This window comes from Python bivittatus, unplaced genomic scaffold (assembly GCF_059951505.1).
Source record: "Python bivittatus isolate LINGU-HERP-01145 unplaced genomic scaffold, Pbiv_v1 ctg000020_np1212, whole genome shotgun sequence".
Taxonomy (NCBI): domain Eukaryota; kingdom Metazoa; phylum Chordata; class Lepidosauria; order Squamata; family Pythonidae; genus Python; species Python bivittatus.
The window spans coordinates 22,289,245-22,416,304 of NW_028277030.1; the positions used below are offsets into that span (position 1 = coordinate 22,289,245).

Below are 127,060 nucleotides of genomic sequence, written 5' to 3' on the forward strand. Positions count from 1 at the left end.
GATTTTTAAAACCTTATCCAGTTTTCTCTCTATACCTGATGACAGATTCTTATTCAGAGTCTTATTCATATTTTCCTCAAGTAAATTTTTCTGCATATCTCATTCTGTAACATCTTCATCTGGGAACAAACTGTTTTCAAGAAGACACAACATTTTAAAAACACTTTTAAAAACATTTAAAAAATAATAATTTCAAAGTCTTAATGTTCAAAGTCCAAAATTCCAATGTTTTCTGAGCCCTTAAAAATTTCTGTAGCCAAAACCTTGTCTTACTTCTTGCTGTTTATTTTAAGTTCTTAAAATTTTTTAAATTGAACCTCACTGGAAGGGTTTTTTTTAAACTTCTGTTCCAAAGATCTCTTTTAGCTTTAAAGTAATTGTAACTCAAATGTGCTTCAGAAAGTGAGGCTTTAGCAAACCTAGTGTCCTTACAGGCTCCACTGCAGCTGTGAGTTTGATGTCTTTCTGCAGCTCCCAATGCTTTGACTCATGAATTGACGGAAATCCTGCAGTTTCCTTGCAAGGAGCAGCTGTCCAGAGCACAAGTAGGTGATCTCTGGGCCACTCCTTCTCTGGAGATGCTCCACTGGCCTGGGCCTATTGCCCAGCCATTAGTCTCCACCGCAATGTCATCTCCACTCCCTCAGAGATGCCTTAGTCTGCCATTGTCCTCACCTGGAAGTCTCAGAGCAGTCATTTTTAGAGTATCACTGGAAATAGCAGGAAGGAGGTATGAGCAGAAAATCCCTGTTGCACAACCTTGGCCGCAAGTCATGAATTAAATCAGGGTTGTATACGGCTTTGCTTAGTATTCCAACAGCCGTGCTTCATAAGTGGGCAATGACAGGAGCCAACTTTCATAAGGATTTCAGGATACTTAATCTTTGCCGCTCTTGAGATATCCATTTTGCCTATGAAAATATGGCTTTGTAGTAGTAGCTGCTTTGTACTGACTACTTGGGTGGGAGGCGATATAGGGACTACTGAAGAGGTGCTGTGGGCTGCATGTAGACCTTAGGCTATACTTTTTTGCACCCTAATTTAAACAATCCAAACCAAAAGTTACTTCAGATGAGTGACTGAATGATGACTACAGGGGAAAAGGGAAAAAAACACAAATACTTTTCTTAAAACCAATCTATTCCTTTTGCCTGAGCAAAATGGTTGGAAACAAATCAAACAGATGATGTAGATGATGACGACGACAACAACAACAACAACAACAGCAACTGTTCCTTTCTATTTCTTCAAAAGAGCACTACCCCAGCTAGCTCCAGGTACCAACAAAGTTACTTACATGCTTTGGTTGTATGCATATTATTCCTTTTGTGTGCATCAAAGGAGTTGTCTGAATAGTGGATTTAATTCCAGGAATGTTAGCTATTAAGAGGGAATTACTTGCCAATGTTGCATGCATGTAACATGACTGAGACTCTGAGGAGTTTGTTTCACTTCAAGAAAATCTACCACTTCTTCAATCCAAACTGCATCCTCATCTCAAGATGGTCCCATCCCCTAAAGATACACATATACACAAATAAAAAAAACATGGTTCCATACCCTCCTTAAAGTATTAGAATATGCCGGAAGAGCTCTACTTGCAATCCCATTCAGCGTGTCTTGGATGAGAATGAGAGGTTGCATAGCCCAGAAGAAATGAGACAGGTGCAGTGAAAACCAACCAATTACTGTGACATTTACAGCACAGGGGTAAGTGGTAGCCACGTTTTCTGTTTTGCAGAAGACAGTCCTCATTTTGAAGGCAGCCCTGTAGTCCTGGACAGAGAGTTCCCCATACGGTCAGTTTTCCCCCAACAGAATGCACTCAGCTGCAGTGGCATGGGAGGCATGTTAACAATTGCTTTTCTAACTGCATCAAAATCTGTCTTTCCAGCACATGGGTTTCTGCAGTCAGTGTTGATGGGTCAGCCAGATGACCCTGAAGGGTCATGCAGTTGATGGCACACCCAGAATAATCACAAAATAATAAAAAATAAAAAAAGCATTCAGCATGTTGATGGGTGACAATCTTGCTTGTGTTGGCTGACGTCCGCTGGGCTGGAATCCCAAGTGCCAATCACATCCCTTACAGCAATGCATGGCACAGCGCAACAGGCGGTGGCACAAGACAGGTTTGATTTGGGTGTACTGTGGCATATAAAGATCCAAAGCAGCTTAAATACCTCCAACACCAGCCTAAGTCTGGTTTAAAGATAAGAATTCATGAGAAGCAAGAACAGAAGGCTGGCTACTTGAAAAACCACTAAATAAGCTTTCTTTACTATAGTCAAATGGATGTAATTTAAAATAGAGTAATTGTTTACCCATTTCTATGTATATAACTGAATTAGCAAGAGCAATTTCCATCACCTAACTCTTTTTATTTATTTTATAAATTGTATTAAATTTTCCAAAAAGTTAAAATACAAGAAAGTCAAAAAAAGAAGGAAAAAAAAAAATAAAAAAGAAAAGAAAAGAAAAAGCAATAAAGAAAAAGCATAGAAAAGGAAGAGTAGCTTCCAACTTTCCTTGGTACAGGTATAAACATAAAACGTATTCACCTCTTACTCTAGTATCTTCTTTTTATTTATTTATTAAATGTATATCCTGCCTTTTACTTAGGATTCAAGGCAGTGCATACAGCACTCCTTCTTCCCGTTTTCCTTGGCAACAATCCTGTGAGGTAGGCCGAGCTGAGAGAAAGTGACCAACCCAGAGCCAGACAGTGAGCTTCTGTGGTGGAGGGTGGACTTGACCCCGGGTTTCCTTGCTCCTAGGCCAGCACCTCAGCCACTGCACCTCCCTGGCTTTTGCATATTGCAAGGAGAAAGGGCATCGTATGATTTCGTGTTTGTGTATGTGTGTGTGTTTGTACAATGTGTTTCAGTGCACATTAAAAGCAACTTGGGATTCTCTTACTTCTCAGAGCAAAACCGTTTGATCGGAAACCTAAATTCCTGTTATTGTTTCTAGCAGTTCCAGAGATGAGCTTAAGGCCCACTGAAATTTGCCAGGCAGTCTCACTTCTGCAATTATAATGTTTGTTTTTTTGTCCTTTATCCCATTTGGTCACAATGAAAGCAAGCTCCACTTTTTTCTTTCTTTTTTCGAATGCATCAGTGTGGTCCACTTGCTTTCAAGTACAATGTTTACATAGATGAAATGTTTTAAGGCAAACATTCTGGACTGCAGCAACCTAATTTCTCTTTTAATATACACAGATGGAACACAATTGAAGGCAATGGAGTTGAGCCAATTTACACCAGGAGGTATTTGGCCTACAAAATCACAAAAGAAAATGAGATCCTTCGTTTTATTATGCCGTATAACCTTGGTTTATATCTAAGTGACACCTCATTTCCTTTTGGCAGCTTATTTAATTTGGCAATTGTTTACTCGGAGATGTGTGTGTGTGTGTGTGTAAAGCCTCAGTTCAGGTCCACTCATGCCTTCACAAAGTAAGGAGGACAATTCACAGCCTTCGTCTTAAGATTCCTACCAAAGCTGTACTATACTGGAGGTAAAACTGATAAAATCCTTAGAATCCATTTCACTTTGGCTTCCAGAGTTCAACTCTATTTTAATATAGTTTATAGGCACTATTTATTAACAGTTTAGACCTGCCTGTCATCAGGGTGGGCAGCACAATTTCATAGATGACAATCCACCATAAATTTAGGGTTTTTCCTCCCATATTGCGTTTCCCATCGTGTTTTAAAGCCCAGTACTTTAATAAGTTTCACTGAAGTTCCTGAGAATGTGAGTGAAAATGATAGTTCAGCAATATTTTAGCTGGACATCACTGGATTCAATTTAAATTTCTGAAATGGTATGAAATAGTCAAATAGCTTGCAGGAGAATTCCCTGCAGTCTCCTCAGAGGTCATTGTCAAACCGCCTCTGCTTGTGAGCAGTTAGTTTTCCCAGAAATCTTCCTCTGGAAAACAAACTGAAATTGTTGCTTATCACATTTTGATTAAGAGTACTCCTTGGGGATTCTGTTTGGACAGATTTTGAAATATGATTAGAAGAGCACTGAACACTCACCTAGGAATATTAAAGCCAGTGAAAGCAGGACCAAGAAAAACCCTTCTCATAACTAAAATCCTTGCATATTTTTTTACATGCTTGTTAACTCTCTGTTCCCTGTTGCATCTTTCATCAAACTGCAGCTTCATGTTTTCTAAAACCAAAAAACCAACAAAAATCCCCCAATAAATACAGGGGTTTTTTTTAAAGATAATCCTAAACAGAGACTATATAGCCATTCTGATCTCACTTAACCCCACTCGCTCTGAACAAGTTCTTATTTTTATCATGTGGTCTGCCTTTTGAGAGAGAGGGAGAGAGAGAATGCCTGAGCAAAGAGAAACATTTCACAAATGCATATAAAACCCATTTCAACTAAATCCAAAATATAATATGCAGGGGGGTTTTTTTCTTTTCATTTGTTCTTGTTTTGTTTTGTTTTACTGGGAGGATGTTTCATACAAATAAATGGAGTAAAGCCAGTTTTTAATACTCTTTCTCTCTCATCCTTCAACACCAACAAACTCTTACCCTTAAATTACAGTTTAGGGATGGTTTCATTTATAACCAGAAAAATAGAAGGTAAAACTGCATAGGACAATAAGTGGATGTAAGCATTTGACGTGCTGTTTTTGTCCTTTAAATGTCCGCTGCAAGGAGGGAGCAGGAACTGGACTACGGTAGCACGGAGTAGGCATTTGATCCCTTCCATGAATGCTGCCGTCTCACTATTTACATCATTGTCATGCTCATCAAGATGCTGCTATACTTTGTGTACTAGTACTGATATTCCACCTTGGGAGAATTGGCTAAATTTGCAAGCAAGAGACATTTGTTATGAAATGATACAAAGGCCTAGTGGAGAGTTCATATGGATTAAATGTTGTGGCCCTTACGCACATTCCTTGATGGGCAAATGGATGTGGAAAGAGGATCTTCTATAATACAGTGACTTGAAAAGTGCTGGCTTAGCTCTTTCTCCTTACCTTTTCTTCTCACATCAACTCACGCCTTCCCCCTGAGTAAAAAACAAAGGCAGATGTCCCCCTTTGCGGCCGCTGTGACCAAATCAAGCCATTAGAAGTTGACATGGTGCCATTCTGCTATGATTAGGTTACGATGAAAGGTTTTCATTAGCATTTCAAGCAGGTGACAATGTTGTAGAGGCAGGTTTACCAAAAGCCTTTTCAGATGAACAGGTGTGGTGAGCCAGCTGCTACTAGACAGAAGAAGGCGGGCCAGAAATGCAAACGGGTGCGACAGTGGGCTTTCCATCTCCACTTTTGGCTCACAAACCAATACAAAAAACTACGGATGTTTTTGATAAGAGAAAGACAAAGCAGAATATAAAATACGAGGCTGCACGAAAAGAAAGAATAAAACTCTTGATCAGAAGAAAGCTAAGTAGAAGAGGGAGAGCTGCATGCTGCAAAAATCTTCTGCCAAAACATCAGGGAGTTGGCAGATGCAGAACCATGTTTGAAGTAATCCCACTGTTCAAGCTGGGTCAGGGATGGCAATAGAAAGAAGCTTCTTGCAGCCTAATATATAATTGTCATTGCAGATTCAGCCGCTGTAGCCAATAAAAGGGGACAAATGGGAAAAACATGTGAGACCTTACTGCTTCTGCCTCTTATTGAGCTCTTAATTTAAAAAATGCTGGAGGATCTAAGACCCTTTCCTGGAATCCGCTGACTTTAAAAAACAAACAAACAAACAAACATACAACCCCTGTAATAAAGCTGCACAGAAATTGTCCCTTGCCTGTTTAAAGCTCATTTTCATCACTTGTCAGCCTGTTTATTTAAAGCTTTTCCTTGGGGGGGTGGGGGGGGGAGGCCTCTGCAGAGAAAATGGCTGTCAAAGGAAGCCCCTTTGAAATCGTCCTCCTAAACATTCTCGTTTATAAGTGGCTCTGCGTGCAAGAGTTTGCTGTGTGGCTTATAAACTTGAGGCTATATCTGGGCTGGCTGATCTAACACATGTTCTTTCTCTTCTCTTCCAGAAAAAAAAAAGAAAGGGAAATTCACAACAAATAAAGTAATCAGGATAAGATAATATGATGAATACAATCTGGGGGGAAGGGGGAATCCACCATTAGAAGGAAATTCCACAGTTGTGATCAGAGCACTAAAGTTCTCTCCACCATTTCCAAGATAGCCTCTAATTTCCCATGCAGGACCCACAGGCATATTTTTAAAAATAAAGGCCCGGTGACTTTATCCTACTGATTAAGGCACTGGATGAAGAATGGGGAGACTGAGGTTTTAGTCCCCATCAGTGCTAGAAGCCCACGGGGTCACTTGGAGTCAGTGACACTCTCACTCAGCCTAAGCTATCTCACAGGGTTGTTGTGGCCAGAAACAAGAGGAGGGAGCACTATATACATCACCTTCAGCTCCTGAAGGGAAAGCAGGATAGAAATTAATAAATAAATGTGTCCATCTGCCCCCCCCCCCACACACACACACAAAAGAGGTAGATGATATGTCTCCTCTGGAGGTGGTGAGGCTAGAGGGAATAGTAACCTCACCAGTTTTTTGTTTGTGGGGTATTTTTGTAAATAAGTCTTAGTTGACTAGCCATGCCTTTTATCAAAGACATTACTGTATAGACTATGTTTGGCTGTCATCTGTGGCAGATCTTTTTCATAAAAGTATGTCCATAAATGACCCCCACCCCCACCCCCACCCCACCCCCACCCCACCCATTACTCCTCTCCTCTTCAGATTTCTCCCATAAGCCCTTGATCCTTACCCCATTACAATCTTCTACCTTTAACTCTAAAGGTTTTCTACCTTATTTGGAATAGTTTATCTATATTGGTATATATTAGGTAGGGGTAAAAATACAGCAGCATTTGCTAGCTCCTCCATTTTGGCAAAAGTTTACCTTCTTAAGGGTTTTTGATGTCACTGTTCTCCTCTCTGTGGTTGTTACAATACCACTTTTACGTTTTTGAATTACTATATTTTCAAATGTATGATCCCAGCTGAATGCATTTTAAGAACAGGGCCCAGGAAAGAGATAATGTTAATATCCTGAGCAGTTTCTAATATGCTGTAAGCTGTGGGGTTCTTGGCATTCTCTGAGCTTGGTTGTGGAAGACAGCCACAGAGATGATCTGGGAGAAACTGTGCAGAAATGGTTACAGAAACAGAAGCATGCTTTAAGCCTGGGAAACAGAGAAAGTTCAGACTGGCTGCACACTAAGTCACAGGGGTATAAGAGGGAGGGAAAGGAGAACACAGTCAGGGTTTCAAGAGTTTATTACTATAGCTTATATCAGTAAAATATACTTCCAATCAAACTTGTGGGGTCTGTTTCCTGACCTGGCCTACCTCAAAGTTGTTTTCCTGCAGACATTTCATGTCACCAGGCTAAGTTACATCATCAGTGGAAAGGAGAGTGGGGTTTGCTGGCTATTCATACATAATAGCTTGCCCTGACAGCCTTGATGGGAGTGTGGTTCTCCCCTGGCTCCTGCTTATCTGGGTGTTGGCTGCTGGAGGAGATGTGTTCTATGCTGTCTCCTTTCTTCCTTGATTTTAGCTGTATCTTTACTTAAATGGTATGTAGAAGGACTTGTGTCTATTGATGGCTGATTTATTTGAATGCCAAGCTTTAGGAATTCCCTGGCATTTTTGGTCTAGACCAGTGTTTCTCATCCTTGGCAACTTTAAGACCTTTAAGAATTCTGGGAGTGGAAGTCCACAGGTCTTAAAGTTGCCAAGGTTGAGAAACAGTGGTCTAGAATGCCAACACTTTCCCAGTTGAAACTGTGGTTGAATATGTCTATGTATCGATGAATTTTCATCATGTCTTCTGACTGCCAGTTGATGTTCAGGTATTTGTTCTGCCCGTCTCCTACCTGTCTGTTTTACATAGTGGCTGTACAGCTCTTACACTGCATGTTGTAGATGAGGTATGTGACTGTAACGGCTATTATATATAAACCAGCAAATGACACTGATGTTGGTACCTAGCCTGGTAGGAAAACATCTGCAGGAAACCAACCAAGCTCAGAAAATATCAAGAACCCAATAGTTTAACATACATACATACATACATACATACATACATACATACATACATATTCTCTACTACTGGAAAAACAGTAAGTGCTTAAGAAAGAGTAAATTGTGATCCTAGTAAGTATTCAGGATGTTGCCTTCCTACAAAGGATACTTTCAAAGCTATCCAATACCCAGGTACTTAATAGACAAATAATTGTCTAGTTCTACAATCTATTATCCCTAATCTAGTCAGATGGACAATACTTAGCCCCAGTCTATGAACCTTTCCTATTATTTATCTCACCTACTTAGCAGGCAATTCGTTTTCAGACCTTCAACAGAAATAACACACACATCAATTAATATGTGTGTTAGTTGTTAGTATGCTTGCAAGCACATGTTCATACACACATATGCAGATGATTCACATCTAAAATTCATTCTCCCTAAGCTAAAAAACATTATAAGCTAGATCCCCAAAGTTGTTTCTGTGGTTGCTGGTACAACCAGCAGCACCTTCCCACCTGATTTTATTTTTAAAAATTAATTTAAATTCTTTAAAGGGAAGCTCTTATACTACAAAGCAAAGTAGCCACTCTGAAACATAATGCTTATTTCCAGTAATGCCTCCGAGCCCAAAGGTATTTCATAAAATAAAATGGTAGGGGTCTGCAGCTCAGTGCTTTGCTCGGATGTGTACCCAGCTGCTCAGTAAGAAGGTAAGTTAGAGATTGGTAGCAATAATTTTGCTCTGCAAAGTGGGTGATTTGTCCCCGATCAAGCTGTCAGTTACAGCCATTCTGTGACAGCACCCATCAAATACTGTCCTTTCAAAAGAATCAGGTGTGCTAATTCCCCCAATCCTGTTGAGAACCTCTGCATTATAATGTAGATGCAACAGTTCAATGCCTTCAGTTCAAAAACTCCATTTAATTTCTTATTTGTTTCATAGGTAAGGTTATTTCACTTCTCTGAACGGCAGCTAGCAGCATTCAGTGAGACACAGCAGTCGCCCATATTGATGTAAATTACCAAGATGTCAAGTTTAGTGGAGAGATGTCCATTTGTAGGGAGCCCAGTGCGGGGCTGTCATGTTAAGAGTCGGAGGCTGTGAAATCCCAGGTCATCTGTAAAATGATCATTCCCCAACTGCTCCTCCTTCTGCTTTTTAAGTGTTTCAAGCCTGGTAAATTGAAACCTGAAGAAACACAGGACTGTGATCTTTAGGACCTTTATAGCAAACCTGGACTTCAGCTGATTTGTGCTAGGAAGTAACTGCTTACTTACCCCACAATTAACACCACAAAGCTGATTCTCATATAAGATAAAGTACGGGAGGTCAGACAAGGGCTGACGGAAGAAGCATTTCATTCAAATGAGCCACACTGAAGACTTCACATACTTTGTTCACATATTTAGGTAATGAAGCCTCTAGCAATTTTTTTTCATGACATTCCATGCTTTATAATAATACTTTAAATATATTTCCTGATCCATCCCTCGCTACATTTTGCAAACCTAGTTTCATTAACAGATTCAGGGAAGGAAACAACTAAGGCAGGAATTGGCTAGTATTTTTTGTGGGAAAAGCCACAGGTACCCAGGGCTCAGTCTTTGAGAACAGACACAATGCACTGAAAGGATTCACCAGGGGATCTGTTTTTCTTATTCAGAAACTGGTCCCGGTGATATCAAGACTGAATCCCTCTGAAATATAAAGAGATATAATTTGTCCTCTGACAGGCTGACAGTGGCCACGAAATCACATTTAACCTACATCTCCAAGGAGGCTAGGCAGCCAGACCAAATGTGGTTCAGATCAAAGCAACTTGATTCAATGGGAATGTGGAATGATTCCCTACAGTTGTGCTTTTCATACCCTCAGAGTTAAGTTGAGAGAGTGATGGGTATCATCTGGGCCTTCCTAAGCAACTCATAAAAAGAATAAACATGAATAAACCTTTTCTTTTCCTTCCAGGTTCCTTTTTCTTTCCATGCAGCATCTTTTTATATTATAACCCTGAAGGCAGGGACATGTCTATTTTTAATTATTATTCCTTAAAGTGCCCTAGGAGCCTCTCATATATGTAATGTGGTTGACACAACAAGTTACTCAGCTGACCCAAAATGCCTTCAACAAATTAATACTAATAGGCTCTGCCTGTTTTATAGATCTGGAGCAGTCATGACCTGCTTGGAGCCCCCTGGAGCTCATTTTGAAGCTGCATGACTTCAGAATTACTCTGGGTGGCTTACACGTAAAATAGAAAAAACAACAACAAAAAACTGAGTGTCTGGAAAAACTGCACAACTAACTCAGGGCTCTGCGGGAAACCTTCCACAAGACCTGGGAGAACACCCAGGTCTTTAAAGATTTGCAGAACATCATCAGGGTGGGAGCTAAATGGATTTCTGGGACAATGTCATGCCAGAGGGCAGCACCATAACAGAGAAGGCGACTCAGGCTTTTAGTGTGCAAGTTCTCAGAGTTCCAAAACCTTTTACTTAGGCAAGATGAGATGAGGGAATGACAAAATGAGGACAGCCCAAATGGTCAGGAGGCTTAATTACCATTTTTAGAAGAAAAAGCGAGGATGCTTGGGACTCTTCAGAAAAAAAAGTACCTAAGGGAAGGCAGGATCAAGGTGTATCAGATCATGCACGGCAGAGATAAGGTGAACATCATCCCATCTTGTGGTCACGTATCCCACTATGACTTTGATGAAGAAGTGCTATCTTGTGTCTCTTGTACATCTCCTTCCCGTCATCTTCACTGCATCATTTGAGTGAGGGAGAAGTGTCACAGATAGTCCTTCCTAGATACATTTTCAATGTAGACTTCCATGAGCATATTCAGAAGCGATTCTCACTTACACATCAGGGTAAGTGTGTATAGCACATGCAAATAAGTGGCAGCCCCTCATAGCCACGTTAACATTTATTCCTCCCATCCTTGATTTGGAAGAAAAGGGTGTGGATGCAACTTGTGCTGCCCCTACAGCCAAGCTTTACTGTCCTTACAGATTTAGGGCATCAACTAGTGAATCCCCGGCTTCCTTTCCCTTCCCACCTAGTGTCACCTACAGGCAAGAAAAACAATCACCAATCGCTCTCTGTGACATATGTCAGAGTAGCCCTCCCTTCCACTTCATCCTGCATCCCTCCTAGCCTGATTAGACAGAACATTTTTTGTTCATTTGTTTTTGCCATGGGATGGTGGAACTCTTGATCTCTTGGGAGACTGACATTTTTAAATGATCTTTTTTTTTTTTTTAACATAGGAATGCCAATTTCCTCTCCTCTCACCAAGCACTACTGGAAGAAAGAACTGGACACCTGGCTTGTGCAGAGCTGACTCTTCCTTCCTTCCTTCCTTCCTTCCTTCCTTCCTTCCTTCCTTCCTTCCTTCCTTCCTTCCTTCCTTCCTTCCTTCCTTCCTTCCTTCCTTCCTTCCTTCCTTCACTATCAACCTCCTGGACATCAATAGTTCTGTGGCAACAACGACAACAAAAATCCCAGATGACAAGTCAGCTCAGTTCAGCACAAGCCAGACCTCCAATCTCTCTTGCAGCCTGGGCCAAAATTAACATAGGTTAATTTTGTTAACCTATGTAAACAAAGCTGAATGAACTTAATCCTGTTCACTGACAGGACAAGAGAGAGAGAGAGAGAGAGAGAGAGAGAGAGAGAGAGAGAGAGAGATCAGTTATCCAGGAGACTGATAGATCCATGTTAAAAACAAAACACAACTCACTCTTTCAGTCATCATGTTGCTCACAGGCACATTAGTGGATCACCTTCCTGCTTTACCGAGTGGCCTTCCTAAACCCCACCAACTTGCCAGCCAGAATTTGCTTCTATTTTTTTAAGTACAAGTGTATTGGAAATCCCTTAAAAATGTTAGATGTTTTCATGCTGTGCATGAGGATGAGCCCAAGGCCTTGGGTGCAGCCTGTTGTTACTGCTTACAATCTCCGGCAAACTATCTCCACTTCCTGCTGAGTTTTGGCAGCTCACTTCCTCACTCTCATACCTAAACCATTATAGCATTCTTAGTATTCTTAGTTATTGACTGATGTCAAAGACAAATTAGATTGGCTAGAATAAAGTGGAGTGTGTATTTCACTGCAGTAAGAATGCCTTTATTCAGAAGTCAGTTCCAGCCATTTTAGAAGGTTGCCTGTGTAAGCATATGTAAATCAGGGAACTGGCTTCTGAATAGAGATATTGTTACTATATCACCAATCAGAGGAAGATCAATTGGTGTTTTTCTTTTCAGAATACTAAATGCCTCGTTGATCGTTAACATTAGATAATGACATTTTACATTCCACTGTACTCTCACGCTCCAGAATTATTGCTGATCCTGTTTGTTATTGCAGAAACTTGTTATCCAAAATACCTCCAAGATCAGGTTTCCTATTTAAAATGCTATTTGCGTCATCTAACCCTTTCTGTGTATGTTAAATCCTAAACAAGGCACGCAAACTCATTCATTCTGGCCAACGTACCTTTATGCACTAGCCTCCTCACCTTGTTCCTCACTTCCTCGGCAAATTCTAAATGGCTTGTGTGAGCAGTTGTCTGACATTTAATGGGGAAAAAATAAATAAAGCAAATTTCTCAAGAGGGCCAAGAATTCAGGTAAAGTGAAAAGAACCGCCTTTCAGGTATATCAAGATGGGGCTAAAGACACTGGGTATCAGGTCAGCATTCATAACTCCATTGTCCTTACCATACTTGATTGACTGTTTGGGCCCAGTTCCTGCCCAGAATTCACATGCCCATATGCTGATTATGTAAAATAATTGAACCATAGAAATGACACTCAATTCAGTGTTTTGGGTGGTTTAAGAACTCCGCATTATATATATTCCATTTTCCTGAAACAACTTAAACATTGTAAAATTAAACTGAGCTCTTTCTAAAAAGTGTGGAATTACAAACAAAAACAAACAAGAAAGGAAGAAAAGAAAAAGAATGCAAGCCAAATTAATTCTAGCAGAAATGGCAAGTGGCATGAGCCTTTTTTAGAAATAAGCAAAGCAGCAACCAAAAAAAAAAAAAAAAAATGAGAGAAGGAAATCTGTTCTGGAAATGCATGAAGTTAGATCCCATATCAATTCCAATCAATCTTTCAACCCCGCATTTTGGTGCCTGCAGGAGAATACAGAGGGCACCATCTTTTCAGGACAGCTAAAATAGGAGTGCAGATTGAATCTGTTACTTAATTTGAACCTTTCTGTTAACAAAACTATCCACTGTCAAGGGAGTTCCTGCATTAAAACAGACAGCAGTTTAAACATATCAGTAACCAGGGAACTTAAAAACATTAAAACAAGGAATATTTTAAGTCTGTTGTGCTACTAGGGGATGGTGTCTGCTCTTATTAAAATCTCACCCCTGTTTCTAAGAACTGTCAAAGTTGAAAATGTGTTGACTGATGCCACTGAGATAATCGTGGCAAGCAAAATGCCAGGGCGGAAGGTGATCAGTGTGTGATAGACGATACCACTGGTGGCCTTTCCCTGCCTTGGCAAAAAGTTCTAAATGAGAGTGTCCTGGGTCTCAAGCTTACACCCATGCAAAGTATCTCCCCAGTGGGGTCTTGGTCGCCTTTGCAAACTAGGGGGTAATAATGGGGAGGAATCCAGAAATAGATTCTTCCTTAATAGCTAGAAGGTTATGGCTGAAACCATGCTAGAATAGTACACCAGGAATACTGAGATACTAGGGACCCTGTACTTTTCCTAGCCCATAACAACAGCAGGGAAATTTGTCTTGATTTTAATACAAGAGGAATACTTTTTTCCCTTCACTTACAGGAGTATCTGTAGGAGACAGAAATAGGAGAGCCCGTTTGGTGTAGTGGTCAAGGCACCAGGCTAGAGATGGTGAGTTCCAGTCCTGCCTTGGGCACGAAGCCAGCTGGGTGACCTTGGGCCAGTCGCTCTCCCTCAGCCTTAGGAAGCAGGCAAGGGCAAACCACTTCTGAAATCTTGCCAGGAAAACTGCAGAGACTCATCTAGGCTGTTGCCAGGAGTCAAGACTGACCCGAAGGCACTAAAATAAAACTGAAGCCACCAAACAGAGCAGGAGTATCTAAATGGGCTTATTTTTTTCCCACGTGATGTGACTATATCCTATGGCGCTGCGCTAGATTTCAGTCTTTTAAGAGGACACAAAACAAGTCTAGTTGTCCTTAGACAACGATTTCCATCCCATTTATGCAAGGCTGAGGATTTTATTGGCAAAGCACCTTTAGCTCTTGTGCATTTCATTGTGTAGCAGCCTTTTGTTACAGCCCGGTCCCAGGCTACTGCACATACAAAGGTAAGCTGACCCCGCCGAGCAGTTGACTGGATCCTGTTTACCTCCCAGCTGTCACTCTGCACGTTTGTTCCACCAGGATCTGCTTCAGCTTTAGAGATCTGGTCCAGCTTTCTTTGTTTGTGTTTACAAGTCACTGGACGGAGATAAACAGAGAAAGACTGGATTCACTTTCTGTTTCAGCTAAACCTTAGTTAAACATTAGAGAACAGAAGTGTGGTATGTCTTTTTATTTATTTGTGGTTCTTTTAAGTAATGTCCAGAGACCAACATTTTATGGTTGTTGGAAAGTTTACATAACAGTGGGAAACTGTTAAACAGCCGTTTACCTTAACTTTAAAAAAGAAATTGAGTTGATGCTTGGTTTTGCCTTATTATTTCAGATACTGCTTAACATGTTGCAGTTTTAACGGTTATTTCTTTCAGTGATTCATTTCAGATCAAATAGGTGCAAGGAGGTAAGGTTTAGTTAGATTTAATGACATCCTCAGCCAATTTATTTAGTGCAAGTCAAAATTAAATAAATAAAAACGAGTAGGGTGCTAGTAGGATTTTTTTTTTTAACTGAGTCTTCTCATACTATGGAAAATATAGTTGAAATTTCTGCCTCTACTTATATACATTTGCAAAACATGTTGCCATGATTCAAAAATGTTATGCTTTCTATGAATAATTCATGCTAGATGGCTTTGTTTTTAGAAAATGTTTTCAATTATAGACAAAAACAAGTTCAAATCTTTGCTATTTATTTGTGCATATGTGTGTTCATACAGAAATGCACTCACCCACCCACCCACACTCAAGTTCCTGCTATCTTTTAAAATTTTGTAGTCCCAAAATCTCTCTGGCAACTCTCCAATAATAACATGCATTTGATATCTTATTTTTCCCTTTCTGTACATCAGACAACACAGGGGCATCCATTTTTAAGGAGCAGTTGGCCCAATAAAAATTGTACACCTTCTCTCCTATATTTTCCTATTCAAGATCTCACATTTTATAAAGTTTTAACTTTCCTATATTATTTTGACAAGAACAGACTCTTTTGTTCTTGCTTTTGTAGTAGCTGTCTTTCAGAATTAAATCTCTCTCTTTTAAAAGCCACGTAACTCTTTCTATCAGACCTTTGAAATTCCAGCTGTTCAAATCAATTTTTGTGCTGTAAGGGTTAGACAAGGAAATTTGGACGGGTATTTTTATGGGCCTCTGGCCAACAAAGTATTAATGATGATTAAACAGTGGCTTAATTTTTTTTAATACAAAATCTGTCCTAAGTTTTGAACTTCCATTCAAGTTGTGAACTATTTTCGTGGAATAGTTTTATGGATTTTCCAAATGAAAAAAATAATAATAATCCATAAATTAGTGTTTCTGATATTGCAATAGCTAAGAGATGAGTGCAAAATATATAGTTAACTTCACAAGGAAAAATTATTAAAGTTGCAACCCTCTGCCAACTTCCCTTACAGTGAGCCCCACTGAACTTGGTAAGTTCTGCACTAAGGTTGTAATGTAGAGCAGGGATGAGGAAAAGCTGTTAATATATAAATAGTTTATTGTGGGGCTTCACTTTCAGAATATCAAGCATGCATGCTTTAATTCATTTAAAATCTGAATGGCACAAATATCAGCAACAGGCTGCAGTATTTTGTTTAGAACAAGTGGTAAAGATAATGTCCTGATTTTTCTGAAATTCCTAAATCATACTTCAATATTATACTTTCACTTGGGTAATATTTTCCTGTGTTCTTGAACTGGCAAATATAATGTAAGCAGGTTTGAAGAGAATAGGGATGGGGAACATTATCACTACTACAGCTTCTCCTCCTGCTGCCATGAATTTACTGCCAGAAATTTTTACCTGAATTTTATACTACCTGAAACTAATAAGAAGCTTTAATTCACAATTTTGGATTTTTCACACACCTTAAGAATGCTTGGTAAGTTATCTTGTTCAAATGTCATGCGAGTTACAATAACTCTGGAATGAAGCAAGTGGAACGAACTTCTGCTTGTGCCTTTCTGAAGGAAGTGGACCGCCTGGCTCGGAGGAGACGTCGTCTTGTTTGCAACCCTGGATGAGCAGTATATTCGGGAACATTCTCCACTTTGATTACATATTAACAGCGTGAATTTTTAAAGGCATATTGGACCAAAATGTATTATTTTTTTTTTAATTGGACTGACATCACTGTCATCAAAAGAAGCAGGCAAATGTTCAGTCAAAAGCAATCCATCAGTGGACTGATGCAGAAAATTTCTCAAGCAGGAAGAGTGACAACCTTTGTTTTACATATTCATCAAGGTGTTATAAACTGTGTATAAACTAGAAGATATCATCCTGTCTGTCAGGCAGTAGGTAAGTCATGCAAGAAAAAAAAAAATCTGGTGAGTTCATATCAAATATATTTGGAATGTGAATCTTGGAGTTAAAGATCCACAGCATTGCCCAGTTGACCAAAAAGGCATTCCTGGAAAAAAGGAGAATTATTCTTTCTCCGAAAAGGAGAAAAAACACCATTATTTTCCTTAACCATTATTTCTTTAGGGAAAAGTCCACAAAATTAAAAATGACTGCAACAATTCCTATTTCAATTTCTGTTTAGCTATTAAATTATCAAATATAGTGTAATGAAATATTACAATGGTCTGGAGCTCCCCCTTTAGATCATGTTAACATATTTTTTGGGGAAAAATCCATTATACTGTATTAAACTATATCCTAATATTTTAAGATCTAAAGTAATACTATTGGGACTACACAGACACAACTGCTCCTGTAGCCACCCCAAAGAAATATACAAAGAATTGTGAATATTATAGTGAACTTAATTTCATTTCTGTATGGACTCCACTAAAAAGGTGCATCATGTGATACCTAACAGAACATTTCATGTATACAAGTATTACCGTTTTGTAAAATACAAGAAGAAATTCTGTAGGTTTAGCAGTTCTGAAAATTACAAGAAATCCAATCAGGTTACCATCAATAGAAGCTGCATAATAGAGAGAAAATGTATGTTAACTGGTATGTGTATGCTTTCAAGTCAATCTTGACTCCTGGCGAGTGCCTGGACAAGTCCCTGCAGTTTTCTTGGCAAGGTTTTTCAGAAGTGGTCTTCCATTGCCGGCTTCTTCCCAGGGCTGAGGTCACCCAGCTGGCTTTGTGCCTAAGGTGGAACTAGAACCCACGGTCTCCCAGTTTCTAACCTTGTGCCTTCACCACTATACCAAACTGGCATTCATGTTGATCATATGTTTTGCTCTTGACTGGCCTCACTCTTCACTGTTTCACACATCATGCAGTTACTTTGGTTGAGCTTATTATTATGGTGGTTGAAGCCAGCTTTTGTGATTTGGAAACCATTATCTATGGCTTAGAATGATGTGTGAACTAGACCACTGTGATTTGTTTAACAAACCATGCTAAAACACACTATGGCTTAGTGCAGAAACCAGTCACTGTTTTTAAATTGAAGAGCCTTTAAAATGGTATACCAACATTGATAAACAAGTATCCCAACAATTATTTTACAATATTCTTTCAAGAAATCCTCTTTCATGAATATCACTTGGGGATTATCTGAATCTGCTTTCTACCTCATCCAGATCTCAACTGGACTCCTCTTGAAATAACATGTTGCTTTGGAGCCCTATAGCAGGGTTCCTCAACCTCAGCAACTTTAAGGTGGGTGGGCTTCAACTCCCAGAATTCCCCAGCCATGCTGAGGAACCCTGCTCTATAGGAATGTTCGCTCCTTCTTCCATTCTGCAGAAAGCAAGTTGTGACATAATGAAAGGCCTTTAGGAAATACTCAGATCCCTACTTACCTGAACGAATCAGAATTGTTCCCAAACACAGCACACTGCCTTGCCACGTATGAAATGATACACATTACTGTCTAAGCAGAAAGGTATTAGTAAGTTCATTCAATCCAGTCTAAAAGGATCTAACTGCCTCACTGGCCCCGAAGATCAAAAATGTTGGAACCCCTCTTTAATATTTCACGTACTAACAACATAGGCTTTTATGTTTGTTTTCAGTATCAGTGACTTTCCAATAAATATGTTTAGGCTGCTGCATTGTGAAAGAAATATGAACTGCTTATTTTGCTTATTTTTTTCCTGTAATCCTGTTTATATATTGTTGGAATTACATTGTTTTGTAGTTATATTGTGCACTGCCCTGAGTTGTCATGGAATCAGGCAGCTTTTAAAGCCAGTTAATAAATGAATACTCTCTTAAATGTCCTTAAATGAATAAGAACGAAAAGCTCACACAAATATGTGTTTCAGCAGCTTCTTTAAATTTCTGTAGCTGAAGTATATATAACTTTTACTTGATCTAGTACATTGCTGAAGCACAGCATTCATTCTATTTCAGGCATTTGTCTCCTATGTCATATTTTTAAAAGATTACTTATCTACTTTTTAACTAGCTGGGGCTACAGAATTTTGGTCAGTGAAAAATATTTTGGGGGTAGAGAAATGCTCACTGACTCCTCTACTCTCTAGATGGCCTTGTTTATTTCACGCGCTGTCAAATGGCGCCTCCTACCTGCCCAGAGGGAAAAATAAAACTAAAATTAACCAGAACTTCTGCTGTAATCAGTCAAAAGCTCCACGCATTTAATAAACTCCTTCAGTTCCATTCTTGGAGATGAAAGGGCTTGGGCCGTTGTCCACACAAAATAACTTACCTTGCCCCTTTCAATAAAGATAAACATCATCTGTTGACTGCAAGGGAAAATATTCCAGGTCTTCGCAGCTAGTTTTTCTCCAGTTCAGAGTCTTGCATTTAAAAAAGGACACAACTGGATTTGCAGGCCCCTATTCCTTGTGAAGATTTGGGATGCTTGCCCTGGAACTTGGTAGGAAGAACACAGCTGGTCTGTCATATCCTTACTGAAAAAGACAGGTTGTTCTGCATCATCCTTTTGTATGAGAGCAACTCCACCCTTTTAAAGTGGAGCAAAGCAGTGTGACAGCATAAAGACTCTTCATTCTCCATTGATCAGAGGCTCCCTTCTAGCATCAGGAGGTTTGTGCAGCAAAGCATCCAAACTCTTGTATTTCTAACGATTGTTGAACAATCAGGCTGAAAATGATAACTTTTACAATGAGGTATAATTGGTTCATTTCATCAATTCGCTGTGTTTTAATTGGGGGGGGGGACTTTATTTCACATTTTGAGGTTCTGTTCCCGGGCTGAGAGTCAGTGGGTGAAAAGGTTGCTTTGCACAGCTTGCTCCTGTCCACCTAAGCGAACACCAAAAGTTAACCGTATTGTGCAATGTAGAGGAACCGTAACTATTTAGGTAACTTAGATATCAAGCAGACTGTATCAAGTCAGTAGGCAGTTGCTCATTTTGTGAAATCACTCTTTACCTGGAATTTGGATTTAAGCCCTGTGCATTTTATTGGCCTTGTAAATGAAAAAGAGAAGAGGAAGGACAGTTGGTGGCTGTTAGTGCCCAAGATTTAATGTTGTGCTCCTCATCTCTACAGCTGGTAACTGTGGAGGTTTTATGCTTATTTCTTGATTATTTTATCCAAGCTCTATAGGAAGCTGCCCAGAGCCATTTGGGAGCATATGGCATAACCATTTATAAAATAAAATAAAATCACAAGGAGTCAAAGCTTCAAGATGAATCTGGCTATATAAAAAGATATTCTGGTAGGGAAGCTGGAAAAGAAGGCTTCATTCTCTACCGTTGCAGCTACTACGCAGTGTCATCCAGGGAGTGTGGGAGATGCGTTGGAAGCTCGAGTTTCCCAGGGCAGGAATGCTGAAAATGTCAAGAACTGCCTGCCACCTATAGCATTAAGCCTGAAGAGCCCAAGGCTGGGTTTCCATTAAACCGTGGGAAGGGCACAGTATAGGAAGGGCTGCAAGGTCATTCTGTCAGAGGGCACTCAGCTGCTTGAAATGGCATCAGTCTTAATGTATAATAAAGACACTTTGCTAGGCCTGCCGGGTCTGGGAATTTTCAGCCAAGTTCAAGACAGCCAAGAGAAGGAACCTGATGGGGAATTTTTCCAAATGCTGAGAGACTTCTGGCCTTCAGGAACCCTTGGTAGCTAACATAACCATGTTGTTTAACATTCCTTAGATAGGAATGTTCCTATCCATGCCCCACTTAGATAGAATTGGTACTGGATGTCACCGTCACTGTGCTCAGTTGTTGTTTTTTAATAGTTACTTTCAGCTGAAAGCAGAGGATGCTAGGAGAGGTTGATTAGAACTGCCAAAGTAAGTTTGCCTAAAATGGGTTAAGGTAATAATTAGGCTTGTGTGAAGCAACTACACTTTGCCATGACCAGGGACTCTGCCCCTTAGATGTGACCTTATCTGCCTTGTGATGTGCAGCAAAGATCTGGTTTGCCTCTTCCAGGTGCCTCCCAGTGTTCCTGGGGCTTTCTCCCTTTGTCTGCTCATATGCACGCAAAGAAGCTTCTTGGGGCTACTGGAAGCTCCAGAGGCTTCACAGAACAAAAACAACATGGCAGCTTTGCTTTGCCTTTTAGAAACAGGAATTGAGCTGTTTCACAAAGCAGCTGCAAGCAAGTACTTTGCTCAGAGCTGCATGGAAGCATCCCTTCCGAGCTTTGCACAACCTCACTAGTAATCATGCTTTATGCTTTCAACAGAAGCTGCCTTGAGCACTTCATGGAATGGTCAAGAGATAAATATGGGAAGTGATATCTCAATCTGTACCTGTCTGACAATAGAGATGGACGAACCCGCAGACATTCAGTCCAGCAGAAGTGGCAGATTCTATGTTACCGTTTGTTTTAAACAGCACTGACATTTCTTTGAAAAACCACATTTGGTGCTTAGAAATACTGCTAAATCTGGGGCTGCTCCTGGACCTTTAGGTAGCAGCTGTGAGCAGGAGGGCTTTTTAATTAAGCTAATCAGGTTCACTAGCCATGACCCCTCTTAGGACAGGGACGGTTAGGAGTAGACGGAGATCTACTGGCACACCGCTGGCTGATTTGCAGGAAGTTATCAAGGTCTTCCAACTCTTCATAAAAAGAACAGAAAGGCTCACTTTCCTCAACAAAATTAGGCTTCAGAAATAAAGAAAGGTGATCGTGTGGAAGAATCAAAAATGGGTTTTTGTCTGAAAGAGCTAAGTTTTAAACATAAATTATTGGCACTATCCAAGATGCCTCACTGCTTAATATTATTAAAAGAATAGGGCACTTTCTCAATCCCATGGTGCCATTCTGTATGTACTGTAGTTTTAACTGGTGGACCTTAATAAAGGTTTCTAACTAAAAACAAACAGCAGCAGCAAAAACCTCTGACTGTGTCTTAACTCGGGCCTATCGAGAATCATTCGTGCTCTAAGTACAACTAAGTACAGAACGGTCTTTATACAGAGCTACCCTAAGACGGCTGAGGTGAACTGCTCCAGAATTGCTCACAACTTCTCTCGTTTTAATTAGAGCGGTGCAAGGCTTATCTTAACCTGCTTTGTGACCAGATTTTTAACTCCAGAATTATCCTGACTTGCTTTGTGATGGGGTGAGTACTAATAAATCATGCAAAATCTTTCCTGATTCCAGAGTGTGAAATAAGAAAAACTAGTTCCATTTTCCCATTAGCTAATAGAGGGAAACCAAAAAATACTGGATGATAAGGTAGTGATGCAGTCCAAATTTTACAGGAATTGGTACAGGAATTTTTAAGCTACATGGTGTTTTGACTATGGAAAGTATGTTGACTTCTGCAATATTCCCAATAGTCATTGCAAGGCCAGCACAATTTGTCTGAGATCACATACCTCCAATGGGCTTCATGTTTCTAAGGACGCTGCCTAATAATGTGCATATCTATTGTACAGCTAAAATTAGAGGCAAAAGGAGAACTTTCTGGGTCCCAAGACAAACTTCTTAGATAGAGCCCCATATTGTGACAACAGTCATCAATAAAGAGCTAATTCAAGGAAAAAGACCTGTTCTGGTGTCTGGAATTTGCACATACAAGCCACTGCCATATTGGCTCAGGGCCCTCTAGGATGAGCACTAGTTGGTAACAAAGAGTTAGAGATTCTGTATCTGCTTGCTGCCATCAAGAGGTAAGAATTGGTTCTCAGACTGATAAAGATCCAAAGAGCTATTATGTAAACAATTAGCTGCAAAGGTCCCATCAGTCAAGAGAGCCATTGTCCCTCTTTTCCACAGTAAGGATGCAGAAAAGAGGCTCAGGAAATCTCTGCCCTAGTGTCACTGAGATTTCTAGTTTGCTTGCTGGAATTCATGTAATGTACCCCTACTCCTTTCGGGTCAATAAATCTTGCTAGAGAATGCTGTGAGAATTTTGCTTGGAGCAGATTCACTTCTGGTTCAAGCAGCTGACACTAGTGATCACTCTAAACCATGTTCTATTTTAATCATGGATTGTTGAACAAATAACAGGGACCTGGGTCAAATATAAGCTATTAATCCTGATTGACAAACTGTAGTGCCTGGTTTCCTATTGGCACTAAGGTAAAAGCAAGCCAGTCCTATGATGGCTTAGGGATCTCTCTCTCTCTTTTAATCCCTAACCACCTAATTTCTTCATACCCATTTATCTCTTGTTCAAAACTGTTGTTTGTCTTAAGCAGAGCTATGTGTCTTTCAACTCTCAAAGAACACTCAATTATTTAAGCAATTGATAAATACCATTATTACAGATCATCATGTGAATGTTTTTCTTTATCCTGAAACTGGATAAAGAACAACTGCCATTGTTTTATATGTTTAGAAATAAGGGTCCTATTTTTTTTAGGTGCCCTCTGTCTTGATGATAACACAACCAGAATAGAAGAACGTGGAATCAACAGCGCTTCCCGTTTCAGTTTCTGCTCTGCCGCCCATGTGTTCTCTTTTACTCCTTTATGGACCAGCTCTTGTGTCGCCTGTTGGAAAGAAGCAATCCAGCCTTCTTAATCATGATGAGGCATGTCTTTGAAGTTGTCGAAGTTTCAGCTTCTTATCTCTGGCCTGTGCCAGGACACATTCAAACGAGTCGGCACTCTAGCATCAGTAGCTGGCTTTCCTACCTTCCAAATGCTTCAGATTAAATTGCTGTTGAGGCTCCATGACATAAATTAAGAACAGAAGAATCCGTTTTAGGCTCATTTGCTCTGAAGAAATAAAAAATGACTAGGCTCTGGTTTGTGGCAGCCTGCTGTTTGCGACTTGAAAAAGGGAAGAACAGGGGAAGGGATAGCAAATCAGCCTTCGCCCTGCCCTCCACTACCAGTATGTTTTCTAAGCCCTGAACAGACTACTAAGACTTTTTGTAGGCACATGCCGGATTCTTATTATTATTATTGTTGGTCGCACAGTCAGCCAGACGTTTAGACTGGATTTGGCATTTTTATCCACTTACTGAGTCCTTTCCAAGAACCTGGGATAGGCAGATGGTGTTGTTTGATAGTGTTAAAGATATGGTCGCAGGATGGAAGCTGTCCCAAGTCAAGCTGCCTTTTGCAATTGACTGATGGTGGTTTTGTCAATGCCGATGGTCTTCAAGTGGTGCTCCAGATGTTTTGGGATTGCACCCAAGGTGCCTATTCCTATTGGTACTATCTTTGCTTTCTTTTGCCACAGTCATTCTACTTCTATCTGCAGGTCTTTGTATTTTGTGATTTTCTCCAGTTCTTTCTCTTCTCTTCTGCTGCCTCCAGGTATTTCAATGTCCACTATCCAGATTTTTTTGTCTTTCTCATCAACCATTGTTAAGTCTGGGGTGTTGTTTGGCAGGTGCTTGTCTGTTTGAATTCTAAAGTCCCAGACCACTTGAGCGTCTTCGTTTTTTATTGCTTTGTCTGCTTTGTGGTCCCACCAGTTCTTGCTTGCAGGCAAATGGTATTTCTTGCAGATATTCCAGTGCACCGTTATTGCTACTTTGTCATGCTGTTATTTGTGGTCTTCTTGCAGCAGCTGACTAGGTGGTCCACTGTTTCTTCAGCTTCTTTGCAGAGGCGGCATTTGCTGTCTGTTGCTGTCTTCTCAATTCTGGCTTTGTATGCATTTATTCTTGAGGCTTGGTCTTGTGCAGCCAGAACTAGCCCCTCTGTCTCTTTCTTCAACTTTCCTGCTCTTAGCCATTGCCAGGTCTTCTTGTTATCTGCTTTGCCTGCTAGTTTTTGTTTTTTTGTGCACTGGTCATGTAATACTTTGCCTTGCCATGTCTCTTTTCTACTCTTCATTTGGTCTTTCTTATAGGCCAGTTTGGTTTCTTCAGTATTCAGTAAGCCTTCGTGGTGTACTAGCTTCAGTGCATTTTCTTCACTGTCCTTCAGATATTCTTCCAATGCCCTTTTTTCTTCCTCAACTGTCTGGCGTACTTGTAACATTCCACACCCACCTATGCTTCGTGGTAAGTAGAGTCTGTCAATGTCGCTGCGTGGATGAAGGGCATGATTCATTGTCATTATTTTTCTGGTCTTCCTATCCAGGGCTTTTAGCTTAGCTTGAGTCCAGTCCACTATTCCAGCTGTATATCTAATGACTGGACTTGCACAGGTGTTAATCTCCTTGATGTTATTTCCGCCACTGAGTTTGAACTTAAAGATCTTCTTCACTCTTCTGATGTATTCACTACTAACCTTCTTCTTGACTTCAGTGTTGTTGATGTTGTCAGCCTGAAGAATGCCCAGGTATTTGCCATGATCTTCTTCATCCAGACTCTTGATGTTATTTCCACAGGGCTTCTTGATTCTTTCAGTTTTCACTATTTTCCCCCTGTTGATGGTAAGAGTGGCACATTTGTCCAGTCCAAACTCCACTGCAATACCTTGGCTGTATATTCAGACAGTGTTGAGCAGTGATTCCATTTCAGATGGTGGTTTTCCATACAGCTTCAGATCATCCATGCAAAGGAGGTGGAATAGCCTGGCAGATGTTTTTGATGTTTGATAGCCGTGGCCTGTCCTCTTCAGTATTGTTGACAGAGGAATCGGTGCAATGACAAACAGTAGTGGTGATAGTGAGTCTCCTTGAAAGATTCCTCTCTTGATATTAGCCTTTCCCAGTCTATCACCATTGACCAGCAACTGTGTCTTCCATTGTGTCATTGATCTTTGCACAAAGCTTCTGAAGTTTCTTCTGACTCCTGTTATATCTAGGCATATCCAGTCTTGTGGCAGGGAGTCGAACTTCTTGTAATCAATCCAAGCTACATTCAAGTTGGTCTTCCTTCCCTTGCAGTTTTCCAGAATCATCTTGTCAATTAGGAGCTGACCTTTTTTATTATTACTATTACTATTACTATTACTATTACTATTACTATTACTATTACTATTACTATTACTATTACTATTACTATCATCATCATCATCATCATCATCATCATCATCAGTGGCTCAGCTTATAAGGATGGCAGAGCAGCTGTCCCACAAGACTTTTGAAAAGTAGCAAGTGATATCAGTCGATGGCATTTTGAATGAAGCTAATACCAAGGTTTCATTTCAGCTGCAGACCAGCCAAGGTACAAGAAAAGTCAGCCCTAACTCTACAATAACCATGATTTGGGACAGAATGGCAAAGATTTAAATCTCTGTGTTGTCTGAAAAAGCAGAACAGCTGACAGCTGGTGGGACAGAGTTTTGCAATGTGTCCCTCTGGGAGAAAACATTTTCTTGTCTTGTTCCAAGCAGGCACTGGGATGACTCCAGAGAAGCTAGAACTGACATGCTCCATTAATCAAGGAACACATCTTACTAAAATTAGCAGCAATTTTTCATCCTCCACGGATTTGCAGCTTAGTATACATGCATAATATTCACATGGGTGTATATATGTATACACACATATACACACACACATGACAGTGTGATGTAGTGGTTAAGGTGCTGGACTAGGAGTGGAGAGATTTTGGTTCCAATCCTCCCTTAGGCACAGAAGCTGGCTGGATAAATTTTGCCCAGTTGCTCTCTCTCAGCCCTAGACTGAGAAGTCAAAACACATCTATCTACCATGAACAGCATGGCAGATTACAGTCCATAACCTTCGGCGAAGAGGCCTTCATCATGAGGTGGACAGATGTGTGTGTGTGTGTGTGTGTGTTCCTCTCTTTTTGGCATCTAAGCTCCTTTTTTTCCTGGCGCTTTGATTCTAGTCCACCACAAGTCCTACAGGTGGCTTGTGTTGCTGTGCAGCTTGTATTCTTGACAGCTCCTACATTTACACTAGATTCCAAGGCTCAAACATTCATCCTGACACTGCTAGCATTAATCAATAAACAGATTAGCATTTAAAAACAACTTGGCTTCCTGAAAGAACAGTCTGTTGCTTAATTTGTACTGTATTAGCAGGGCCTGAAAAAGCCAGCTACTAGTTTAAACAGCTGTGGATATCCTTTCCCTTTGCCCCTAATTTTCAGTTGTATCTGAGTGGTGTCAGAACCACCTCAGAAAAGACTTTCAAAATGAAGAGCAAAGGAGAGAGAAGGAGCTCTGTTGCTGAAACAGCTAATGCATAATAGAAGTACTAACAAACATTTTAACAAACTATCCATGGCTCATAGGAGTGTGCTGTGCAATTCTTTAAAAAAAAACACCATCCATTTCAATTTTGCTTTATTTCGGAAGATGCTTCATTCTATAACTTCACAGGTCTATGTTGCTTCATTTCCTTTCTGCCTTATAGGATCATTTCATTTCATAAATGAAACTTCATTACAGTTTGTGTTTCCCAAATGAAGAAAGCTGAAAGTTTTACTTTTATAATGCAGCTGGATGAAACTTGCAAGAAGGATAAAGGAGGAGATGAAGTCTGGCAAATTTCAGACACCGATGTCAGTGGTGTTCATTTGGTTTTATGCCAAGTGCCATCAAAGTTGGAGGCTTCTGAAAAGTTTCTGTTGCCTTTCTAGCTTGTTTCTGAACTAAGGTTTTATGAAACTCATGAAGAATGCAGGGGTTTTCTTTGGTCAGGAAAGGAAAAATTACATGGCTAATATATCGTTTCTGAAGTTGAATAATAGCCATCAAAATTGTATTTAAGGTTTTATCTAAAATATGTATATCTGATTGATATAAAGTCACAAGACTTGCAAAACTGATCTAGGAAAATGCCTTGCCAACCTCTTAAAATAAAATAATCATCGCAATAGTTTCTAGAAAATTGTCAGATACAATGACAGCTAATTTTCAAATACAATCTGAGGATGGATCACAAAGACATTGTGTTTGGTTGGTCTGGGCAGCAAAGAGAAACCCAGAATTCCTGCTCCCCAAAATTGTCTAGCATGAACATGAATGCTAGAACAGCAACAGAAATACAGACATCCCAGGATCAAAGGATTGAGTTGTGTTACTTGCAGAACTGGAAGTATCAATCAGCTGAAGTGAATTGAGCTTTGATGATAATTATCCTTCTCATTAGAAAAAAGGTGGGCTAGTATGGATCAGGACTGCAACTTCCCTGAGCCAATAGTATGTGAGATTGTCACACTTATTTTGGAAGTGATCTCTGGAAAATATACAAAACCAGACAACTGTTGTGTCTGGTAATCTGCTAAAAATAGGTCCTATATTCTACCCCATAGAATCCTTTAATTCTCTACAGCATCCCCATGTTGGCTGGGGAATTTTGGGAGTTGAAGTCCACCCATCTTAAACTTGCCAAGGCTGAGAAGCACTGATCTATAGGTACTAGATGGAAGAAATAACTGAAGAATTTAAGAATATGCAACAAGTAAGCCAGAAAAAGAGTATGTTTGCGTGATTAATTATAAACGTTCTTCCTTCTCTTAGAGATAGCTCTTACATGTTGAAAGAGATAATGCATTCAGTGCTCAGAATGGGTCAGATCTGGGGGTGCAGATTCAGGGGAAATATTCTGGATAGATTTATCCAGATGCATCTCTTAGAATTTGCTCACTCTCTCTGCAATGGCCAAGGTATCCGAGTTGATATCAGAACAGGTCAGGGGACCTGTGCTACAGTTGTTTCCTGTAGATTGACAGGGTAACTAAATGCAGAGTTAATCTTTATCCTGCTCATCTCTCTCCTATCTACACATGAAGATGTTGCATTTTTTCTGAAATACGAGTGCCTAGAGATGGGCTTGTTGCACCCAATGGTGAAAATCAGCCCTGTTATCTGCTTCTGGATAAGGAATATCATGCTTAAAGGGAAGCCTTTGGCATACGTGTTTTATATGCTACTTCTCTTCTACCGCTTTTCTTCCACATACCTCATTTAACAGCCACAAAATAGTTGGGGATCCCCAGAAGTACCACTAGAACTGAACATTCTCTTTGGGATGGCTTTATTCTACTCCAGTATTCCACCCATTTGAACTGGAAAAAGGAAAAGTCAACCGTTAGTCATGGGCATTCCTTTGTAGAAACCACTGCCATATTCAGCTGCTACAATCTTGGCTTTGAGAGATGAGAATTTACAGTTGTGTGTCTGGCAGGAACAAAGCACATGTTCATATACACAGTAGGGAGGATCACAGGGGAGGGGAACGAAGACATGAGAAGAGCAGTCCCCAAAATAAACACATTCCATTTTCAAGTCCGGCTCTTGTCAACTTGGCCATCCAATGATGAGTACATAGAGACAGAACACCCTCTGTCCATCCTGCAGCTGTCTTATGTCTGAAGTCAAGTCTCATGAATAACTTATGTCTCTGCAGTGCTGTCTCAGTGAGAAATAAATTGATTTTTAATGGAATTCTTGAGAATACTTGCAAAGTAAGATGTACTCAACAACAGCCTGATGGTTCAGTGCAGACCCTTTTTCACATCTCTTTCAGATAATCTTAATTTGGGAATGGGGAACCTGTGGCCCTCCAATGGCTGCTGAAAAAAACTGTTACCAACATAGCCAAGGTTCATCCATATCCTATGATTGACCTGCATTTTTCATTAATACCTGGAAGAGAGGCTGCTTAGACAAGCTAGCTCTTCCTATTTACTCTTGCAAGTTGTGAGATAACAAACTTCTTGCTCTAACCCCAATCAGATAATTATTTCCCTCTTTTGTCATAGCAGGCACCAGTGCCTTTTAGATATGTAATCCTCAATAATATTTAACCTTCCTTTGGTGATGCCTAAACTAAACAACCCTGGGGGTGGAGGGGGAAAGAGAGGTTGCAAGGCTATAAAACCTGCCCAATAAAAGCAACCCTTTTGTGAGTCGAATTCTGGAGACCATCCTTGCTGTTTGGGCTCACCTAGAAGATTAAGGACAGCCCCCCTGGTACTCTGAATATATATGGGAACAAGTTCTTAATAAACTTCCAAAGTTTGTTGCTGTCCTAGTGTCTCCCTTGGTGTTCTTGTTCTTTGGTATCTGTCCCGCAAATCCTAAATTAAGCGCTGATGGACAAATTAGTGGCAACAATCCAGCATGGACAATGTTGAAAGATTTTGGGAGCCCCCAGCCCCTTCTGTGCCATTGTCTCACTTCTTTATAGTGTGCTTGTAGCAGCCATTATTTGAACACTTTTATGAGCTGTTTAAATCAAAATGAATTGAGAGGGGGGAAAAACCCTATATCATAAATCCAGAAATCACTAGTTGGATTCACATTAATCACAAGGGCTAAGTTCACACAACATGCTAAACCAACACTGAAGAAACCACATTATGATTTACTGTATTGTAAAACCAGGCCAATGTCACTAGTTAATTAGCAGTAGGTTCAGAATAGCAAAAAAGCATTTCTTCATAATATACATAATTAGCTTACAAATTTGCCATAGCACAGTGGTGGAGCACATCCAATGCACATAAAAGATCTTCTGTTTCTTTCCTGACATTCCTAGGAAAGATTCCTGTCTGAATATCTGGAGAATTCTGAGCAAATTTGACTGATACTCAGATGTACTGGCTGGGTTTCACATCACACAGCCAAGAACAAACCAAACCTTAGTATGGCTTTGAGCATTAGGAAAACACACCCATTGTGTTCTTGCTGAATCAAGAAATTATGATTAAACAAACCAAGGCTTATTTATTTATTGCATTTGTATATCACTGGGCTTAACATGATGAGTGAATGTAGGCCATATAAGGCTCCACAGGAAAGGAATACAACCATGGGTTCCACAAGTTCAAGTAATTTGCTTGAATCAGAGCAAGACCTGGCTTTTTACCCAGGCAGTGGGTTAGAGTGAGGCCAGGACTAGAGTTGTTTGTTGGGGCATCCCAGGGGGATGACTGAGGTGCTGGGTTTGGGGTTTTATTTTACGGTTTTGTGTTTTTATGGTTTTTATAGTTCTGAGGTTTTATTGTTGCTGTGAGCCACCCAGAACTGTGCTTAAGATGGGCGGCCATACAAATCTTATGAATAAATAAATCAGCATCAAAGAAAGTAAGTAATCATGAATGCTTGTGCAAACTCCCCAGAAATTTCCACTGGAGATATTAGTTTAGATGGATCTTTGGCCCAAACCCATAGAGCAGTTGTTATGTTTCTAAAGTTGCATCAGCTGTGGCAGGTAATATCTAGGAGCTTTACAGAAGATACAGTCTCTTGGTACTTTTCTTATGCATGCAGTATGTGGCTATGGTACTAGATTAGGATAAAAAATCCAACGTATTAGACATGGGCTTTCCACATTGTAAAGTGCCATATAGTCTCTAATCTCCTTGAGATATCTCTATCAGTATCATCCATGTGTGTAATTGTTTATCTATCCAAATATCTACCTAGCAAGAGGTGCATGAATTGATTCAATCAAGTAAGTCAATATAATTATTTTTATGGAACTTTATAGCTGAGTCAGTATCAGAATGAACATCTGGGAGAATGAACTTTGTGAAAAATGAGCTGCTCTAACCATTATGCAGGATCCAGAAGGGGATGAAAAATATAATTTTCCAACTTCAGTAACTGCAAGTGAGTGAGACCAGCTTTCCTAAGTCTCTTTCTGAGAGGCCTCACCTGATGTAGTTTTCTCCTTTAGCTCTCTGCTGATTAGTACTTAGTTCAACCATCTCAGTCAAATTAATTTCATTCAGCCTGATATCTTGCTGGTATTTTGACTGCAATTTCAGCTCTAAAATAATCCAGAATATTTTTTTTGCTTTGTTTTTACTGGAAAAGCACCATTTTCTCACATTATTCATTATCAGCTTATAGCTCTAATTAATTGTTCCTTTCAAAGATATTACAGTTGTCCTTCTGAGGAATTTCAGTTTCTGAATTATCTTTATTACCTTGCGTGTGTGTGTGAATCCTCCCTCCCAGCTTTCCATCTCCTTGCCATTATAGCTCCCCCGAGAATCATATCTGGCCCAACATTTCTACCACTTTCTTCTGCACACTGAAAGAATTCCACTCATTTCAGTGGACTTTGGATCAGAGACTTGGAGTGATCCCGCTTCATATAAACATGTCCCATACTACAATATTTTAGCCATGGAATTACTCTTGCTCAGACTTTCCAGTTCACATCCAGAAACTCCCAGACAGCTCCCACTAGTTGTCGCCAGTGCTTGGAGAAGAAGAGCTGACATTTAAAAATAGGACATATGATTTAGGAAGCACAAAACTGCACATTGTTTGTTTCACTTGCCTGCCATCTTCCATCCCAGTTCGGATGTAATATTTCTTTGATTTGCATCAATAACCAGAAAGCTGCAACTTGCATGGTGTTATTTTAATACCACGGCTTCCATTTGTAAAGAAACAAAACTCCTTGGGGTCTAAATGCAGCCACAGGAGCATTTCTGGAATAGAAACCAAACCACTGTAAGTGTCATTCCCCTGCCATATTCACAAGAGGGAAAAAATGGTCCTAGAGTACATTATAAAGTAAGGGTTTTCCAAGATATAGTATTTTTTATTCAAACCTCGTGAATATGTTTTCACAATTTTGTTTTTCTGTTGAATAGTGATGGTTTACATAGGCACACTTCATCTTTGTAAATTCCTATATGAAACAATTTGATGAGATTAATACGCAGATTGAAATCTAGCTATCTGCTGAACGTCACCCTTCCCCAAATATTGCAATATTACCCTTGAAAACTACTTGGAAGCTGCAGATGGTCCAGAATGCAGCAGCCCAGAAAGTTATGGGCATGCCACAGTTGGTTTCTGTAACACCTCTACTTTACCATTTAGCTTTTGCGTACAATTCCAGAAGAGGATTATCACTATAAAGCCCTTTATGGCAAATGGCCGAGCTATCTCAGGGACCATCTGTCTACTGGAAGGCCTGTCCATCCTGTTTGTTCTAACAGGGTTGGCATGCTTTGGTCCAGACAGTTAAACAGTGTCATCTGATGGGATTCAGGAAAGAAGTGGGCCTTCTTTCACCTGATATCTGGAACAACTTCCCCCAGAGATTTGTATTGCCCCTGCCCTGACCCCATTTAAATGGGCTCTTAAAGCCTGCCTCTTCCCCCAGAGTTTGGGCTAGGGTGGGGCTGGGTCCCTTGTGGAAATGTTGCATGGTAAAGAAGGTGCTTCTCTTACTTCTTCCAGAGATTACTCATTGTTTCCCCTTTCGTGTGTGTGGTTTAGTCTATTTTTTAATGCTGGACAACATCCAGAGTGGTCACTGAGTCAAGCAGCCTTACAGATTTAACAAATAGAATCTATCTCTCTATCTCTCTCTCTATCTATCATATTTATATAGCTGCCCATCTCACACAAGGTGAGTCTGGGTGGCATACAACAATTAAAAAATAAATACATAAAAACAATTATACATAAAAAACTAAAAACACAAAACAGGAGGGGATAAAATTAATAAGGGAGCCATCGTAAAATCTCCCCAGTCCCCTGGGAACCCCAGGGCTGATCACATAGCCAGGTCTTGAGGGGCTTACAGAATGTTAAGAGGGATGGGGCTAATCTCACTTCTGAGGGGAGAAGATTCCACAAGGTGGGCGCCACAGCAGAGAAGACCCGCCTCCTGGGAACCGCCAAATGTAATTCTCTAGTAGACAGGATCTGCAGCATGCCCTCTCTGCCAGATCTGATGGGACGGGCAGATGTAATTGGGGAGAGGTGGTCCCTCAGGTAACCCGGCCCCATGCCATGAAGGGCTTTAAAGGTCAAAACCAGCACCTTGAATTGGACCCAGAAGCAAACTGGCAACCAGTGCAGCTCGCGAAGCAGAGGTGTAACATGTACTGCCCTAGGGGCACACATAACTGCCTGCGCTGCTGCATTTTGCACCAGCTGAAGCCTCCAGATACACTTCAAGGGCAGCCCCATGTAAAGCGCATTACAGAAATCCAAATGGGAGGTGACCACGGCATGAGTGACAGTGATTAGGTCCCTCTGATCTAGGATTGGGCGCAACTGGCGCACAACACGAAGCTGTGCACAGGCCCTCCTAGCCACAACTGCCACCTGCTCTTCAAGCAGGAGTCGTGAGTCCAGGAGGAGCCCCAGATTTCGCACAGGGTCTGTCTGGGGCAGCGCAACCCCATTCAGTACCAAAGATGGCATAACTCTAGCATCAGAAGGCCCCAGAACCCCCAGACATTCAGTCTTGCCAGGGTTCAGTTGAAGCCTGTTGTTCCTCATCCAGACCTTCACAGCCTCCAGACACCGGGATAAGACGTTAACAGCATCACTTAATCCACCAGAGGCAGAGATGTATAATTGGCTATCATCAGCACACTTATGATACCTCGCCCCATGGTGACGGATGAGCTCACCCAGTGGCCTCATGTAGATGTTAAATAGGAGCGGGGAGAACACTGAACCCTATGACACCCCACATAACAGGGGCCAAGGGCGGGATCTCTCCTCCCCAACCACCACCGACTGGAATCACCCCTGGAGGGAGGAGGTGAACCAGCACAACACATTGCTGCCCACCCCTAATCCTCTGAGCCCATCCAGAAGGATGCCATGGTCGATGGTATCAAAAGCCACTGAGAGGTCAAGTAGGGCAAGGAAGGATGCACAACCCCCATCCCGCCCTCGCCAGAGATCATCCAAAAGCATGACCAATGCTGTTTCCATCCCATACCCAGGCCTGAATCCTGACTGAAAGGGATCCAGATAATCTGCTTCATCCAGAGTCCTCTGAAGCTGTTGTGCAACCACCTTCTCAATCACCTTCCCCCAAAAGGGGAGGTTAGATACTGGATGAAAATTGTCTAGTGATGGCCTCTTGAGGAGGGTGTGAACCAAGACCTCCTTAAGAGGTGAGGGAACAACCCCTCACTCAAAGATGCATTAACCATCACTAGAACCCACTCGCACATCACCCCCTGGGCTGCTTTCACAAGCCAGGAGGGGCATGGATCTAAAGAGCAGGTGGCTGAGCTCACAGCCCCAAGGACCCTGTCCACTTCCTCAGGTCCAGTTTGATCAATAAAATCTGCCTTGCAACTTCTCAACAGTTTTCTTCCCCTAGGAAAGATGCTTCTGATTTTGTACCTTATTCCTAAGGTGCCTCTAATTTTATTTGGACTTTTACTTGATTGTCTTTGGTGCCTACTTGGCTTGCTGGAGGCAATGCAGTAGGCTCTTGCCAATGTTCTTTTCTCTTAGACAGTTTCCATCACTTACAGTAGTAGCTTCCCTGGCTGCCCACACTTCCCCATCTAAAAAAGGCCAGTGGGAGGAAGATCCTCACAATATCTTCCTTTGGGATTTCCTTGTAACTAAATAAATGGAAGAACAGTGCATTTCTTTGAAAGCATGTTATCTTTCACCAGACAAAATGAGAACTACCAAAAAATGCAGGAGAATATTTCTGCAAAGCACTAAATAAGCCATACTTTGGCTTATGGATACTAGAGCTTCCATAAGCCAACTCTGCCTGACTGCCTCTGTCCATAAGGTAGCTAGGTGATGAGCTGCAGCATTGACTCTTGGTAGGTTAAGCCTGCATTCTGGCTCATGTTGAACCTCTTGGCCACTACCTCCATTACTAGTTGCTGGCTGGGAAGTCTTAGGTTATGGGGCTCTGGGTTTGGCCCAGATGTTTACCCTCGGTCTGCCACTGCAAAGAGCAAACCATATTGACATATTACAGTGGACCACCATAACTACTTTATGAGTTGTATTTGGCTTGAGAGCTTTCAAGTATGGTAGTCTGTAATTTCAGTCTGTAATGAGAGGTCAACCATCTGCAAAAGCATATGAGAAAAGAGGATGATGGACCTGCCTAAAAATAATTTCACAAATAAGGGAACCAAGGAAACAAAGGAGAGATGGGGGAATAAAAAAACCGACTGAGATGAATACTTCGCATGAAATTCTTGAGGAAAAATAGACAACCCTGACCTCTGCAACTCAGCTTCACTCTGTGGGGTCCCTGGCATCTTTCTATCCTACAAAGGGAGTCTCTCTTGGAAGCCTTGCCCAGAAAAAAAAAATGCCTTTGAACTTTTCTTTTGATCTCCCAGAGATTCCTTTTCTTGTGAGTCCAGTGGAAAAGCAACACAAGTCCATTATGACTGTTATATATGCAAAGAATGTAGAAGGCTAAAGAAATTTTGGGCACTTCTGATGTAAAGAGACAGCATAAAGGAAACTAAATGCCAGCCAACCCTCTCAAATTAAAAGTTACCCACCTAAGCTGCAGTAGGAGTCTTGATGTTCTAACCTTTTCAGTCTTGTTGGAACTTTTTCTAGCAAATAGTGGAGCATACTATCATCCCAGGACCCACATGTTCGCCTCAACAAATGTTTAAATTTCGGGTTAAAAAAAACCTTGAGTGTCCATTGGGAAACTAATTAACCTAACTGTATAATTTAGTGCTCTAGCACTTGGGTTTGCTTTTCAATCTTTGAAATATTGAGTTCTACATCTGTTCCAACATAAAGACTTCAGGGGGACAGGGAAGCTATAAATAAATGGCATCATGCCTGTACTGATGTTCAGCTACCTTCTTCACAGAGTTCTGTGGCATCTAAATTGTAACATAGCAGGTCATGAAGTAGGCCTTTTCAAGGCCTACTTTGTTTGGTAGAGCCCACAGCTCAGTGATCCAACACGTGACTTACATTTTTCCTGGTGGATTACCAATTTCAATCAATGGGGAGATGAGGTTTAGAGAAAGTTCTCCCTCCTTGAATAGTTCCCTATATGTAAAACAAGTAGTTCTCAAGTGTCATTATTCTCTCTTTGTGTCCATTTCCCATCACTCTGTTTTACTAGCTGAGTATTCATAACACTTTCTATGAATAAAGATACATACCAATGCACATCTTAAGGAAAGATAGTCTGGATTTTTTTTCTGCTGATATTCTTATTCCAGCAGTGATACATGCTTCTTCCCTTAGCATCTCCCTAATGTAAGATAAACAAGTCTCTGATTATGATAATGAAGAAAAATCCTCTAAGATTCTGAAAATATTCTGCCAGGGCTGGCTGGAAAGGTCCAATACTTTGACTCAAAATCAACAATTAATGGCATCAATGACTTTAGAAGGTATCTTCCTTGGAACTCTCCAGGCACTCTTAATTTTTTGTAGAGTCTTCTAACTGAAGAAAATGAAATGGAAAGCTGGCATGATGCCACGTAGAGCACATCTAGTATCATTTGTAATTATAAAAATGCCTTTAGTCTCTAAATATGCCCCACAGAGATTCTTAGAAAATGAAATGTAGGGTGCTTTGCTTGTCCACTGGGCAAGAAAAAAGACAGTGACCAGACAACATAGTAGATAGCATCCAGGGTGAGTTGAGAGACTGACAGCCACTCATATATTTGCTTTCTGATGAATGTATGTTTTTAGTTGCCATTTTATGATGAAGTGATCTTCCCATGCAGCCAGTTTATGAGAGTGACCACAACATGATCTCAATGTTTCACATGTGCGTTGGCATCCACCGGGGGAGGGGATTGAAATGGACAAGACAGCTGTTCCCAGCCCATTCCTTTTGTACACACCTTGACACATGGAGAAAAACAGCAGGGTCATGAGGCAGTGTCCTTACCTTACCATTCTGAGCCAGCTGTGCCGAACAACCCATACTGTTTGCATCTGAACTATTTATTAACTATGCATTGCACCCTCTCCGTCAATATGTTCCCTGACAGTGCAGGGTTTTTTTGGCTGCTTCATGAAGCATACCCAGCAAATTGCAAATCAGTGGCTTCACACCATGGCATACATACCAGCTGTGTTTGCTGAGGTGCAAAAAGCTTGAGAACTGCTGCCAGTTGAATTTCTTTTGTAGCTTAAACATTTGCACTTGGCAGTTCATAAAAAATATGGAAACAACACTCAATACTCCCCACTGACACTTGGTTTGCTTCTCAGGGACAGGCTTTTCCTATCAAGCACCAACATACAGATTGTGGCAAGTTCTCAAAACCGTAATGAAATCTACGTGGTGTAATGAGAGAGGGTTATTTGTCAAAGACAGATTGTACCGAAAGACTGGAGTCCCATAGTGAAATGGGAGTCCTTGGTATAGCTACAAATACAATAAAATTGAGATCAGGCTACACAGATACACATGCACATCTCACAAACAACTAATCAATCTTCTCAACATAGAAACAAAAACTTCATTTAATCATTAAGGCTAGAGAGCAAAGCATTGTCTTGAGAAAGAGGATGTATTAGGTATGTAGAAACAAATTTAAAGCAAAGGTTTGTTTTCAGGAGATTCTGTTAGCATGTCAGTGAAAAGTTCAGATCATAGCAAGGGGCGTGCTTCCACTCTTACTGATTTAATGCTGACTTGACTCTTGTGAGATGTTGAATCTTTCTTACAGCATTGTGAGAAAGTAGGACTATGCAGGCCAGACATTTTTTAGGAAAACCTTATCCCATCAGGCAGGTTGAACAATGGAACTGAGTGGGGAATTACCAACCACTGACTGCTTGATACATTGAGGGATTCCCTACAGGGTCTGAAGTCCTGGAAATCATATGGCCTCGGTTTTCTCCAGTGTTCGGTAGACTAATCAGCTGCTGAGGATAAAAATTACTTTAAAATAACCAGTAGAAGAAAACAGTAGGACTCTCCTTTTTAAACCTTTTCCAAGATACAGAGTAAAATATGATGACTCCAAATATACTCAGATTAGATATCTATTTATTTAAGGAACAGGTCTATAATGAGAAGTCATCTGCTAACCATGATAGCAAATGGTGAACATCTAGCACACAGCATCGCTAGTAGGCTGGAAGTCACTGATTTAGGAAGAGGATGGAGAACTGTGGAATCTTCAATTCCATCTATGGACCATGCTGAACTTCTGCTGGACAGTGCCATTCCAGGAGATAGTTTGGTAGTTTCTAGAGTTAAATCCTCTGAACTGAAAGAAGTTTGAAGGATCCCGAAAGTGATTTAGCCTGCAACAAGCTTGCTTCCTCCAAAATGCTGTATCTGAAATACTGCAAACTGCTTCTGGTTCAGGAGATTTACTTCTGGAAATTGCTGAACCTATGCCACACCTGTCATATACCCTCGTGCAGCCTCCCCAACCTTCCCTGATCTGCACCACATCTCTCATGTACCCCCTTGCACCCTCATGCATCCTCCCCAACCCACACAGCACCTCTAGCACACCCCCTCAAACCCTCTCTGACCAGGACGACGCTTCTTGTGCACCCCTTGCACACCCTCCCCATCCTGCATGGTGCTTCTCCTGCTCCCCCTCACAGCCTTGTGCACCTTCCCCAACCCTCCCCAACCCACACAGCACCTCTCGTGCACCCTCTCACACCCTCATGCATGCTCCCTGACCTTCCTGCACCACACCATGCCTCTCGTGCACCCACCCAGACCCACCCAGCAGCCCCGCACACTCCCTCCCCTCTCTGCAGGCCTGGGACTTGCAACTTCCTGCCAGCTTCCCCATTGACTTTGGTTGTGGGATGCCAGCAGGAAGTTGCCTCACCCAACGACCATCAGATTCAGTTATCAGCAGAACCAGGACTGCAGAGATTGCTGTCACTAAGCAATGTGGTAGCGCCTTGTGACTGCATCACTTAGCAACAGAAATTCCGGTCTCAATCGCTATCATAAGTCAAGGACTACCTGTAATATGAGCCAGATTGTGACAATGATTTTAACTATGGAGTACCATTTGAGACAAAAGTATTAAGGACACAGAAAGACAAAACAGGAAAAAAAAGGGGGGGGGAGCCTACCTTTTACTTTCCCTCTTGTAATTGAGGCACTTTCATTTGTGGATTACAGCATTAAAATGACAACTACCAGAAAAGAGGCAAAAACAGGTGAAGAGAGGAGAGGATCGTTCAGCAACCTACACCAGAGTTGCTTCAGAAAATGTTTGAGGAATTAGGCAAAAAGTTATTTGAATCACTTGATACTAAATTGACAGCTTTTGAACAGAGAATGGACAAAAGACTGGCAAAGATGAAAGAGGAGATGAAAGAAGTTAAGAAGATGGAAAACTCTGTAAAACAAGCGACTGGTGATGTAAAACAAATTAATGACAAAGTGGAAATTTTGGAAAGTAGGGCAGAAGTTATAAATAAAGATATGGAAAGAGATTTAGATAATCTGACATTATTGGAGTTGAGAGATAAGGAATTTTGCCTGAGATTCAGAGCAATTCCAGAGGATTCTGGTGAAGACATTACAGAAAAGGTATTTAAAGCTTTATCAATTTTTTTGGAATGGGATGAAGAGGCAGATATTGACAAAGTTTATAGAATACATACAAGATTTGCAAAATTAAGAAATGTTCCAAGGGATGTCCTGGTGCATTTTGCCAGGAAGAAGACAAGAGACAACTTCTGGGAAAGAAATGGTGAACTGAAGATGGCTTCACTGAGAGTAGAGCCAATGACTGTGGTGGAATGAAGAGCCAGCAAGTGGACTGGCTCTCCGGGATTCTTCTCTGGACAAGGAGAGGACTTGGGATCACCCACAAGTGCTCCAGACTGTTGCTCCTAGCAAGATAGCGGTCTCTCGTGGGTTTAGAGCTCTGGGAGATGACTGAATGCCATCCTCACCAAACCATGGTCGGCACCTTTCTGAATACAGGGTTTGCATACTTCCTTTTCTAATCACTCTTGGAAATGGCTTATTAACTGCTTTTCACTATTAGGAACCTTTGGAACGACAAGTTTTACAGCACCGGCTGAGTCTCCTTCAACCCTTCACAAAAGAAATTTTAAATACAAGTTTAAGGACTTTAAAAAAAAATCTTTTTTTGGAATAAACAACAAAAGAGTGATTAGAACAATTTTGGAAAGTTACAAATGGACTAAGGGTCCAGATGGACTTGAAATAAGATTTTGAAATTAATTATAAGAATTCTTCCTGTGGAAAAATGCTGTTCTTTTGAATTCTTAAAAAAAATGATACGATGGGACTTTGAAGAATGGACACTAGAGGGAACTAGAAGGAACTAAAGAATACAATTAAAGGAGAAGAATGCTTAGATTTGACTTACTAATACCGAATGGAAAAAAAATACTTTAGCATTGGATGGATTGAGGGATGTTTGTGAACAATGGAACCAGAAGTTAACTTTAAGAGTGTCTGCCATTATAGACAGACTGTGTTTAAAAGATGTTATGGAAGTTTTACTGGACAAGGCTGAGACTGATCTGAAAGTGGATTTAAAAATGACAGGCTACAAAAATGATATGGAAAAAGATGCTACACTGAATATACAAATGAAACCGGCTGATGTTTTAATAATTAAAAGGGTTATACAAATAACAAACCAAAAGGACAACCTGGATAACTTTCCTATATTGGATTTACAGAAGAAATTTGTTAAAGTTTTGAAGAGTTTGTGAGAAGCGACAAAGGAAAATAAATCAAATTCTAGGGCATTTGAAGGGATTAAAGATCAAGATTGTTAAAAGTAAAAGGAAGGAATATAAAGTTGGTTTATCTGATCAAGTTTAAAATAGATATGTTGTTATCTCTGGAACCCTTAATGGACTTTTGCTAACTAGGACTGAATGGCAAGGTTTTAATGATTTGTTTATAGATAAGAGATGAAATATGGGAAGAAGAGATCATTTGTTGTATTTTAAGAAAAGGTGATAAGTGACTATAATTGTTTATACTTGTGATGAAGGGAGAAGTCATTTCTTTAAATATTTCTTTTCTTTTTAATCAATATATTCTTTTCCCCCCCCATTTTTCTTTCTTTTTTATTTTCTGCACTTTCTGTTTTTTCTTTTCTTTTTTCTTTTTCTTAGTTTGTATTAGTTTTTATCTTTTTAATTGTAATGTTTAATACAATTACTATTTAAAAAAGGAAGACAAGAGACCAAGTTCTGCAGCAGCATTTTAATACATGATTGAAGGTTGATAATACAGAAGTAATTATGCTTGAAGAAATTCAAATTAAAATACTGTGTAAGAGAAAAGAGCACTTCTGACTGATAGACTTAAACAGAAAAAGATTCCATTTTGATGGGACAAACTGGAAGGAGTGATTTTTACTTTCAAACAGCAGACATTTCAACTGAATTCTGTGCAGAAAATGATAGAATTTCTAGAAAAATTCAAAGAAGAACTGGAGACAATACAAATGGATGTGACAGATGAGACTACACAAAAGCCTTTACAAGTGCAACAGGAAAGTGAAAGGGATGATACTGAATTAGGTACTACAAGTATTTTTAAAATTTTTTAAAATACTTTTTAAAAATTTTTGGCCTGATTATGGATTACAAATGCTTAACATGGAATATAAATGAAGCAAATGTTCCTCAAAAGAGAAAAAAAATCATTATTTGAGCAAATTAAAAGAAGATATAATTTGCTTACAAGAAACTCATATTAGAATAAAGAATATTTGACTTACAAAAATTTGGGTGAAGAATTTATCTCAGCAGGAACAAAAAAAAAGGAGGTTTTTTTGTATATAAACTCCCAACTGCAACCAGAACTTTTATTGACTGATGAGCATGGTAGATATGTTGGGGTAGAAGTTAATTTGCATGGGATGAAGATTCTGATATTGAGAATTTATGCCCCAAATGAGGATAAAGCAATGTTTTATAAAGGACTTATTGACAAACTAATGGGCTTTTCTTATGAAAATTGGTGTTTAATGTGAGATTGGAATGGTGTGATCTCCCCATAAGTAGAGAGAACTTCTGAGAAAAATATTAAAATTACAGAAGGTAAACTACCATAAGTTTTTTTTTTTTATTATTATTATTATTATTATTATTATTATTATTATTATTTCTTCATGGACAATTTAGAGCTGATTGATGCATGGAGACATAAAAATGGGAATTCAAGAGAGTATACTTTTTCTTCTGAAAGACATAGATCTTTTTTCGAGAATAGACATGATTTGGATTTTGAAGAATTTGACTACTAAGGCTCATAAAGTAGAGATATTATCAAAGACCTTTTCAGATCATAATCCAGTGAGTTTGGTTTTTAAATGGAAACCCAGTTCTTTCAGATGGAGGCTAAATGAAATGCTGTTATAGGGAGAAGCAATAGTGGAGGACTGTAAAAATAAATTAATAGTTTTTTTAAAAAATAATCTTAATAAAGGTACAGATGTAAAAATAGTTTGGGATGCAAGCAAAGCTTTCATGAAAGGTTACTTTATATAACACAATAGTGAACTCAAAATGAAGAGGCAAGAGAAAACACAAGCTATTTTGGATGAGATAAAAAGAAAAGAAGAGGAATTAAAGAATTTTCCAGAGAAGATAAACATTCCTCAACAAATTAAGCTTCTACAGCAACAATTATCTATGTTAATGCTAAGAGACATGGAAATAAAAATGAATTATGTAAAACAAAAAAACTGTTGAGTTTGCAAATAAACCAGTGAAGTGGTTGGCATACAAATTACGAAAAGAAAGAGAAAGGAAAACCATATCGAAATTACAAGAGGGAGATACTGTAATAACAGATAATGTGGTTATGCAAAAAGTATTTTATCAATGTTATTCCAAATTATATAAAGGACAAGAAATTTTCCTGGAGAAAATAGATGAATACCTAAAGAAATAAAATTTACCAAAGATCACAGAGAAACAGAAACACATTATGAATGGACCCACAACAATAAGGGAAGTTTATAAAGCTATAAAAAAAGAATAAAACAGGAAAGGTGCCTGGACCAGATGGATTACCAGCTTCTTACTATTAATGCTTTCAGGATGAACTTTTACAACTTTTACAAAATACAATAAATTCTATTTTACAGAGGGGAAAGATGCCAGAGAGCTGGAAAGAGGCTAATATAGCATTAATACCTAAGGAGGGACAAGATTTGACTTTAACAAGAACTATTGGCTGATATCATTATTGAAAAACAATTATAAATGGTTTACAATGATTTTGGCTGAGAGGTTGAAAATAATTTTGCAAGGATTTATTCATGAGGATCAATGTGGGTTTCTACCTAAAACATAGTTAAAGGATAATATAAGAAATGTGTTGGACATTTTGGAATACTTGGAGCATCATAATGAAAAACAAGCCACACTGATTTTCTTAGACACAGAGAAGGCCTTTGACAATTTGAACTGGGTTTTCTTGTTTAAAAGTTTAGAACTTTGGAGAGAATTTTATTAAATGGGTAAGATCAATTTAGATTTCATAGAAAGCACAAATAATTGTTAATGGAGATCTAACAAAACCCTGTGAGATGCAAGAAGGGACAAGACAGGGATGCCTGTTGTCTCCTCTCCTGTATATTTTAGCTCTTGAAATAGTGAATAGAAATATATGACAAGATGAGAGGATTGTGGGAGTAAAGATTAAAAAAGAAACTTATAAGTTAAGGGCATTTGCTGATGACTTGGTGTTGGTTTTGGAGGATCCACCAAAGGGAACAGAAACATTAATGGAAAAATTTGGTACACTAGCAGGTTTTAAGATTAATAATCAAAAGACAAAGATGTTAACAAAAAATATGAAAAGAGAGGATCAAACAGAATTGATGAAGAAAATGGGTTTTAAGATTGAGAAAAAAGTATGTTATCTTGGTATCACCATGACAAATATGAATTGTATGATATTTCAAAATAATTATATTGAGACATGAAATGAAGTTTAAAAAGACATGTTAAGATGGGAGAAATTATAACTGTCATTGCTGGGAAGAATTTCTGTGATAAAAATGAATGTTTTGCTTAGAATGATGTTTCTGTTCCAGACAAAACCAGTTTTGACAACTGATGTACCATTTATACAGTGGCAGATGGATATATCTAAGTTTGTATGGCAAAGGGAAAAAAACACAAGTACAAGATGCAAAGGAAAGAGGAGGATTGGGTTTACCTGATTTGAAATTGTACTTTGCAGCTTGCTGTTTGGTTTGGATGAAAGAATGGGTGTTGCTGAGAAATAGAAGACTTTTAGAGTTAGAAGAACATGACATGAGATTTGGGTGGCATGGATATTTATGGTACGATAAAGTCAAGGTTAATGTAGATTTTAAAAATCACTATGTTAGACATGCCATATTGAGAATATGGAATAGATACAAATCCAGGTTTTGCCTGAAAACACTTTACAGCTCTCAGCACAAGAAGCATTTTATAGATGAAAAATAATAAGCAAACACAAATGGTTAACATACCATGAGACACTAGAATGCTGTCAAGAGGAATACAAAATAAAACCGAGAGAACAACTGATGGCAGAGGGACATAACTGCCAGTGGTTTTACTGTTTACAGTTACAATGGTTACATAAGTAGACAAAAGAATTTATGGTATTGAATATTCTAAGACTGACCGTGAAACAGAATTGTGTACAAATGATGAACATGTGATTTCTAAAACAAATAAACTTTTATTGAAATTTGAAACAGGAGAAGTGAAAGAACGTATGATAAAGTGGGCTAAAATTTTTGATTATAATATACAGATGGAACAATGAGAAAATATGTGGTTGAAAGGACTAAAATTTATACTATGTTATAACCTTAAAGAGAACTTTTATAAAATGATGTAACATTGGTATTTGACACCAGAAAAATTATCTATTGAAAGGATTTTAAAGATTAATATACCACTGAAACCAGAACTTTTCCTCTTGGACTGATGGATAAACAGTTGGAAAAAAGTCATGGAACTTTATTTTTATATATGATAACCACAGCAAGATTATTGTATGCCCAAAGATGGAAAGATTTGGTAATAACTGCAACTACAGTGCAGCATAGGGGTGAACATGTTGGACCAGGACGTTGGCAGGTTCAAAGCCATCTTCAGCCATGGAAGCTCACTGGATGACACTGGGGGTCAGTCATGGTCTTTCAGTCCAACCTACCTCAGAGGGATGTTTCAGAGAAAAGTTGGAAGAGTAAATGCTCTTCTTCTGGGAGCTCAAGGATATGCTTCCTTGAGCGCCCAGAAGAAATGTGAGATATAAATGAATGAAATAAATAATAATTACCTTTCAATACTTCGCTGGTATGCTATGGGTAAAGATATTTATAAAAGGATGTTAACAGTATAGTCATAAAAGCAGGAGAAAAAATTATAATGGACAAGATTGAAATTTATTAAAGACCAAGGAAAAGGAAAAGGTCATTCAAAAGACATCTGTGGCTATCAGCTAAGCATTCCCTCAGAGATTCCTTAGGGAGTCACCACTGAGAAGGTCATTTTCCTGGTTGCCATCTGTCTCACTTTAGATTCCAGGGGCAAACATATTCATGATAGCAAAGGTTACTCATGCCCCAAATTATTGAGAACTTTAAGAAAGCACTAGCATTTTGAACTCTACCCTGAAACAGACCTGGAGCCACTGAAGTGATATAACCAATGTTTTCAAGTTCTAATTACTTAGCATGCATATACACTTTACCAAAGCCTCAGATAGGCATGAAAAATCCAAAGTATACATCATGTAACAATGGTGGCATGTGAGTTTCAGGAGAACCAGGACTTTGCATTATTACTTGGAAGACTGGTTCATTTGGGAGCCAATGCAATATCTCCCTGGCAGATATTCCTAAAGGGGCATTGGTGGAAGACAAGGTTTTCTCTAGGTTTACAACCCTAAGCAGGGCTAATAAAAGACACCCAAGCTCAGCTGGTAGAAAGCCCTTTGTGCCACAAAATGAGTTTGCAGAGGCTGCGCTAGGCCTAGCAGCAGCCTCAGAATTGCAAACTTTGCTCTTTCAAAACAGCATGCAATTCCATCCAAAACAGGACGAACCTGAACTTTTTCAATATATTGTATACTTTCAATTAGTGTGAAAGTGAGAGTGCAGTTTAATAAGACCCAAACGTGATCAAAGACAGTGCTTTTCATTTTAGAGGAAGCTCCCAATGCTCGTACCTTCAACGTTATCTCTTTCTACTGAAATTGCACTGATAAATATGTACCTCTGAAAAAGGTAAAATTTCTTTCCACAAATAATTGAATTATAACTCCCATGAGTGTCATGATCTGTATAATATGACACATCAATCTGGAATTATTATTTCCTTTAATAATTCCCCTTCTTAGACTTCCATTGATCTCTTTCTTGTGCCTACATCACTTGAAACATCTGTGTTTTTCTTCAACTCACCATCATGCCTTGTTTGAAAAGTCTGTAAATTTTGTGCTTCTACAAAATATATAGATAATTGATTCCAGGAATGAATGCCCACAACAAATCCTATAGCTGTAATTCCCCTTGATTTAATGATGTACAATGCTTTCTTAGGCAAAGACTGTTGTATTATTAACAATTATATGCCAGATTTGGGGTGTGGGAGGATGGAATGATTTGTATTTTCAGCATGGGGGAGGGAAGTTTCTTTTGGAATGTAAAATTAAAAGGGATGATATCTAAAAGCCTTTAGGTGGATAAATATATTGAAATGCTTCCCGATCACTCTTCCTATTGAAAAGTATATTATTCAGATGCCTTCCTTGTTCAGAAGAAGAAAAGATGAAGAACTTGTTTCAGGATACTCTTGGAGATGGGGCTAAAATGAATGCTGGGGACATTTTTTTTCTAAATGCCAGTCATTTCCATATGGAAGAAAGTGAATAAGAACACCAGAGCAGATAATACAACTAAGTAGCCACTACTTCCAGCCCCTGGTACCAAGAGTTCTTAAGAGGCAAGCCTGTCCAATTTTTTCATTCTTAGTTATCAGAATTCAGAGTTGTATCCAAAGTTCTAAAGTGTAATGGAGCACTAAGAATTGATGTTTGTGGTGGGGCCTATTCAACTCTTATAACTGAAATTTACTAGCTCCTCCTTATGCCAATATGTTTGTTATATAACTGATAAGACAGTTAACACCTGTCTACTCAGGAGTACATCATACTGAATTCAATAGGACTGGCTCAGATAAGCAGAGCTGTAAAGCGAATTTTACATTTGTTCTAATTAATGATGGCATTAATTCTGTCTATTGTAATGTTTTACTGGAACTGACAGGTTCCTACCAGTGCTTGTAAGCAATTCAATGGGGCTATAATCCTTTTTTAACATGACTGAATCTATATAGTTATATACATCAGTCTATGGAGAAATACAAAGTTTCAACTGTATGAATAAATATCTACATAGGTTCCCCCCCCCTCTTTTTTTTTTAAGTGCTTTCAACTGTACATTAGAAACATGTAGTATTGTCCACAAAATAACTTTGGCAACAAGGTATTCATGATCCTTGGAGTTTTGCCTAGGAAAAATATTTCTAACTCTACTTCATATAGGCATTTTTGGCTTAGATATAAAGGCTCTTGGAGAGCAATATATCCAACTTCAATTTTGCTTATGCATCCTGCACACATCAATCTTTTATTTGAACTCTGTATCTAAAAAAATCATGTAGCAATTTGATGTTCCTCCCCATATTTTTAGTCTTTAGCTGTAAGAATTCACCACCAGAATCTTTATTTAAAAAGAAGGAAATATTTATCACACAACTTGTCGTATAAAGTAGTTATTTCTGTCCTGTAATGGAAAGAATGTATATAATGTAAAATATGTGCCTCTTCCTTACAGAGATTCGCCTCTGATGTTAGGACTGATGTGTTTGTTTATTTTGAGAAAGATTTTGCTAATCATCACATCTTTCTCCTGTAAGGCCCTCTATTGGCCAAGTATTTAGAATAAGAAATTGAGGCACCCCAACTGCATGATTTGTATACTGAGTGGGCAGCTATATAAATCAAATGAATGAATGAATGAATGAATGAATGAATGAATGAATGAATGAATGAATGAATGAATGACTCACTGGCAGTTGGATTCTCAGAGTTGCCCTTTCTTTCTGCCTCATTCCCCACATTTCAAGCCTAAGGAGATCCTGCTTGCTGATGTCCTGTCGTAGCAGAGGTGAGGAGCAGCTATAAGAAATCTGGGCAACATCTGACTTTTCAGAGGTTGGACTGCAGCTTTTATCAGAGAACGTCTGCCCTCTAGAACATCTTATCACCTGAGATCAGATTGGTCCCTACCCTGCTGACCTTCTGGAAAACAGTGAAAACCTGGTGGTTTGCCCAGGCATGGGGTTGTGAAGTTAATGAAGCCTTGGTAGGTTGATGGTTGTAATACATTATTTATCAAATTTATATAGCCGCCCATCTCACCAGAAGTGACTCTGGGTACAACAGTCAAATAAGGCCACAATATAAAAACAATCTTTATAAAACACTCATTATAAAAATATAAACAATCTTTATTAAAAATGAAGAAGTCATTAAAAATTAGAATATACAAACCACAAAACGGAGGGAGAAATATAACAACCACACGTCACCCACAATAGGGGAGCCACCTTAAAATGTTGCCGGTTCCCTGGAACGCCCAAGCCTGGTGACGTAACATAAGAATTAAGCCATGGATTAAAAAAAAAAAAATCTTGCAGGAATGTTTGCATCATTTAAAGTATTTTTTTTTCCTCCCCAAAACATGTTCTGTATTATGTTGTGGTTTCCAACATAATAGGGGTGACCATAAAATCAAAATAAATAAACAAAATAATATTTTATCATTGGACCTGATTTTAATTTTAATTTTATTTATTACTATAATTATATCCCATCACAAGTCCAAAGGACTCTTGACAGTTTACAGAGAGTACAATAAACAGTGAAAACATCCATGGTTGACTTAATAAAACATATAAAATAAATCTTGATCACATCACCCTCAAAATTTCTCCTGGCTGATACAAGTTGGGTTTAAGCAGTATTTAGCGAGCCACATATTGCCGATCCCCAATCCATAGGAAGCCATCCTTCATAAATCTCCCATTTGGTCACTTCCCATTTGGATTACTGCAACATGCTCTACATGGGGCTGCCCTTGAAGACAACCCAGAAGTTACATCCCTGTTGTGCAAGATGCACTGGCTCCCATTTTCCTTCCAGGTGCAATTCAAGGTGCTGGTTATTACCTTTAAAGCTGTATATGGTATGGGGCCAGGTTATTTGTGGAAACTCTCCTAAGGACATCTGCCTATCCTTGCAGATTGGATAGGGTGGACATGCTCCTAGTCCCTTCCCTTAAATGTTACCATCTTACGGGACATAGGAAGTGTGCCCTTTCTGTGGCATCCCCTGCCCTGTGGAACCCACTTTCCATTGAGGTTTGACAGGCCCCCATCCTTTTAACCTTCCGAAAAGCATTCAAGATCTGGCTTTTCCCCAAAGCACTGAGATAGGGTGAGATTGGTGGGATTAACTTCTTGTGGGCTGCGTGGGAAAGTTAAGCTATGTTGCCCGATCTTTTGGTTTTAATGTTTGTATTTAAATATATATATATATATTATAGATAAATATTGTTTTATTTTGGGGTTGTGAGATGCCCAGAGTTTGGTTCAAGATGGGTGGCCATATAAAAGTTTTAAATAAATAAAATAAAAAATAAACACCTATTGAGGCTTTGAGGAGTGGTGACTTTTCCAGCAGTTGGGAAGCTGATTTTTGTGATGCCTTTTCTATTGCTAAGCATGGCATTCAGAACCATCAACTGTTCCATACTCATCTTTTACATGAGATTGGTAAAATTCATCAATGTGAAAGAGCTAACCTCTTAACCCTAGTTTATATTTTCCCTCCTACATTAAGAAATTTGCCTGCCAACTCCATTGTTTGCTTTTGTTCTGCTTGGTTGCATCAAAAGTGCTCCAGATGGTTTATCTCTACCACATTTGGGATACCTCCCAAACCTTTTGACTAAACTGGGTTTCACAGAATATTGGGAAGGAGGGGGAAGAAGAGAGGACCCACATTCTTCCCAGTCTAAGAATTCTCTTCTTATCTTTTACAAACTTTGGACGTCAGCCAAAGAAAAACCAAGTAACTTGGCTAACTCCACGTGGGAAGTCTGTGGTTAAAGACAGAAATTGAACCCAGGTTTCTGGCAAACTAACTAGCAAACTTGTGGCTTTCTCCTTTACTTGGGTTGCTGCAGTTAGCCAGAGGTATGAAAAATACATGTCTGTTCCCATTGCTCTGCCAGGTTAACTATTAAACTACATAAAGCCATAGAACGGAATCTTGAGCAACTTCAGACTTCTGTCAAAAGCCTACTTTGGCCAGAAAGCTCCTTAATTCTCCACGCTCAGCTCCATTTCAGTTGCTACTTCTGTGCAGATCCTAATTGTTAGCCAGTGCAGCAGAGAAGCTGTACTGTACATTCTTCCTTTGACCACTGTTCATTCTTTTGTAAAAGAACGAAGAACACCTTTGAGATGGGTCTCTCTCATGATTCCCACAATACTCTACCTAGCTCTTACTCTAGATTTTATGAATCTGGGGACATTTCACTCTTAAACCTGTCTTCTCTATAAGTCAGAGACTGAGGATCTTCACCTATCTCTGAGGTTTGCATTCTTTTGAAGATAATATATTAGAGATTTCAAACACATACAGAATAACCATCTACCCACCCACACTCTCTTTCAAACATGCACACACACACACATGTATACCCACAAGTCCACCCTCCTTGAACTTATAAGAAGAACCCCCACACACACACATTCATTCCATTATAAGTACAAGAGGTGGGATGATCTCAACCAGGTCCACAATGAATGGATTATCTCTTCTGACCTTTCATGGCAGGGTCCAATGTGGATTAGGGGACATGCACCTAATATTTGTGTCAAGTGTGGGAAACTCTTCAACTGGAGCAACTGAGAGTTTTCTCAACATTAGTCACAGGTATGGGGGACAAAAATTTCCACAATCCCTGTGCCATAGTCCTAATTCAGTGCTGGAGGAAAGGAGGCAAAGACATAATGTAAAACTGGGATTGGATGGGGATTCCTCAGACAGTAGAAATTCCCCAGCCACTGTGACCATGCAGAAATAGCTGTTAGGTCCTTAGAAAAAGGCATATTATGAATATAAACTGAACTATCCTTCCCCTCCCCCCAACACTCCCCTGCCTACACACACCCTCCCCATCCCATTCTGTCTCTGTTCAGGAACATTAAGTGACAGTTGTGGGTTTTTTTAGATAAACAGAGTAAGGTAACTTTGCTAGAGTGTATTAATTAATTCTGAATCTAGATGTTCAGCTTTTAAATGTTAAACTATACAAAAAGACTACCATTATAAAGTAATTTGTGCTCCTAGATGCATGAAGATATTCAGAATCCCCTTTTTTTCCCTGTCCATTTAAACTTGTAAATCATGCCTCTTTTGCCCATTACAAGCATGTTTGTCCATCATTTCCATGCTGCAGAAGCTCAAAATGTACTTGATACATGTACAACTTAGAAACGTTAGAAGGAACTTCTATGAAATATTTACACTGTTCCAGAATCAGTTCCAGTGCTCTGTGGAGTTGGGATTTTTGTTGCTCCAGGACCTGCAGTAATTTGGGGTGGGTCACTGATGGAATGATTTTCATTTTTTTCCCACTGTCCTATTGGTTAGCCGCAGTGAGCACTGATTGGCTTGTTAGGTCTGGAGTAGTGAAGAGAATTGCATAGTTGGCTTCAAAATGGTCTGAATGGAGTAGAGAATGGAAGTACTACAAGAAAAAAAAAGATTTAGGAGTAGCTGAAAATAACTGATAATACTATAAGCCAGTAAAGTCTACCCATGTTGGCTGGGGAATTCTGGGAGTTGAAGTCCACACATCTTAAAGTTTCTAAGACTGAGAAATGCTGCTATAAGCCATCTGTTTGGAAATGCTCTTTGCACTCATCATATATGTATAGATTGCTCTGGTCATGAAACTATTGACCTGATTTTTGCCACACACCAACTTCAGGAGAAGTGTAAGGAGCAGAATCATGATCTCTCTACAACTTTTGTTGACCTCATGAAAGCCTTTGATACTGTCAGCCAATAAGGCCCATGGAGGATCATGTCAATGTTCGGCTGCCCTGGCAAATTCATTCAGATGATACGCCAGTTCCATGATGGCATGATGGCCAGAGTGCTGGACAGCGGAGAATCCTCTAATTCCCAGTCACCAGTGGTGTTAAACAGGGCTGTGTGCTGGCACCCACACTGTTCAGCATGATGTTTACTGCCATGCTGTATGATGCCTTTCAGGACAGTGATGCTGGAATCAGCCTCAAGTGCAGAGTGGATGGGAAGCTCTTGAACCTGAGGAGACTTCATGGTATTACCAAACTGAAGGAAACTGTTCTGAGAGACTTCCTCTTTGCTGATGACTACACCCTGAATGCTGGCTCAGAGCTACAGATGCAAGTCAGTATGGACACATTCTCTATGGCTTCTGACAACTTTGGACTCACCATCCATATTCACTGATTTTGGATATGGAACAGAAAGACCTAGTTCAGTAACGTGACTTGGAAACCATGTGGACAATTGGTAATAGAGAATGAAATTCAACTCAAATTTCTCACAAACTATAGTAATACCTCAGTTCACGAACACTTCTGTTCACGAACAATTTGGTTTGTGAACAGCAGCGTTCGCAAATTTTTGCTTCCGTTTGCGAACTCTGCATCGGGTGACGAACACGACCCGCGGCCATCTTCCCTGCTCTGACACATGCTCATGGCGTCCTCTAGGCGAGATCGCGGTCACAAACAGACACTTGCTGTGAAGCTTTTTGGTGTCGCCTCAAGCAAGGTTAGTGTTCTCTCTCTTCATACTGTACTGGACTGTACCTTGTTTCATATTTTTGTGGTTAAAAAAAAAATACATATGGTTCAGAACGGATTAACCTTATTTACATTGAACCTTATGGGAAAATTTGATTCGGTTGGCGACCAATTCGGTTGGCGACCACGTTCGTAGGGGTCAGAACAGATTATTTACATTGAACCTTATGGGGAAATTTCATTCAGTTCGCAACCAATTCGGCTCGCGACCAGAATCGTGGAACGAATTAAGTTTGTGAATCGAGGTACCACTGTAGCTACTGAATGTGAGTTTTCCTCCTGACTGTTCCAGTTAACAATAAGTTTGTATGATCATCAATACGCGAAACAGAGAAATACTGATAGTAATTTTACCAAAGCACTCCTCTTCTTCCCCCTTCTTCTCCTCCTCCTCCTCCTCCTCACTGCTCTGGGGTTTTTCCCTGAGTTAGAGTCCCCAAGCTTCAGTTGTATTTCGCATCAGTTCTTAGTGGCTATTCTACTGCCAAATGAGTTCATTTTTTTCTAGCTTAGAGGCAGGCTATTCCCCTTATGTATGTTTCACTGTATCTGCATCTTTAGATGTTTGTTCTTTCAGAGGAAAATCCATCCTATCTCATTAGCAGTTTGGATGGCATCACAGGGAGTTTAGACAAATTCACAGAAGATAATGTAATTAATCGTTCCTGGCCTGGTGACTATTACCTCCAATATAAAAAGTAGCATGTTTCTCATTATCAGTTGCTCTTGAATCCTTCCTATTTGCTTTCCAGAGGCATTTAGTTGGCTACCCTTGGAACAGAAAGCTGGACTAAAAGGTATTGTGCTGGATCTAAGGGGGCCAAATTTAAATTTCAGTAGTCAAATGGAATGCACTTAAAATATCAGCCTGAAACAGGATACAACAAAAATGAAATAAATAAGAGAAAAATGTTTCTCAGAGGAAAGCCCACCTAGTATGACAATTTGAAAATAAATGGGGAATTTACAAATAAGGCAAACCATTGTATATTTTTGTTCCTTAAAAAAAAATCTGTTGGTCAGGCATAGATATTAGCCCTGCAAGTTGTGAAATGTCAAAGCAATGTTCTTGATATATTGCTCTAAGTTTAGATTGTGAACCTTTTTTGTTTGTTTCTAATCTCCCAGCCATGTTTTGGTGTTTTCCTTTTCAATGAAAGGAGCACAGTCCATAGTAATATCATCTTAGTACAACAGCTTGGAAATGAAAGCGCTGGAGATAAAAACAATTAAATGCATAATTTCCACAGTTGTAATACTACTCAGCATGACAACCTGAAGATAATACAGTAGAATTATATTGATTGAGTTTGTAAATATATACCATTGTTAAATTCTTCGTGGCATTTTTTTCTTAAAAAATGCTCCATGTGAGCCTCTAATACTACCCACTTTTGATTTCAGCTTGACATTTTTATTGGGAGACTGAGTTATAACATATTCAGGTTCATTCCTCTGTGATTGGCTCCCAGTCATTTTGCCAGTAGTTTATGGCTTTATGGGAAAGTATAGTGTTTAAAATGCTTTTAAATCTACAGACTTCCCTGGCTTCTGATTTTTTTTTTTTAAGTTACTCTTGACTTCTCAGAAATGTATAACAAGAGCCCGTGTTTACTTAAAAACATCTGTTCCAACCTTTTTGGTCTGACATTAAAAAGAAGGCTGATGTTTTCCATACTTTGCCTCTGCTTTTGTGTCAAACAATAAGAGAGTATAATTACTTGGGGTGAAACTCTGGCCTGTGGCCAAAACCTACCAGGGCAATGCAGTTGCACAGCTGGAAAAGTGATCCAGAGGCAGGCCAGTCTGCAAGGTTGGACTGTCAGTTGCTTCCTGGAGGTACCAACAATACAGCACCTGGAAGCACTATTGTGGGGATCTTTGGCGTATTCCTGTAGGAGATGAGAGCAGGAGTAGAAGCGTCCACTGACTCATCTGCTATAGAAGGCATTGGCTGAAATCCAACTACATATTTCCCTAATGGAAGCATTTCCCACTGATGGAAAGCCCCCCTTCCCCATAGCTCCTCTCGAGCCATCTTCAATGTACATTTCTAACATTTCAGTGAAAGCCTCTGGAGTAGATTTTGTGAAGGCATGGAGGCATCGCAAAAGAGGCATCAGGACTGAGACAAAAAAATCTGATTACATACTGGTGGGTTTCAGCTGCCAGCAGAGGAAAATGAATTTATAACCCCATATTAAAAAAAGAAGATCTCAGGATATGGTCCTATCATATTTATTCTCATATCCAATATCTCCTTATTAAGAGAGACAAAGTCACCTATTCCACTATGAAGTTTTGAATAATAGTTTTATATCCCATCCTTAGATTTACATCCTACGTTAACTCCAAGACTTCAGAGTGGTGCATTTAACACACCCAGTCTCCCACCTCTCAGTGGGAGAGATTGGCTGAGAGATAGTGATGTGACTGGCTCATGCGTATTTATCACTAATAAATGACTACATGCAAAAATGGTCAGACAAGCATATTTTGTTCCTGGAGCTTGGTGCGCAAATGCAAGCATGTCAGTCAACTGTATTTACAAGGCAGTGACAAAGCAACAGTGACCAGCAGTGGACAACTGAACTCAGTGGATGATCTATGGCATCTGACTACCAAAAGGTGCAGCCCACAGAGCTGCAGGAACTCTTATTTTTCCTGCTGCTAGCAGTTCAGTCCGATAACTAATCACTGGAAAAAATGGTACTAGGAAAGCAGTGACACGGACTAGAATTGCTGGAAGGGAGAAGAATGAGACCCCTGCCTTTCTTCCAGTGACCCCTCTTAAAATGCTGGTTTGCCACCATAGGAGATCAGTGATCTGCAAGCATGTGACTGGGAAGGCAAAAGCCTTCGCCCTTCCCAGCAAACATGTCAAAGAAGTGATGAGTGACCCATCAGAGGGATTAGTGCAAGGCTGAGCATGCTGTGAGTGTAAAAGTCTAGTACATCCATGAAACTGCGGTATCTGAGGGAATATAATTTGGAGCAGCCATCAGACCCCTAAAGTTTCTTTTTTAAAAAGAAAGTGATATTTTCACAAAGAAGGATGAAGAATGGTCTAATAGGGCGGGATTGCTCAGTACTCTCACAAATCTATGATCATGTGCAGACACTGACCTCTCATCAGTGATGGCAAAGGGAATTCTGCACACACAAACTGGTCCAAATATAGAGAAAAGAACTATAGACTCACCCCCAAAGATTAGAGAACTTTGGTTTAAACCAGGGATCGGCAAACTATGGCCTGCAAGCAAAATCCAGCCTGCCGCCTGTTTTTGTACAGCCCGTGAGCTAAGCATGGATGGGTGGGCGGGCAACAGAGCATCAAGCTGGAGACTCAGCTGAGTTCCTGGGTGAGGGACAGAGCCAAGGAAAAGGGGCATGGCATCCTAGGTGCTGTCAGGGTGGCACTATCCAATGACTGCTGCCCCTTGGCCTGCAGACCTGCCAGACCTGCCTGCAGAGATGGAGGAGGGGTGGGATCTGACTGTTTATAAGAAAACCTTGCTGACCCTGATCTAAACCATAGGCTTTCCTCTATCCCCAGTGTAAAATATCTAAGGGGTCCAGCTTAGGACTTTAACCCACACATACTCTTTATATATTACAGTATTTTTTATATTATATTATAAATATTATGTAGGAAAATATTTATATATTATATAAAACAGCTAAAATGCAATTAGGCGGTAGGAATTCTCAGCTGCTCTGAATGTACCAAGCACTAATGAGATATGTGAAAATGTTAACCACAAGTATGCAGACTGAGCTACTTAGAAATAACAGTTAGCACTGGGAACTCAAGGTTTTTAGATAGGGTCTAGGCTAAAATAACAACTGTAGACACCAAACCTTAGACCTCTTTGTTTAATGTGAAGGATCCATTGTATAGGGGGCATATTATCTCATTTTCCCCACTTCCTCTCATACCTTCTAGTATGCATACGAATTAGGCATAATCTTATCATCTCACTGACTGTCATGCCCAATTGCATGACTAACCACACCCTGCAGTTTGGATTGAAATGTATCGAATAAAAGAATAATTTGTCTATAAAGAGGACTTGTAACTCCACCCCTCTTTAGGCTTCCCTATTCTGCTTCCTGGACCAATCCTGTCAATTTATGCAATTATGTCCTATTCTCTGGTTCAAACATACCCTTGAGAAATCCTCCTCCACCACGAAGTGATTGGTCCTGAAGAACACGAAGACCAGCTACCTGAAGGGAACCCTGTGGAATCTTGTGACAGGGCCAGCCCAGAGAGAACTGCCATAGCTAAACAAGTAGAAAGGGGAGCAAATACAGCACAGATTACTACTATGGGAAGAAAGTGCCCATGAAAGGAGAGAATGACCATCACTCCAGACGCTAACCTCCCAGGTCCCAGACACAAGTTCTCATTACTTTCAGTTTCAGTGCCCATGGTTTTATGCTGAAACATGCTTGTTTGAAAACAACATCAGGTGCCTGTACACTGTATTATTTTTCTTGCAGTTTTAAATGTGGATGGCGTTTATTTTATTTTTAGTTATCTGCTTAAACAGTTTGAGTGATTCTGAAATAGAAAAGCAACATAAAATATTATAAATCAATTATAATTATGGCATAGGGTGTAGTTATCTAAGGAACCGCCTATCTCCAAGAGTTTCTGCCCGCCCAGTAAGATTGGGCAGAGTGGGTGCACACCAGTTCCCCTCAATTAAACAATGTCATTTACCAGGTCTCAGGAAGTGTGCCTCCTCTGTGGAGCATCTGCCTCCTGGAACAGCTTCTCTGCAGGGATCCATACAGCTCCCACTCTCCAGTTGTTCTAGAAGTCTTTCTTCCCAGGCCTGGGGTTCAGGTGTTGCCAAGCCCTTGACAGATCTTTTTGTTGGCTTTTTGGCATGTTGTGTTTTTTCCAGATGTGTATGGTTCTTTTCTCTATATTATTGTTTCTTATTCTTGAGAAGTAAGCCACCTAGAGTCATCTGGGAGTCAGGCAGCCTCCAAATCCAATGAAATAAATACATAAATAAATGCTGACTCTAACCAACATGGGGGTCGTGCTCAAGGTAAACCATTAGTCATAGAAGGTGTACAGTCTCCAATCCACTGTCTCTTGAGACCTATTAATTAATTCATATTTCAAAATTTCAAATTAAAAAAGAACAAAGGTCTAGGTCTGAAAAAAACTGACATACTGTTGCTATTGTGCCTAATCATTGTGAGAATGAACCTTCTATCATCTTCCAGTGAGAAGCCAATGAAATCACAATGGAAATAAATCTATCAAAAGAACTTCCTGATTCTTTTTGAATCTGAGCTTTATTATGTCTCCTACCCACAGAAACTATTAAGAAATTCAGAATGTTAATCTAACTTTAGGGGGTAGCATATACAGCTGCAGACCACAGCCAGCGAGAATGACAGGAATGTGCTTTGTATAATTTTATTTCGTTAAAAATGTGATTTTTTTTATGGAGTTTGTAAACCTTTAAGAAATCATTCTGATAGTTTAACTGCTGGCAGAGCAGCCTTTCAAGTAGCTCATTTTTGTTATGCCTTTATTTCTGAGAGGGAGAACCCATGCTGTATGACACCCATGGAGTGGAGTTTTCTTTCTTTCTTTCTTTCTTTTTCTTTCTTTCTTTCTCTTTCTCTTTCTTTTTCTTTCTTTCTCTTTTCTCTCTCTCTCTCTCTCTCCTCCCTCCCTCCCTCTTTCTTTCTTTCTTTCTTTCTTTCTTTCTTTCTTTCTTTCTTTCTTTCTTTCTCAGAATAAATCATATTTATCTCAATGTGACTAACTTCTGAGAAGACACTACGTAGATAAAGCAATTTGGATGGGGCCAATGCAAATCAAGAGATATCCTTTCCACATTTTGAATCTTAAATCCAACTGGGATAGTTGGTGTAGCCTTCAGGGATGTATAGCTTCAAATTCCAGGTAGACATTTGGAGCTGCTCTACAGCTGCTACCCCAGGGGCATCACGGCCTTGACCCAGCCCTGCATTTGTGGAAACCAGAATATCTTTGCTATCCTTCAGAAGAAGGTACCTTGATGTATATGGCGATGGGGTGTTCTGAGCCAAGCAACAAAAGGTCTTGCAATCTTCCTAAGGACTGGAGAATGCTGATGTATACAGTCAGACTCACTTCTGGCTTTTTGCAGTCCTGGAATGAGCAGGAGGGTGAAAAGATTTTTAATTACTTCCTGGTTTCTTCTTGTAACAGGCAGGAAAAGGCAGGCAACATCAACTGAACTGTCAGTTTGGATGAGCAGAATTTGCATAACCAATTCATACACACGCACACACATACATACACACAGATGTATATGTAACTGCTCTGGTAGATGTATGTGTATGTCTCTGTCTCTCTCTGCATGTCAGAACAGTTCCAAACAGTAACTTGTTGTGATGCAGTGGCTGTCAGCATTTCTAGCACCTACTATATAAAAGAAAATACGGTATTTTTACCCTACTCAAGTATATGTGTGTGTATGAGTATGCATGTTCATATAAACTAGATAGTTAAGTGATTTATTTATTTTGGTAGCATGCCAGACAGGAATATTTAAATCCTACTTTTGGAAGCAAGAATTATCTAATCACTCACTAGCTAAAACATTTATCATGGGCCATTAATCCATTAGTGCTTACTTTCCATCCCTTCCTTTCACTAGCACCTTGCTTTGAACACAGTGGAGTTTGGCTGCAATCCCCCCCACCCCCCACTTTATCATATATCATAGTTACATGATAGAGAATACTGACACTCCAAAGCAGGGGTGGGGGGAAAAGATCGAGAATAAAAATAATAACAACACTGCACTTTGCTTGAACTCAGCACCCAGATGTATCCGTTGTGCTCCTAGTGCTAGCAAAAAGAGGACATTTATGAGTTGAAATGAGTCTTTCATCCACTGGGCTGTAGTGAAATAATAATCCATGTTTAATTTTTTTTATTTTTAATTCACGATTTTAATTTGCAAAACACATCAAAAACCGCCAGCAATATTTACAATTCACATAGCATATTACCAAATTGCCAGTGGTGAATGCCTTTCTTGGCAGTCTAGGCAAAAAGGAACAAATGCACGGCAGGAAAAGAGAGCAAAGACAGACCCCCTTGTGTTTTGCCAAATCGAAGATCCAGAGGTGGCCTCCTCATCTCATAGCACCGTGCACTTTCTGCATCTTATTATCAACAACTGCCATCAAGCTGGGCACAGTGAAGTCAAGAGCCAGGAAAAAAAATCTTTTGAACCTTCTGAGTTCACCTTTTATTGGATTTCTTTAAAAGCCATTATTATTATAACTTAGAGGCACCTTTCCAGAATGAATATACTGTATTAGTGCTCTCTTTTCCCAATCCGTCCCAACTAAGCCTCCAAAAAGCTCTGGGTGTGGAACCTACAGCCCCTGATGGGACCCCACCAGTAGAGGAAGATACACATTGTTCTTAAGGGCACCTAATTATGATGCCCTTAATTTCAATTAATTTCAAACAAGAGCCAAGGCTTCAATGAAGATGATTTCTCATGACTGGGTACAGATAGTTGCATAAATATCTTGATAGCTGGACAAACTAATTGCATTTAAGGTATTAAACATCCCAAAAATCAATCTGTTGCCTGCAATGCCAGTGTGACAGAGAGGCTAGCCAACTTCTCAGGCTAGCAGAAGTATCCAGAACTCTCTTCTGTCTGTGCAAATGTTGCTCAATTCCATTTCCCATCAGCCTCACCAACATGTAAGAAAATATATCTGGAAGACACCAAACTGTGGAAAGGTAGCAATCTAAGGCTGTTCCCTAGATCACATGTTTTCAAGATGTTAGCTTGTTCTTGGATCCTCAATTTCTGACCACTTGGCAGACAGCTTCATTTCCAGTGTCTCACATAAACTTACCTGGAACATGATATAGTCTTGTCCTATACAAAGTGCTAGGGTTGTATAAGTTGATTTAAGCTTTCCTGTATATTTAAAAATTGTCTTACCATTAAACAGTGCGACAATAATGAACTAAAATATGGACTGTGTTCAAAGATAAACTGGTGGTGAAGGCATTACAAGGCATAGCACTGAAAGAGGAGAGCTGTGTTTGTCTATAGTAGCAAAAAATCAGGAGGAGTCCGGTAGCATCTTTTCTGACTAACACATTTTATTAAAAGGTATAAGCTTTGTGAGTTGCAGCACACTTCATGAAATGCATGGTGTGGCTAGAACTGATGTAGGATTTAAATTGGGTTGAGGCACAGGGGGAAAGAAGAGGAAGACAGGTGCAGATGCATATTACAGATCAGATTACAAGTATCTTATCAGTTAACAACTGTAATGTGTTAATAGTTCACTGTGTTTGTTGAGACCTGGCACCTTTTGCATATATAAGTTCAGCAATATCTCATTCAATAGTGCTGTTAAAGTCTTGTTTTCCCAAGATGGTCCCTTTCAGGACTGCTATAGAGTGTCCTGTGAAGTTGAAATGCTCCAATATTACTCTGTCTTTGTTTAACATCCTCCTGAGTCCTGATGTTAAACTTGTGTCCATTCATTTTTTGTGCAAAGTTTGTCCCATTTGTCCTATGTAGAATTCAGAGGGGACATTCCTGGCAGATGATGGTGTGTGTGTGTGTGTATGTGTGTGTGTATCACCTTAGAAGAACATGTGAAGGCACCTCTAATCATGTGTGTGTGCTTGTTGGGGCCTGTAATGGGGCTAATGATGTAGATGTAGGGGCAAAGTAGACATCTGGATTTGTTGCAGATCCATATTAGCATCATTGTCCTGTTTTTGTTTTTTTGTTGCTTGTGAGAATCTGCTTCTGGTTAGGTAGTTGTCTGTATGCAAGCATGAGCTTGCCACCCAGTGCCTGAGAAAGAGCAATGTCATTGTCCAATATTGGCTATAGTTTATTAATAATGCATCTGACTGCTTTTTGCTGTGAACCAGAGGTGTTCTATTGTTCTGATTTTCTGGTCTTTTAATACAGTAGGTCCTCCCTGGGAATCAATCTGGCTTTGTCGATATGGGTGGGTAGTTCAGTCCCCTGAATGCCTGGTTTAGTTCCATCAGTTTAGTGTCTCTGTCAAGTGGGTCAGAACAAATGTGGTTGTAGTACAGAGCCTGGCTATAGATGATGGATTTAGTAGTGTGCTCTGGGTGAAAGCTAGAAGCATGTGGGGATGCATGGCCTCTGAAGTTTCCTATATAACATGATGTTTATGTGTCCACTGTGTAGTTTTACTGTGACATCAAGGAAGCGGATTTGCTCTATAGATAGATCAAGGTTGAGGTTGATAATGGGTGGAAGTTGTTAAAGTTATGATGGAATTTGATGATTAATTTCCATGGGTCCAGATGATAAAAATGCCACCAATGAATCTCAACCAAAGAAGGGCTTCAGGAGTAAGAGCTGAGAAAGTGTTGCTGTATGTCAGCCATGAAGATGTTGGCATATTGAGGAGCCAAGTGTATGCCCATGGCTGCACCGCTGCTTTGCAGATACATGTTACTGCTGAAAACAAAGTAGTCATTGGCGAGTACAAAGTCACACAGTCTGGTGGAAAGGTGTGCTGTGTTGGCATCAATGTTGTTGATGGCTTGAAGTCCTTATTTATGGGGGATGTGAGTGTGTAGTGCCTCAACATCCACAGTGACTAAAATTGTGTTGTTGGGGAGAGTTTAGTCTTCTTAGGATGTCAGTGGTGTGGAAGTGTTGGTGGCCTAAGGTCTGATTACAGAGTCCACAAAACCTGAAATTCCAATTGTAATAGTTCCAATGCTTGAGACAGTGAGATGGCCTGGATTACCTGGTTTGTGTGTTTTGGGAATTAGACAGAGGTGTCTCAATAGTGACAATACAAGAACTCATGGAAGAGTTAGCACAACCAATATTTAAATTTGGAGTTGTTTGTTGGCCCTTGGGTCTGATGATGATTTATTTTGGTATCTTCAGAGGTGTGCCTTCCCTTCTTTTGTGTAAGCCTGATTCAGTATAAACAAGCTTCAGGTGTCACTATCCTGTAGCAACTCCTGGGTAAGTTTTTCAGCTCTGTCAGTACAGATTTTTTTCAGAGTGACTGACTGTATCACTGCCATCTAAGTTTAAGCCAAGGGTAGGATTGCCTTAAAAGGGACTCTTAAAAGTAATCTATTAACTTAGTCCATTAAAGCTCATAGCAATACTAAAAAGAGTTGTACACTTCCTTCAGGATTGAAACAAAGGGTAAATTTGCTCAAATTCAGTAATATTAAAGCCAGAGCTCAGTATCCAGCTTCTCACATGCAACAACCTTTGCAAACAATTGACATGATGGAAAGGATTCTAGATCAAGACTCAAACAGATACGAGCTGTCTCTTTCAGAGGCAGGGCTGAGTTCTAGTAACATGTCTATTTTCTCCTTGGCTAGGGATGCTTTGCCCCATGATCTAGTCAGAAGCAGTTAAGGCAGTCTTCCCAAGTGCATGCCTTCCAATGTGTTGGATTTCAAACCCCAAACAACCCCCATCTGTGTGGGAATTCCACCTCCCATACTTTCCAACCTGCTGCTTCTTGGTCTAAAAGCTAGACGGTCAACTTATACTGCCAAACCCACTAAGTTAAACAAGGAAAGACCGCAATAACTACTTGTATAATCATGCTGATTTCCACTGGAATATAGTCATAGCACATAGCCTTTGTGTGTGTAGATGTGAGCAATGTTGGAAAGTACCATACCCTTAGAATCCCAAAAAAGAAAAAAAGAAAATAACTGTAGCTTAGTGTAATTCATACTCTGAGATTTGCCACATTGTTTGACAGAAGGGGACATTTCCAGATAGTGAAATTTCAGTTGCCAGGTGCCAGAGGCAATTCATCAGACGCTCATAAAACTGAGATCAAAAAGCTCCCCAGCCTCCCCCTGCATCTGGGTTCCAGGAAGGAACACTTAGGGACCCCAGTCCTTTAAACAGTGCTTACTTAAAGGACTCACTGTTTATAATAACAAGAGAAGTGGAAAGGGGTCAGGTCAAAACGGGCAGCACAGCAGGTGGTGTTGTGAAGTTGTTGTCTTTTCTTGTTCCAGTTAAAAGGGAAGTGAAATCCTAGACGGGATGGCCTCCACCTCAAACACCACTCCGCTCCTTCTCTTCTGATACATTGGAGCTTAGACAGGTGACAAATCTAGGTGCTGGAGTACTGTGCCAAGTGGCAATTGCAACCCTCTCTCACCATGATGGATCCCCCCCCCCAACATGCTATAGATTTTATTCTCTTGCTCTAGATTAAATAAAAAGGTTGTGTTTCATTCTAGCCACCACCTTTAAGAAGGATTCAAACCATCAGTGAGATTGATCAGCAAATTGGAATCTCAGTCTTGCCGGGGGGGGGGGGCGTGTTACGAGAACTGGATATGTTTACCTTTGAGCAGAGACAACTGAGAGAAAGGTTGAGATATTAAGATGGGAGAAATTACAGTTGTCATTGTTGGGGAGACTTTCTGTGATAAAAATAAATGTTTTGCCTAGAATGACGTTTCAGACAACACCAGTTTTGACAACTGATGCACCATTTAAATAAGGCAAAATGATATAAGGGTATGATAGAAGGACATGACCTGAGATTTGGGTGGCATGGATATTTGTGGTACAATAAAGTTAAGGTTAATGTAGATTTTAAAAATAACTATAGAATATGGAATAGATACAAATCCAGGTTGTACCCGAAAACACCTTTGTGGCTCTCAGCATAAGAAGTATTTTATAGATGATAAATAATAGGCAAGTAAAAATGGTTAACATATCGTGAGATATTAGAATGTTGTCAAGGGGAATACAAAATAAAATCAAGAGAACAACTGATGGCAGAGGGACATAACTGCCAGTGGTTTTTCTATTTACAGTTACAATGGTTACATACCATATTTTTCCGACTATAAGACGATACTTTTTTCTAAAATCCTTACCCTAAAAACTGAAGGGCGTCTTATTCAAGGAAGTCAGCCAAGAATCACAGTTGCAAAACTGCCAAACTTTGTTTCTGCAGAGAGGCTTCTTCCTATTGCTAGCCTCCAATCACGAGTGAAATAGCTTGTCTCCCAAACAGACTTCCTCCAATCACAAGCCTGATGTAACTGATATCAGCTGATGCGGAACAAACCAATTGGAGGAAGGCTGTTTGCAGAGACAAGCTATCGGCAGTTTCACTCGTGCTTGAATGTAATCAGTTAAGCAAAAGAGCCTGGAAATAGAGCTGCAGAGAGACGGTTTGGACCTCCTCCCACCGAGTGTATCAGGTCAATGTTAACTAATTACTAAATAAAAATGTGTTCTGCACTATCTTTAAAATACTGATTTTTAAATTTTGGGCTAGAAAAGTGGGGGGCGTCTTGTACATGGGGGCATCTTATTGTCGGAAAAATACGATAAGTAGACAAAAGAATTTATAGTATTGAATATTCTAAGACTGACCCTGAAATGGAATTGTGTACAAATGATGAACATGTGATTGCCAAAATATATAAACTTTTATTGAAAATTAAAACAGAAGAACAAGTGAAAGAATGTATGATAAAGTGGGCTAAAACTTTTGGTTATAATATACAGATGGGACAATGGGAAAATATGTGGTTGAAGATTGAAATTTACACTATGTTATAATCTTAAAGAGAACTTTTATAAAATGATGTTCTGTTGGTATATGAGACCAGAACAATTATATAGAATGTGTAAAGGTACTTCAAATCTATGTTGGAAATGTGAACAAGAAGAAGGGACATTTTATCATGCTTGTGGACGTACAAAAGAGCTAGAAGATTTTGGGTTCAAATGCATACACTAATTCAGAGGATTTTAAAGATTAATATACAACTGAAACCAGAACTTTTCTTGGGACTGATGGATAAACAGTTGGAAAACAGTCAAGGGACTTTGTTTTTATATATGATAGCCGCAGCGAGATTATTGTATGCACAAAGATGGAAAGATTTGGCAATGCCTACAATGGAAGAATGGTTGGTGAAGATTATAGAACTTGCTGAAACGGCCAAATTGACCTGTCTGATTAGAGAAAAGACAGTATTTACATTTACTGCTGACTGGAAACTTCCTATAGACTTCTTGCATAAAACAGAAAACAATAAACTTACAATTTATGGTTTTGATGATTAGATAGATTAGATTATAAAAATAAGAGAGTCATGGTGTAACTTTAGAGAAAGAGATAAATCTACAATTCTACTTATAACTGCTGTAAAGAAGATTGGAAGCCACTTCTTTGTATCTTTTTTCTTTTCTATTTTTCTTTTACCTTTTTTCTTTTTTTCTTTTTGTACTCTAGCTTTCTCCTTTATTGGTTCCTTTTTCTTTTTTCCTTTTTACTTACTTTATTTTAGTTTGAATTAATTTTTACTCTTATTTCTTAAAACTTTGAATAAAATTATATGTAAAAAAAAAGAAAAAGACTGATCAGGAAAGCGCTCTTTCAGGATGTGCCTATAACCAGTTTGCCATTGTTCCCAAATGCAGGAAATGGAACAGTGGATTTAAATTACAAAAAGGCAGATTCAGGGTGAATATTAGGATTAGCTTCCTACTGTTTGAGGAATTTGCCAGTGAACCTCTTTTACTGGGTGTGTTCAAGTAAGCCGTGAAAGACTTCTGTCTGCTATTTGGTACTGAACTGGAGGTTGGACATGACAGCCTAAATGGTCCCAACCTACTCAACAGTAGTATGAACATGGGATTTCCTCCTGCCCCCTGATGAATAGGAAAAAAACAGAAGCAGTTGAAATTCTTTTTTTTTTCTTTTTCAGAAGAACGGGATGAAACTGGATACCTACACTCAGCAAAGGGTTGGATTCAATGGGCTAAATAAGACCTTTCCATCTCTATGAATCCATGAAAAGAGATATGCTGAAGGACTGAACATTTCAGGGCTCCCTGCAAAGTCTTATCTTCAAATTAGCTTGGGATGGGGGTCACTAACCAAGGGTTTAAAAATTAGAGCATAAATAAAATAAAATATCTGGCAAAACAAAATGAAGCCAGGTATAGAATAAAATTTAAGTTAAAATCAAAAGCAGTCTTAAAACTTTTAACTACCATAAAATATAAAACTATCATAAAATATAAATAAGTATATATAACTTTTTTTTTTTAAAAAAGTCTTCATTTGATGCTGAAAAGTTCATATTATAGGAATCAGACACTGAATGAGGGGCGGGAGAAGGATTGCCCAGGTAGGTGGCAGCATCTAACTAAACTTGGCTGATTTTTAAAAGGTAAGCCCAGGTGGCTCCGATTAGTATTTGGATGGGAAACAACTAGAAACTCTCAGGCTGAAGACTAGACTAGGAAGTCAGAAAAGCATACGGTACTGGAAGAAGGCAGTAGCAAATCACTTTTGATGTTGTTGCCAAGGAAATCTATGTAGATGTCTCCATAAAACGGAGGATTCTCTCTATTAACCACCTGCCTTAGTTCACTTGGAGAGCCCAGGAAAGGGCCTTCGAATTCAACTATACCAAACATCTGAATGTCAAACTAACAACCAGTTAGGCTTCAAAGGTCAAAACAAATACTCTGAAATTAGGTCCAGAAAGAAACTACAAGCCAAAGCAGATGATAAAGCCAGAGGACAATATCGTTATACTTTGCAGTCCCACTTAACAGAATCACTTTGCTCTGTTTTGAACAAGCTGAAGCTTCCGAACCATTTTCAAATGGCCTCTGGCCTGCATGTTAAGTATTAAAATGTTTAAAATATTTCAAAAAAATTGAAATTTCCGTCCATATTTCCTTTTCCAGAACTTCCACATAGATGTTATCTAGCTGTTAACCTTGGTACCAGTTTCTGGAATGAATAATCAAAGCAGATATAGATGCTCCACAGTACAAAATCACCAAACTGTAGTACTTCAAAGCTATAACACTCTATTCCTCCATATTTTCCTCATTATAAGTTATCCCACAGTACCCAACAAAAAGTTAGTATTCCCAAAGTGGCCCAGAAAATAAGGAGAAAGTGGCCCAGAAAATAAATCTAGAAAAATGTGGTCCAGAAGATGGATCTAGAAATTAAAATGGATCTGGAAAATGTTTACATTTCAAATGGCATGTTCTAATGAAGATTTCTAAAGTCTCATATATATGCTGAAATAAAATTTAAAAATGATACAATTGATACATTTTTTCCCTGTAAAAATTCACAGATGCCGTTTTTGGGTGTTCTTAAATATCTTCCCTGGGTCCAATCATCTTCACTTTCTCATGTTCCCAGATATACAGATATCTTCATTCATGCTACTCACAGATACAGTTAGGATATATTTTGATAATACTGTACATAAATAGTCCAAGGAAGCATTCAACTATCCATCCATCAACAGTATTAATACCATAGATATCATGTCACGGCAGGAGAGAGAGTCAATAAAGCAAGGGTCCATGGCAGATGCAGGCCACACAGCAGGATTTATCACATACAATTTCAGATAAACATCCCCCTTCCCTCCGCCTCTATCACAGTGCCAGAATTCAGTGGTAAAACAGCAAAGAATGATGGAATAATTCTTTATCCATTTCTGGCAAGAAAGGAAAAGAAATAAATGTGTTCAGATACCAACAACAACAACAACACCCCCCAAAAAGGAGTGAAACAGCCTTCAGATATTGGCTTAACCCTCTTCAGGGATGATACTTGATCATAATATTGTCCGTGTAATTTTGGCTTGCTTAAATAAACGAACGAACGAACGAACGAACGAATGAATGAATGAATGAATGAATGAATGAGGCTACTAGCCTCTGAAAATTTCCCCTGATTTAAGGTGCCCAGTAATTTCAGCATTACCACATAGTCCTTTCTTTAATGAATTACCTCATTGAAGAGTATACCATTCTAGCCTTGCCCTGTGTTTGGATGGCTTTAAAAAAATTCCTGAGTAATTAACATGCTTGTAAATATTAGCATCTCTGTAGCTGAGCTAATGCCTATGAAAGGCCTATTTCAATCAAATCAGCACATGACTCTCCTGGCCAATAGTTCAGAGACTGCACTATGCTTTTAGCTCAGTATTTTGTTTTGTTTCTTTTGGGGATAACCCAGCAAACATAGCGTTTGCTACAAATTTCTATTTTCAGTGCTTTCATTTGATACTTCATTTATCTCTGCTCTCTTAACATTATATCTAAAATATTATTAAAAGTCATCTTAATGCTGCAAATAAACTTTTTCCCTTAGTAATTACATTTTAATCCTTCTCCTTGGACTCCAGTTATGTCCTGCAGTTATGTCCTGCCTATTGATATACAATAAGCAAAAACACAATTTGAAAGCTGCTGGAATCAGTGTAATTAAAAATGTAATCTCTGAATCCTAACAAGAGACAAATCCAGTTCCTACAAACACACATTCTTTGGGGTTAGGGAAGATGCCACAATATTCTCCATTTACTTTTACATCATTTGTTTGCTGAACAAATACTGAAGTTGTGATAATGTACTGCAGTTTTGTTTTCTTATGTTTCTGAGGAACTCTAGCCAAGAGCTATGACCATTATTTACAGCTACAACAGGACTTGTCAGCAGTTCCCACACTTTGGTGTGGCCAAAGAAAAGGAATGAACTGTGGTTATCTTCAAAACCATAAGAGCTGGCAAGCATCTACTCTTCAGTGGTGACTACAGAATTCTTTTTATGAGATGCACATGTCTGGGTGAGTGTTTCATAAACACTCTGGATGGGCCATCTTTCTCCCCAGATGCTTCTGACCCTGAGACTCTGGTTTTGCCTTTTGGCATAAATCTGGGGACTTTCCAAGGCACATTAGCCCTCCACTTCTGTGATGCTACAGGTTTTCATCCTGGTCTGTAATATTCCATGTGACATCAAATATGACCAACAGAAATTGCTTTGAAACACAGACATTCTGATTCTTGTTCTGACCCTGATGAATTGTCTCTTCATTGTGTTTCTTACAGCATTCATTTCTTGGGCTTTGTTTCCCACCTCTTCTTTTTTCTTTCCTTTCCTCCAGTCCTTGCAACCTTTTCAAATGTAATGAGTGCTATTATTTTAAATCTCTTTTGCTTCCAACAGGCCTGTTGCCTGATGAGAACAGGATTGTGTTTTCTTTAAGAGCAAGGCCAGATTGCAATCAAGTAGGCTCTCTGGTGAGCATCCTTACAAATTTATCATCCTTTTTCTTAGCCTGAGATAATGCTGAGATCTGGCAAAAAAAAAAGGGGGGGGCTCTGTCTTTTTCCAAGTTATTTATTATTTTCACACAACATTGGCAATAAGAAGATGGCTGGGCTGCTCCATTCTCCTTATTTGCTAGATGTATTTAAAAATATATCATGATGATATGTACTTGGATTACGTTATAGGTCATGTTGTGCTTCAGCATTTTATTAAAGCACACAAATAAGTACTTGTGTCCTGGTCGTAGCAATGTGCAGGAGGTCCATATGCTCCAGACCACACAACTGAAGAATCTAGACAGCCATCTCCATTGGGATAAGGAATTGGTGGGATCACAATTTGGAGCTCTGCCTGCCAGCTGACCCTGAAAATAAACTCTCAGATATAACAGCAGCAGTATTTTCCCACTCCTTCCTCAACTCATAAGATCAGAAGAGCTTTCCTAAGACACCAAAGGGTGGAACTCTGCTAGATATAAGCATGTAACACATACCTTGAAGAACAAGATGAGGTGAAGAGGACATGGGCCCATGTCAGGCAGCAGTAGCTAATAGGCTTGAAGTGGTTGCAAACTTTCTTCACAGAAAGCCTCACATCCAACAATTGGGTGTCACCCATCTCTGTGTTTTAGATGCACATGGTACCCAAAGTTGAACTTCATAATTTAACCAAGGCTAACCAAAAGTTTGGAAATATGGTGAAGGAGGAATGGAAGACATTTTTAAAACTGTGGTGAGAAGAAGCCAAAAGTCATTTCAACGAGATGGGCAGTAACAAATTTGATAAATAAAAGTGGATCCCAAAGAAACAGGAGAGCAAGTCAAAGATTAGGATGGTGATGATGATGATGATGGTGATGGTGGTGATGAATGATAGTGATCTTTATCCTACCTTTCTGCCCAGATGATACTCATGGTGCAAACAGTAGAAGAAATTAATATTAAAAAGGTGAAATCTTCCATTCTGTCTGTTCTGCAGATAAATAGTAGTGGAAGGAATGCAAATCTTACATGTTAACTATCTTTGAAGAAGTAGAAGATAAAAGTATAATGAATATCAGCAAAATGTTACAGGCAGTTTAGTGGTTATGCATTAAGTCATTGCCATAGAACCCAAATTCTATATGTGGATCTTGCAACAGTCTGGCATAAAGCAATGTTGTCAACTCGTAGGACTTCAGAGAAAAGAGATATATCTGAAAAGGAAATGCCCCTCTGCTTCTAGTCACATAATTATCTGTGGATTAAACAGTGTTCTTTCAGCAAAGAGGGCATAATTAGACGCAGATTTTAAGCTTATAATTGTCAAGAAAGAGCAATTTTAAAATATGTTCAAGAAAAACACTTGATAGGAACAAAACAGGGGTTCAAACTTTGTGGTGCTGTAACCACCCCAAATGACAAATGAACTCATGTGACTCCCCCCACCCACATCCCATTAACCAAACCAATGACTTCAAAGGGGATAGGGCTGTGCAAGAAATCAACATGCCATCCATTCTCAGTAATTACATTTTAATTTCCATAGGTGCCCAGACTGCAATCCCACCAGCTCAGGCCCTGGGTTGAATTCTTGTAAGACCATGCTTTGCCCCCACCCCCTGCACATATACACAGGGGGAGGCAGAGTAAAAACGACTTCTGATAGCAACCCTGCCCTAAGCATGCAAGCCTGTAGAATTTCAAATTTGCTTGTGCCCCCCCCCGCCCCTGAGATTACCACCCACAGTTTGAGTATCCCTAAAATAAGGACTGAAGAGAAATACGTTCAACCCAGATTTTTATACAAATGCAGCCAATTTGCAAATCCCAAGCCTATACATAAATCAGATGTGCATGCCAATATCCACTATATAGAATTTTGCAAATCAAGAATGTGTACCAAAGTGGATATTGTAAGAGGAAATACATGAAGCAACACATCAAACAAACAAACAACACCTTTCAAACTTTTGCACTCTGGGAAAGATTTAAAAAAAAATTCTGTCTGATGAGAAATTAACACAAAAATGTGAATGTACATGTAGTCCCCCTTCTCCAGTTCACAAGTGGCTGAAACCATCTATCCCTAGCTGAAAGAGTAGGAAAGATTTTCTGAGTATTTTGCAAACTAACTCTATGGATTTATACTTCATAAAATATTCTAATCTGTGCAAATATATTTCATTCTTACTATTACAAATACAAATCATAAAAGCAAAAAAGAGTTAGAAAAGGTTACCAGTAATAAATGATAACTGGTAGTTACCCAGTAATAAACGCTTCATGCAATGGGCTCTTTGTATACATCTTAAAGATTTAGAAATTCAGTTAGTTTGTATTTTAGGACCTACCTACTCAAAATGATATGACAAAGATACTGGACTCTTGAGAAAATGTTTTCATATTAAATTTCATATCCTCTGGAACACTTATATCTCTCCCAAGAGATCATAACTGTGATATTTAGGAGTTTCCAAAATGTACATTGTTCAGCAACATTTTTATGATTAATGAACTTGAATTCATCCTATATATTTTTGGCACTTCTCATTCTATATTTTTGAGAAGTATTATCCAAACTGGATCCCAACCACAACACTGAATAATGAGCACATTTATGCTACTGATGGTGCTTGATTAGTTTTGTTTTTGGGGCTGTCCTAAACCACACATATTGCTTGAACTTTGTGTGGGTTATAAAGAGAGGGGAAATCCAGAGATTGAGAGAGGGAGACAAATATTTGGGCGGCAGTAGAAAACGTTTGGATCAGGTTCCAGTTGATGAGATAGCTGGGTGGTCTTTCTGTCTTCTCTTTAAGTAAGAGCAACTTATTGCACCCTTCTCAGTTGCTTAAAAAAATAGGGTTGAGAACATCACAGCATGATGACATACAGAGCCATTTTGAAAAGATGCTTAAAGCAAGCAACAATCAGTTATTGAATGAAAATAGCTTAAAATAATTAAATTAAGCTTGTGTTTAAAATAGCCTTGTGCAACTGAGTGCCTTCAAATACACTGGGGCTACAACTGCAGAAACTCAAGTTAGGGTAGGGTGGTTCAATGTCAGAAAAAGAATGGGAAAGACAAACCAGCCATTTTGTCAACATGTAAGAACTGCAAGCTTTTCATAAAATCTCTACAAAGAGCCCCAAAGTTCTATCAGTATCTTCAGCAGAGGTGAAGCAAAGATGGGAGGTGAGGTGGTATGGACCCTTATGCACATCAAGAGTTTGACATTTTAAATTATTATGTTGGAATGGCTATTTCTTCTGCATGGTGGAAAGGGCTTCAATCCAGGTAGGGTAAATTTGAGTGAGGGAAACCTTTTTCTTTTCAGCCTTTCCCAACCTGCTGCCCTCCTGATGTTCTGGATATCAACTCACAAAATTGCTATCCAGCATGACTGTTGGCTAGGAATTCTGGAACTTGTAATCCAGTATATTCCACCAGGTTTGGGAAGTCTGAGAGAGATGGAGAAAAAGAAGGAAAGAGATTAAAGTTTCTAGTCACTAGCTGATCTTAGAGGGTTGCCTCAAGTTTGGGGGATCCACTGCCTGCTGAAGGAATATCTGTTTGCCTCCACTACGCTTTGCTTGTGTAATATAAATAAAACAAATATTCCAAGCACACATTGAGAATTCAGCAGTCTCTCTTCCAAGGCAAGTCCACTTGCTCTCCAGTAAGTGTACATAGCACTGTGGACCATAAACTAACTTGTACCATGTACCTTGTACTTGAGGAGTTCTTCCCAGATGACCACAGTGAGGCAGGCAAGATACTTTCCAGTATCAGCTTTTCTTTATTTACCATGGAAAGTCTTGGCAAATAAGGGCTTTCCAAAATGAGAGGAGGTGGGGACTGTTTATCATTAAATACCTCAGCTTGATTTCTGTCCCACTCTGGGTTAGCAACATTTTCCAAAAGCACCGATGTCTAGGTAACAACGTTAGTATACATTCTTCACAGCCCACACCATCCTATACGCACATGATATGGGATTGAGAAATATGCTGTTACCACACTGGTGGATTGTTTACTGTATCCACTGTGTACACAGCTCAGGAAAAAGGAAAAAGAAAGCCCATTCAAATGGCAAACATGATGAAAATATTTCTTTACGTTTCCAATTTATATAGCCAGCCATCACCCATCTCACATATATGACTCTAGGTGGCTCACAAACAGTTAAAACAATATAGAACAACCAAACAATGTAACAGTTTTAACAGTAAAAAATACAAAAGCATATTTTAAAAATTCATAAAATTCACAGCCAAGGTAATCACATCTACCGATAACACCCAGTACCACCACTGTGGCTGGCTCTACCACATTCCCAGGTCTCCATGCCTGTTGACAAAACCATGTTTTCAGGGTCTTTCAGAAGATCTCTAAAAACACCACAATCCTCCGCCATTCAGAGGTGCTGTGCTGGCAGCAGTGCCAACTGGCCCCCCGTGCCTGGAGGCAGCGATCAAATATTTAGGCAGCAAACCCATCAACATGAATCAGGGAGAAGACTGAGGTACTTCAAATTTATGCTGGAAATGTGGAAAATAGGAAGGCCATTTTATCATGCCTGGCGGAGTTGCAAAAAAGCCAGAAAATGTTTGGTTCAAATACACACAGTGATACAAAGAATTGCAAAGATTAATATTCAGTTGAAACCACAGCTTTTCTTATTGGGAGTAATGGGTAGATAATTAGAAAAGAGTTAGGGAAGATGACTTTTATATATGATAACTGCTGCAAGATTATTATATGCACAAAAATGGAAAGACTCTGAAATACCCACCATGGAGGAATGGCTGACAGAATTAGCAGAGATGGCAAAATTGACTTGTTTGATTAGAGAAAGGATCATAACTATATTAATTAGTGACTGGCAACTCCTTATGGGCTTTTTGCTGAAAAAAGAAAAAAAAATGAACTTGTGATTTATGGGTTTGATGATTAGAAAGGGTAGACTATGGAAAAAAGGAAATTATGTTGTAACTTTAGAGAAAGAGAGACGGTAAAATATAAATATACTTGTAACTGCTGTTAAGAAGATCAGAAGCTGCTGCTTTGTACCTTTTCCTTTCCTTTTCTTTTTTTCTCGTTTCTTTCTTGCACTTTTTTTTTACTTACTTCTTTTCTTTTCTTTACTTGCTTTTTTCTTTCACAATCTGAATGGTTTTTATTCTTTTAAAACATTATTTAATAATAATTATTATTAATATATACACACACACACACACACACACACAGTATAGTACTAGCAGCTGGATAGTGTAGTGGTTAGAGCACCATCTTTGATGCAGGAGACTGGGGTTTAAATCCCAGCTGGTACCTACCATACCAGTAGGAGTCCTTGGGCAAAGACCCCCTAATGTTTCACCTGCCTACCTCAAATATGAGAGTGACAGAGAGTCATACCAGCTCAGACATTGCCTGGATTAACAAGGTCCGCGTCAGATGTTGGGGACCCAGGACAATCTGATGATAAGTGGGCTACTAGAACAAACCATACATGGATGAGACAAGAGAACCTGGAATTGATAGAATGCTACTACAACAGTAGACCTACTGAGAGGGGATATATGAAACATGAGGGAACTACAGATAGACAGAAGACCTACATCCACACTGAGAAACAACTAGTTACCCAGCACTTCAACATAGTGAAGAGGAAGCTGCTCTCACAACTTGAGATAGACCACATTACATTACATCCACAATACAACTCAGACTCAAGCAGACCTGGAAGAACAACTAGATGTGCAGCCAACACCTGAAGCTGGAACATCACTGCCAGCCCCTTCATTACAGAGCACAGCAGCTGATATGAGGCATAAGTTCATGCATAAACTAGCTACAATCAACCCTCGATACCGATTACCAAGGCTCCATACCTACTGGCTAAGAAACTAACAGCTGTGCATGAATGCCTAGCAGCACAGATGAACCAGCTGCTAGCAGCAGGCTGCCACCCATACTGGCTAACACAAAGAAGGACAGTGCTGATCATGACAGACCCCCACAAGGGAACAGCACCGTCCAACTACCAGCCAATAACCTGCCTCCCCACAACATGGAAAGTCCTATCAGGCATAATAGCCGCCAAGCTACAAGACCACATGGGCCAGTACATGAGCACAGCTCAGAAAGGCATTGGGAACAACACCAGAGGCTCAAAACACCAGTTGCTCATAGATAGAGCAGTCACCCGAGACTCAAGGTCTAGGCAGACCAATCTGAGCACAACTCAAGACAGCTCATACAAGTGGCCATCAAATGCGGCATATACCAAGGTGATGCACTGTCCCCGCAGCTGTTCTGCATAAGCTTAAACCCCCTCAGCCAGATAATCACAAGGACTGGATATGGGTACAAGTTCAAGAGTGGAATCATCATCAGCCACCTCCTCTACATGGATGAAATCAAACTGTATGCTAGGAGTGAACAAGACATCGACTCACTAATCCACCTGACACGGATCTACAGCGAGGACATTGGGATGTCATTTGGACTGGAAAAGTGTGGCTGAATTATAGTAAAGAGAGGAAAGGTAGTTAAGACTGATGGGGTGGAACTACCAGAGGGCCAAATAGCAGACATAGAGACCAACTACAAATACCTTGGTATCCCATAGTCACATGGGAACCACAATGAGGAGGAAAGAAAGACAGCAATGTCTACAGTAAGTACCACCAAAGGGTAAGACAGGTACTGAAGAGCCAGCTCAATGGGAAGAACAAGATCCATGCCATCAACACGTACGCCTTACCAGTCATCAGATACCCTGCCAGTATAGTGAGCTGGCCAAAGGCCATAGAGGCTGCCGATGTGAAGACCTGGAAGCTCCTCACAATGTACGGAGGTCTCCACCCCAAGAGATTGTACACCAGCCACAAAGGCGGGCCTGGTCTGATGAGCGTCAAAGCCACTGTCCTGGATGAAACCTGGAGCATCCAGGAGTACATCACTAAGGTGGCACCCAAAGATGAGCTGCTGAGAGAATGCCTTGAGGCAGCAGAAGGCAGGGGAGGAAGTTCAAGTGGAGGAAGTACTATGGCAAGACAAGCCCCTGCATGGGATGTACCATCAACAGATAGCTGAGGTGGCTGACATTGGGAAATCCTATTGGTGGCTAGAAAGGGCTGGACTAAAAGACAGCACTCAGGCACTGATCATAACAGCACAAGAACAGGCACTAAGCACCAGATCCATAGAAGCAGGGGTCTACCACACTAGACAGGACCCAAGGTGCAGACTGTGCAGAGAGGCCTCAGAGACAGTCCAACAAATAGTGGCAGGGTGTAACATGCAGGTAGGAACATCATACATTGAACGGCACAACCAAGTAGCTGGCATTGTGTACAGGAACATCTGCACCGTGTATGGGCTAGACCCTCCCAAGTCCACAGAAGGACATGGAGAATAACAGGGCTAAGATCCTATGGGACTTCCAGATCCAGACGGAAGGCAGGTACTGGCCAATCAACCAGACATCATGGTAGCAGACAAGGACCAGAAGACAGCAGTGGTGATAGACATAGCAGTGCCAAGTGACAGCAACATCAAGAAGGAGTATGAGAAGCTGGAGAAGTACCAGGACCTGAAGGAGGAACTAGAGAAGATGTGGAAAGTAAAGGCCAAAGTGGTCCCAGTGGTGGTAGGAGCACTTGGGGCTGTGACTCCTAAGCTGGGAGAGTGGCTCCCACAGATCCCAGGAACAACATTAGAGCTCTTTGTCCAGAAGAGTGCAGGGCTAGGAACAGCTAAAATACTGTGCAGAGCCCTCAAACTCCCAGGCCTCTGGTAGAGGACCCAAGATTAAGGAAGACACATACACCCATAGAGGTGAGAGGGAAATTTTTAATTTTTATAAAAGAATCAGGGGAAGACTGGGAGGGCAGGGCAGGGCAGGGCAGGGCAGGGCAGGGCAGGGCAGGGCAGGGCAGGGCAGGGCAGGGCAGGGCAGGGCAGGAAAGGAAAGGAAAGGAAAGGAAAGGAAAGGAAAGGAAAGGAAAGGAAAGGAAAGGAAAGGAAAGGAAAGGAAAGGAAAGGAAAGGAAAGGAAAGGAAAGGAAAGGAAAGGAAAGGAATTTTCAGCTGGGAACTGGGGATGCAGTCTTGGAGAACTATTACAACTTTGATGGAATGCCTATTTGTTTCTACAATACAAAGAATAATGCCAGAAGTGTCTTATTCAATCAGTAGCATCACTATTGGCAATGCCAGCACTGCTGAGCCCAGGGAAATCTTTTCAGGCAAATGTTTGAATCTCTATTTTAAAAATTGCTTTTTACTGCTATTTTGCCATTATCCTTTTATAAGCATGGAATCTTTGTAAAGTTGTAATGTTGTGGAGAGGCTGGGAAAGGAATGGAAGAGAGCATAGACATAAACAAACAAGAGAGAAGATGTGTCTGTTGGCAGTTTATCTCATAATCAGAAACTTGGCCCAGGAGAGAAGAAATTTGAGAAGAATTTCAAATTATTTAAAGACTCCACCTTAATGAATAGACTATAAAGGAGCTTGGAACATTTCTGTTACAGAATTTCTAAAATTCTGGATATACCCCAGTCTTGCATTAAAGATGCCTTAATCAAATTTGTTTAGGTGTTGCTTCCAACTGTGTTGACCCCACCATGATAAATAAAGCAATATAGATAAAACTATAAAGCCATTTAATTTGGAAAGTAATGGTATGTTATTAATTTATCAATTTAGGCACATAAATAAAACTAGCAAATTCCGAAACTGAAACTCTTATCATGAGTGCATTGAAATTAACTATATATTGATCTTGACCTTCAAAGCTGAATGGGACTTGAGAGGAATTACAAAACAAAAGTCTTCATACAGTAATGAGTGGTAGCAGATGGGTTGAAAGCACCTATCAAGAAGGGGTTCTTGGGGGTGGGGGGAGTTAGACTTGCCCAGTCCTCTCCATACACTGGGTAGCCCTGCTCCTTGTTACTAGAATAGCCATCTGCCATGCTGTCTGTTCTCCATGTACTCTGACTGTCAGGGGTGTCCATAAACAACAAACCACTCAGAGTCATTGGGAGTTGGGCAGCATACAAATTCAATTAAATAAATTTATAAAAATAAATAAATAATTCCTGTAAAATAAAAACTGTCAAAATGTTTTAAAAAACTAAACTTTTATGAAACATTTGAAAGTGTACTGTCCTCTCATCATCACTACCCAGAGTCACTTGGATTGAGATGGGCAGCTATACAAATTGCATAAATAAATAAATAAATAAATAAATAAATAAATAAATAAATAACTAACTAACTAACTAACTCGCTCGCTCTTCTGAGTTACCAGACTTGTTGGCGTGGTTCATTGGCAAGGTTAGCCTCTTCTGGATATCATATATTATTTGCTATTAGTACTTTTTTTTTAAGCCTGAGAAGAAGGTGTGTTATCACCATTGAACACACACACACACACTCTCTCTATGATATAAAGGAATAGTCCACATTGTATACAAGAGTTTAACAGCAAGAACGACATTTTCATATTCACTCATGCAATAAAAAAGATTCATTCATTCAATATAAGGTAAGAGAGACAAGTAGGAATTGGGAGAGTGAATAGACTGAAAATAGAATGATGGGGGAATGAAAGAGCTGAAGAAGATTGATTGGACTCAGTGACTAACATTTAGCATTCACTTGACTGCAAACTGAATATCAATCAGCAAATGATGTGGTTATAAAAAGGGCAAATGCAATCTTAGATTTAGAACTATAATTTCTAAATCATGGGACATAACAATCCTAATTTACTTTTTGCTGGCTGAAACCCCATCTCAAGCACTTTATCCCATTCTGGGCACCGCTATTTAAGAAGGATTTAGAAAAACCAGAACAGGTTCAGAGAAGAGCACTGAAGATGATCAGGGGGCCATAAAGTATTCTAAGAAAAGAGGTTGAATGAATTGTGCATATTTAGCCTTGAGAAGGAAAGACTGAGGAGGGATTCATATATCTGGGGACTCAGAGTTTCACAGAACACTACAACCAAAATATAACATGCTATAAAGATTGGGCATGATAATGATCAGAGAGCCCCTGCCAATCAGCACTTGCCCCTTTAGACCAACAGATGAGTACAGAGAACTGTCAGCCAATCAATGCTCAGCTGTCAATCATTAACTGACTGCATTGTATGTCCCCCATCCCCAAAGTTCACCCCAACACTCTTTCCCCCTCTTCAAAGTAAAAACAAATGCATTTATATTATCCAGCCGTATTTCTGTTTGACATGGTGGAATGCCTCTGAGCTCTTCCACATTTACTGATATTGGCATACCAATTTAATGCATTTGAGCTTTTTTTAAAAAAAAAACAAAAAACAAAACCAGCCAGCCAGCAAGCCACTGTGGTCAAAGAACAGGAGCTGGGGGACAGGTGAGTTGTGAGTCTCCTCCAGTAATAATGCAAACTGCCCCTTCATGTGCAAGGAAGTGAAACAAACTCATCTGGCAAATAGTATTTACTGGAAAGTATATCTATTCCCTGACTGATGGAAAACAAGAGGGAAGAGCAGAACTTCTCACTTTTACAGTCCTCTAGCTACAGAGACATCGGATCTTCAGAGCATGACAGCAAAGGTCAACATGATTTCTTATCCGATCTGCATCCTGTCTGGAAGAGATGTGAGCAATGCAGAGTAAAATGTCCTAGATTGCACAGGGGCTCTCCCATAGAAGAAACAAGCAAATATTCTTAAGTTCCCCATTTTTAGACGTGTAAAATCTGGCTGTTACAGTCAAAACAATATTGGACTATATTTGAGATATCACAGCTCCCGTGACTTCAACTGCAAACTGATCCACTTACTTTTTTCATGTAAAGTTTTTTTGGGGGGGGGCGGTTAAGAAGGGTATGGCAAGAAATAAATTTTGGATTATTTTGTTGCAGTGAAACTCACAAGACCAAAGCCTTTCTTAAAAAGGAAAAAAAGCCAAAGAGTGAAAATCAGGTTATTAATCATTCCATATAACATATATCTGGACACGCTCATAACAGTAAGATGAGTCTAACAATACCCATTCATTCTAACTGATTTGGGCAACTGGGATGGTGGATTTTTTGCTATCTAAATGTTGCTGAATTGTAACTCCCAGAATCCCTCAATGGTAGCCATGCTGACTAGGCTTGTACTTCATCATCAACATCTGGAGGGATAGATTTCTCTTGCCAACTGCAAAGAATCAAGCAGACAGTACATTAAGTCATATAACTACAGAATTAGCCTTAGAAGAAAGAGAGTGGGTAGGTAGGTAGGTAACTTCAAAGGAAACAATGGCCCTTCAGTGACTTGCATGGGTGTCTCTGCTTGCACACGTCTCCAATTATTACACTATAAATGGAGTTTTTCCCTACAGGTAATGATGAACACACACTCTTTTAAAAGAAATCTGTTTAGAGTAACTTCATATCAGTATGAATACTGAAGAATAAGCAATGCACCATATTATTTTGGTTAGCAAATCAATGAAATCATTCTGTTTAGAACTGCATCACTTTAGTTCCACTGAAGTCAAATTTTAACCCAAGACGTCAAACATTTCCCTAAACTTTTGATAGCAGCACAATGATCAAGGATTTGGGGGAATTCTAGTCCAAAGTGATGAAGTATAACATTGCAATTTTGCAAGTTTACTCAGAAGCAAGCTTCAAAATACTTAGAGATTTTAAGGTCTTCTGCATGATTTATTTCCCCACTCCACATCATGACCCTCATTACATTCCCGACAAGAAAGATGATTAAATCCTATTTTCTTTCTCTTATAAACTATTTTGGGGGAAAATCAAATTGTTGATCTATAAAAGATATTCAGCTAGTGTGGCATCAGCCCACCAGTTTGAACAGTGTCCAGTATGAAAGGAGAATATTAATCGAAGCTCTAGATTTTCCTGAAAGTTGGCCATGTAAAAAGAGGGCATCCCCTGTGATTTGTTCTTGGCATCACCTCTTGACTTTTGTATACATAGGTGGGTGGAAGAAAGGAAGCACAGAACAAGAGGTAATGTTTTGTGAATAGAAGAAGACAGGTACTTAAAGGCAATTTGATTCCTCCAGGTATTTTAGACAACTTTCATAACCCCTAATCATTAGCTATGTTTGTTTATTGATTGATTGATTGATTTTATTATTAAATTTGTATGCCACCCATCTCCCCAAATGGGTGACTCTGGGCGGCTCACAATTTAAAATCAAAAGCCCATAAACAATAAAATACCCCATAAATAATTAAATTACTCAATCCATAAAAATCCACTATAAAACAAACCCTATACATAAATACTAAAGACATTCAAGATGGTGGGGGGTAAAATCAGTTACCCCACAAGCCATTCCACTGATGCGAGCCCCCATCTGGCCCCCAGGCCTTCTGGCATAGCCAGGATTTCACACCTTTCCTAAAAGCCATGAGAGTGGGGGCATACCACATCTCAGGAGGAAGATTGTTCCATAGAGCAGGGGCCACAGCAGAAAAGGCCCTCTTCCTAAATCCCACCAGTCGAAATTCCTTAACTGGTGGGGTCTGCCACATGCCGCTTCTGCCAGACCGAGTGGGGTGGGCTGAGATAACGGACGAGACGGCTCCTCAGATAACCTGGTTACCAGGTTATGTTACCAGGGTCTTGCTTAATCTTAAGAATGGACCAGGATGAGGAATTTCTGACCTTCTAAATGCTACTGAATTACAACTTCTAGCTTTCTTTATTGCTGGGTGGAGCTGCTGAGATGAAGTTCAGCAGCATCTATTCAAGATGCTAATTACACCAAATTATAGTAAATAATGGGTTAGGGGATGGGGAATCCCGGGAGCTTCAAAATCATTTTTCCAAAACAGGTGAAGGAAACTTACCAAAGGCAAATATGGCTCATTTTTAATCAGTGTAAAGAGATACACATTGGAGAGAGATGAAAAGGGGAGAGGAGAGATGAAACAAAAGTACACATTCAACAGGGAGAAGAAAAAATATATATATACTCTGAGCTTACAGAGACAAATAAAAAAAAACCTGAAATCTTCTTGGACAGCTCAGTAAAAACTTCAACTCACTGTGTAACTGCAATAAGGGTGATGAAATCCAGAAAAAAAGTATTAAGAAAATTAATGATCTTGGAATGCACATATAGTGTCGGTCACTTTATCTCCAAAATGTTGTTACTGTGAAGTCGGAAAATATGATGAAATTGGTAAGCCTATATGATCAAAGAGCTGAATCAACTTCCAAGTGTGGGGGAAAAGGCAAAGGGTAGGGGAGGATGAATAGAAATAACTACCCACCCCTGCTTTCTCTATTTATAATACAACCCAACATCATCGCCATAAGCTGTTTGTTGGATAATTCAGAAGAAACAAAAGGACATACTACTTTATTCAAATCCAACCCTGGATTTCCCTCCACAAAACATTGTGATGGCTTTAAATACAAACTCCTGGAAGGAACTTGTTCAAAAGAATGTGAAAAGTTAGTCATAAGCAAGAAACCATCCTCACTAGCAGTTTTTAGTATCACCTACTACTAATAATAATTATCATTAGGTGATGCTAAACAAATAATAAATAATAATAATGCCTTGTTTGATTCTGTTTGCCATCTCTCTCTCTCCTGTGTTTTGATGTTATAGTATTTTATGGCATCAAAAAAGGAAGAGAATAAGGATATTTAGGGTATGGCCTATGGATGGGGATAAAACAGGAGCAACCAGGCCATACCAATGACACCGTAAATAACTAACCATGAAAGTTTTAAAAACAATCCTCTGAACCTAGAGAGAGCTGCCCCTAAACATTTTGTTGCCTAAGGCACAACAGGAAATGGTTCCCTCTATTCAGTCACATCAAGAGTCATAATACCCAAAATTAAGTTATTTTGGCATTTAAGAAAGAAAACAGGAAGCAGAATTGGCTGACTTTATATGGGCTCCGAAGCTAAAGAAGATCAAGCCTGGTGACTACTTAGGCGGGAGACAACCAGAGAATTTTGTGGTTGTAGGCTAGATGAAAAATTGGAAAAGCATACAGAAGGCAGTAGTAAACTATTTCTTTACTATTGCCAAGAACGCTACATGTATATGTAGACGTCCATGTACGCACCAGGACTCAAACTTGACTTGAGGGAATCTTTACCTTTCCCTCTTCCTGACAATAACATTATAATAATGACTAATCATCTGCTGCTGGTTTATATATTTTGATTTATAGTTAGCTTTATATGCTTTCTAGTCCACTGGCTGGGGGAAGCTTACAGAAGTATGTCTCTTCATGTTAAAGAATTCTAAAAGCATTTAAACATTCTAAGAGTAACTTCAAATTTAAACTGGCTAAAAAGGGGGCCTGCCTCAACTTTACTGGCAATTTATTACACAGTTATGGGCTTTGCCATGGAAAAAGCAGACTTCACTGTTGATGTTGGATATAACTATGACAGGATTTGCAAAAGGGGGTCTACTGCAACAGGGGGTCTCTTGAAGATCTATCTGTGCAAGCAAACTGTATATGAGTCGACAATCCTGTAGGTAATTTGGGCTTAAGCTCTGCACACAATAATGAGCACCTTAAATTGGGTTTGGAAAACAATTGGCAACTAAGGTAGCTGTTTCTACACAGAGATGATACGACAGGTCACCACCTATACTGCTGCTTTCTGGACCAGCTGCAATTTCTGGACCATCACCAAGGGCCATCCCACAAAGACCACTTTGCAGTAATCAAGCCTTGGATTGGATCCACCCAGCAGAGGCAATTTCTTCCTCACTGAAACCAGGAGGGAGAGACTGATCTGAAAGGAATATTCTTGGAGAACTCTCTAGCATCTGGCTCCTCAAAATGTAGGCACCAACATGCTTGATGACATTGTCCTTGGGCTCTGTCCCACTTCATTATTTTATCTTTTTAAAAAATTCTTTTAATTTAAAAGAATGGTTGGCTAGCATGCTGCAAAATAAAGTTCCAGCCACAAGTATAATTTGTGTTTCCTCTAGCCCCACCTATATTCAATGGCCTTCTTAGAAAATCAAATGGGACAAGGTGCAGCCCAAAGCTTTATTTAGATATATATTTACCTACCCAGCAAAAAAAAGCAAGCAGTAAAGAAGCAGATGCTATCTTGGAAACAAAATGGGGTGACAGGAAGCAAACACACCAGTTTGCATTTTAGGAAATCAGTGTTTTATGCCTGGTTGCTCCCCACTATGGTAGCCACCTGCGAGTGTCCATAACATGCTTTCTAAATCCCAAAATGTCCATCAGCACAGAAAGATCAGGAACCTCTAGCAAAACCTCTGGCAGGTCTGAGCCGGTGGAGCTTCAGAAGTGGCACATCGCCCATCAGTTCACTTGCCCCCTCACTCAGCAAGGGATTGCTCTATAACTAAAATTCCACTGATTCCAAAGAGAACGGAGCTCTGCTAATTTTTCTGTCTCATGATCCATTCATTCATTCTGTTTAGGTGTAAGCTCTTTCTCATTTGCTGATGATGACAGCTGAGTCTTTTGTAAACAAAACATACTAACTGAATGAAGAAAAAAAAAAGAAACCACTGGATTAACTTTTCAAATGAATGCTCTGTTTCATTCATGGGCTGCAATTGTTAATTCTGTCTGATTTCTTACCCTTGGTTACTGGGAGAGGAAATGTGGCAATCTTCTGAAAAGCTCCCTGTTTTCTCCATGGAAAGCACCTGATAATTTGCAACGCATTTTAGCTATTAATCATTTTAAAGAGCTTTAAATGAGCATGGAGCCCTTTGAGCCCTTCTGCATGTTACAGGCATGGATCAGGGACCTTATTACAAATTGCTTTTGTCTGGCCTCCTAATGCCAAATCAACCTGAGAAGGGGAGAAATATATCACTGTTGAGTTTTATTACGAGACAGAACTATTACAAACACATCACAAGAAATATTTTTGAGCCGTTCTATTAATAACAGTGAGGCCTGATTTCTTGGTTTAAACTTACCTCCATTTCACATTTTCTGTGATATTTTCCAGATATAAACTGTTATGATGAAGAGTCACTCAAAAGAGAGGAAAGCTGCAATTATGTTCTCTTGCACCCCTTCTCTAAAAGAGAGAGAGAGAGAGAGAAAGAGCAGAGAACAGAAAGACTGTTCTACATATATCAGTGAAGGACACAGTAATAAAGATCGGTCTGGAACATTTCTTTTTCTGACGATTGACTTATCAGCAATAGCCATTGTAGCAGATCTGGAAATTACATAATAGCCAGAAACTGTAGATATTTAACTTGGCACAGCCTTGAGGTGTCGCGGATTTATTATTGTAAGAATTTGGCTTTGGAGAGATGAAGACGTCTTTAATGAAAGAACAGGAGAATGTCTAGAATACAAGCAGAGAGTGTTGCTTTCAAAGGTACCCTTTCATGATACTGTCATTATCATGGCAGCATAAATAAACTAGGAAAATTGTTCAAGCTGGCAAAGAAGAGACAGCCTTCCCTACAAATGAAAACAGTGACATCAACAACTATATATGTTGTTCAATCGTTTGCAGAAGCTAATCATGAGAAAGCAACAGAAAATGTTATTTACCAGTTTGGCATATTGAAGTATGTTAATTAACTAATTTGAAAATACATCTAACAAGTTACAGTTTAATAAATAAAAATTATTAAAGTCTATTTTTGTGTCTCCTATTAGAAAAATGCAGCAGTACCAAATAATACATGTGTCCACATTTAATCTCATCAATTCAAAAGAAAAAAAAAGTATTCCCTTTTCAAAATGTTTTTCTTCCAATTAATCAACTCTAAAGTTTCTGTTGATTCTACCTGTTAATGCCACTAGACCGCATGCCTGTGCACACATACTTGACAATTACTAAGAAGGACTCTGCCACTGATTATGTATTTGTGGTTTTTTAATATGGCTTTTAATAATGAGTTTTTTGGGGGGGTTATTATGGTTTTTAATATGATTTTTGTATGGTTGTTTTTATTTGTATTTTGTTCATTGTTCTGATGTTTTTTAACACTTTTTTTTTTAACTGTGTGAGCTGCCCAGAGTTATGTATATGTACCTCTATATAAATTGAACAAATAAAGGAACCCTCATCGTGTCCAGTACGACTTTCTGCAAGGAAAGTGTGCATAGCACTATTGAGAGCGGGATGCTATTGTTCCCCAAGTGTTGCTGCAGCTCCAGCTAGCATGGCACATGGTGAGGAATGCTGGGAGTTGTAGTTCAGCAACATCTAAAAGGTAAGAGTTTCTTTATCCTTGCTGTAAAACTTGCAGTCTCAGTTAGCATATCACAGAATAATCAAAATAGGCAGTGGGATCTTATTAATTGCAGTGCAAATGGAACTAAGACTGCTTTCTTAGAAGATCAGGATTTGCTGGTCATGTCAAGGCTCACTCTCTCCAAATGGCAAAAAGGAAGTCAAGAGGGTTAAAAGTTGAACTATGTAGATGACTTAAAATGTGAGTATGACAGCCTCTGCAGACTGGGAATATTATATAGATTCATGTTTGACAGGGACTATATGAAACCCACAGAATCATATGCCTGGAGTATTACATGAGCCAAACTGTTGGCTTTGACATATTTAAAGTGCCAGGTTGTCAAAGAGTAAGTTGAAAGGAATGCCTTTGTGATTCATTTTCATCAAAGAGATTTACTTTGGCAAATTGTTCAGGAGAAGGATTTCCTTCCTGATAAAGCATTCTCTAGGCTGGGATAGAATTTCCTGAAAATATAGGCATTATCTTCTCTTTAATACTGCCTTATATTTCCCAAGCTGATCAGTTTCAAAAGTTGATGAGGCTCTCAGCACTTCAAATCAACGTAGCTGCTCTCTCCCATATGACCAGTGCAATCTTAAAAGGAAGAGTTGCACATTGGTGAGCCAAGAGGAGCCAAAATGCAGGCCAGGCGTATGTTCATATACTGACTGGGAGAAGGTGAACCCAGACCATTTCAATGGAGACATCACCCCTGCTAGGACTCTGATGTGCTTTTAAATTAAGTCCAAACTAGAACTACAGATTGAAACCCTCTGCAAAATATGTACAGCATTAAGTTTCCCAGAACTAAGCTAATGGGGCTTATTCCCCAGAAGGGGAATTTAGGATGACTGATTATGTGCCATCAAGTCATTTTCGACACCTAGCAACCACATAGATTTTCTCAATGATGATCCCTAACCTGGTCTTTCAGGTCTTCCAACAGTGCACTGTATCACCACTGTAACTGAGTCCATTCACCTTGCTGCTGGTCATCCTCTTCTTCTCCTTCCTTCCATACTGGGTTTGCAGTGACTTGAATATATCCTGCAAATCCAATGGGTTGTGATGTTGCAAAGCTTTATGGCTTTTCCTCTGAAATGTGTAAACCAATTTTTTTTCCTGCTTCCCTTTGAGAAAGCCAGTGTTCTACTTTCATATTCTCCATAACCCCTCTTCCCAATATTGTGTAGATGCTATCTGATCACTCAGTGCCTTCCTTGCTCAATGCTTGGACATGAAATTACTCTCCCATTTCTGCTCCTAGTAAAAATGCACAAAGGCTAATTTTTATGCTACTTGAAATATATAAATATATTTCATTATTCCAAATTTATTTTAAAATGATTTTACTAACCAAAGGCATTGGGAAAAGAGTTAGGCTCCTTGTACTTTGTAAGTGGTGGTGTTGACTCATATTGGACTATTGTATATTTATTTTAGATTTTTAAACTAAAATATTTTTAAACAAGAGAATGTGGGTGAAAATTTCATCCTCTTTGGTTTCCAGAATTTTCAGCAACGGGCATGGTGTGTGGGGCATTGTGAGAATTAAAATTCACACAGCTGGAGTGTGCTGGTTTAAGTTGGAGACAGTGCTAAGATTGTTCTTGCCATTACCTGGGACTAAATCCCATTCAGCATTGTGGAGGCTACTTTCAGATAAACTTATTTAGGCCTGTCTTAAGCTAAAACCTTGCAAGTTTACAAAAGATTGCATTAGACTACACACTGGCCAATGGCTTAAGAGGGGAAGACTAAAAGGCTGTCAACTTATTCAGTTGGAAGTAAGTGTATTCCCAAAGGAAGTAACTGGTTATCTAAAGTGTTGTTCAAACTTTGACAATAAGCAACTAATCTATATTAAGTGATTTTGAGTAACTCTCAGAGTATTAAAGTCTCATAGATAGTTTTAAAAATTCAGCATAGATAATATGCATTTAGAATAGTAAGACATTTTGTAAGTACAGTGTGTACTTACTGAAAACAGTTTCCTTGCTTTTATATGGTGTGTAAATGTCTACACATTTTTATATTTATTACCGTAACTTCCTCCCTCTCCCTGCTCATTTTATAAAGTGTTGAGATTATCTTGGCCTTCCCCAAAATGATGGATTTGTTCTATCAACTCTTTATATCACTATATAAAAACTTACAATTATTCAGTTTTAATCATTTGCAAGGGAGAGGGAGGCTGTTGTCTTTTAAAGCTAAAGATGTATACAAGTAACTTATAAACATACCTAATTTGTATGCTTATTTCTTTAGTTAGGTCACAGTATTCTAACATCAGTGAAGAGTTGGATAATGTGGTTCACATGACTGAATAAAGTTTGAAACTGTGAAGGTAAGAACTTTTGATGTTGAAAACAGAAGTCTGTAGGCCTCGTTTACATCCTCCAGGCTGGGGTTTTCAAGGTTGAGGGTCACTACCAGTCCCATCCTTATTTTTTACATTTGGGGGGTTAAGAGGCAAAATGGGTGCCTTAAGCTTAAGACAGTTCACTTTTTAAAACACCCTGGCTTGCCCACTTTTGAAGTGCAGTTTTCAATATGCTGTCCAAAGGCTGGTAAAAGACCCAATGAAAGTTCTAAACCTTACTACACTGCTGGGATTGCAACTCCCAGAATCCCCTACATATACTGGCTAAGAATTGTGGGAGCTAGAGCAACAGAACCGCTGATGAGCACCAGGTTGGAAAGGCTACCCTAGACTATTCAAGCCAAACCAAACTCATTTGTGATGATCTTGTTTTATTTGAATAAAAGGGACCAAATGCCAATAGCCTGGGCAAAGTTGGGCCAAACTCCTGACATTATTCTGCACATACTGGATCAGCCATGCAATAAAGCCAAGATGAGCCATTAAAGCAAGAATGAGCCATCTTTCCTCATTTCAAAAGCCCTTTCAGATATTTGGCAAGAAAGAACTGTCTCTCTCCCCCAGCATACTAAATAAATATTACAAAAAGTCTAGTCTTTCCCTGCCCCCCCCACCCTAAAAATCAACTGCATATTATTAGAGTTAATTAATTTAAAAAAAACAACAACCTACATATACAGACCCAGTTGATTTTGCCAGCACAAAGATAGAGTAAAATATCACTGAAAAAAATGGGAATTTAAAAGCATTTTGGGTTGGATCCCATAAATGGAATTTAGCTTACTTAGGACTAACTTAACTCCTATTGCTTTCAAGAGTTCTGTTTCTAGGCATGATAATCTCTGGATCCCACCCACTATCATAAAATTGCACAGCTGCTCCACAACACAGCCAATCTCACTCCACATTTGTCCTACAGACCTCTCAGCTCATTTTTTCTAGGTCATGGGGATAAGCCATTACCTGGAAGCATGTTTACCACTGCAGGCCAATCCAGATGACCAAACTGGCAAGACAAACGTGTAGGCTGCATGAAACTGGTGATGTCAGCACATGCTGAATTAAGCTTATACTTATTTTACTAATGTTCGACTTGAAGTTCAGCCCAGATGTATTGCACCAGTATAAACCTCAGTTAGCTGTGATGAATTAGTCCTTTGGGGAAACTAATGTTTTTAAGATTGCTGCCTGCCTTAGGACTGTCAGACCATAGGTAGAAATAAGTCAAGGGTGCATCTCCTGAAGCCTCAGACCTTCTCACAGACCACAAGAGCTTTGGGTGTAGTCCTCAGACACCATAAAGTAAAAGCATATGGTTATTAAATACTCAGGGCATAATTACGTTACCTATATAACATTAAATTTAAATAAAATCAATAAAAATACAGTAAAATCCAATCTGCAAATCTGCTCACTTCTTTACCTTAACTCTACCCACTTTTTCTGACTGTAGTTCCCAGTACAACACTGAGGGCAGATTGGCACTTTCTGCTTGGCCCATCACCAGCAGTAGACACTCACTGCTTTCTGAATGCAGGTATGGATGACCTCCTCCTCCTCCCACTCCCAGCCCTTTGCAAATGCACTCCACGTCCATGTTTCCCAGTTTCAGTTCAAAACTGATGTTCTCTGTCTTGAGGTGTCTTAAGCCCTTCAGAACAGATGGTCTCCAGCACTCTGTTGCATTCTAATAATTCTGATGGGCTGCGTTGCCTGGCAGGGCCTCTCTCCTCTTGCAGTTGGTCACTCCCTGGGTCAGCCATTTCATCCTAGGCTGCCAGCCTGCTATGTTCTCTGGCTTTGCTTTAATGATTGTGCAGTTGATTCAAGGAAGGCCTGTTAAACCAGCTCTAGAAGCTTGTGTTCCATTCAACCCTTACATCTGCCAGTGGGTACCCTTTCAGTTTTTGCCCAGGCTGAGTGAAGCCTGCTCCTCTCACTTTCCTACCCTACACCACAATACTGGAGGATTTCCATCCCATTCCATTTTAAGCATCCTTAAGTTGCAACACAGAAATGTTGCTCCTTTGTTTCTATGTAGCTAAACTATCAGTTATTCTCTGTTACAAACTGTTCATGGACCTATTAAGAACTGAAAGAACAATCTGTTCCCTATTGCTTTGATTATTGTAACATCAGAGCTACAATGGTACTATAATGGGGGGAAAGGAAAAAAGGGTCTGCTTTAGTGTAAAAAGAGATAATGTAGGAAGAGGAGGAGGGGTAGGCATCCATGTGTGCAAACCTCTGGGAAAGGAAAGGAAAAGCATGGGGACTAGTGAGAAGAAACAATCTCTAAAAAGAAAAGGCATCCACTGGTAGACCAGTCCACATAGGAGCCAACTGCTGAAGCACGCCTTCGCTGCACGACTAGGAAGAGCAAGAGGCAGGGGAATGACCAGTGAGGTCTTGCAGTGACCACAGTTTGGACTGAGCACCAGCCCAACCTGTTGCCAATCACTGCAATCCAGGCTGAAGTTTCTGAAGCAGGCTTACAAAACAGCTGAGGGTAGCATGGGAGACAAGCACCCTAGGCTGCCATGCGGAATTGCCCAGAATGGCCAAGTCTCAAACTTGGCCTGAAAAATGTTGTACACTCTAAAGTAGATAGACTTTAAAGATGAATAAATTATGTGGATGTTAGATTACATTTGATACAGTCCCTATTTTGTTCAGATCCTATATCCATCTTCTTTGGCAGGCTATGAAAATAGATCTTTTCAAACAAAATGTATAACAATAGGGTGAAAATGCACTTTTATACAATCAAGTCATTTCATTAGAATTTGCACATAAGATTAAGCCATCATGCGACTGATGGATTTGGGCCCATTATGATATGTGAATTTCATCCCAAGAAAGAAACTGTCTTACAAATTTCCCCAATAGCTATTTGGAATGTTCCAGGGAGTTTAAATGAATTATACAGACACAAAGTAACTGGGCCCACCACTCAGTTCCATTCATTTTAGCTTTCTTTGCTCATTAACACATGGAAGCCCCTGAATCTAGTGGGACTTCTCAATAATCCACCATTAAGATTGTGCTGTAAGTATTAAAACAAAAAATACTCCCAATACATTCTAAAGTAAAGTTAACTTTATTTTGCAATTCATTCAGGCTAGCATAGCATTTCAGCTGAAAACTTACTCAAAGGATAGAATCTCATTCCAAATTATAGAGCAATCCATGTTTTGTTTTTAAAAGGAAATTTTACCCATTAATTTGCATCTACCTTAGACCCATTCCAGTACTTATAGCGTGATTTTCCACATCCATGTAATGGATGATAAGCAATTTTGCTACAGAGGGGCAATGTCTCACTACAGAAGAATACTCAAATTGCTACTTAGTGGGGAGTTAAGCACTTTTAAATCCTATTAAATTCAAAAGGAAAAATAGAAATACTTAACCCCCTGTGGAAATCAGTATGGCTTAAAAGTCAGCTCCGCCTCCTGACTCATTATTTTTTTAGCTTATTTTATTCTTATTTAAAAGAAGAATAAGTGAGAAGTGCTGTACTACAAAGCAGAGATCTGATTAACATTCTTAGAAAATAAAAATGATGACTGGCAGCAGACCAGTATTTTCTTCGGAAGTGTCCCCACCTGCTGGGGGGGGGGGAAAACCTCCTAAAATTGGGGGATAAAAGAAGGGGAGAAGAGACCTCACCAATTTGCTTTCCAGTAAATGGGGGTGATGTGATTCACCAAGTCCACTGGGAGTGGCCATTTGCTGAATATTGTTGTATGCAGCCCAGACTCACCCCATGTGAGATGGGCAGCTATATAAGTATGATAGATAGATAGATAGATAGATAGATAGATAGATAGATAGATAGATAGATAGATAGATAGATAGATAGATAGATAGATAGATAAAGAAAGAAAGAAAGAAAGAAAGAAAGAAAGAAAGAAAGAAAGAAAGAAAGAAAGAAAGAAAGAAAGAGAAAGAAATCCATCACAAGATAATTGATTGGAAGGTGGCGGAGGGGAGAGACTGCAAAGAGATATACCCTACCTGTCTGTCTATCTGACAGGAATTGCGGGGCTGGCTTCCATTCACTGGTAAGAAAGCAAAACAACAAGCAAGAGTTGCAAATGGCTCCAAGCATGGATAATGTCTTTCAAATTAGCATGAACATTAGTTACTCCAAACAGCAGCTGCTTGCCTGATGAATTTAAACATTTTTTATTATTATTATTTCCCCTAAACAGGTTTCTCTCTCTTCTCTTTCCATCCCCATATCACCCAGTTACCTCTTTCTGTTGCCTTTTCTTCATGCTGTTTTCTTCATCTCTTTCTCTTTCCTTCCATCTTATACAGGCATCCCTGCCCTTTCCTTCATCTTCGCCCTGCCTTTTTCACTTTTGCGTTTTCTCTGAGAAGAGGAAGGAGAATTTAAACGTGTATACATTTCTCTGACTGAGATTTATGGCTGTGTGAAAGAGGGAAAGAGAAAAAGAGATATACGAAGATAGGTATGAATTAATTTTGTAATGGATTACTTTGGTTAATTTTAATTGTTAAAGAAAGGAATACAAAAATATTTCAGAAAATTTGCAGTGGGTTACTACAGATAGTCCTTGGGTTACTATTGCAGTTGGGACCATGAATTCCATCTCTAAGTGATGCAGTCCTAAAGTGTGACATCATGTGACCACATCGCTTAGCCATAGCAATTCTGTCATTAAACAAGGGCCATGCAGGTCATTAAGCTAAGACCTCATGTGATCACGACTTCCAACTTCCTGCCAGCTTCCCCATTGACTTTGCTTGTGGGAAGCCAGCAGGGAACACTGGAAATCATGATCATGTGACCGCAGCTCGCTGCAATGGCCAGAACTCTGAGGACCCATCTTAAGCCCCCTCATTCAGCACCATTGTAACTTTGAATGGTCACTGAATGAATGGTCATAACCTAAGGACTACCTGTTTATTGTTTTAATGTTAAAAAAAAAAAGCCCTAAGTTCTCAATAGTCACACTTTTTTGTTTCTCTGAAGCCACATTTGAAGTATCCGTTTCTAAAATATTTCTTTTATAATCAATTGGCAATGTTTTAATGGTATGTTTTCAAATAATCTGACCATGTTCATCATTCCAACATATGTGGATTTGAACACTGGTTGTTGCAACTATACACAATGTTATTTAGCCTGTGTCCTTCCATTTTATTAATGAACATTGCAAATACTAGCTTCATAAGAATTTTTCATCTTTGCATATTGAAAGAACAGTACAAATCTAAAAGAAATAAATCTAATTTTGGAAATAGTATTTGGATTTCAGATGCTTCACCTAAATCTATAGGCTAATGAACATCTGGGATAATTAGCCACTGGGAACTTTAACTGAACCCAACACATAATCTGGAACTAATATCATTTCTAATGGCATATCAAATACACAACTATTGTTCATCACATTTGTGCAACCAAATTTCAACAGCATGTGGGGAGAAAACTAACTTTGCAAGTGATCTCATATGGTCATTTGAAACTTAGGAAAATGTTACCATCCATGTAGAAATTTAACCTGGAAGGAAATACAGCATCGAGAGAAAATTTGTACCTGCCTACAATGCTGCCTACAATGAACAGGTATATAGCAAAGAAAAATTATACAAACATTACCTTCCTTTATTTCTGCATCTTAACAGTACTCTGATGCAATCCTAATTACTAATCTACATAAAACTGTAGATTAGTACATCTACATCTTTTATAAGACTGTATAAGTAAGTCGAGTAAATTCTCACACACAAAATAAAAAGACAATGCCTAATTGTTAATACCTGAGAAGACAAAGTTTTGTAATTTTGCATGATCTTGCCAATAAAGAACAGAAGAATGTACTTCCTCCATATCTGAGTTTGTCAGTCATTAAAAAGTAATCCACTGCTATATCTGCTATATGCAGTTGCAACATTTCTATTATTACCTCATAATTCAGTGTCAGCACATCATTGTTGTTCACAAAGCCACTGAATTCTTTTACAGTGCCTAGCTGCTCCAGTTTCACGTATGGTTTCTCTTTTCTCCCCAACTGTTGCCATGGTCATGACCTAGCAAACTTCATCTACAAGGTGCTTGACGACATGGTCAGAAATTGAGATCTGCTCAGCTCCTCTTTGCCATTTTAGTCTGCTATCAGCCCCTCTCTCTCCCCTCTGGACTCTGGAAACTGCCCTCTATGGTTATTTGTGCTTGGGCTGCAGAAGAGCAGGGGGACCTAGATTCTGCAGAGGCACCTGCCTGCATAATGCTTGACTGGTACAAACTGCTCCTCAGGCCTTATGTGGTTTTATATGGGCTCCTTAGTTACAAAGTTTGACAGGCGACTAAACACACCATTCAAAGCACATGCCCACACTCACTCAGCCCTGTCTCACACCCGTTAAGGAAGACAATTGATGTTGTTTGTCCCACCAGCAAGTGACCCTCAGTGGGAGGGGAAATGACACCAGGGGAGAGCACCAATATCTTTCCTTAATTTGTTCCATGTGAAAACTGGATGGAGAGCATCACTCCCCAACTTTTACACTGAAGCAGAATAGGGCTCAGCCACCAAACTTTATGCTAGCAAACATCTCTGCTGTCTCAAAGACTGGTGAACTGCATTTTAATGCAACATTCAGACTATGCCCTAAGTGCGACCATTTCTTAACTTTCCCTAATTTTAGCACAGACTAATCGAAACTATATTAATGCCTTCTTCTTGGTCCAGTGTTATAAAAGGATAAGTCGGCTTCCACTTAAGCAACTGCTTAATAAGAAACCATTCTTTATTTTTTCACACACTTGGAAAATGGGAGAGGCCTGCTATTCACAATTCTTGAAATAGCCAGAAGAAAATTGGTTAATCAGATTGAGACTTTCTAGTAAAAATGAAGTACAGCTTGACTCCTGGTGATTTCATGGAAAGGTCCATGTAGTTTTCTTGGCAATAGTACGGAATGGGTTGCCACTGGTCTCTTAGCTTTTCAAGATCATTGTTTCCCAGGCAGCTACTATTTGGGCTTCACATAGTCTAGTGCTGTCTTTTACAACCATAACTCACAGGGTTGGGGAGAGCCTTGAGTGGGATTCAGCCCAAAGCTCACTGCAATACATCTGCATGGTAAGCATATTTAACAAACTTCTTAAATGTAATACATTTTGGCAGTAAGTCCCTCTGAAGGCAGCAGGGCTAAACTCCAATTAGAGATGTAAAAAATGTGAACTGGAGGCATATAGTGTCAAATATACAAAGAGCATATATGAAGGAGCTGCAGCTATTTAGCACTTCCTTGCATACGCACACCACAAATTGTTAGGTTTTTGTATAGAAATCAGTAAAAGCTATGTTAACCGTAAGTAAAAAATCCCAAACCATAAATTCACCTGACCACATACCAATTAGGCCAATCAAAGTTTTATCATAATTGAACGTTTTCAGGCTTCTCAAAGTAATCCCTCAAATTACATAGTTAACAAAGGGAGGGGGTACTTTGGTCATTCTTCAAAAGCTGTTCCGGGACTAAGTCGCAGTCCTAGGTATATTAAGAAAGAGAGCCTTCAGACATGCAAACTAGCTCTTACACAGATGAATGTTAGGTTTCAGCATGGGTCTCTTAAGATGGCTGGGAGGAAGAAACAAGGAATTATTTTAAGATCTCTATTTTTGAAAATACAAATTACAACCACAAAAAAAGATGTCAACTGATACAATACAGTGAAAAGTATATGGACCCTGAGTTCACTGGAAGAGAAGAGATGTCAACTGGGCAATGTTCATATTCACAAAGCAAAAGATGATTTCAGCTGTTTGCTAGGAATCAGAGTCAGCCAACACCAAACTGTATAAAATTACATTGAGGTGTATTATGGCCTGGTTTCAACATAGCTTTAAGCTTTACTGTTTAAAATACTGGCTCAGACTAGTTTATTCTGAGAGCCTTCTGATATCCATGACCATTTGGGATAATTTTACATCTTCATGGATAACTGAGATGAATTCAGATTTAAAATCTTGTGTGGCATTTTTATTTAGAAAGTTTGGCTCAATCAATTTAGAGACAGCCCTATCAAGGTCACAATGGAGGGGGTGGGAAAGGTTGCTGTATTCTTAAAAAACTAAGTTCTGGCCCAAATTATGGCTTAGGCTTGTTTGAAAGACTTTTTTCAGCCAGTTCCTATCAACATACAGACAAGATTTCACTCTCAAACTTGATCTGTTGCCTTCATTGGTTGTAGAAGGGATATTTAATGGTATCCTCTTGTAGCATAACATCTCTGTCTCCTGGGGGAAGGTGAATCATTCTTCTCCACTTGCCCTTTTATTCAATTTGACATGAGATGTTAATTATGTATCCATTAATCAGTTGCCATGGGAATTTAGAAGGTGACAACATTATCCTTTTCCTTTAGCCAATATGTCAATGAGAAATTCTAGGAGAGTTGCAAAATTCTGCTTAAATGCCCATGCAAGAAGACACACGATTGTATGAGTTTCCTGCATAGAGTAATATGGATGTGTTATATAATTTTAGTTTCATTATTTTACGGTTCAGATTCTAGAGGGATGCATTTTACTGTATATGATCACCGACCATAAATAAGTCAATAAAATAAAACATAAAATGTAGTAGTAGGAAGATATTTCCCTTCAGATACTAGAGGCCCAGCAAAGATAATGCAAAATGTTCATTCTTCTGTGAAGAATCCTATCTTTAAATGGCAAGTTTGAAATCATCCAAGCAGTATAAAAAGCAAGAGCAGCCATACAGATGATAAGTTTAAAAAACCCAAAAACAAAGATCACAAATCTAAAGGGCTAATAACTTTATTATGCCAACTGCAGCTTTTAAATATTTAACAGATTTCAGACTTCACAGAACCTTTACTGAGGTAAGATCATTAAAGCCAGAAGAGAAAAAAGGAAAGGTTTTATTGACTAATTATTTATTTCCACTTCACGTTTTACCTGGGGAAACAGCAAACATATTTGCTGGTAAATCTATGAACTCACTTGGAAAGCTGGTCGCTATCCCAGATTTGATCTGTGAGCCCAATTCATAGAAGAGTTACGCCAAAATATATTTATTTAAAGGTACTGAACTTTAAGAAATTAGGACTCAGCATAATGTATCCTTCCTTTCCTGGTATAACTACTGGCAGGAAATTCTGGGAATGGTAGGTTCAGTCTATCAGAGGAAGGCTGTCAAAAATTTTTAGCTTAGCTGATCTATCATGACGTATCATATTTCTTTAATAAACTTTGTCAGTGGGAGCCCAGTATCACAGATTCATTCTGGATGGTTTAGGCACAGGCAGGACAGACAAGCAGATATAGATTTCACCTTCAAAGTGTTCTATTTATTATTTTATATTACATGAGTAGTGCTTCAAATTTTACTAACAGATAGTCTTAATCCATACTCCAGATAGTTTCCTACAAGCCTATTACACTATTTGCAGTTTTCACTGTTTTCTCTTAGTTTGGTGGACTGAGATTAAAAACATAGTTTCTGCTTTTACTCCTTACTCTGCTGCTTTAAATACTGTAGAGATTCTTTTCCCCTCTTCTTTCTAAACTGCTTTCACTTTCAGTGTCTTTACCCAGTATGGTACAGGTAGTCCTTGACTTACGACCATTCGTTTAATGAGAGTTCAAAGTTACAACAGTGCTGAAAAAAGTTACTTACAATCAATCCTCGCATTTACAACCATTGCAGCATCCCTGCAGTCATGTGATCAAAATTCAGGCACTTGACAAGTGGCATGTATTTACAATGGTTGCAGTGTCTGGGGTCATGTGATCTCCATTTGCAACCTTCCCAGGGGCTTCTAACAAAGTCAATGGGGGAAGCTGGATTTGCTTAACAACCGTGTGATTCGCTTAACAACCATGGCAAAAAATGTCATAAAATCAGGTGCAACTCACTTAACAACCACATTGCTTAGTGTCAGAAGTTCCGGTCCCAATTGTGGTCATAAATTGAGGACTACCTGTATTTTCTTAGCCCATTGGCTCCCTGTGATAGCAGTTCTGTTTCTCTCTCCAGGAGATTCAGTAGCTGAGTTGCTTGGAAATGCATTTTACCTATAGCCTTTTTCACTATTGCTTGCATAAACTTTCAGCTGAATCTGCTTCTTTCTTCAGTCCCACAACTGAGTTTTCTTCCTGGTTGTCCCATATCATTCTCTTCTCAGACTCATATCTTCTGTTTTCTTTAGATGAAGCAATATGTTCTAGGCCAGTGTTTTTCAACACTGGCAACTTTAAGATGTGTGGATTTCAACTTCCAGAACTCCCCAGCCAGCACGTCGAAGCTCACACATCTTAAAGTTGCCAAGGTGAAGAAACACTGGCTTATAGTATTATCAGTTATTTTCAGCTATTCCTAAACCTTTTTTTCTTGTAGCATTTCCATTCTCCATTCCATTCAAACCATTTTGAAGCCAACTATGTAATACAGTGGTACCTCGGGATACGAACTTAATCCGTTCCGTGACTCTGGTTGCAACTCGAGTTGGTCTCAAGTCGAGGTAAAGTTTCCCATAGGGTTCAATGTAAATCTGGTTAATCCGTTCCGCCCTCCGAATTTGGTCGCAACCCGAGGCGAATTTCCCCATAGGGTTCAATGTAAATCTGGTTAATCCGTTCCGCCCTCCGCCCGAATTTGGTCGCAACCCGAGGCAATTTCCTCTTCAGAGCCTGACTCCCGCCAAGCCTGCTCTGCATTTTCTTTGGAGCCATGCTAACACGCACACCAAAAACCTTCACAAAACACCGCAAAACACACCATGAGCCTCACTGAACATCTCCTTGCTACCGCGACCTTGCCCACAGGAAGCCGCGACTGCGTGACAGCAGGGAAAATGGCCACGGATCCGGTTCGTAAGTAGAGGCAAGTTCTTAGCCCGAGGTAAAATTTTCCTGCTGAAGCTGGTCGTAACCCGAAATGTTCGTTAGTAGAGGCGTTGGTATCCTGAGGTACCACTGTACTCTACACTACTCCAGAGCTCACAAGCCAATCAGTACTCACTGCAGCTGACCAATAGGAGAGCGCCAAAAAAAAAAAAAAGTCCACACATCTTAATGTTACCAAGTTTGAAAAAGACTGTTCTGGACTAGAATATGCTTCTAACATACACACACTCCATCATACCAACCACTCAGTCAAGCAGTTATCAGAAGTGCAATACAGTTAGCAGCTGGCAAGTAGGCAGAGAACTCATAGCGATTCCTCTTTCTTCTAGGAAACTTGTGAATCTACTGTTTCAGAAACTTGGCTTCTCCCCATCAGGCAGAGGAAGAGAAGACTAGTTTTCCAATGTCTTACAGCTCTGTTTTTCTTTACACATCCATGTGAAGGAGAGTTCACATTTTCCAAATTCTTCTAAGCAAGCTTCCTTTTACCCTCAGCTATTTAGTTTTCCTTTCACTACCACTCCTAAAGACGTGTATTAAGGATAAAAACAAATGCCTTCCAGTTAGTTTAATACTGGAGATTGACTGGACTAGTCCCTGCAGTTTTCTCGCCGAGATTTTCAGAAGTGGTTTACCCTTGCCTTCTTCCCAGGGCTAAGAGAGAGGGACTGGCCCAAGGTCACGGAGCTGGCTTTAAGGATTAAGCAGCATTAATTCCAAACTATACATGTACAGAATGTCCCTCTCAAGAGATCTTATAACATTTCCCATTACTAGGCAAAATTAAAACACTTCAGGGGCATTGTTCTATTTGGGCCTGAGTCATCTCTTCCCAGACATGTCATGCACATCTTTCATGTTCTGTAATCTTGGGCATTTCAATGTTATATACACACTGTAGATCTACTTCTATTAACATTCTCATACATATTTAATTTATGCAATTTAATGCCCTCTGAATGTTTTGGACTGTAATTTCCATGTTCTCCAGGCACCAACACTGTCTAGCCCATCTGAAAAACACCCTTTTAGGGAAGATTAACTCAGATGCAATCGCGTTTAGTTAGTCAACTCCTTGGAAGCAGAAATCAGCCCTTTTCCTGCTTTTTGAAGTGCAAGCTGACAACCTAATAAAGTACAAACAACACGAATAGCAAAAGCAGCAGCAACTGCTGTCATATTTATATACTCCCAGCTGAAGTAGCCAGTAAGACCCAAGGGGGTGAAGGAGAGGTGGCAAAAACAAGAGAAAGGGAAATTGCTTCCTGTCCTATTCCCATTTTCCTGAGGGAACCCCATTATGCAACTCAGTGGCAATTATTTCTAAGTCGGTATGTCCTAACGATGCTCCACCGTTTACTTCCTAAAAAAAAAAGTTTCTAACCCAACTCTACAGCCGGGAACCACGACCACCTCTTTTCACAGATAGGCTAAGTCTATTTAAGGTTTCCTTTCTTTAAAGTCCAAAAGAAAAAGAAAAAAAAAAAACTAAGAAAGTCGCTCTGGGGGCTTAACTGGGCTTGAAGGCCCCCCCCTACCCCCACCTCAGGCCCTGCCGCCAACTTGAGCGCAAAGGGTGTGGCGAAGCGAAGAATTAACAGACGCGCCGAGCCAAGGAGAAACTCCGTCGCCGCAGGCGCCAAAGGGCCGGTTGTACCGCTTCCCGCTCGAGCGGGCGGGGCCGCGGGATGCCTGTTGCTCGTCCTCCTGCCTCTAGGGGTGCGGCTTCTCGGCTTCTTCTCCCTGCCCCGTTGAAGACCCGGTTTCCTGGTTGCCCGGAGGCCGCCGAGCCCGAATATGAGCGGGTCTAGCCCAGACAGAGGGGAACCCCAGAAGAGCGCGGCGGCGAGCAAAATGGAGCTTGCCCAGGACGACGCCGACGGAGCCGAGCAGGACTGGGAGGCGGCGAGGGCCGCCTACGAGAGCCTCACCACCACCAAGAGACCCCGGCCCGTGAGTATCGGGGGGAAGGAGGTAGGCAGCTTCCCCCGAGAAGGGTAGCTGGGGCTGAGTTCCGAGCCAAAGTGCAGGGGGGCTTTATCCTCTCCTGCTGACCTTTCCACGACCGGAGACCCTCCCGGCTTCGTTTGTCTTTGGCCCCATCATCCTCATCCTTCTCTCTTTCCTTCAGCCAAAGCCTCAACATGCCATCACCATTGCAGTGTCCTCCCGAGCTCTCTTTGATATGGTGGAGGAAAGGAAAATTTATGAAGAACAAGGTCTGGAAAAGTATGTGGAATATCAACAGGCAAATGAGAATGTCACTCTGAAACCTGGGCCTGCTTTTGCCTTTGTGAAGGTAAACTCCCTTTAGTTCATTGGAGATCTTTTTTTTTTAAATTTATCTCATGCCAGGCTGCTTTCTCCCTGCCTTTATTTACGTCTTCTAGCCCTTCCTTCTCCTGGAGCACATGGTAAATAACATGACTGCATTTCATAATTCTGCCATCTGATGGACAACGTTCAGAGTTGAGGCAGTAAAGATGCCTTCCCAATATCTGTAATGGGAAGGGAACTTCCTGGTCAATAAAAATGTTATTAAAATATTTAAATCATATTAAATGAAGAGATGCAGTGAATATGTTTAGATTTTCTAATGACTAGGCTCATTCTTCTAAGAGACCTTGAAGTAAAAATTTAGAGAGGTTTTTCCATGATGTAAACAAGTACATTTCCTATTTGTCTTCTCTAATTTAAACAGGTTTTTCAGCCTGCAGAGCTTGGTCACTGGAGTTATAAACGGGATAAGTGGTTGCACATAAATAATGATATCTCCTTTACATTTCCTTCTGTTTTCTGAAAAAGGGAACACCGTTGAACCTAAAAGCACTACATCATTCTATCTGCACTAAATCAATATACATTTAAAAATGCATGAAAGCATAAACTACATGGCATACTATCTAAGTCAGAAAAAGTAATTTCTGTACAGCCATCAAAACTCATGGATTTCATCCGAAATTAAAACTTTTTTAGACTTGCATTGCAGCTCTTGTGTCATAAGATCTGTGTGGCAGCACTCAAAGGTGGGCAATAAGACCATCCAAGTTGGCAAAATAACTCATTAGAAATTTGCCAGTTCCTGTAATTTAGGAGGATTTAGATGCTTAATTTTGTAATCTTGTTCTCAACATTCCATCAAAGGAGCTGCTTATGGAGCAGTCCCCCCTCCCCCAATTTGGAGTTGTTGCTGTTATTTCTTCCTATAGAACTTCCTTCATACATTACTTCCTCCTTTGGCTCAATCTGCTAGAAACTATTGTGTAAAAACGTGGGGTGAGTTGCACCACATTCTAGAGTCAGTCCGTTTGGTATTCCCTCAGCTTCCTTAGTACAGAGATACGCAGCTTCCCATCACTGGCTAGAAGAGGTATTTCCTGCTGTCCTTTTCTTTCTCAACTTCTCACCACTGCATTATCAACGCTTTCTTTTCTGTTCATTTCTCAGTACTTACCCTCATTTGAGCCACTGCATCATTTTCACCCTTTAGCCACCACCCTCTTATTTAGGAACATAAAAAAACTGCTTTAAACTAAACTGGGATAGTGTTCTATTTAAGTCAGTATATCTACACTGACTGGCAGTAGCTGGAGATACTCAGCCTATGAATATCTTTAGCATGCAAATCCCTTTCCTGGTTATTTCATCCAACTGGAACTTAGCTAGTTTATAGCTCCATCTTAATTTTCTTTCCTCCTTTTTCATCAGGGGACTTATACTATTAGTATGGAAAAAAACAGAAAATAGATGATGAGACGAGTTGGGAAATTGTGCTGAAGCAAATCAGGCAAAGTTTCATACTCAGCCTCCTGTTTCTTCAGATAAGGCTGAGAAAGACTTGTGTCTGAAATGCTGAGTCACTTCCAGTCTGTGCATACAATATAGAGTTGTCAAGGCCAACCTCAAATAGTTTTTATTACCTAAGGCAAAGGGCAACATGATGTCCTCCACCCATTCCATGTGCTCAAGTTAATCACACTAGTAATTGACTCTTCAGTAATGCAAATAAATCACTTTCCTCTCTCTATGCTTGGAGAACAAGTTAGCCTAAGAGACACAGGAGAGGTCACCTATGCCCAACACCGGTTGCTGCTTGCTGTACATCAGTATCTGCTGCTTGGGCATCCGTCTCACTCTGCTTAGTGAAGCCACTCCTATTTATGCTCCTGAGTGCTGTAGTTACTGAGTAATACATTTTCACAGAAATATTTGCTGCCCACAATTAGTCTGCAATTGTGTGTGTTCTGTAGTCATTAAAAGACAACTGGGTTTGTTGCCTCTTCAGCAATCCCTAGCAGATCCTGCAGAGAGGTCAAGAAGTGAAGTCATTAGAACATGTTAGGCAGGTTGGACTGGTAAGTGCATTCTACTAGGCATAGCCTTACACATCCTATCCAGGCCTCTTGATGTAAACCAATAATTGAGCTAACTTGTGCTTATCCACTTGTTCCCCACAGGCGGTAGAACATGTCAATGCACGACTTCGTGAACTGTATCCTAATGACGAAGAGCTATTTGATATTGTGCTCATGACTAATAACCATGCCCAAGTGGGAGTGAGGCTTATCAACAGCATTAACCACTATGGTCAGTTTGAAGTCTAGATGTCTATGCATTTGGCTAGGCTACTGTGATATATTTCACCTTTATGTATTGTATAGAATTCTATCCAAGATTAAAACAAAGTATACCAAGGGTGCTTGATTCATTACTATTCCTTTTGTGTGAAAAGCAAAGCTATGTGATAAGGATTTAATGGCACTACATACACTTGATGTAATGCAGGGCAGTGCATTATTGTAGGCAGTTCGTGTTGGCCAAAGAGTTTCACCAGGCTTAGGTAGCGTGTCAAAGGCCCCACCCCCAAAGTAAGGAGAGCCAGGATCTTTTGAGAGCATTTCATCTTTCAGGCCCCCTATTTTGCTTTTTAAGTCCCCAATTGCAAAAACAGAGCTCAGACATTTAACCCTAATTACTCTGAGCCATAAAAGATATGCTGGCAAGCTACATATGGCCTACTCCTATACTTAAAAGTGGAGCTATACAACTTCATCCAGACCAGTCTTCTGCCTAGAAATGGTACTCTACTCCAGATTGAGGTAAGTTTTTCTTGACCCCTTTTATTTCTATGCCAACACTACCACCCTAAGGTTATACTGCTAGATAGTAATATTAGCAAAATATTAGTCTGGAGAAAAATAGTTTTTCTCCTGAAACATTGAGTAGAATCCTGACACAGAAAAAGATTGCTCCAACCTAGCTGAAAATGCCGCCTTTCAACAAAAAATTTCTGATCCTTTTCAGCTGATTTCTTTTAGCATTATGCAGCTAGAATGATGTCACACCTATCCCAGATAAACATGACATCAAGTTACCCAAATTTAAAATAGATTTTAATTATTTCTTAATCAGAACAAAACTACCATATGAACTATGGCATAAATAACAAATGAGTTTCTGCATGAGTTGGGACTGAGAACTTTTCTTCTCTGATATCTAGGTCTTCTAATTGAACGGTTCTGTATGACTGGAGGAAAGAGTCCTATCGGGTACCTGAAAGGATACCTTACCAATCTGTATCTTTCTGCTGACTCTGAAAAAGTCCAGGAAGCCATAGAAGCAGGTTTGGATTGGATTTTTCTTTGCTTCGGTGGAGTGCTAAGCAAAGTATTGATGAATTATTTGCATTTTCAACAGGATTTTGTTGCTGCAATTTAAAGAGAGTTAGAAATTTTGACATGTATTTCGCTAGCTTTGAATTCATGACACAATTTTGAGAATGTTCCCTCTTGTCCAATATTTTAATGTTTTAATTGATCACAACTATTCACATTCCTATGGTTCAATAGGTTTCCTAGCCATGTTCAATATGCTCTAGAATGGTCTTCTCCAATCAGGTCACTTTCCAGATGTGCCAGCTTCAATTTTCATAATTCATCAATCGGCATGGCCATTATTGAAAATTCTGGGAGTTGAAGTGCTCATGTTAGAGAACCCTACCGCCTAACCAGGTTATGGAGGCTTTTCTAGACTATCTCTAGCTTCATTCAGATTGCTCACATCTTGACCTTACGTACACTTTCTCAACAGTACATTCATTCCACTGGATCTTATTTTACAGTAAGAGTAATTGTCAAGAAACCAAACTTGAGAAATTTCTGAAGGGGGGGGGGGGGGAGATTCTAATTTGTAAACCAAAAAAGCAGTCACCACGATTTATAAATGCTGTTTAACTTCAAGTTAGAAAACATCCTTTTGAGCAAGTAGATCAGTATAAAGACATTGCGTTGGGTTCTGCTCCTTTTCTGCCAAGAGCATTGTTCCCTGGTTAAGTGTTCCATTACAAACACTCTATCTCCTTTGAAAGAAAAAGAAGTAAAAGTAAAGGAGGAACTCATTCAGCCACAGAAAGCTGAAGTTGGATCTAAATTAGTAGTTCTATAGACCTGGCAGTAAAGAGGCAAAGGGGGTTTAAAAAAAAAACCCTGAAGACTTCCAGAAGAGGCAAAACACATTGGCCATAAATACAAACTACAGTGGTGTAACAGTATCCTCCTGCTGATCTCCAAAATAAAATCTTTCATTGGATCAACTTAAATTTGTTAATTTAAAGAAATGGAAATTTTTAGTTATACCCAAACCTTGATTAGAGATTTAAAAAGGTGGATCCAGTACTACATACTTGAGAATAGTTTAATAATACAAAAGTAATACAGCTGTGTCCTCTGTCTTAAAGTATACTGGACTCTTTTCTTTTTGCATATAATTAAAAAAATGCGTTCCATTCAACTTATTCTTAGTAGGCATGTTCATAATGGCAACTCTAGTTGTCTGAGAAGGGTAGAAAACTATTTATTAGAACTTGCAATTTTGCTCACAAAACTAGCTGACATTTTTGTGCATACTTGATTGATACTGACCATGGCTTTTGGAAGTATACATTAACACTGGCCTTTAGATTTAGTAGAATGCACTCTGAATTGTTTCTGCAATATTTCTGCAGGAATTGCTGCTGCCACTTTGTTTTCAGGAAATGAAAATGTGCCTTATTATGATACGCAACTCCGAGTAGCCTTTGATGGAGATGCTGTTCTTTTTTCCGATGAGTCTGAAATCATTGTTAAAGAACATGGCCTGGATACATTTTTTGAGCACGAGAAGATCCATGAGAATACACCTCTGGCACAGGTAGAGTGGCCACCTTCTGCATTTTCTTTGTTCTCATAATAAATGTTGCCTAGCTTGCACAGGGTTTTTATTCTGCATTTTGATTTTATATGTGTATATTTTTGTTCAAATTGTCTATTTTAATATGTTTTATTGTAAACTCCCAGAGAGATTTGGCTATTGAGTGGTTTGAAATAAATAAACTTTTGCTTCATTGGTCACCAAAGCTGTTCTTCCTTGTTTGTAAAGCAATCCTATACCCTTTAAATATTAAAAGAAAAAAATCTTAAAACATCACAATCAGTATATAATTTCTATTCTGAGGAAGCAGGGTATCCTTATTAGATGACTGCTTTCAGCCTCCAAGGAAAACACAAGATTTTTTTTTTCTGAAAAGGAATAGGAATCTGTCCATGTTGTTAGTTAGTTATTGAACCGATTTATATAGCCACCCATCTCACCACAGGTGACTCTGAGCGGCATACAACACATTTAAGTATGTGCTCCTTGCTCAAAATGTTTATTTAGCTTCTAAGAGCTGCAAGTTATTTGGCAGAGTCATGCATAAAGCAACCTGTTCATTATTTATGTATTTATTATTTAAAATATTTATAACCAGTCCAAGGATCTTATAATGGTTTACTATAGCAAAGTAATACAGTGGTACCTCGGGATACGAACGCCTCTACTAACGAACTTTTCGGGTTACGACCAGCTCCGGCCGCAAAAATTTACCTCGATGTGTGAACTCCGCCTCGGGGTACGGTCATTTTTCCGCCCTGACACATGGTCCGCGGCCATTTTCCCGCCACGCCCGGCCGTTCTCCCGCCACGCCCGGCTGTTCTCACGCCACGCCACGCCGCGCCCAGCCATTTTCCCGCCGCGCCCGGCCTTTTTCCCGCCGCACCGCGCCTGGCCGTTCTCCCGCCGCACTGCGCCCAGCCTTTTTCCCGCCGCACCGCACCCGGCCGTTCTCCCACTCCTGACGCGTGGTCCGCGGATGCCAGAACGGATTAACGGTAATTACATTGAACCTCATGGGAAAATTTGCTTCGGAGTGCAACCAAATTCGAAGGGCGGAACGGATTAACCGGATTTACATTGAACCCTATGGGGAAATTTGCGTCAGGTTACGACCAACTCAGGATACGCCCAGAGTCACGGAACGCATTAAGTTCGTATCCCGAGGTACCACTGTATAGCAAAACCAAATAAAATGAATAATTATTTTTAAAAGACACAGAAAGAATCATAAGAGCATTGACACTTAAAGATAAAAAAACCAAAACCATACTGTCAGATGTCACAGTTGGCTGCTGAAATTTGATGACGCATTGTAGGGTATTCCAGAACCTGAAAGCCACATGTAGACCACAAATTGCCATCCCCTCCTGTTGATAAACAATGATGCTGGGTTCTGACAGGTTATGCACCCTTTATTTCATGGGGGCATTTTATCTGTAAAGCCTTTGCCCCCAGGGAGTTGGCCCCTCAATTACAAATGAAGTTCTTGCAGGCTAGATATATCTAGATAAGTGCTGCAGTCATCACATTTGCAATGCATTGAAGATGCCATTAATCGTCAACAATTCTGACTCTTTAAAGGAAAAAATGGTGTAGAATTCTCAGTGTTTAATTTTATTACCTAATACTTTCCATATTAACATCCGCCTCTTGGATGTATTACAAAGGAAGTGTTTTGAACATATTGCAATTATTTAATTAATATTTATCTATTTTAACCAATATTCTATTTTTACAGTAAACCGCCCAGAGTCACCTCACAGTGAGATGGGCGGTGACAAATTTGAAATATAAATAAATATAAGCATGCCTAAGGGATTTAAATAGATACAGTTGAAAAATTACATTGAACGACAACACTTTAGCATCCTCCATTCTGATACAGATACTATGAGGCAATTGGTCCCAGGATCCTACTTGGCGAAAGGAACTGCCCTGTGTACCTTTTCCTTTACTTACATTTTACAACTACATATTTCCTTTCCGACTCCTCTGTCTCCATGTGCTAAATGTATTTCTGATATTTTGCACCTTTAGGGTCCTTTGAAATGTTTCCTGGAAGACCTTGGGAGGCTCCAGAAGAAGTTCTATGTGAAGAACGAACGGTTGGACTCACCAATCAGGACTTACCTGGTGACAGCCAGGAGCGCTGCCAGCTCTGGGGCCAGAGTGCTGAAGACTCTTCGCAGCTGGGGACTGCAGATTGACGAAGCCCTCTTCCTTGCAGGGGCGCCCAAGGGTCCCATCTTGGCCAAAATCAGACCTCACATTTTCTTTGATGATCAGATGTTTCACATAGAAGGAGCACAGCAGCTGGGCACTATTGCTGCACATGTACCATATGGTATTGGACAGAAGTACCACAAATCCAAACTGAAAGAGAGCCCAGCCCAAAATTAGTTCCGTTTAACTTGCCCATAAGCACACTGTTAAATGTAATATTCCCACATGTGGATTTATATCAAGGCTATATTGATGTGATTTATTTGGGGGGGCACATTTTAATATACACATTTTGGTACAAAAAATAAACTACTTTAAATACTCCAAAGCATTTTTGTTTGTAGACATCATTTCTAGCTCTGGCTTCTTTAATGTTGGGAAATGAAAAGCTATGAGACTTGTACAACACAGAGCAGAATTAACAAGCGATAATCACCCATAAGCTATATCAGTTTTTATGAGATTTTGCCTATCTTGTTGCAGAGGCAGGCAACCTGTAGAGCTAGGGGCACATTTGGACTTTTGTTAGCATACTCACAAAAAGACTGCAGTGAAAGGCTTTCCTTTTCACAGAATGGCTGTCCTCTGGCACGGCCAATCACAAAACACCCACTTGCCAAAAGTGACCTTGCCCTCCAGCATGCCCTAGCTTATGCCAGTGAGCTCCAAGGTACTGTTGCAAAGAAGTGTTATGGGGAGCTTGTACCTTGCTTTATAGCATGGCAGATTGACAGACAAATTTAAAAATCAGATGGGACAGGGAAACTCTGTTGCCTACCACTGGATATTGCATTGTTGGATACAGTCTGTCATACCCTGTAGGCACCCAGGAGAACCCAAAGTCAGAATGCAATTGAGGTAGCTAAATTTATTATAACCTGGATGCAGCTGACCTATATTCTCTGTGTGATGCAAGCTAGGTAGGGCTTACTTTTGCAGAAGAATGCCTTTGTACCACTTACCCATTCATTAGGAGAACAAAGATTAGCCATCTAAAATCTATCAGGACTCTTCTGTATGAGTATTTATAGGGAAATACCCTTTTTTTTCTTTTCTTAAAGTAACAGGAGGAGTAATCCAGAAGGATATATGAAGGAGCTCAATTTAGAATCCAAGCAGAGATAAAACCCTGATGTGTTAAATACCAAACTTTGTATCTAAACACCCAGGAAATACAAAAAGACAACTATGCTGATCTAACAAGTTCAGACTGCAAAATTCTTGTGGAATTGATGGTAATTTAGCACAATATATATCATGTCACAGATGAAATGGGACTATTCCTACTTAAAACAAGAAAACTGTTGACATTTTAATTTGCTGTTCACCACCCAGAGTCGTGAGGTTTTGCTGGGCACCCCCATACATACATAGCATATATACACAGCATACATACATTAATTTAAACTTCAGAACATGTGTTACTTAGGTCAACATAATCATTTAATGACTACAGCAGCATACGTTTTGGCTGCGGTCATTGGCCTTTCTTGTTAATCATCACATAGGAGATACCACAAGTAAAGTTCTTCGACCCTATCAGGAAGATTAATGAGAAGCATGGCAGAAAGTTCTAAGCATTTTAGAATAAGAAGCTCTCCACTCTCTGTATACTGTGTGGTTGTAGTTTGACAATTCTGATTAGAGTTTGATGGAATCTGCCTTGGAAGGATATGTAAGTGGGCTGTAGTGAAGGCCTTCCTCCGTTTAGAGATAGTGAGATTGGGAGATTGTTGCACTCTCCCGATTCCTACTGGCACCCAAGGGGCAGTAATTGGCACCTGAGTCCAATTTCTTTCTGAAAATTAATACCTCAGATCTAACTAACCACTACCTTGGCTTTGTGGAAACCTATTACAGCCACAAACTTAACCCAAACTCATACGCTAAAAATTTACTCTCCAACACCTTCCAAAAAAATTGAGAAGTGACCTGTAGAATTAAAAGGACTAACTACAAATGTAGAACCTGTCTATAAATCCTTAAAGAGTTTATGTCTTTTTTGTGGGATCTGAAGCCCTAGTACCAATTCCACTGGGAAGAAGAAAAAAATAAGATTTGAATGCTTAAATTGATCCTCCTCCAGCTCCATATTTTTCACTGCATTTGACCGCTGCAGGATTCTTATCAGAGTTCAAAAACTACTTTTTCTTATCTCATGCCTTTAATTTGACTTGTTATTTCTTCCTCCATTTCTGTGTTCTGCATAATGCTACTTGCCAGGAAAGCAAACAGCACAATGGATATGTATTTATGTATGTATTATTGAAGTGGGTCTAAATGAAGAAAATAAAGGTAATACTAGTCTACACTTAGACCATGGTACTCCCTGTGTCTCTACCTTGCAAACCATTCTTGATTCCATTGCCTCGATTGTTTCATACATTGCCCTTTGTTCATTAAACTATTCACCTCTCCCAGTCTCAGGATTTCATCAACTCCATCTAACCATGACTTTCTCAGTCTTTCCCTTTTTCTCAACCCATTTATTCTTCCTATTTGTTTTGCAGCTTGATCTTCATTCATTCTCTGTATGATCAAACCACCTCAATTTGGGCTTCCACACAATGGAATCAGATGTAGCTTTATTTTTATCCCTATGCTTTCTTAATTGTATTAGACTATTTATCCTACTGAATGATCATGTTAACAAACTGAAAATGTCAGAATTATTATCTTGTTATTTATAAGGGAACTTTCTCTGCTTAAAACTACTTTCCCACCTTAATAAATCTAGACATTCAGTATTTTTCTACTTAAGAACCTTTTATAAAAGAATGTCTAAACTTTTAACCAATTATCTAACAGAATTAAACTCTGCATGTATTTTAATTTTTTTCTATAGTAATTGAATGATTGTTCTCTCAAAGAATAGAATTTATAATAATCATCAATATTTTATTGTAACACAAGATGGAACAGATACTGTATTTCTCTATCTTAGTACAAGTACTATTGCTGCTCAGGACAAGAAAGAAATTTGAGAAACCTTATGATAAGGAAAGATCCTAAATTTAGGCTAAGCAAAGGATTTCTATACCACATGATTCAAACTTGTTCATCCTACATAACTTGGCCATAATCTCTCACAAAGAAATTAGTATTTTCCAATATATTTATTGCCATGCTTGATAGAATGGTGATCTCTACAATGAACTGACAATGCCAGACTTGTGTTCTGCTTATTTCCCATGGAGTTCAATAAGGAGCAAGCAAGCTATCTTAAATTCCACAAATTCTATTGGCAGAAATTTAAGGGCTTGTACATGTCTTTCTTTAAAAGTCTTATTTTTTTCATGTTCTAACCAAGGAAACTGGAGAAGCATACATTAGTAGAGATTCGTTAAAAATGTTAGTTGTCACATGGTAAGATGTAGATCTACAAATGATTATTGAAAATGTTAAGATAGTACTACTAAACATGTAACCTAAGTAGATCACAGGATAGGATGGGTTGGCTAATGATACAGGTGATTTTGTAACATAGGGCCTGGGGGTCAGTAGATCACTAGGCCTAGGGTCAGGAGGTGAGGCTGAGTCCATACATTGGTTGTGTTGATTTGTGATTGAGGAGTCTGTTTTTGTCCCAGCTGCTCTTTCTATATGTGTTTTTCTGTTTTTCTGAATTTACATTTTTATATTTTCTTTTAGCACAGTTAGCTGCCCAGCCATGAATTTGAGATGGGCAGCCATATACATGGAAATTAATTAATGAATTAATTAAATATCCCAGGATGCATCACACATGCAATAACTGAGCTTATATAGATAAAATAAACTTCAGAAATAATAACAACCTTGACTAGCACACAGAAAATAAAGAATAACAATGCAATTCTAACTAGCCATTTACCAGTGTCTATCCAAACAACAGCTCTTCAATTTTTCTTGTTCTTGCTTTTTTTGGGGGGGGGGGGGACTCCAACCTTAAATCTGGTATTGCACAGACAGTCTCAACTCTCACTTTGTATCCCAACACGCATGTCTTACTTTCTTCCCTTCCATACAAGATCTCTCTCAGTTTCAAAAAAACTGAAGTCTTTTGGAGAAGGAGGAGTTGAGGGGAACCTGATTCTGCTTAATGAGTAGGACCATGACACCCCCGGGAAGATTCTGCTTTGAGACAGAGGAGATATGCATTGGCTGAGGGGCTGGAAGAGGGCTACGCTCACAACCACAGGCTACGTACTGCTGCTTCTGACAGAATCCCTCCCACAGAATCTACTGCTGATATTATAAATTAAAAGGGAGGTTGGCAAGGAGTGGGGAACAGTTCATAACTACACTACTATATAGCCCAGTTATTATTTTTTTCCAAACTAGATAAAATTGGAATTATAACAATCCTGGGTTGTTATCCAAAGGAATTACAGTGAAATCTTGTTTTACCAGACATTGACACAACAAATATTGCATACAGTACATCAGATTTCTGCTGCAATTTACCTCATTTGCATGATGGTATCTGCAGCAGGTTGAAGTGCCTAGCTAAAGGAAAGTATATAGGTCTGGCCCAGGTTGAGTATTGTTTTTAGAGAGGCAGATGACTCAGCACAAGACCACAAGCACAAGAACTAAGCAAGATGACATTCATTTAGGCTCTCTTTATTTCCATGTCCAATGTGTATAAAGCATAAAAAGGTGGGGATGATGATGATGATGATGATGATGATGATGATGAAGAAGAAGAAGAAGAAGAAGAAGAAGAAGAAGAAGAAGAAGAAGAAGAAGAAGAAGAAGAAGAAGAAGAAGAAGAAGAAGAAGGGCATTAGAGGAATATCTGAAGGACAGTGAAGAAGATGCACTGAAGCTAGTACACCATGGAGGCTTACTGAATACCAAAGAGACCAAACTGGCCTACAAGAAAGACCAAATGAAGAATAGAAAAGAGTCATGGCAAGGCAAAGTATTACATGGCCAGTACATACACACAGACACACACACAAAAAACCTAGCAGGCAAAGCAGATAACAGCAAGACCTGGCAATGGCTAAGAGCAGGAAAGCTGAAGAACAAGACAGGGGGCTATTTCTGGCTGCACAGGGCCAAGCCTTAAGAACAAATGCATATAAAGCCAGAATTGAGAAGACAGCAACAGACAGCAAATGCCGCCTCTGCAAAGAAGCTGAAGAAACAGTGGACCACCTAGCTGGCTGCTGCAAGAAGATCGCACAGACTGACTATAAACAACAGCATGACAAAGTAGCAACAATGGTGCATTGGAACATCTGTGAGAAATACCATTTGCCTGCAAGCAAGAACTGGTGGGACCACAAAACAGACAAAGCAATAGAAAATGAAGGAACTAAAGTGCTCTGGGACTTCAGAATTCAAACAAACAAGCACCTGCCACACAACACCCCAGACTTAACAATTGTTGATGAGAAAGACAAAAAAGTCTGGATAGTGGACCTTGCAATACCTGGAGACAGCAGAATAGAAGAGAAAGAACTGAAGAAAATCACAAAATACAAAGACCTGCAAATAGAAATAGGACAACTGTGGCAAAAGAAAGCAAAGATAGTACCAATAGGAATAGGCACCTCAAGTGCAATCCCAAAACTTCTAGAGCACACTTGAAGACCATCAGTATTGACAAAAATCACCATCAATCAATTGCAAAAGCCATCTTTACTTGGAACAGCTTATATCCTGCAACAATACCTTTAACACCATCAAACAACATCTCCCAATCCCATGTCCATGGAAGGACTTGATAGATGGCTAAAAAGGCCAATTCCAGTCTAAACATCTGGCTGACTGTGCGACCAACCACCACTACCATCATCAATTATAAAGATTAAATGTAAAAAAGAAAAAGCCAATCAGGATGGGGCAGAATGAGCGACAGAGAAAAATCGAATCCTGGCTTCCAGCCTGCTAACTACATTTCCCAAAATGCCAAGCGAAACGAGCCGGCCAACGTGCCCAACTCCCGGAGGTTTCTTGCCCCCCGCCCACAGCGCGATGTCATTGGGTCGTAACTCCGAGTGATCCCTCGGTCGGCCCACTTCGCGCCCAATCCCGTCCAGCCTGGGGCTCTAGGTGATGGCCGCGGCTGGGATCCTCCTGGCCGCCGCTCTGGGGGGAGGCTTGCTTTTCATCGCGCGGTGCTTCTCTTCTGTGGCCCGGAAAATTACGCTGAGGATGCCTGCCGGCGGCCTGATGGAAGGCAAGACTGCGATCATCACCGGAGCCAACAGCGGCTTGGGACGGGCCACGGCGGCCGAGCTGCTACGGCAAGGCGCGAGGGTCATCATGGCCTGCCGGGACTGCGGCCGCGCGGAGGAGGCCGCCCGCGAGCTCCGCGCCGAGCTGGGCCTCTGCTCGCGGGGGGGTGGCGAGTGCCGCGGGGAGCTGGTGGTGCACGAGCTCGACCTGGCTTCGCTCCGCTCCGTGCGCAGCTTCTGCCAGCAGGTGCTACAGGTACGGGCGGGTGGGAGCGGAGGGGGGAGGAATTTAACCCCTGGGGGCTCGCCCTGCGGCAGGAAAAGAGGGAGGAGAATGCAAAGGTCGCTTCCTCTGACATAAAGGGGCTCCTGGAACCCCTCTTGCGTGTGGTGGGCAAGATCCCGCTGGAACGCCTTGTGAGCCTGGAAGGTAAAGAGGGCCCTCGCCCATTGCGTTCTGGTCCACGGCCTGAGCAACAACGTTTCTTATGCAGCAGGTTATGCTAGTCAGAGTCTGCATTGCAGCCCTTGAAACGAAACACGGATCTTCTAATTTGATGCAGGTTTTTACACGGGATTCTCCTGAAACCATAATAAAATAATAGATTATGTCTGTAAACACCTAGTGCACATTTTAGGCTCAGCATAATGGAAAAGCCTGAGTTCTAAATACAGAACCCCTTGATTTCACATCACTTTTACATGGGCTTCATCATCTTTCCAAACAGGATGCATGCTAATAATTATGTCTGATTATTTTTGGCACTGCCATATTGCAAAAGTACAAATCTGGAGAATGGCTGTTCTTCATTTGCATGAGTTTTACATAGGATCAATGATGACCATAGCAAAGTCATAGACCATATCGTCTCCATGCCCCAGAGCTGAAGATTTGGGAGGCATTTGATGCATGTATACTTGAATCTCATCCTTGTGGATCCTCATAATTTTTTCATGTAACCCTCATAAAATCATGAGCGTGTCCATCTGCACATAGCGAGCCATCACTGTCATGAATATCATATGCAGGTTCTGGCAGCATGGCACAAAGATGTAAGTCTGAGGCATAGATCATCATAGATCTACATGATTTTTTGCATGGAATCCATATGAGGCCCCATCCCATTAAAGAACACATTCATGTGCAAGCCATGAGCCAACAATGATCTCACACTGTTGACACTGCTGTGACACAAAAACATGTTAGCCACATGAAACCACAACTAGATAATAGAACACATCTGCCTACATACATTGAACCATAACAGTCATGATGTGACCATTTTTGGCAGCATGGATTATGACAGGCCCATGTGATACAATCTACATAAAACCACTATTAAATCACAGACCACATTGTAACAATGTGACTCTGTGGTGCAAAAATGTATATTCAAAGTATAGAACCTTGTTTTTTGCCTGATTTTACATGAGCTGCACTTAAAGCTGTCAAATCACAGATTACATCCATCTGTATGCAGTGAGTCATAACAAATACACTTCCAAAGATTTTTGTGTCATTGTGGGGTTGAGAATTTCAGATCCATTTGTGATGGTTCATTGTAGGTAGACACTGCATTCAGCGTGATGGAGTTTTCATGAGGATCATATGAAAAAATGTGTGGATTTGTGGGGGTCCATGTCTTAGAACTATATTTTTGCACTAGATCACGTCTGGCTTCTAGTAGCAGCCTGTAGTTGAAGCAGTTAGTCCCAAGAACAAGCATCTATGTTCTGATTGGTAAGATTTATTAAGAAGTAGGTTAAATAACAATGCAATAATTCCAGTGAGCACTTTCAAATGAGAAGTCTATACATAGGCAAAATATAAACAAGTTCTGCTTTTTTTTTCCTTGTTTGCTTCCTACGTAAAGGAGAGGAGACTTGTCTGCACCTGTTGATTGTTTTGAAAACAGCTACTGGACACCCTAATAGCATGTGAACCAGCAAGTACAGGTGGTACCTAAAACAATCAGCTCCATAAGTGGGATGACTCATTGCTTGTAGATGGATGTGATCTGCAATGTGATTGTAGTTGCATATGGATTCCAAGTAAAAATAATGCGACATTAAGAGGATCCATTCTTTAGATTCATATTTTTGCAGCATGATGCTGCTGAAAATAGTCAGATCCATGATTTTTAAAGTGTACTATGCAACCACACAACTGATTTACTGTTTAATATTGGATTCTAGTAGATGCTAAAGAAAAATCATGAAATCAGGAGGATCCTTTGTGTTGGATTTTAAGGATCCATGTTTTAACCAGCCTTCACAAAATGAGCATTGTTTATCCTCCCCTCATCCACCCATGAGCTTCAATAAGGAAGGGTGTGTGTGAATTGCTGAGAAAGAGAGTGTATGCTTTGCACATGTAGACAGAGGTCTCAGATCCTTCCCTTAGTATCTCCAGAGAAACCCTTCAACTTGTGGGAATTAATACACAGCAGATGTGGAAAAGAACAACACGTTGCATTGTGTGTACGCATGTTGGTAGGCTAAAATTGGTTGTGATTTTCCACTGGGAGTATGCAACATCAAGAGACTAATTTTTTCAGACATTGCTGAAAAAACAAACACAACCAAAAACCCATCTGTACTTGATGAGTGGACTAATGTTCTCCCAATTTCAAACAGTTTTCTTTTGCTCTCTTTTTCAAAATGGCATTTGAAACCCCTGTACTGTCTACATTATATATAGACCTGAGCATTCCTGCAGTGTATTGGGGAGTTAAGGTAGCTATTTCTGCAAGCTGTATGGTAGCAAACAGCCTTTCCAGCATTTATATTAGCAGTGCAGAGTGTTTTGAGTGGCGAGGACAGGATGTGAGACCTGAAATGCAGACTAGCGCAGAAGAAGACCTTGTACAGTTGAATGCCCCTTAACCTCAAGCACCATTTTGATACTATAAAATTAAGACAGGCACAATCATCTGTTGATTTAAATCTGGGTAGATATGTTGGTCATTCAGGCTTCTTGGCTTCTTTTGTATACAAATTGTGAGATGTAAATTATGTTTATATCTTAAGAAACGGGAGTGATTTTTTAAAAACATTATCTTAATGAAATAGAGAGAAGACTGTGCATCACATTAAGATGTAGGGATGTTTTGATGTCCAGGGCATATGAAAAGAATAAAAAAAAATACTTAGCAAATAGATGTGTGGGCAGTGTTGGGTTTGCCATTGCTTGTGATAGATGTTCAACTAATAATAGATTTTATCCTGCTGCAAAAATAGGGAACTTGTGCCTGCTTCTAGCAGTTGCTCTACTGTGACTCTTCTGGTCCTAACTGGCACAACTAATAGGGAGGAATGCTGGGCAGTCAGAAACTTGTGACCCTTCTAAGTGTTGCTTAACTAGAGCACACAGTACACTTCATCATGCTCGTGGTGGCTGGGGTTCCTGGGAACTGTAACAACTGGATGGCCACACATTCCTAATCCATATGCTAGTTCCTACAGCCAACACGAGAAGCACAGGTTCTCAACTGTCTTCATCCATGGGAACCCACTAGGTGACTTTGAGACAGTCACTCTTTCTCAGCCCAGCCAATTTCACAGGGTTGTGTTGCAGTGGAAATAAGATGGAGATCCCCATGTAGGTTGCTGAAGAAAAAGTGCAATGTAATTCTAACAAATATAACATTAAAAAAAAAAAAGCACATAAGAATCAGGTAAACATGAAGGAAGTGGCAAGGACTGGGTGTGTTACTTCTGTGTTGTGGTACGTGGCTTTCTTTAGACACACTTCCTTTCTTTCCTTAGGAACTATTTAAGGTTGACAGTCTTTCAAAATTGTGCAAGTAGAAAATAAAAAACAGGCTCATCAAAGATGCTTTCTGAACATGGAATATTAATCTATTAATACCACTATTTCTATTTTAGAAGACGAGTATTTTTAGTATCTCACATTTTGAACAAAGATATAAACAATTTTCATATTATATTCATGTCGTACTTGCCCCTCTTTTTTTATTTCTTTTCTTTTCTTTTGGTGCAGGAAGAGCCGAGGCTGGATGTCCTGATCAACAATGCTGGGATATTCCAGTGCCCTTATATGAAGACAGAGGATGGTTTTGAGATGCAGTTTGGCGTCAATCACTTAGGTCACTTTTTGCTCACAAATCTTCTCCTTGGTCTTCTAAAAAGTTCTGCTCCCAGCAGGATTGTAGTGGTATCCTCCAAGCTTTACAAATATGGAGAAATCAACTTTGATGACTTAAACAGTGAGCTAAGTTATAACAAAAGCTTTGCCTATAGTCGAAGTAAACTGGCCAACATAATGTTTATGAGAGAGTTAGCCCGGCGCATAGAAAACACAGGTGTCACTGTGAACGCATTACATCCTGGTATTGTCAGAACAAATCTAGGTAGGTACATACATATTCCTTTATTAGCCAAGCCCCTTTTCAATTTGGTATCTTGGGCATTCTTCAAAACTCCATCAGAAGGAGCCCAGACTTCTGTTTATCTTACCTCTTCTCCTGAAGTAGAGGGTGTATCTGGGAAATATTTTGGAGACTGCAAAGAGGAGCAATTGTTGCCCAAGGCCACGGATGACTTGGTTGCAAGAAAACTGTGGGATATCAGTGAAGTGATGGTGGGGTTATTAAAATAACCAAGGAGAAGCACTTTACTGAAATAATGGATAAAGCTATTTTTGAGACTTACTTTTTTCCCTCCGTACCTTATTTCCTTGGTGTTATGAGACACTTACTTCAGGATTCACAGCAATCTGTGTTGAATCTTGATTCTTTCCACTTTTTTTTTAAACAAAAATCTCAATATAAAGAAAACTAATATTTAACAAAAAGAGAGTTTAAGAAAAAGTGTTAATATATTTCAAGAGAGATGTACAACTATTCCATGAAAATGGAAAAAAAAAAAAGAAGAATGGCTATTTTCGAACTGTGTGCTGAGAGTTCAGTGCTTCATATCTGAATTAGCTGTGCATGGTACTATATTTGAAATGTGTTGTAGCATTGTTCTATTAAAGAAAAAACTAAGAGACCTATTTTTTTATGTCTCATTCAGTTGTGGCATATATTTCTCCTTTAGTTAGGAAGCCTAATCAGAAACTACAAAGGGAAAATCTGGCTTGTGATACCCCATGCCAGCTTTTCTGATCTGCCAGGAGAGTCTTCTAGTGCTCTATGGTTGCATAAATGTTAATGCTACACCATCTACATAGCATTTTGATTTGTAATTCTCTCCCTGAATCTTATTCCCAAGTATTTGTTTGTCTAGCTCAGTATTTCTCAACCTTAGCCATTTTAAGATGTGTGGACTTCAACTCCCAGAATTCCCCAGCCAGCATGCTGGCTGGGGAATTCTGGGAGTTGAAGTCCACACATCTTAAAATGGCCAAGGTTGAGAAACAGTGGTCTAGCTGAATCTTGTCCTCTAAAACTTCTAAAGCCATTATAAATAATGAGAGAGGAATGTGGACACCCTTCCCTGGTGCCTTTGCTTATTGGAAAACATATGGGAGAGGGTTCCATTTTGTTGTGATCTTTGCTGTTTGCTATTGGTATATGCTCTCCATCCAAGTTTTAAATTCTTCTCCTGGATTCACTTTGTTTAAAACTGCTAATAAGAAAGGCCACCCCAAGTTGTCAAAGGCCGTTTCTGCATCTGAAAAATATTACTACTGCCTTCTTTTTTGTTGAGGGTATATTCTGATGCATTTGTTATAAATCCTGTGTTGTCCTTCATTTTCCTCTTGGGAATGTAACCTGTTTGGTCTATATGTATTATTTCAGAAATACACTTTCTCAAGCAGTCAGCTAGTATTGTAGATGCCGTTCTTTCCTGATCTACAAATGCCAGAATCCCCAAGCAGTCTGGGAAAGAACACATTGGGTAAACTCTTGATGCTGGGTTAAAGACTTCTTAGAAATATTCAGAGTTCAAATCAACCCAGCCCTCCTAAGGGCTATTAAGTAAAGGCAATTACTAAGATTGAACTGTTTTTGCAGAATCAGTAAGCCAGAAGATGGCCAACTGCTATCTGTTGACAAGTCTATTAGCCTAAGTAGTGTTGTATGTAAGTAACTTTTACTAAGTCTATGGAAATTATTTTCCTTTCTTTTTATCTTTTCATTCTCTTAGTTTTCTCTTTATTTTCCTTTCTTTTTTAAAAAAAAAAATTAGGATACTTATCACTTGGGTCTGGTGTTTGCAGAATAATTTTGAGTAATATATAGTAATAGAATATGAATGGGACTTTCACATGAAACTGGAAATTAGAATTTAATCAATGCATTTAACCATCAGATGTTAGCAGTGCATAAATAATTCTGCAGAAACTACCTTTCACGAACCACAAAGACTGCCACTTAATGCATAAATGTAAAAGTGGACTGCTAAAAGTAATTGGAGGAAGTGGCTGTGGACTGTGGTCGGAGCTGGCGTATCTCCACTTGGCAGGACTATCAAGTGCTGAGGTGAAATTGAACGTATTCCAAAGATGTAAGTCTCAGAAGGTGTGGCCCTGGGCACAATTGATTCCTAGGCCCTTATCCAAGTATGTAGCCTGTCTTTCACAGTCATTGAAGTGATAAATTGCTTTCTGTATTAATGAATTGGTTTAGGGGAACAGGAATGAAATACATACAAACACTTGCACCTACAAAACATACATATATGTACAAGCACATACTTCAAAATATAGTTAAACTAGTATTGAACTGCACCAGCTAAAAATTCTTCATATAGATTCTCTGCCATGCAGAGTGGTTAATATTTCACATATTTCATTTTCTCTTTAATGTACATTTCATCAGTTCAGTTATATCTGAAATAATAAAAAACTATATCCACATGACATAATTCTGTTTCCTCATTTAAATGAGAAGCTTTGTACATTTCTAATCTGCAGCCTTGTGTGTGTGTTTGAGAGAGGGAGGGGGGGATCGAATATTACAGTAAAAACATCATCTTACAAGAAAGGATGATTTCAGGGATATTTCAAACAAAATATGAATGCTGTAATAAATAAAGACAACTGAGTAATTTTTAAATTAAAAAGTTGCCAGGATCTTGGAGTATCCAGTTTGAGGAAAAAATCCCTAAACAAATAGAGATAAAAGTGTTACGTATTTGTATGTGTGCTGGGGAGATCATAAAATACAGAAATGCATACACACATATATACAATTGTGGAATGGGGATGGGTGGGAGAGAGATGAGGTTCCTTGCCCAATCAAAAACTATTCAGAAGGAAGAAGGGGAAAGACAACCAGAGGCACTGAGAGCTCTCTGCTCTGGCCTTCTCGGCGTGTGTTTCCTTTGGATCCCTCACATGGAATCGGGGTGGGAGAAGATGTTGACTTCCAAAGAAAGTCTGGCTGTGGAATAGTGTACCAGTTAAAGATTTTAGATTGGACACAAGCACGTAAAGCATACACCCACGCCAAATAACAGGATTCCTGGCTGACAGATCTATCAATGTACTGGAAGTTTGATAGTGTAACAAGAAAAAAACCAGGTGTCTGGTCTTCCATGGCCAAATTCAGAATGGCCATGGAAGCACAGCAACTTGCCAGGCCAACTAAAGCTAAGGAGATCGCAGTTGCTAACTGCATCACCAAGCTTGTCCCCAGAGCAACCTAGATTGTTCATCTTTTATGTCAGGCAAAGAAGAAAAACACTTCCAATTTGGAACAGCTACGAGAGCTCTTGGCTGCTTCAGCAGTGGGATGGGGATGGGATGGAAGCAGCATCACGTGTCCCTCAAAAGCTTAAGTGGGTTTGATGGGAAGCATAGGGAGGTCGGTAGTGCCTTTGTGTGCCAAAGAGGGCACTTAACTTAAAAGCATAAAAGGAAGGTTTTAACTTTTGGGAGTCCGCAGCACAGAGAGGGTGGGGGGAGGAAAAAATATGGCTGATGTGGGGACAGTAAATGGGTAGTCTCAATAGATTAGTGGACAGATAAAAGGAGTGTGCAAGGCATTTGGCTGAAGCCCAGGACACAAACTGAGGCAGAGTGATTTGGAACATATTTTTCACAGAACCCAGGGCAAAACAAGTATGAACTCATTCTGTTTCTGAAAATTGGCTTTAAAGAAGCATCATCATCATTCATAGAGTGTCACCAGAATGGCCAATAACTATCACTCTATTATGTAGAAATGATGGTGTAAAGAGATGGAATAGTTGGCCTTAACCATTGCAATCAAACTGCTTCTTTGCTACAAGGATTTTTACTCTTTCCAACCCACCAATAACTCCAACAGAAGAAGAAAAATAACCCCATAGAAAGATCCCAGTTAATAAGTTGTGCAAAATTCATAGTCAAGTTCAGAAATTGGAAGATTATGGGAAACACCCTTATAATGACAAGTGGGAATCTTTCCAACATGCCCTTTTTGGGGGGGGGGCGGTGTCTGCAGAGACTGTCAAGAGCTTCAAAATGGCAAGCATGACAGGCAATCTCTTTTTAATGTGTGCTGCACAAATTATATACACATAAAAAGGAATAGGGCTTTGATCATCCAGTCGCACCTGCCATTTTGACACAGTTGCCCTCCTCCCACGGACTCCGCTGTGTCTCTATATTTTATTGGAGCAGGCAAAACAATATTGCTATCAAAATTTAATATCCACTCAAGCAAAGTTTCCCAAACAGTTATCTGTTGTGTTTTGATTGCTTCTATCTCCACCTTTACTGACCACTGCTAAGGAACGTTCCTCTGCTTAAAGCTGATTATTGGGTAATTATTCTGTATCGAAAATGAAGCTGATTCAAGTTTCAGTTTCAATGTTGGTTTCTAGTGTTCTTGAATGTGGTAATTCTAGTTACTTAATGTTGGAGTTTTCCTTCTCTCCAGGTTCGGAAGAGGTGATAGCCAAAGTGAACCCTGAGACTCCTTACACTACCAGTGATTCTGATCCTTTTTCTTGCTTCCTTGATTCACCTTCCCTCCGTACTCTTCTATCTTTTGTTAAAAGTTTGTTCTGTTTCCATCGATCTTTTCCACAAGCCTTGGAAACATACTTATGTACGCCCTTTGTTTAAAGACTGTTCCCTTGATCCTTCTGTTTATTCCAACTTCTGCCCAGTATCTCTCCTTCCTTTTTCAAAATTCTTGAAAGAAGAGCTTTCTCTCAGTTCTCCCTTCAGCTTTCTACCAATAATCTTCTGGACCCACTCTAGTCAGGTTTCACGTGGGATGCTCTAGGGCAGTGTTGTCCAAACTTGGCCACTTTAAGATGAGTGGATTTCAACTCCCAGAATTCCCCAGCCAGCCATGCTGGGGAATTCTGGGAGTTGAAGTCCACTCATCTTAAAGTGGCCAAGTTTGGACAACACTGCTCTAGGGCATCTGCACTGGGTTGTGTTAATTATTTGTTAGTGTTAGGGCTATCTATCTGCTGCTTTTAACTCTTTGGACCACCAAAGATTACTGTCACAGTTGAGTTCCTTTGGCATTGCAGATACGGTATTTTAGTGGATTCAGGCTTATCCCTCTCACCGGATAGTCTTGATTTTGTGGAATGGTTCCTTTTCCTGATCTTTCCTCTTGTCAATAAGAATTCCTCAGGCTTCACTACAATGCTCCTTATTCTTTCTGATTCTGTATTCCAAGTTTAGACTCTTTGGAAAAGACCCTGATGCTGGGAAAGATGGAAGGCAAAAGGAGAAGGGGATGGCAGAGGATGAGATGGTTAGATAGCATCACTGAAGCAATGAGCATGAAACTGAGCAAACTCTGGGAGGCAGTGAAGGACAGGAAGGCCTGGTGCAATATGGTTCATGGGGTCACGAAGAGTCGGACACTTAACGACTGAACAACAACATTCCAAGTTTAACTACCACATATAAACTGACAACTTTTATATCTATTCATCTGTCTTGATGCGGAGATCTCTTTCCCACTGCCTGGACAACCTTTTGGATTGGGAGTGCTCCCCACCATCTTACACTGAACATGGATTGAAAAAGAGATTATTGTACTCCAACCTGATCATCTTGCCCCTCCCCTTCCCATTGCTGACTTACATCTCCCCAGTCATGAGGAACCCAAGAGTCCAAACGAATGACAGCTATCTTTAAAATTTGGGGGGGGGGGAAAAAAGGTAAAATCTGTTATTTCCATTTAATGAACATTTTCAAAATCCATTGGATCCTTACTACAGTGACAGCCAAGTTCTTGCTTTATGCCCTGGTTGTGCCATGCTTGCATCACTGTAGCAGCCTGTTGGCTGGGTTACCCAAAACCTGACTCTCCACATTGATTCGTGTCCAGAATGCTGGTGTTCATACTATTCTGGCTCTTCCTTATTTAGCCCTGGTAGTTGTTACTGCTGCATGTTACATTGGTTGGGAATTCAAGAAAGAGACGACTACCAGTTGATGGTATTGACACTCCATGCCCTGCAGGTGGGCATCCCCACTTCTTTGAAAGATCTGCTGGTGGCTCAACTC

General features: G+C 39.8%; 2 protein-coding genes and 1 long non-coding RNA gene across 4 annotated transcripts; 2 read left to right on the plus strand and 1 right to left on the minus strand.

Annotated features, from left to right (window-relative positions):
• Positions 1–59,029: 59,029 nt before the first annotated feature.
• On the minus strand, positions 59,030–94,973 carry LOC148217001 (uncharacterized). Its single transcript, XR_015797814.1, has 3 exons — positions 94,387–94,973; positions 94,148–94,191; positions 59,030–59,473 (listed from the first exon to the last, which is right to left on the minus strand). It is a non-coding gene; the product is annotated as an uncharacterized LOC148217001 (long non-coding RNA).
• A 7,680-nt stretch (positions 94,974–102,653) lies between these two features.
• On the plus strand, positions 102,654–110,805 carry NT5C1B (5'-nucleotidase, cytosolic IB). The gene is made up of 6 exons (XM_007421680.4): positions 102,654–102,996; positions 103,175–103,342; positions 105,501–105,630; positions 106,544–106,666; positions 108,047–108,231; positions 110,273–110,805. The coding sequence occupies exons 1-6, from the start codon at positions 102,841–102,843 to the stop codon at positions 110,633–110,635; spliced, it is 1,125 nt and encodes a 374-aa protein (XP_007421742.1). The 5' UTR covers positions 102,654–102,840; the 3' UTR covers positions 110,636–110,805.
• A 5,417-nt stretch (positions 110,806–116,222) lies between these two features.
• RDH14 (retinol dehydrogenase 14) lies at positions 116,223–121,641 on the plus strand. Of its 2 annotated transcripts, none has more exons than XM_007421679.4 (2): positions 116,223–116,875; positions 120,632–121,641. In XM_007421679.4, exons 1-2 carry the CDS (start codon positions 116,507–116,509, stop codon positions 121,247–121,249), a joined length of 987 nt encoding a protein of 328 aa, XP_007421741.1. In that variant the 5' UTR covers positions 116,223–116,506; the 3' UTR covers positions 121,250–121,641. The 2 variants fall into 2 exon arrangements, with proteins under 2 accessions (XP_007421741.1, XP_007421740.1); XM_007421678.4 differs by having other exon boundaries at positions 116,344–116,884.
• Positions 121,642–127,060: the final 5,419 nt, after the last annotated feature.

Coding starts and splice junctions, on each gene's coding strand:
- NT5C1B (XM_007421680.4), top strand. CDS start 102,841: ATGAGCGGGTCTAGCCCAGACAGAGGGGAACCCCAGAAGAGCGCGGCG. Junction 103,343..105,500: donor CTGCTTTTGCCTTTGTGAAG/GTAAACTCCCTT, acceptor TGTTCCCCACAG/GCGGTAGAACATGTCAATGC. Junction 105,631..106,543: donor CAACAGCATTAACCACTATG/GTCAGTTTGAAG, acceptor TCTGATATCTAG/GTCTTCTAATTGAACGGTTC.
- RDH14 (XM_007421678.4), top strand. CDS start 116,507: ATGGCCGCGGCTGGGATCCTCCTGGCCGCCGCTCTGGGGGGAGGCTTG. Junction 116,885..120,631: donor TCTGCCAGCAGGTGCTACAG/GTACGGGCGGGT, acceptor CTTTTGGTGCAG/GAAGAGCCGAGGCTGGATGT.